General features: G+C 32.5%; 13 protein-coding genes and 1 pseudogene across 14 annotated transcripts; 11 read left to right on the forward strand and 3 right to left on the reverse strand.

Annotated features, from left to right (window-relative positions):
- The first annotated feature begins 1100 nt into the window (after positions 1-1100).
- On the forward strand, positions 1101-2222 carry LOC125585309. Its single transcript, XM_048754111.1, has one exon. The coding sequence runs from the start codon at positions 1101-1103 to the stop codon at positions 2220-2222; it is 1122 nt and encodes a 373-aa protein (XP_048610068.1).
- Positions 2223-8753: 6531 nt separating this feature from the next.
- LOC106392559 lies at positions 8754-10556 on the forward strand. Its single transcript, XM_013833368.2, has one exon. It carries the CDS (start codon positions 8754-8756, stop codon positions 10554-10556), a length of 1803 nt encoding a protein of 600 aa, XP_013688822.2.
- Positions 10557-13804: 3248 nt separating this feature from the next.
- On the reverse strand, positions 13805-14946 carry LOC106392560. Its single transcript, XM_013833369.1, has 2 exons — positions 14098-14946; positions 13805-14020 (listed from the first exon to the last, which is right to left on the reverse strand). Exons 1-2 carry the CDS (start codon positions 14944-14946, stop codon positions 13805-13807), a joined length of 1065 nt encoding a protein of 354 aa, XP_013688823.1.
- A 1795-nt stretch (positions 14947-16741) lies between these two features.
- On the forward strand, positions 16742-19644 carry LOC106392366 (beta-glucosidase 27-like). Its single transcript, XM_013833187.3, has 11 exons — positions 16742-16881; positions 16990-17150; positions 17267-17398; positions 17494-17571; positions 17681-17768; positions 17876-18131; positions 18281-18396; positions 18494-18711; positions 18821-18958; positions 19049-19157; positions 19272-19644. Exons 1-11 carry the CDS (start codon positions 16874-16876, stop codon positions 19588-19590), a joined length of 1623 nt encoding a protein of 540 aa, XP_013688641.1. The 5' UTR covers positions 16742-16873; the 3' UTR covers positions 19591-19644.
- Positions 19645-21746: 2102 nt separating this feature from the next.
- LOC106391086 (beta-glucosidase 15-like) lies at positions 21747-29285 on the forward strand. Its single transcript, XM_048753369.1, has 12 exons — positions 21747-22101; positions 22205-22274; positions 22523-22581; positions 22721-22796; positions 22882-22959; positions 27316-27403; positions 27554-27809; positions 27982-28315; positions 28400-28431; positions 28552-28654; positions 28738-28834; positions 28987-29285. Exons 1-12 carry the CDS (start codon positions 21952-21954, stop codon positions 29165-29167), a joined length of 1524 nt encoding a protein of 507 aa, XP_048609326.1. The 5' UTR covers positions 21747-21951; the 3' UTR covers positions 29168-29285.
- Positions 29286-39873: 10588 nt separating this feature from the next.
- LOC106396737 (beta-glucosidase 15) lies at positions 39874-44828 on the forward strand. Its single transcript, XM_013837211.3, has 12 exons — positions 39874-40314; positions 40412-40481; positions 40731-40789; positions 40883-40958; positions 41045-41122; positions 42883-42970; positions 43097-43352; positions 43510-43843; positions 43929-43960; positions 44098-44200; positions 44298-44394; positions 44495-44828. The coding sequence occupies exons 1-12, from the start codon at positions 40171-40173 to the stop codon at positions 44673-44675; spliced, it is 1518 nt and encodes a 505-aa protein (XP_013692665.1). The 5' UTR covers positions 39874-40170; the 3' UTR covers positions 44676-44828.
- A 2703-nt stretch (positions 44829-47531) lies between these two features.
- On the reverse strand, positions 47532-49152 carry LOC111201881 (ADP-ribosylation factor GTPase-activating protein AGD7-like). Its single transcript, XM_022694216.2, has 3 exons — positions 48512-49152; positions 48244-48321; positions 47532-47923 (listed from the first exon to the last, which is right to left on the reverse strand). Exons 1-3 carry the CDS (start codon positions 48832-48834, stop codon positions 47905-47907), a joined length of 420 nt encoding a protein of 139 aa, XP_022549937.2. The 5' UTR covers positions 48835-49152; the 3' UTR covers positions 47532-47904.
- Positions 49153-50983: 1831 nt separating this feature from the next.
- LOC106391008 (beta-glucosidase 15) lies at positions 50984-61389 on the forward strand. Of its 2 annotated transcripts, XM_048753370.1 has the most exons (12): positions 50984-51327; positions 51429-51498; positions 58109-58167; positions 58959-59034; positions 59122-59199; positions 59514-59601; positions 59678-59933; positions 60087-60420; positions 60505-60536; positions 60671-60773; positions 60841-60937; positions 61065-61389. In XM_048753370.1, the coding sequence occupies exons 1-12, from the start codon at positions 51193-51195 to the stop codon at positions 61243-61245; spliced, it is 1509 nt and encodes a 502-aa protein (XP_048609327.1). In that variant the 5' UTR covers positions 50984-51192; the 3' UTR covers positions 61246-61389. The 2 variants fall into 2 exon arrangements, with proteins under 2 accessions (XP_048609327.1, XP_048609328.1); XM_048753371.1 differs by lacking the exons at positions 50984-51327; positions 58109-58167.
- Positions 61390-66221: 4832 nt separating this feature from the next.
- LOC106392561 (beta-glucosidase 28-like) lies at positions 66222-68973 on the forward strand. The gene is made up of 9 exons (XM_048754112.1): positions 66222-66266; positions 66416-66443; positions 66538-66615; positions 66710-66797; positions 66901-67156; positions 67380-67498; positions 67593-67810; positions 67852-67861; positions 68259-68973. Exons 1-9 carry the CDS (start codon positions 66222-66224, stop codon positions 68971-68973), a joined length of 1557 nt encoding a protein of 518 aa, XP_048610069.1.
- Positions 68974-72654: 3681 nt separating this feature from the next.
- LOC125585045 (beta-glucosidase 28-like) lies at positions 72655-74440 on the forward strand. The gene is made up of 2 exons (XM_048753372.1): positions 72655-73422; positions 73710-74440. Exons 1-2 carry the CDS (start codon positions 73301-73303, stop codon positions 74125-74127), a joined length of 540 nt encoding a protein of 179 aa, XP_048609329.1. The 5' UTR covers positions 72655-73300; the 3' UTR covers positions 74128-74440.
- Positions 74441-86058: 11618 nt separating this feature from the next.
- Positions 86059-87742, reverse strand: LOC106392562. The gene is made up of 3 exons (XM_013833370.1): positions 87556-87742; positions 87240-87450; positions 86059-86914 (listed from the first exon to the last, which is right to left on the reverse strand). The coding sequence occupies exons 1-3, from the start codon at positions 87740-87742 to the stop codon at positions 86059-86061; spliced, it is 1254 nt and encodes a 417-aa protein (XP_013688824.1).
- Positions 87743-99128: 11386 nt separating this feature from the next.
- On the forward strand, positions 99129-105118 carry LOC106392434 (annotated as a pseudogene).
- A 3881-nt stretch (positions 105119-108999) lies between these two features.
- Positions 109000-112322, forward strand: LOC125585310. The gene is made up of 4 exons (XM_048754113.1): positions 109000-109544; positions 109627-109747; positions 109921-110625; positions 110895-112322. Exons 1-4 carry the CDS (start codon positions 109000-109002, stop codon positions 111312-111314), a joined length of 1791 nt encoding a protein of 596 aa, XP_048610070.1. The 3' UTR covers positions 111315-112322.
- Positions 112323-112641: 319 nt separating this feature from the next.
- On the forward strand, positions 112642-121450 carry LOC106395827 (beta-glucosidase 31). Its single transcript, XM_048753373.1, has 13 exons — positions 112642-117615; positions 117733-117802; positions 117968-118023; positions 118279-118354; positions 118481-118558; positions 118663-118750; positions 118846-119101; positions 119233-119351; positions 119447-119664; positions 119799-119836; positions 119936-120038; positions 120143-120251; positions 120338-121450. Exons 1-13 carry the CDS (start codon positions 117466-117468, stop codon positions 120594-120596), a joined length of 1620 nt encoding a protein of 539 aa, XP_048609330.1. The 5' UTR covers positions 112642-117465; the 3' UTR covers positions 120597-121450.
- Positions 121451-124459: the final 3009 nt, after the last annotated feature.

A 124459-nucleotide genomic window follows, 5' to 3' on the forward strand; every position in this document is an offset into this window, starting at 1 on the left:
CCTTACTTATGGCCCGTCCCACCCATTTTAATTTCATTTTGAATTATTTTCGACCCAATAAAGAAGAAGGGACGGGCCAAGGCACGTCCGATGCAGATGGCCTAAGGTAAGCCCCAAAAGTTTAGGTATTCAACGAAAATATCCTTTTCTTGGATATCTCAAAAAATATCACAACTTTTGAAGCAATCTTAAAACTTCGAAAGTGTTCAAATTCGTAACAGCCACTAACTTAAATCTTGGAGATAAGCGGTATACTTTTCAACAAACTCACTCAAAAGGTCCATTGTAATCGTACTGCTTTAATTTCGCAGCATATAGACAGCTGGAATATATATATATATATATATATATATATATATCCATATAAGTTACTTACACCGAAAAACATTTTATTTATTCATAAATATGATCAATTAATAATTCATTTAAAAGAATCGTTTAAAAACATAATAAATGCCTCATTTCCGCCTCTGAATTTTGTTCAGAACTACGGCTTGGCCATCTTTCCAGTTCTAGATTAGCAACTTATTTGGTTTTGTCCCATTTTCAGAATTGGAAAATTATTCTGAAAATGGTGCTGGAAAAGAGAGTGGCAAACTGAGGTGCTACTTTCATCGTTAAAGTGTTCTTAGGTTGGATCTGTTACATTTTTATGTGGCTGCAGATCAGTTGAAAACTAAACTTGATTTGAATCAAACATTATTGGGTTAATCATGTGTTGATCCAAAACTTAGCCCAAATTCTAGAAAAATCATCCACCTCCTTAAAATAAAAATCTAGATATTCTTATAGAATTATCTAGAAAATTAGGATAAAATAATCTAGATATTATGTTAGAATTATCTAGATTTAGGATTAAAATATTTGAGATATTTTGTATAATGGAGGCTATAAATACCTCCACTTCCCTTTCATTTTGGATCATCAAGAACTATCCAAGTTTGTAAGAATCATCTAAGTAATAAGAATCATCTTCTAAATTATAAAAGCTTTCTTCTTCACAAAACTTATTTCTCTTCAAACACTTAAACACTTTCTCCATCTTTATAAAAATTTTCATTCCAACAAAGTGGTATCAGAGCTACAAGTTCCTTTTGAAGATGGCAAACAATGGTGTTCCCTTCCAAGTTCCATTGCTCACTAAGAGCAACTATGACAATTGGAGTCTTAGGATGTTGGCTATCTTAGGAGCACATGATGTGTGGGAGATAGTCGAGAAAGGCTTCAATGAACCGGAGAATGATGGTGGTCTATCTCAAACTCAAAAGGATGGTTTGAGAGATTCAAGGAAGAGAGACACGAAGGCTCTCTGTCTAATCTATCAAGGATTAGATGAAGATACATTTGAGAAGGTTGCTGTAGCAAAGACATCCAAAGAAGCATGGGAGAAGCTTCAGACATCTTACAAGGGAGCAGAACAAGTTAAGAAGGTACGTCTTCAAACTCTAAGAGGAGAATTTGAAGCATTACAAATGAAGGAAGGAGAACTCATCTCAGATTACTTCTCAAGAGTCTTGACGGTTACTAATAACCTAAAGAGAAATGGTGAGAAGTTAGATGATGTGAGAATCATGGAGAAAGTTAGATCATTGGATTCGAAATTCGAACACATTGTTACCGTGATTGAAGAGACAAAAGACTTGGAGACTATGACAATGGAGCAACTTCGTGGATCACTACAAGCTTATGAAGAAAAGAAGAAGAAGAAAGAAGATATTGTGGAGCAAGTTCTCAAGATGAGAATTGATCACAAGGAAGAAAGTGGCCGAAGCAATCTAAGACGTGGTGGCGGTCATTTCCGAGGACGAGGTTGTGGTGTAAATGGACGAGGTTGGAGACCATATGAAGACAACTTCAACCAAAGAGGAGAGAATTCATCAAGAGGTCGTGGAAGAGAAAACCCAAAATCAAGGTACGATAAATCAAGCATCAAACGCTATAGATGCGGAAAGTTTAGACATTATGCTTCTGAATGCAAAACTCCAAACAACAATAGAGTTGAAGAGAAGTCCAACTATGTTGAAGAACGGCGTAAGGAAGAAGATATGTTATTGATGGCTTACAAGAAAGATGAACCAAATGAGGTTCACAAGTGGTACCTTGATAGTGGTGCAAGCAACCACATGTGTGGAAATAAAAGCATGTTCGTGGAGCTTGATGAATCGGTGAAAACTGATGTGGCTTTAGGAGATGAATCGAAGATGGAAGTGAAAGGTAAATGAAATATTCTCATCCGCTTGAAGAATGGAGATCATCAATTCATTTCCAACGTTTACTACATTCCAAGCATGAAGACCAACATCTTGAGCCTAGGACAACTCTTAGAGAAAGGTTATGACATTCGACTAAAAGATAATAGCCTTTCTTTAAGAGATAATGCAAATAATCTCATCACAAAGGGGCCAATGTCAAGCAATAGAATGTTTGTCCTAAACATTCAAAATGACATTGCACGATGTCTCAAGATGTGCTACAAGGAGGAATCTTGGCTTTAGCATCTTCGATTTGGGCATCTCAACTTTGGAGGCTTAGAGCTACTTTCCAAGAAAGAAATGGTGAAAGGATTACCTTGCATCAATCATCCAAATCAAGTGTGTGAAGGTTGCTTACTTGGAAAGCAATTCAAGATGAGTTTTCCAAAGGAGTCGGAGACAAGAGCAAGAAAGCCACTAGAACTCATACATACAGATGTATGTGGCCCAATCAAACCAAGTTCACTTGGTAAGAGTAACTATTTCCTTCTCTTTATTGATGACTTTTCAAGAAAAACATGGGTTTACTTTTTGAAACAAAAATCAGAAGTGTTTGAAAATTTCAAAAAGTTCAAAGCCCATGTTGAGAAGGAAAGTGGTCTTAAGATCAAGTCCATGAGATCAGATCGAGGAGGAGAATTCATGTCCAAGGAGTTTCTGAAGTATTGTGAAGATAATGACATTCGAAGACAGTTGACGGTGCCAAGAACCCCTCAACAAAATGGAGTAGCAGAAAGAAAGAATAGGACAATACTTGAGATGGCAAGAAGCATGCTCAAGAGTAAGAAGCTACCAAAGGAGTTGTGGGCAGAAGCAATTGCTTGTGCGGTTTATATATCAAACCGTTCTCCAACAAAGAGTGTTTTAGAAAAGACACCACAAGAAGCTTGGAGCCGAAGGAAGCCTGGAGTCTCACACCTAAGAGTCTTTGGAAGCATTGCTCACGCTCATATTCCAGATGAGAAGCAGAGCAAACTAGATCATAAAAGTGAGAAGTACATCTTCATTGGGTATGACGCTAGCTCCAAAGGCTACAAGCTCTACAATCCTGAAACAAAGAAGATAATCATTAGTCGGAATGTCATCTTTGATGAAGAAGGAGAATGGAATTGGAGATCAAATAATGAAGACTACAACTTCTTTCCATCCTTTGAAGAAGAGAATGTGGAGCAACTGAGAGAAGAGCCAGCTACACCACCAACTTCACCAACAACAAGTTCTCAAGGAGATGAAAGCTCAAGTGAAAGGACTCCACGTTTTAGAAGTCTACAAGACATCTACGAGGTAACCGAAAATCAAGACAATCTTACTCTATTTTGTCTATTTGCGGATTGGGAGCCTATGAACTTTGAAGAAGCCCAAGAAAAGAAGTCATGGAGAAGTGCAATGGATGAGGAAATCAAGTCGATTCAAAAGAATGATACATGGGAGTTAGCTTCACTTCCAAATGGACACAAGGAAATTGGTGTGAAGTGGGTGTACAAGGCAAAGAAGAACTCTAAAGGAGAAGTTGAAAGGTACAAGGCAAGATTGGTGGCAAAAGGCTATAGTCAAAAAGCCGGGATCGACTATGATGAGGTATTTGCTCCAGTTGCTCGCTTAGAAACGGTTAGACTAATCATTTCATTGGCAGCCCAAAAGAGTTGGAGGATACATCAAATGGATGTCAAATCAGCCTTCTTAAATGGAGACCTTGAGGAAGAAGTCTACATTGAGTAACCACAAGGCTACATAGTTAAAGGAGAAGAAGACAAAGTCCTAAGGCTGAAGAAGGCACTTTATGGATTAAAGCAAGCACCAAGAGCATGGAACACTCGGATTGATAAGTACTTCAAGGAGAAAGGCTTCATCAAGTGTCCATATGAGCATGCACTTTATACCAAAACTCAAAACAATGATATATTGATTGCATGCTTATATGTTGATGACTTAATATTCACTGGCAACAATCCGATTATGTTTGAAGGTTTCAAGATGGAGATGACAAAGGAGTTCGAGATGACCGACATTGGATTGATGTCATACTACCTTGGCATTGAAGTAAAGCAAGAAGAAAATGGAATCTTCATTACTCAAGAAGGCTATGCTAAAGAGGTGCTTAAGAAGTTCAAGATGGATGACTCAAATCCAGTTTGCACGCCAATGGAATGTGGAGTCAAGTTATCAAAGGAAGAAGAAGGAGAGAGTGTGGATCCAACACTCTTTAAGAGTTTGGTTGGAAGCTTACGATATCTAACGTGCACAAGGCCCGACATCCTACACGCAGTTGGAGTTGTGAGTCGATACATGGAGCATCCAACAACAACTCATTTCAAGGCAGCTAAGAGGATCCTACGCTATATCAAAGGTACAATCAACTTTGGCTTGTACTACTCTATCTCTGAAGATTACATGCTTATTGGATATAGCGATAGCGATTGGGGTGGAGATGTAGATGACCGGAAAAGCACAAGTGGCTTCATGTTTTTCATTGGAGAAACCGCTTTCACATGGATGTCAAAGAAGCAACCAATAGTCACCCTTTCTACTTTTGAAGCGGAGTATGTGGCAGCAACTTCATGTGTTTGCCATGCCATTTGGTTACGAAACTTGCTAAAGGAGTTGAACCTACCACAAGAGGAGCCAACAAAGATCTTTGTGGATAACAGGTCGGCAATAGCGTTGGCGAAGAATCCAGTCTTCCATGATCGGAGTAAGCACATCGATACTCGTTATCACTACATAAGAGAATGTGTTACCAAGATGGATGTGCAATTGGAGTATGTGAAGACAAATGATCAAGTAGCTGATATCTTCACCAAGCCACTCAAGCGAGAAGACTTCATCAAGAGAAGACTTCATCAAGATGAGGAGCTTACTCGGAGTAACCAAATCAAGTTTAAGAGGGGGTGTTGAAAACTAAACTTGATTTGGATCAAACATTATTGGGTTAATCATGTGTTGATCCAAAACTTAGCCCAAATTCTAGAAAAATCATCCACCTCCTTAAAATAAAAATCTAGATATTCTTATAGAATTATCTAGAAAATTAGGATAAAATAATCTAGATATTATGTTAGAATTATCTAGATTTAGGATTAAAATATTTGAGATATTTTGTATAATGGAGGCTATAAATACCTCCACTTCCCTTTTATTTTGGATCATCAAGAACTATCCAAATTTGTAAGAATCATCTAAGTAATAAGAATCATCTTCTAAATTATAAAAGCTTTTTTCTTCACAAAATTTTTTTCCCTTCAAACACTTAAACACTTTCTCCATCTTTATAAAAAATTTCATTCCAACGAGGTCCACCTGGATGGTTAAAGGAGCTCTTTGTAAATGAAAGTTGTTTGGCCTCTGCTCCAGTCAATCCTAGTTAATTTTTGGGGTGTTTATGGGATTGTATAGGACCTTTTGATTGGTGGAAGCTGTGGTATATTTGTGATTAAGATCCCGAAGCTTGGTGTAATGGTCGGAGCCTGGTGCTATTTGTTCAATTATAATGAAAATTTCAGTGAAAAAGAGATATTTATAAGCAATGATCAATATCAAAATAATTAGATTGTCAATTTGTTGAAAGGGTTAATTGAAAAATAATTTACTTTTATATTATAAACTATGTGGCTCATTAAGCTTTTGTCCAGTAATGCCCTAAATTATGAATTTCATCGTCGTTTAAACTATCCACCTTATGAGTGTAATGACATTGAAAAAATACAACCATTTCCAAAGTGTATTTTAGAGGTTATATATATATATATATATATATATATAATAGTTTTCAGATCATTGTTGGCAAAAAGAAAAATGTAAGAACAGTTTATTGAAAATTAACTAAAGGGTTTACTGAAACGATTTTTTATTTTTTTTATTTTGGTTTGTGATCGTGTTGTACGTACGTTTATATCTTCAGTAATATGATAATAATAATTATTTTTATTGTAAGTAATGTAGCATATAATTTCTACATACTATAAGAAATAGCATTAGCGATGATTATCTTTTTGATAAAATAATGATAAATCTTTGCGTTCAAGTAATTCGGACGTCTAGTCGTCTACGAAATTTCTTATTCAAACTTGGAAAGAGTGAAATAGCTGACTAAAGGTAGAAAACTATATAAAAACTTTCAGTTCTGATGTATCTTCTTAACTCATTTATTCTCTCATTAATGTTATATCGTCGCTTTCTAATCTACCTACCATGCATGCTTATTTAATCACGAGGAATAATAAGTTAAAAAACTTGCAAAATCTCCCTCACTCGTACTCAAATTTACGCGGTATCTCCGAAAACGGTTGAGTCTAATATACAACAATTATAAATCTTAAAGTCAACTGATTTTTTTTCTGAAAAAACTTGTTCGCGATCTACGCGATTAAGTTTTATTTTCAGGATTTATCTGATCTGTAAAATTCGTTAGATAATTGTTACGTACCCGGCCGGGACGTTCAAAATTGGTTTAATGGATCAACTAAGGTGGTGTTTGAGAGTTTATTACGTACTAGAACATCTAGTAACATATTTTCAAAAAAAAACATCTAGTAACAGATATATTTGGGATTTATTTTCTGTAAAATATTGACCTAAAAATTGTTGTTGTTTTTTGAAAACCTAAATAATGTTTTTAAACTAATTTACACCAATGCACATTTTCCACGTATCTTCTTTAATTATTTTGGTTTACATTACATGTAAAGACTTTTGTTATATAATATATATTTTTTTTTGTAACTAATTTTTTTTTTTTTTTTTGAAAGAATTTTAAATTTTATTCACTTCAAAAAACCTTGATATAGAGTAGATCTGTTTCCTATTACAAACTCATGAATAAACTCAATTGGAAAGATAAACTCACTTCAAAATTTTGTTATATAATATTACACCGAAATCCATAAGATTACACGACGAGATTAAGATAATTGGAAAGACTAAACTTGGGGTTCCTATTTTGACAACTGTTGTGAATTTCTAGCATTATATAGTTGTTCTTAGTTGAAGTTGTTATTAGATTTGATTAGAGTAAATTAATCGTCGAGTCGTCTTATACTGCTTTTCCCCGCGGTTAGTTGAAACAGAAAAACTTATACTTAACAATAAACTATTAATTTTGGTCTTCAGAGTGAAATAATTTATACTATTAGTTTCCCGTTTTGACTAATATTTTTAGTTTCTTTTAGCCACAGTGTCACATACCCATACAGTACATGCATGAATACAAACTGGGGATTGTGCCACGTTACGAAAATTCTACATTTATTGAGTGATGATTTATTTGTACAAAAAGTGAAGACATTTGACCAAGACAAAAGACGAAGCACGGTGTTTACTTTTAGGGAGAAATTAAAGGAAGATATCCCTAACTTTTTCTGTTTTGAATTTTCAATGGCATATTATTATTTTTTTGAAGAAACAAAAATATAAATCGCCAAGATCAAGCAAATTATGTTAGATGAAAATATTGTCATCTTTAAAAAAGTATAGCTAATTTATCATATGGCTAGAAAAATCAAGCCTCTACGTATGGTTAAAACTCGAATTTTAAAATCCCTTAACAGTCTATCATTACACATTTAGTATAACTACATGGGTTAATTACATTCGTAGTTAATATATATATGTATATATATGACGAAAGACATAGTAGTCGACATAAAAGAAGTAATCACCGGAGAGAGAAAAGCCACCTGTAGGATACACGACGATGTATAATAAAGCCAGACCAGACCCTACACTGATCCCATTGTCACTCAGAGCCCCTTCTAAAACTAAATATCTAAAGTATTCTCTCTTTGAAACAAAATTAATTTTTGTCACATTTAGGCATTGACTACCCTTTATATATATAAAAATTCATATAAACTTTTTTACAAAGTAAAAAAATATGAAAAAAGAGTTACTTAATGTAGACAAGCATGTGCATGTGAAAAAAAAATATTTTTGACATCAAAAGATGTTTACATAATAATTTGAAAAATTGGCTAAATGTGCTAATAAATCATATCTACCATCTACGGCGTTTTAGAAAATGTAATCTAAAAGACACACAATATTCTAAAGTATGTATGCTGCACATTATAACGAAAATGTATTCAACTACTAAAGCATAATATGAAATTCACGATTTCATCTATGCTCTATATTTCAGGTAGATTTAAAACACTAAACAATGTCATCTCATCAACCACGCTAAAAAATATAATCTACACATTTCCTTTTTACCAACCACGCCGGAAAATACAATCTACAACATGTCTTTATATCTACGACAGTAGTATACTACATCCTACTTATTATTATATTTTCTAAATTGGTAGAATGCAAGTTCTTTAACGTTTAGTAAACAAAATCCGAAAATCTTGCTAAAAACGGTTATGAAATATTCTCTAAATCTTTTAAATATTTTTCTTTTCCTTTTTTAATTATTATTTTTCCTAATTTGTGGTCTTCTTCATCGTTGTCTATCACGATTTCTTCTTCTTTTTTCTTCTTCTCTAGTTTTTTTCTATCTAAACTATGGATTCACAAGAAGAGGTTGAATGGTGTGACAAAGAGAAGAGCAATGGAAATGGTGTTCGCTTTTCTTTGGTGGATTTTATGAAGGAGGGTCAACATTTTATTTCGAAAACGCTTTTGAAGGCAGCATTCGAAATATGTGCAATGAAACATAATTTCGACTATAAGCTTGTCAAATCGGATAAAAAAGTGTGGTACATTCGTTGCGCAGATGATGATTGCAGCTGGCGTGTTCGTGCAGAGGGCTTAACTGGTTCATCTTATTTTATCATCAAAAAGTATGTACCTCATCATTCATGTGCTCCATCCAGAAGGAACGGTTCTGTTCAGACAACTTCAGCAAAAACAATTGGTACTCTGATTATGCATACGTATGAAACTGCTAAAGAAGGGCCGAGATCTAATGATATAGTCCAGTATATGCGTTCAGAACATGGAGTTGAGATATCCTATTCTTTGGCATGGGATGCACATGAGTATGCAATTAACAAAGTGAAAGGCCTTCCGGAGGAAGGCTATGAAAAAATTCCCAAATACTTGCACATGATGAGGGAAGCTAATCCAGGGTCACACACATATTATGAAAGGGATTCTAAAGGGAGATTCAGATTCCTCTTCATCGCCTTTGGTCAGAGTCTTCGCGGTTTCTATGCTGCAATTCGGAAAGTTATTGTTGTGGATGAGACGTTCTTGAAGAGCAAATACAAAGGGGTATTACTGGTTGCTACTGCATTAGATGGAAACTCGAATTTATATCCTATTGCATTTGGAGTTGTCGACTCAGAGAATGACCTCGCGTGGAACTGGTTTATGAGACAACTTAATGTGGTCATTGATGACGAGCATAGTTTAGCTTTTGTGTCTGATAGGAATTCCTCAATTGCTAAAGCTATTGCTAACGTGTACCCGCAAGCTCATCACGAAATTTGCATTCACCACTTGCTGAATAATGTTGTAACATATTTTAGTGGGAAAGGTGTGGCTTGTTTGGTTGCAAAGGCTTCTAAAGCTTATCGAGCTGCTGATTTTCGTAAGCTGTTCACTGCTATTTACTCTACTAGTCCTGAAATTGGAAATTATCTCATAGAAGCCGATGTGGGGAAGTGGGCTCGTTGTCAATTCCCGGGTTACAGGTATGATATCAGCACTACTAACCATGCAGAGTCGATAAATTCTGCTTTGCGTACGCCTAGAGAGTTTCCAGTAATACCTCTATTGGACAGCATTAGGGAAATGATGACTCGATGGTTTTTCCAACGTAGAACTTTAAGTTCTAAGCACTCGAAGCCACTGACCATTGCCGTGGAGAAGAAGATTGACAGAAGGATTGTGAAGGGTAAAAAGTTTAAGGTATTCCCAATTAGCGATGACAGGTTTTTGGTTCAAGGTGACACTTTTGACTGGATGGTTGACTTGGTCAGACGCACGTGTTCTTGTGGGAAGTTTGATCTGATGAAAATCCCATGTATGCACGCCATAAAAGCAGGCTTCAGTGTTGGAATACAAGCACACACACTCACGGATGACATATACACTACTGCATCATGGCACACGGCTTATGAAGAAAGCATAAATCCTATTGGTGTCCCTGAAGATGCTTGGGCTGTTCCATCTCATGTGGAGCAGACGAAAGTCCTTCCTCCAGAGTCTAGACAAGCTGCAGGTAGAAGAAAGAAACGCAGATACGAGACAACCGAAGATAAGATCTGTTTGTCACAAGGAAATCAAGGCTCTAAAGGTCGCAAATGCAGCCGATGTGGGATTCGAGGGCACGATAGGAGAACATGTGATCGAGCAATATAGGATACTCAATTCGTTTCATGCAAGCTTTGTTTATGTTGATTTATGCAAGTTATGTTTCCGGTTTTTTTGGGTTACTATGTTTCAGACTTTATGCAAGTTCTGTTTATGCAAGCTTTATTCATCTTGATTTATGCAAGTTATGTTTCAGAGACTATGAAAGTTATGTTTCAGCTTTGTTCATCTTTATTTATGCAAGTTCTGTTTATGCAAGCTTTATTCATCTTGATTTATGCAAGGTATGTTTCAGAGACTATGAAAGTTATGTTTCACGTTTTTTATGATACTATGTTTCAGAGACTATGAAAATTAGGTTTTTTGACAACGTTGTTTAGAACACGACAATAAAACTGAAAATCAGATTGGTTCAATCTTTGAAAATGTAACTTGAATCAGAAATCCATTACAATATCAATCACATTTGGACCAGAGACATAACAAACTGAAAAGGGTTCCTACGCAACCTACATCAAACGAATGCTTATGGTTCATAACTTTTTCCTGCACTGTCTTCTTCATGGAAATTCTCAGATATTCAATTTCCTCATCAACTCTCGCCTGATGCTCAGCCATCCTTTCAATCTCATCAAGCAGAGCCTCGTCCACCCACTTAAAAAGATGATTTTCTTTTTTTCTCTGTTTCAAAACACAAAACAAATCAATTGACATATAGAAGAATATGAAGTAATGAAATATCAGATTTACCTGTAAACCAATCTCACATCTGAAGAATCGTCTGTATGGGTTCTCCTCCGTTTTTGAAACATAAGTGACAATCTCCTTTCCTGTTCGTCATTCTCTTTTGAGAAGGAGAGATTTTTTAAGAACAAGTCGGAGAAAAAACACAGCAATATGTAGGGTTTGTGGCCGTTTTATGATCTTATATAAGCTATATAATTAGGGTTTACAATGTTTCTAATCGGATCGGGGTTTAGGGTCAACTTGTATGTGTTTTCATTATAAAGATTTGTTTTGATTATCATGATCTTTTCAGATTACTAATGATTATTTTGATAAATTTGGTCACCAAATCGATTGTGGTACTTTAGTGTCATTTAGGGTATAAGGTTTGAAATCGTTTGTATTCTTTAGTGTCATTTATGGTATAGGGTTTAATATAGTTTGTCCTACTTTACTGCCATTTAGGGTATAGATAGGGTTTGATTTTGTTTATGTTTTGATAAGAATTAGGTCATCGCATAAGGTAGTAACTAAAGGAGTAAAAATGGTAACTAAAAGAGTCAAATAAAAGCACTAAATAACAATCTACTTCCTACACAAGTCATAACAGAAAGAACTTCATTCAAGTTCCACTAGAGCACTTGAAATTGTCTTCGCGGGAGTGAATTTTGCCATCCTTTCAATAAGGACAGGATCAATAGCATCTTCCCATAGGTCATAAGAAATCTTCTGCCACGCTTCAAGAATGTTGTTGTCATTCACCAGGGAAAAGTCTAAGCCTAGAAGATGGCATTCAATGTGCTTCAAGGCATATACTCCACAATCACTGCTACTTTTGTTCAATAAGAAGGGCATTGAGGTGTACGAGACAGTATACTGCTTGACGTGATGCTGTCGACTCTTAGAAGACTGTACGGCTTTGACAATTCTAGGGATGAGAACTGCAAATGGCTCCACTGCGCCGGGGTGTCTCAGTCCCTCACAGTCAAAGACCTCTATCGACTGAGTAACAAAGTTGACGCACATAGAGATCCAGTACTTGCCGACATTTAGGGGCACATACATGCGGTTAACATCAAGATCCCACATTAGTCTTGTTCGTCCGTGTGCTGGAAGTTCGCCAATGTCGTACTATTGTAGCAGTCCTGTTACTTTGAATTTCTTCTTGTCCTTCTTATACTCGTTGTAAGAGTTCGTAATTTGATTACTGAACAAGCATGTCATGAAGGCTACTTTATTTGGAAACCATCGCCGCAAGGAAGTCCTCTCAGTGAATAACCACATCATACCATCAATTTCCTGCATAATTTGATAAAAGACTGTAAGTTGGTTTACACAAAATAAAAAGCAACAAGTTAATAACTCACCTTATTCAGGAGCCACTCTAAAGGTCCCACAACTTTAGATACTAACTCATTTGTGAGCATAGATGGTCCAATTTTCAGTTTCCTTCATTACAAAATTCAGTTTCAGAATGATAGAATTGTAAAAAAATTTAAAAATGTAAACTTACTTGTAAGTTTTGGTCCAGTCAATAAGTTTGGCCCATAATTCCTCAGGGACAAACACTAGTGAGTAATCGGGATCATGTATCCGGTCCTCATGTGAGTCCACGTCTTTCAGAGTAGGTGGTCTCTAATCCGTAGGCTTAAATGAAGACAGTGGAGTGACAAAGTCAGCTGGTTCATCACCATCCAGATGTTGTGAAGGATCAAAACCTTTAACATGAGATGCTTGAGAAAGGTTTCCCATGGCTTCTTGTAAAGAGTCTTGGGTCCCCTTATCTACATATCTCGATGATTTGGTCAAATTCTTCAAAAAATCCAACATTTCATTTTCATCAGTTTGAACATCCTGTTAATAAAAACAAGCATAACATTAATACTAAAAAAGACTGTCCATAGCAAAATATAGAAAAGTACATTACAAAATAGTCAATCCCACATGTCATCATCATTAGTTCATACAAGCCGATATACAACATATCACAATACAAGGATATTACAACAAAACATAATTCATCCTACATATTACAAAAGAGTCAACATAGCAAAATACATAGAAAAGTATATTACAGAGCTTCATTTTTTGGTTAACTGTCTTACTGGCCGAGGGCTACGACGAACCGGAGGAGGATCCACATTTGCATATGCCTTGCCTTTTCCCTTTGCTGCTGGAGGACCCGTACTATGAGATGATTGTCCTTGGTCTTTCCCAAGTGTTGCTGAAGGAGACAGAATCTCAGATGCGTTGCCTTTTCCCACTGTATCAGATAGACCCTTAATCTGAGAGACTTGTTCCTTGAGTTGAGCCACCTCATTGGCAACGTTGTCAAAACGCTCATGGATGTCCTTCTGCACCACTTCCTTAAGAGAGTTGAAAGAAGCGGTGAACAAACCTTCAATGAAGGTCTTCATTTCACCGGGGACACCACTGTTGTGTTCAGCTGCCCATTGACACATCAGTTGTTTCTTTCGAGACTCGGCACCAGGATCAATTAGCTTGCGCTTGCCTCTTTTCACAGCAACAGCCGGTTCCTCTGCAACATCAGTTGGTTCCTCCACATGTGTTTATGTGACATCTTCATCCTGTTCTGAATCAGAAAGGTCCATATGTGCAGGCAAAGCCTCAACTTCCCAATCGAATTGCTTCCAGTCTTGTTTGGCATTGATCAATTCAACAATACGACCAACTCTTTCGTCCTTCTTTTCATCTTCCCTAACGAACTCAGTATTATCAATCACATCGAAATCACCAGTAGATGATATAAATGCCAACACCTCTCCCTGCAAGAACAAACGAAACAATAAGCATACATTGTTCAATTATTGAACTCAATATTAATAGAAGAAAGATCAGTTACCTTATCGAAGTGGGACTCTAGGCTGGTGAGATCTTGGTAGGATACTTTTCCACTACCTTTCCAATTCCTACATCTCATTTTCTTCATGTTTGTTTTGATCTTTTTACCCACCATAGAACCAATGTCTGGAATTGCCTCCATAATCCATATCTGAAACGCATATGAGAATCCATCCAACACGTAGCTGTTCTTCGTATGCACATCTTCCCTTACTCTGAGTATTGATGCAATCAGCTCATCATAAGCGCGAAGACCCCAAGGATACATCCTCAATTTCTCAAAATCCATCACCAAACGGATGTATTCTTGAGGGATATACACTTTCCAATCCTTAGCCATGAGGAATGATCGTATAATAGACAGATACACTAACCTCACTCTGTCCACATACGTCCACTCATTACAGATTTTAAGGAGCTCATCCCTTATAGTATATAAGTTGATCTTCGCATTGGTCTTCAGCGCATTGCTCCAGAACCCTTTATCATTCTTCCAGTTAATGAAGTCTACGTCGGGTTCCTCTTTGTACTTCAATCCAGTCACAGCATAAAATTCTTGCATAGAAAACCTAAGAGGCCTCTTCGCAAAAAGAAACCACAGCTCGTGAAGCTTGGAAACCCTGAGCTGCTTGCACATGAAGCTGTGAATAATCTTCCCTGAGTAGATGAGCTTGTTCTCTATGATCGCCAGAAGCGGACCGAAGACAGGGGCTTTCAAAACTTCCTCATACTCATCATTCAGAGCAACCTTTACCGCCTCCAGAAGCGTCCGTCTACATGTGTTGTTAATCTTATCAATCTGCGTCTCATCTCCTTCTTGAAGAATGCGTTTAGGAAACTGGTGAGCCATTCCTAAAAAACATGAATTCCATAAGTTAACAGCAAACCAAATATAACCATCTCACATTTACTAGTCTATTAGACAATTCAAAACTACATAGAAGCACAATTCGAAACAAATAAACATAACAAACAAACAAAAAAAAAAGCAAAATCGTAAATGGGATTTCAAACCCTAACCTTCAAATTGTCGGAACCGAGAAGAAGGAAGAGCAAAAGAAAACAACTGTGAACCTAATCGTCCTTAATCGGGGAGGAGAAGCTACTCCCGAGCTTGAACAGCTCCGATCGTCGGCGGCGGCGGAGATAACAACGACAATCTAACCGGTGGCTCTGAAAGAGGAAATACGTAAGAAGGAGGAGGGAGAAGAGATGTGACGACTCGTTGAAGCTCTCCGACGAACCAAGAATCTCAGAGGCGGAAGGTGTTGACGGCGAGAAAGAAATCGTCTCTCGATTAAGAAAGAGAGTCGGAGAGAACGAGATTGATATTTGGGAATATTTTGCCATATTTTTATTCAATTAAGTTTGTAATTTTGAATTTATATAATTTTTTTTTAATTTTATTAAGTATATTGTAAAGAAAAGGACAAAACAATACATTCAATAGGGATTAGTTCTATACGGACAAGGATTAGTTCTATACGGACAAGGTTTGTGGATTTAGTTTTAAGGGGACAATACTTTAGAGATTTAGTTCCATATTGACAAATTTCCCATCTTTTAATCGAATGTTTCCAAAAACCTATATTATGAAAAAAAAATTGAAATCTATAGTTTCAAGGGAAAGGAAAAAAATGTATAGTAGAACCTCTATAAATTAATAATGTTGGGACTTTAAAATTTTATTAATTTATAGAAATATTTATTTATGAAAGTTTCTTTATTTAGATTTCTTATTTTAAGATATATTTATTCTAAAATAAAAAAATATTATTTATTATTTTTTAAATGTGACATCTATATTAATTCTATTATATTATTTGGTGTATAAAATATATATTGTATAGAATTTAAATATGGTTTAAGATATGATATTACTAAATCTGATCAAAAATATATTAAGTGTTAAGAAAATATAGAAATAATTTTATTGTGAATATAAAACAAACAATATAATGATAGGTTTTTACTTATAAAAATATATACTTATAAATTATAAATTTATAATTTTAATGGGATCATATCTTTACATAGAATTGTCTAAAAAATTATTATTTTATTATTTTATCGATTTGTGTCAAATTTTGAAACGACCCAAGTTGGAATTAAAAAAATTTATTAATTTATAAAGATTATTAATTTATCGAGTATTAATTTATAGAGGTTTTATTGTATATCCAAAATTCTAAAATCCACCCTAGTCGCATCGTATTTTCCCCGGCACTGTCTTATTTATTTCGTATTTTCTATTATATATTTTCCTTTGAAGTCAACATAGACGTATACACACACTACTCTTTTCTCGTTTTGGTTATAATTGCCAAATTAATTCGAATCAAACGAAACAAGCCAAGTCAATATATAGACGTAGTTCACGTATGCAACTAGTTTGACTAAATTAAAGTTTGAATATTCTTGGTTCCTTAATACGATTTCGTTTGCCTATATAAAACCTTTTTTTTTTTGGATAATTCTGGTATCTGGGCAGCCACAGTCCCAACTATCCCCCGTAGGAGGTCCAGCGCCCCAGCGGAAGGGATGCTAAATCCGCTGTGGCCGGAGCTCGAAGTCGTGATGGCGGGCACCTCAGCCGAAGTTCCTTTACCACCAGACCACGAGGCCCGGTTACCTATATAAAACCTTACCATACCCGATCGTTTCAGTCACAACCCAAATCTCATTACATTCATTTCATTTATTTATATAAGTTTGAGAAAAATAAGTAAATAACCCCTGCAGCTTCATTCCTTAAAGATCATAAGTTGCAAAACAAGATGATGCCGTAAGTAATAGTAACTTAAAGTATTATGTATAATGAAGAAACGTTCATTTTTTGCATGGACATAATATATATCTATAGCTAGTTTAACGGGTTTAAATTTTATATCAGAGGAAAGAAGATTTACGCAGCTAAGAACTCGTTTGGCCGATCCAATTTCCCTGAAGGCTTCTTGTTCGGGACTGCCTCATCGGCTTACCAATACGAAGGAGCCGTGAACGATGCATCTCGGGGGCTAAGTGTTTGGGATACTTTTGTCCGCAAGCATCCAGGTATATATCAACAAATCGAGCTATTAATTTATATATTTATATATGTATTTGTTTCTTAATCGTTTAATTTGAATCCATACATATATAGTAAACTACTTTAAACCTTATATGTGTAGAAAGGAATTGTTACTCTCATGCGGACCAAGCAGTGGAGTTTTATCACCATTACAAGGATGATATCCAACGAATGAAAGATATCAATATGGATTCATTCAGATTCTCAATCTCATGGCCTCGGCTTCTTCCTCGTAAGTTCAAATTTTTCATATTTTTCTTTAGTGAGAAAATATCTTCATTCAAAGACAATAAGCAGATTTAACCTTTTATTTTCTACCAAAAATAGATGGAAAGAAAAGCAAAGGAGTGAACAAGGAGGGAATCAAATTCTACAACGACCTCATCGACGAACTCCTAGCCAACGGTAAATTACCCTAATCCCCCTCGTGTGTATATACTGAATTATCATATGTAATTGTTAATTTTAATATATATATATGTCTTCTAATTAACATGATCCTGTATAACTGCAGGAATCACACCTCTAGCGACTTTGTTCCATTGGGATACTCCACAAGCCTTAGAAGATGAATACAACGGGTTTTTAAGCGAAAAAGCTGTGTGAGTAATACATTAAAACATCATTCATACTAATTTTTAACGTTTCTATCTCTTTTATATATATACATCTAACTTTGTGAATATACTAACAATCCTTATTGGTGCAGTGATGATTTCCGCGATTTTGCTACCATATGTTTTGAGGAATTTGGCGACCGTGTGAAATATTGGGTGACACTAAATGAGCCATGGGTTTACAGTATTGGTGGTTACGATACAGGGAGAAAAGCTCCTGGCCGCGCCTCTAATTACATGAACGAAGCAGCTTTAGCCGGTGAATCTGGTCTGGAGGTGTACACTGTTAGTCACAATCTACTCTTAGCTCATGCTGAAGCTGTTGAAGTGTTCAGAAATAACCCAAAGGTACGTAGAAAGAAAAAATATTTTGTAAATCTACTTTTTATACTCTTTTAAACTTGCATGCATGTCTTTTTCAAGTATATATATATTAGGATATTAGTGAATCGATTATCAGTAAATTTATTGATATAAAATGATATTTCGTGTTACAGTGTAAAGATGGAAAAATCGGTATTGCACATTGTCCGGTCTGGTTCGAACCTTACGACTCGAACTGTCCTGATGATCACGAAGCAGTTGAGCGTGCCATGGAATTTATGTTTGGGTGGTGAGTGATCGATCGTATTGATATTTCTTTCTATTTGGATATCAACTTTTTACATTATTATGTTGACTAAAAAAATATATTTGGGGTTGATTTGAAGGCATATGGATCCAACGGTCTATGGAGATTATCCAGAAGTCATGAAAAGATCAATAGGAAAAAGATTACCGTCGTTTACTGCAGCTCAATCTCAGAAGTTAAAAGGATCTTTTGACTTCGTGGGAGTAAATTATTACAGTGCCTTTTACGTTAAAAATGTTGCTGACGTCGATCATAACACTCCAAATTGGAGGTCCGACGCATGCATCGAATGGAAAAGTGAGTTTCTTTTTTCTTTCCAAACACATAAATCGATATTTCATATTGTCTATGGTTTTATTTTAGGTTTCTTGGCTCACAAATTTTTCATTACTTTATTATGAAACAGAACAAAACAAAGCTGGAGAAATTTTGGGTCCTAGAGGTGGTTCAGAATGGGACTTTTTATACCCGCAAGGGTTAAGAAAGTTTCTAAATCATGCAAAAAACAAATACGGAAGCCCTAAATTTATGATAACTGAAAATGGTAAATTTCCTTTTATATTTATCTGTAGCCTCCTCCGAACTCCTTTTCCTTGTTATGTGAAAGTAACTAAAAGTTCTAACAATTATGTAGGACATTGCGATATAGACTATGAAAAGAAAGCTAAACTCTCGAATCTGATGGATCTTCAGAGGACAGAGTACCATGAAAAACATCTCCAAAGCATCCACCAGGCCATCAAGTTTGTCTCTATTCTCTTTTAGAGCAAGAAGCATGTGCATAAAGCTTAATTGAGTTGTTTTTTTTTTTCTTTCAAAATTCTTATTATTAACTCTGTATATAATTCTCTTTTTAGGGAGGATGGTGTTCAAGTAGAAGGGTACTATGCATGGTCATTGCTTGACAATTGCGAATGGAACGCTGGTTATGGTGTTAGATACGGACTATTTTACGTAGACTACAACAATGGTTTAAAACGTTATCCAAAAATGTCGGCAATGTGGTTCAAAGAGTTTTTGAAGAAAGAAGAGATTGAAGATTCCGAGAAAGAAGGATTAATGTTGAACTCTGTTGTTAATAAGAAGAGGAAGAGATTCTTAACATCTTCTGGTTTGCCTTCCTGTTATATACCTAAGATGTCCGAATCCTCTAAAGCCCTTGAACTCTTTTTCTAAGATCATTTGTTTATTTAAATTTTATTACGTGAATAAAAGGTTCGAAACAAATTATTTTTTATTGACATATGCAGATATAACACAATAATTGTAATAAGAAAATATAAAAAAATTCTCATAATACAACACACGTGTATTTTTTTCTTTTACAATATACATTTTAAAAAATTATAAGTGATTTTTCTCTAATATATTATTTTCCAAAACATGAAATTTTAAGAATCTGTTAAGAAATTATTTGTACTTTTATTATTGATTCACTTTCAATTTATTCATATAGTTTATTTTACAATATTTGAAAAGTTTATTTCCTAGGTGCCTTCACATTAGTTCTTGTGATGGTTACTTCAAAAATAAACTTCATGAACTAAAAATATTATATGTCTGCCACTATTAAAAATTATTTTGATTTTCCTTTTTAATAGTTTTTAATTCTATTTTAAATTAAAATTTCCTTTTTATATTTTCTAAATCATATATATAGTAAAAATAAATATCTGAAAAATAAAATAAAAATATTATTATATATGAAATGGATATAAAAATGAATTTTCACAAAAAAAAAAATTTGATATTTAAAAATAAATAAATAGATTTTTTTTTAAAATAATCTCAAATAAATAATAGATATTCAAAAAGAAAATAAAAAATTTTGCTACAAATTTATTTTGTGAGATGACTAAACAAAATTTTAATTAACAAAATATGATTCAAAATTTCAAATATTAAAGTTAAAAAAACAAAAAAAAAACTATACGCAAAATCATATGTTTATTTGAATAATAACATAATATTACTAAATTTTTTTTTTCAAAATTACATGTATTAAAGTAATTTAAAATTTCAAAAAATAAAAAAATAATTAATTAATTATTATGATTATCTATTTTATAAATAAATATTTGTGACATGCTCTTTACAATATTTGAACTAACGAACATGTTATAAGCTATTAAGTTTTATTTGGCAAAAAATATTAAAAAATAAAATGATCTTTAAGTTTCTTTTAGATTTTGAATACCCTTTTGTCAAAAAGTTGATGTTATCTCATTTGTTTTATATCTATAATTTAAAATAACTTCTTCTTTTACAAGATCCCCGAGAAGTCTTGATTCTCATGAAAATCAAAGTCTTAATTAATTATATTGTGTTAATTTTAATAGTAATATTTTGACCGCCAGGTCTACTCCAAACGTGTTCCACAGCCCACAACAACCTGTGAAAGTACCCGTAAGAAGTACTCCATCCGTTTCAATTTAAATATCGTTCTAGAGGAAAATTTTTGTTTCAAAATAAGTGTCATTTTATGATTTCAATGCAATATTTATTAATAAGATTCTTCTGTTTATTTTTTCATTGGTTGAAATATGGTTAGGTGTATGAGTAATGATGTTTTTATTTTGAAAATGTATAAAATTAAACGTTTTTTTAATCTTTATACATAAATCTAAAACGACAAATAAAGTGAAACGGAGAGAGTATATAAATTGATTTAATAAATATTTGAAACAACGTTTGGAACGAGAAGATCAAAAAGAAATTCAACAAAATTGAAACAAATAAAAAGTCTGTTACCGAGAGAACAATGTATTTTAGTGTAGTTTATTTATATATTTAAAATCTAATATTAAAAAGGTAAACTAACTTTTTTTTTTTTTGGAAAACAAAAAGGTAAACTAACCTTTTTTTTTTTGGAAAACAAAAAGATAAACTAACTATAAAATAGTTTTACTGCCTATGGACATTTATTAAAAGGGGACAATTTTCTCCATGTGCATGTGGACACTAATTTATATTCCCTTCGTTTTTTTATATTTAACGTTTTAAGATTGTGCACATAGATTAAAAAACATTTAATTTTTTAAACAAAAATATCATTAATTATTTACTTAACCACAATTTAATTAATAATAAAATAGAAACTATAATATCATTGATCATCTAGCATTAAAGTATTTACATAGAAAATTGAAAACGTCAAATAATTTGGAACAAATTTTTTTTTCTAAAATGTCAAATATAAAAATACGGAGGGAGTATTATCAATTAAAATAACTTCCTTAACAAGAACTGGAGAATTAAAAATTAACTTGATTTCGTCACATGAAAATCAGTGTTAATTAATTAGATATAATATCGTGTCAGGTTTTGGTAGTAGTATGTTGAGGATAGATCTATTCCTAACCTGATAAAAATATGGTAAAATACAATTTACTTGCATAATTAATATCTTATTTAACAACAATTAACACAACGTTTAACCCAAAATTTTCTCTATTTATATAGAATCACGCAACTAGTTCAAACCCAACTTCATCATCTTCTGAGTAAAAAAAATTGACACCCAAAAGAAAATAAAGAATGAGAGGAAAGTATCTTTGTTTACTAGTGCTCATTGTCTTGGCCTCCAATGAAGTACTTGCTGCCAAGAACAACTCTTCAACACCTAAATTAAGAAGAAGTGATTTTCCAGAAGATTTCATTTTTGGGTCTGCAACATCTGCTTACCAGGTATTTCTTTTTGGTTTCTTCTAAATGTTGTTATTCATTTTTCTTAAAATAAATCTGATAACTGATATTAGATGATTTATGGCGTTTTATTTAATATTTTTAGATTGAAGGGGCTGCCCATCAAGATGGTAGAGGACCAAGTATCTGGGATACATACTCTGAAAAATATCCAGGTTTAACTTTAATTCAAATCTCAGGTTTAAAGGATCTAAAGAATAGTTTGGAATGAAGATCCACGCATATATGTGTAATGTGTGAATCTGTATTAAAGATTGGCTGGTCTCTCATGATATTTGAAAAGGACCAAACGTGAAATACCACTGAAAAAGATAAGGGATGGAGCAATGGGGTCAGTTAATGTTTAATGGGAGTATAGTTGATAAACTCAACTAATGCTTTTATTTATTTTTTAATTCGCCAGAGAAGATAAAGGATGGTAGCAACGGGTCTGTTGCAGCTGACTCTTACCATCTTTACAAGGTAATTGTCTTCTTCTTTTTTGGCATTCTGTAAATTTTGTTGGCATTGGCCTCAAAATCACAAAATCTTTTTTTATATATCAATTATATTATTTTCTTTTTCAATTATATATCAATCGTATTAAAACATTGGATTGCAGGAAGATGTGGCTTTATTGCATCAAATTGGCTTCAATGCTTACAGATTTTCTATCTCATGGTCGAGAATATTGCCTCGTAAGTTCTTCTCTTTGAAGGTTGTTCACATGTGATTTGAATAATTTCGAGAACCAATAATATGACTCAGCGGTTAATTATTTAGGAGGAAATTTAAAAGGAGGAACCAACCAGGCTGGTATTGACTATTACAACAGCTTAATCAATGAGCTTTTGTCCAAAGGTAAAAAAATACGACATCCAGTTTGCATATATTATAAAGTAACTCTCTCTGTTTCACATTACTTCGATTTAAGATTTTAGTACAAACAGTGTTTAGCTGGTAAACTAATAAAATATTAGTAGAATAAAAGTAAATAAAATGATATGAATGGAATACAAAAAAATGGAATATAATTCATTATATTCATTCATGAACAAATTTTTTATGCAATAGTTTTCTTTGTATTTTATCTAATTTTTTTTTGTCATCAACTTAGTATTTTATTTAATTATTTATGGAATTAATGGAATCAACCATTTTGCATCATTTTTTTTTCTCCAAAAAATTGTAATCAAGTTGCATTAGACTTATGTATGTGTACTTTCTAACTCTGATTCATTGGATTACAAATCTGTTTCACGGTATTATGCTTATACTAAGATTTTCTTCTAATGACTTGTTACTGAACATGCATTTTTTCTGGAGTTTATATCTTCAAAATACAAAAACATAACGCCAACGAGATAAAACTAAAGATGTCTGACTTCGAAATAATGATATCACTATTGGTGATTTCTCAACTAGAATTTATCACCAGATATATTACTAATACAGTAATACCCAGTATGTGAGCTTATCAAAAACTTCAAATTTCTATGCTAGAATTTTTCCACTTCACATATTTTTTTGTCATCTATTATATTAAAAAACGGTCAACCACATCAAAGTTCTTATACAAAGGCCATGAACCAGAATTAATGAACTACTCATAATACTTTCGAGCACAGAAGCTAAACAACAGCCAAAGCTTCATACTACAAGCCAACAACAAAAAATTCTCAAGCGCTTGTACCAAAAAATAGCCACCAAAAGCCTGACCAAAGTCAGCTAATCACAGGGAGAACTTCCTCATTCTCAAAGAGCTGACTCAGCCAAAAAGGGCCACCAGTTGCCACATACGATTGGATGAAACCACCCCTTGCTGCACTCTGAGCTATGAGGAAAGCCCCTCTGTTAGTTGATCTTTCTTCTTTCATTATCCTCCACCATTCCATTCTTCTCAGTCTTCTCTCAATCTCCATATATTGAGCTCTGAAACTTGGTCATGCCTTTGACCTTAAAATTACTTTCGTCAAAGTGTCATCATCGATTGCAATCATAACCCTGTTAAGACGATGAGAACAGAGACTGTCAAGGGTCCATAGCAGACCTTGAAATTTAGCTTCATCCAGAGAATCAATGTTGCAAAAAACTCGACGACTATGTAACAACACTTTGCCCATCTCGTTTCTCACCACCCAAGCTCCTCCACTTCTTGAATTTTGCTTGTTGAAATCAACCCCAATGTTGCACTTTAACCATCCTGCACAGGGCCTTTCCCAACGCTTCTGCACCATCTTTCTGTTCTTCCTCTCCTCCTCTTCTTTCTCTTTCTCCAGCTTCTGTGCCATGCACCAAAACTCAGCTTCCTCTGAGATTTTACTCACCACATCATGTGCCACAAAGGCCTTTCCCTCAAAGATGATCCCATTTCTAGTTTTCCATAAATACCACACTATCCAAGGGATCATATTCCTTATTTCCTCAGCCACATTCTTGTTGGATAACAGGCTCATAACATAATGGAAGTTGGAGAAGTGAGAGACCTTATCGAAGCCGTTCATAGGTGATGGCACACTTGCTAAAGCCCAAATTTGTCTAGTGATGGAGCATTCAAACAAGATATGGTTAATAGATTCACCGTTGAAACCACAGGCTTGACAACACGGATCCAATCTGACGCCCTTCAGTTTCAGCAGCTCCCCAACCGGAATTGCATTGCTTTAAGCCTTCCAGAAGAATGTTTTAATCTTTGGAGCCGTTTTGATCTTCCACACCGCTCCCTTAAGATCATTTAAGGAAGGTCTTGCCTCAGCCTCTCTAACTAATTCGCTTTTCCTCAGCCTATTAATGAACCAGTACCCCGATTTCACTGAGTAACTGCCATTCTTGTTATGAACCCAGACCCAGAAATCATCGTGATTTGACACAATCTTCATCTTGATATTCTGTTAACATCCTCCTCAAAAAACAACTCTCTGAGGGTCTCCAACTTCCAACAGTTGTTATTAGCATCGATGAGATCATTAACCTTGAGCATTAGATCAACAAAAATATTCTTCATTAGAGGCCTTCTTCTCACTTCACCTTCTATCCATTCATCCACCCACACCGAAATGGATTTTCCATTCCCCAACTGTTTTCTAATGCCTTGTTGTAGCAGTTCCTTGCCAAACTGGATGCTTCGCCAACCGTAGGATGGCCGCGGTCCGTTGCCAGCAGAGAGAAAATCTCCATTCTCAAAGTATCTACTTTTGAACAGTCTAGCAAAAAGTGATTCCGGATGGTTTAGGATTCTCCAAGCTTGCTTGGCTAGCAAGGATTGATTGAACAACTGAATATCTTTGAATCCAAGACCCCCCTGTTCTTTAGCCAGAGAAATTTTCGTCCAACTGAGCCAATGAATCTTCCTTTTGTGCTCCAAAGAGTTCCACCAGAAGTCAGCCATAGCTTTAGTTAAATTCTCACACGACTTCTTGGTTAGTTTGAAGCAGGACATCGCATAGACCGGCATTGCCATGGCCACTGCCTTGATAAGAACCTCCTTCCTTCCCTGCGACAGTAGTTTGACAAAATAGCAAGATAGTCTGTCCTTGAGCCTGTCGTAGATGTAAGCAAGCATCTCAGTTTTTGATCTACTGAATCATTCCGGCAAGCCCAAATAAGACCCTGTCCCTCCTTCTTTCACTATCCCTGTGAGGTCTTTAAGAAATTGCTTCGATATCTCATCAATCTTGGCTCCGAAAGTGATAGCAGATTTTTCAAGGTTGACTTTCTGTCATGTGGCTTTCTCATAGACTTGAAGGATCTTCATCAACTTGGATACTTGGCTAAGCAACGCCTTACACAACATCAGGCTGTCATCAACAAACAACATGTGGTGGATCATTGGACCTTCCTCTGAAAATTTGATACCTTGCAGCTTTCCTTGTCTCACCGCTTGTTCAATCATGTGGATAAGGCCTTCCGTACATAGGACAAACAAGAAGGGAGAGAGAGGATCCCCTTGCCTTAATCCCCTCTCGGGTTGAATGCATCCAAAGGGTTGATCATTAATCAAGGTGGAGTATGTTACCGTGGTGACACAGAACAAAACTCTCTCGATCCAAACCCCATCAAAGCCCAACGCATTAAGGAGCGCTCTCAGGTAACTCCACTCGACTCTGTCATAGGCTTTTGACATGTCGGATTTGATGGCTATGAACTCTTTGGCCACTTTGACATTCGTCTTCAGGGCATGAATCATCTCATGAGCTATCAGGATGTTATCAGATATGAGCCTTTCCTCGACAAAGGCTGACTGCATGGGAGAGACAATATCAGGTAAGAAAGGCTTCAATCTGCTGACCATAATCTTCGAAATAATCTTGTACAAGACTGAACACAAGCTTATTGGTCTTAGGTCTGTCATCAAAATCGGATCCGGGGTTTTTAGAAGAAGGCAGAGATGAGTATAGTTCCAGTCAGCCGGGAAGACTCCAGAGAGGAAAAATTGGTGCATTTCTTTAGTAACCTGTACCCCCACCGTGTCCCAATATTTCTGAAAGAACATGCCCGTCATACCGTCAAGACCTGTACCACTTCACATTAGATATTAATATATTTACCTTAAATATATTTGACGAGAAATTTTAGTGACAACTGGATAACCTAAGCACACCCGTCTCAATGTTTCTATGGATCCTATGCAAGTTCAGCTGTACTAGAAGTCTAGAACGAATAAAACCATTTTCCCAAAAAAGATCCTAAATATTTCAAAATAAATTCTAAACTCTTAACCAAAAAAACTGCGAAATTTTTTTTGGACCTGTGCGAATGCTCTTATTGCACACCTATCAGGAGCGGATGTAAGAAGGGAGTAGGGGGTCAGCTGACCCCACCTCATTTTTAAAAATATATGTATTCTTGTAGATAAGTAATGTGCTGACCCATAAAAATATTATTTTTGATCCCACAAAAATTTAAACACACTAAAAACAAAATAATAAAATTTAATTACCTAACTTTAACCCCGATAAGAAAAAGTTATGGGCTCCGCCACTGACACCTATAGGGGAGAAGCCTGAATCTAAGTGGTGTAGTTTGATTTCAGTAAAAAATTGGAAAATTTACATGCTGGCCACTAAATTATTTACAACACTTATAGAAGGGAATCTTCTAACATTAAGAAAATAATGATAATCAAATTTCTTTCACCCTTCAAATATAAGATATGCTTTCAACACTTGTGATAACGGCTACACAAGCGGTAATGTAATATTGTGTCACTGCCTGTAGGAATTAAACCTTTTGCCACAATTTTCCATTGGGACACACCACAAAGCCTTGAAGATGCTTACGGTGGATTCCGTGGCGCAGAGATTGTGTAAGTCCTCCAAACGTATAATTTTCTTTTAAGCTTGTATAATATAATATCACCGTTCTATTGACAACAAACATGATAGATCATATATACTAACAGCAAAATTTGCTAATTTTATTGAGTATTTTTGTTTTGTTTTGGTGGATTAAACAGAAACGATTTTCAAAATTATGCGGATATTTGCTATAAGAATTTTGGAGATAGAGTGAAGCACTGGATGACATTGAACGAGCCATTGACAGTGGTGCAACAAGGGTATGTTGCAGGTGGAATGGCTCCAGGAAGATGCTCCAATTTCACAAAACCTAATTGCAAAGGCGGGGATGGAGCTACCGAGCCTTATATCGTCGGTCACAACCTCCTCCTTGCTCACGGAGCCGCCGTAAAAGTCTACAGAGAAAAATACAAGGTGAATTGAAAAAACAAGGCTCCACTCTGTTTCTTGGTCCTCAAGTTACTAAAACTGACCATGTTCATAACCATCGTACACAGAAAATAACCCGTGTTATGAATCATCGGTTATTTTTCTGTTTATATCTTTGCTAAGTATGAGAAATCTGCTCTTAAATATCGTTAAACAGGCATCTCAAAAAGGTCAAGTTGGTATCGCTTTGAGCGCGGGTTGGTACTTGCCCTATACAGAATCAGCCGCAGATAGGTTAGCTGCGGCACGAATCATGGCCTTCACATTTGACTACTTTCTGGAGCCACTTGTAACTGGTAAATACCCAGTCGACATGGTCAACAACGTTAAAGGCGGTCGTTTACCTACATTCACCGCTCAACAATCTAAGATGCTTAAGGGCTCATCTGATTTCATTGGCATCAATTATTACTCTTCCGCTTACGCAAAGGATGTCCCCTGCCCTACCGAATATGTTACACTGTTCTCTGATCCTTGTGCCAGCGTCACAGGTCGGTTTTCGCATCATCCAAGTTACTTTTATCATTTTAAAATAATTTAATTGAATTTTTATGAGGCAAAAACTATGTTATCAGGTGAAAGAGAAGGAGTACCCATCGGTCCAAAGGTACTTGTGCAGACAAATATCATAAACCTTGAAACTTTTTGGTTAAAATTACACGGCTAAGGTTCAGAGATAATAGACTAGTCTCATAAAGCCAAGTATGTGTGGTTTTTATTTTTATAGGCTGGATCAGATTGGCTTTTGATATATCCAAAGGGAATTCGTGATCTTATCCTCTATGCTAAATACAAGTTCAAAGACCCGGTCATCTACATAACCGAAAACGGTATTTAACAAATTCATGAGATTTATATATATTTATGAATATTTGACAAAGAGTTTTTTTTTTTCGGATGACACAAATTGTAGGAAGAGATGAAATTGATACGGGTAAAAGATTTCTTAAAGACGGCGATAGAATCGACTTCTTTGCTCGACATCTTGAGATGGTTAAAGACGCGATCTCGTAAGCATTTTTATTTCTAATGTTAAAAATTCTACTTCCCACATTACAAATAACAAAGATAATTAGTTTTATGTATAATTAATGGAAATAAACAAACATACTATACCTTTATGTAACGGTGTTGCAAATGCTTTTGTTAACTGATGAAATAGGATTGGAGCTAATGTGAAAGGATTTTTCGCGTGGTCGTTGTTGGACAACTTCGAATGGGCAGCAGGATACACAGCTCGTTTCGGGATGGTTTACGTGGATTTCAAAGATGGATGTAAGAGATACCCAAAAAAATCGGCTGATTGGTTCAAAAAGTTCTTGAATCCAAAGAAAAGCAACTGATGGCAACTACACCATTCCGCTTTATTAATATCTCCGTTATTGTTATTTCTTAGTTGGAAATAAAAGATCCTGGTTAAAAACTTATTCAGTTGGAAGTAATAAGGAATCTTTTAACATCTAAAAATACTAAAAGCATGATATCAAACCCTCTAAGCGCGTCCACGTCGGATTGGAAATTCAGACCAATCATAGGAGCTTTAAATTGCCATGTCACACATATTTTTAGTCTTCACAGAAAAAGCGGGGTCATTTGTATAGGCTTAAAACAATTCGAGATAGCCCGTTTCAAGCCCATCTCTTCTAACCCTAATTTTCAACGCCATCGATGATCTTTCCGGCTCTTCCTCTTCGTCGGAATCGCTTCGTATCCCTGCCAATTGTCGTTACCACACATCCTCAGAATCATTCAGTATGTTCTTTATTCCTTTATTTATGGTTTCGTTTCTCCTCCCTTTGTTTCTCCTCTTATATAAAAGCTATCACCATGAAATCCACAAGAAGATAAAGCTATTGCCACAAAATCCACGAAAAGTCTCCCATGTCCAGGTATGAGCGTTTATACCAATGCTCTTCTTTTTTTATCTGTAAGAGGTGTTTTACTTATGTTGATGACATGCAAACTTTTTTCTGTTTTGCATTTGCGCTACTGAATATCAGAGCTTGCAAGGTGAGGATGATCTCAAAAAGTCTTTGATAGATGAATTATTTCCCTTTTGAGAGATCACTCATTTTTCTATTCCAATAGACTTTCGTGGCCTTCTTTTTCCCCAATTTGTGATAACTACCTAAAACTTTTCTTTTACAGGTTCAATTACATTTCATTATGTGGTGGAGGTTTGTTCAAAGGTTTGGAAGTTCTTCACAAAAAGAGCCATGATTGTCATATCTTTCTTCGTCTGTACATAGATTTGTTCATGCTTCTTGATTTGATTTCAAAAGTGAAACGTCTCTCATGAATTCTTTTTTTTTAACTGTAGCTCATTGTATCGAGATTCACATGATCAAAAGTATGAAGAAGGGAAGAAATGATCTCTCATCTGGTGATAACTTAACTTATAGAAAGAGGAACTTTTGAAATGTTTTTCAGTTCAGTCTATGTTATAATTGTTAGCTGTACAGATTGTTAGTTGCTTCACACTACCACTCCAACGGTTAAGTAAGAACCGGCAAGTAAAGAAAAAGCTGGTAGGCTTCATATCCAAAATTTTTTATGTTTAAGTTGTTCTGTTGCAATATAATAAAATTAACAATAGTTCGTATTTCCACTATATAATTTTGTCTACTTTGAAAGGAATATGGTCACCTAATTTTAATATCTTGGAAGACATATTACGGGGACTCTAAGCTATAAAATATGTAGTGCTGCATTACAAGGCGTGCTATTCTGGACGACTATTCTGAACTTGAGCTAACTCATTTAGACAAGTCCTGTTTTACTGATTCCAACACTGTATGATTCTAAGTTCTTGAACTAACATGTTTCCTTTGATTCAAAAAATATCGTAGCTAATACTCTAGAAAATTTGCAGGAACAGTTATATTCAGATTTTGAGAGGTGCAAAAGAATACACATGAACAGAAACAGTGATATAACATTGGGTGACAGAGATGAGAAGCTGCAGAGAAAACAGAGCCGAGAGTCACCATTGGGTGGCCAAGTTATCTTGAGAAGAAAAGAAGAGAGGCTCAAGAGAGCCAAGTGAATGATCAACAAAATTTGGAGGAACAAAAATGAATAGATACTGACTAGGGAGATTCTCTTGCATCTTGCAAGGAGAATGATCTTAGTTTTGGTTTACTGATTTTACTCTCTTATAATCCTGAGTCGTGGAACTATATGGTTCATGAAGAATATATTCAAGAGAATCTTAGCGTTGGTGGTCATTATCTTCTATAAGAACATGCATGTGAGAAACGAAGTGGATCAAATCAAAACCATAACTGAGGACTGAAAGAAAAGAGGGTGATGGAATCTGAGAGGAAAAAAAGTAACTGATACTTTGGACGCAATAAACTGATGTGTAGTGAAAATTACGTTGATTATCTAATTTTACTATAAATAAGGACATTTAGAATTTTTGAGGTGATCAAACTTCTCTCTTTTCAACTATCTCAATTGGTGGCAAATGAGTTTAAATACAGCATATTCAAATTCAAATGATATCATAACTTTCATACTGGTACGAAGAAATAAAATGATTCCAACTAAGATTTTTGTATATTACTCACTATATTAGTTTTTTTTTTTTTTTTTTTTTTTAATTGAACGGAATTTGGAACATATTTAAATAGAAAACTATTGTGAAGCAATATGAAGAAGATGTTGTAATAATGCCTCTTGAAGCTTGATTCCTTTGTCACGCTTGAAATCTGTCAAACCAAACCGACAAGTATGAAATGGTTTCAGCAGATTGGTGAGATGGTGTTCTACAAAGTTGATCCTCTCTGTCCAATGAGTAAAGCTTTGCTCTCAGTTGCAGAAATATGTCCTTCACAAGTAACGATGTCGGTCTAGAGATGTTGGAATGCAGCCTTGAGTTTCTCTCTTTCCAAATATAGTAAACTGCTGCTTGAAAAATGATCTTGATGACTTCTCTGAATTTTCCTTCGGCAGGACCTGCAGTAATCCAAGGTACTATCTCCTCCATAGAAGTATTTGGGTATTGGATACGACTTCTTGCAAACAATCTGTTCCACACATCATTAGAATAGTCACACTCGAAAAAGAGATGTGTAGTTGATTCATTCATGTGACCACATAGAAGACATGATGCTGGAACATTTATTCCCCACGCTATCAGCTTGTCTCTTGTTTTCATTCTGTCCCACACTAGCAGCCATGTAATGAAAGCATGTTTAGGGATTTTCTTTTTAAACCAGACCGCTTTGTACCAGGGGACTAGAGCAGGATCCGGGTGAAGAGAATGCCAGAGCTTCGATGCTGAAAACATAGATGGAGGATCATTTACTGAGTTCCTCCATAGAAAGTAATCCTCTTCGGGGGAATTTATGTCTGGCGGCTGAGAGGGGAGTGAAGCCCGTAAAGATAACAAAGTTGGGCTCCTGCTTCTTGACGAAGACCATCCTCCCATCATAACTGCCGTGAAAACACTGGCTTCAGCGGGGATTCCAGAGACCATAGGACCATTTAGTCCCGTAACGTCAATAAGCGCACCACGGTGGGTCCAATTATCAAACCAGAAAGATGCAGTTCTGCCTGAATTAACATGGCAAAGGATAAAAGGTCTTGCTATAGAGCGCAGATTCATCAAGCTTCTCCAAATCCAACTGCCCATACTTGAGAAATCTGAGACCCAGAAGATCCTGTCTTGAATGTAGTTTCGCTTTACCCAAGCTACCCAGAGTGAATCGGTTCCAGCAAAGAGTTTCCATAAGAGCTTTACTCCATAGACATTGTTTAGACCCAAAAGCCTTTTCAATCCCAAACCTCCACTTTTCTTTGATATACACACTGTCGCCCAAGAAAACTTTGCTCCCCTTGCAGACGTGTACCCTCCTGACCAGAGGAAAGCATTTAAAATTTGCTCAAGGAAATGCAGACACCCTTTTGAGAGTGGAAAGACTGATGCCCAGAATCTGATAATGCTGTATAGAACAGATTGTATTAACTCCAGACGACCAGCGAAGGATAGGTGACGAGCAGTCCAAGAGCTCACTCTTGATTTGATCTTATCAATCAACGGTTGGTAGTCACATCGTTTTAGCCTGTTCGGAGAGAGGGGAAGGCCAAGGTACTTTACGGGAAGAGAACCTTGAGATATACCAAAATCAGCAGCAAGGGCAGAGGCTGTCGCACGATTATTCCCATCAATAAAAACAGAAGTTTTTCTCAAATTTAGACCTAATCCTGAGTTTCTCTGAAACTCCTTGAGAACATCAAGAATTCCTCGCATCGAGGGTGCTAAACCATCAAAGAAAATAAGGACATCATCTGCGAAGCTTAGGTGAGACACTAGAGGGTCATTGCAGGCAGGGTGAGCTCCAATTCTACCTTCCAGTGTGGCTTTGTCTAATTCTTTTGAAAGAATGTCCATAGCCAAGACAAACAAGGATGATGAGATGGGATCTCCTTGGCGAAGCCCTTTCTGTCCCGGAAAGAATCCAGCTAATTCTCCATTGATAGCCACTGAGTAGTAAGGCGTAGTGATGCATGTTTTGATCCACTGTATAAATAAGGGTGGGAGCTCAAAGGCTGAGAGGATGTTGATGATAAACTCCCATTCGATGCTATCAAATGCCTTTGTTATGTCCACTTGCAGACACCCTCGAGATACCCTGCCATTCTTGTTGAAATCCGCTACCAATTCAGAGGCTAGAAGGACATTATCACTTAATTCTCTACCCTTCACAAAACCAGCTTGATTTCTTTGTACTGCAAACTCTGTTATAAGCTTGAGTCGAGAAGCCAAGATTTTTGAGATAACTTTATAGACTGTGTTGCAGAGAGATACCGGTCTGAAATCTGTTAACGATGAAGCTCCCGATATCTTTGGAATCAAAGAGAGCACCGTTGTATTCGTTTGACGTGGCAGGGAAGAGGTGTGAAAAAAATCTTTTACAGCAGCAGTCAAGTCTTTTCCAACCAAATCCCATGATGAAGTAAAGAATTCCGCTGAGAACCCATCAGGTCCCAGTGCCTTACAGTTAGGCAGCGAGAAAACCACACTCTTGATCTCCTCGTCAGTTGGTATAGCGACCATTGTCTCTTCTTTGGTACGATCAAAGCGATAAGGGTGCAGAGATCTGATATAAGTTCCTGAGTACGGTGTGACCGCCTGATTTGATCTCCCCTGAAGGTAAGAGTAGAAATGGATTGCCAAGTTTTTTATTTCTTGGTTTTCAAACACCATTCTATTGTCTGAATCAGTTAGAAAATGGATCAAGTTGCGGGAGAGGTTGGATTTTACCGACTTGTGAAAGAAGCCCGTATTCATATCACCTTTAGAGATCAATCTGACTCGAGATTTCATTTGAAAGAAGTTTTGCTCAGCCGTCGAAAGAATAAGCCATAAGTCCCTCGCCTGTCTTTCCTCCTGAAACAGCAGCTGTGATGGCGAGCTTAACATCTGAATTTGGATACTCTGAAGTTTCTCAAAAGCTTCCTTAGTCCTTTTCTCAATACCGCTGAACCGAGTTCTATTGATGCCTTTACAACAACTCTTTGCTGCTCTAAGTCTCTGGTACAGAGAAATCATTGGAGAGGAGGGTATTATAGGAGAATTCCAAGCATTTTCCAGCAGACGAGCATAATCAGGATGAGTGGTAAAGAAGGGGAAGAATGTAAATCTAGTGTTCCTTCTTGCAACTTCATTTGAGATGGTGACAAGACAGGGAGAATGATCTGAAGAGCCCGGAGGATCAAATAGAGCCATAGAATTTGGGAATTTATCAATCCAAGCCTCGTTTACCAGCGCACGGTCTAGCTTCCTAGACTTGGGGTTTGACGGACTTTTGTTAGACCAAGTGAGGGGGCATCCTCTGAAAGATAAGTCAAAAATTTCGCTTTCCTGTAAACACTATATTAGTTTGGAAGTAGTGTTTACAAAAAAAAGGTAATGTTTGGAAGTCATACGGTCAAAAGTGTATAAAATATTTTTTTCTATCTTGGAATTCAATAATCTTAAAGACAAAACAAAGTTTAAATCAATTATAAGCTAATAATTGTTGTATATAAAAGCCTAAATTATCTAAGATTAAGAGAACAAAGATTATAATTAAAGTTTAATTAACTTATATTCATCTTTTTCATCATATATGATTCCAATAGTAAAACTATAACAAATAATGAGTTATTCTTTTTTTACTTTTACTTTATTATATTAACATAAAATTACAGCAAAATTTAATAGAATAGTAAAGTTACAACCAATTGTGAGCTCTTGCCATTCTAAATTTGTCAGACAAAAATACATTAAAATTTTAAATCTACTAATTTATGTTTTTGTAATTGGTAGAAATATATATATAACAGATATTAAAATATAAATAAACAAATCTCAATTTAATTAAATTTTATTTTAAAACCCGGGCATGTGAGTCATTAAATATAAGAAGAACTAAATTTGTTAAAATCTAAATACATCATACATATATTCACCAAATTTAAAGCAAAAAAAAAAACATATATACAAATATATTTATTTTCTAACTTTTCTCTTTCTCAGAAACTGATGAAAGTTGACAGTTATATATCTAACGTTCCCTAAATTCCAAACGGCCTTTCATAAATTGGAGAAGCATGAAATAGTTTAACACGTTGAAAAACTTGAAAGTTCTTTGTGTGATGCTTTTTGTCTGCTTTTTTTTGGCAAAGATGTATAGGCCGAGCAATTAAAATTGAACAACAGAGCGATATGAAGTTTATAAATGGGTTGAAGACCAGGACTTGAACAAGATTAAGATATTGGAAACGTATTTGACAGCTTATGACCATGATTACTTTTACTGTCCAAAATGTATTTTTCTCTGTAACTGAAATTACTACTATATAGGAACATTATTTCAAAGGTGTGATAGAGATGACATGACAAAATTATGAACGAAGTTTTCACCATACACTAATAACCTTATGACTACATTTCGAGTAGAGTTAGGGAAAAAAATTATTCATATGGGATAAAAACGGTCAAGGATTAATGAAAACAAAACAAATTTTGTAGAGAAAAATTAATGTGTATATATACAAAAAGTAAAAATAATAACAAATAACTACTATAGAAACATAAATAATAAAATCTAACAAAAAATATATACATTTTGGAACAACCAAACATCTCTATTCAGGGAGCTGCAAAGCATAAGTAACCGGAAATATAAATTTATTGTGGTGACAAACATTATTTCCAAAATATACAAGGATAGAAACAAATACAAATTTAAATGTTAATACACATTGAATAATAGGCCACATGTTGTTTCTTGATCAGTGAATGTAATCGTTTAAGAGTAACCTTAATTTTGTACTCCCTCCGTTTCATATTAAGTGCCGTTTTAGAGAATTTTTTTCGTTACAAAATAAATGTCGTTTTCGATTTTCAATGCAAAATTTATTAATTTTATGCAAAATTTATTTTTCTATTGGTTGAAATATGGTTAGGTGTATAGGTAATAGTGTTTTTTTATAGGAAATGTACAAAATTAATTGTTTTCTTAATCCGTGTGCCGAAACCTAAAACGACACTTATAATGAAACAGAGGGAGTACTATATATATATCAGTACATTAATCCAATAAAACAATTTGACAATTTAAAAGAGACAAATTAATCGAGATTACAACAACTACTAACTAGAAATCTCATTTTTTTCATAGGTAACAAAAAAAAATTAACGAAATAAATTGGGAAGCGTGTTTTTATCTGTTTTTGTCCGATTTTATTCTATTTAAAGTGTTATGGAACTTATAAAGGATGCAAATAGTTGTACGACCATAGTAATTCATGTTCCATGTAATATGTTAAATAAAATGATGATGTTATAAAAAAGATTGATGAAATTTTATACTATTAGAAAAATAATTTGAGATGAAAATTAATGGAAAACAATTTCACAAGTTTTCTGGAAAATTTATGTTTTAATAACGTTAACTCAGATTCAATACATGAGTTAGAGTTACACCTTCTATCTATCGCTCAGCTCAGAAGAAGTTAGAACACAATAATCGAGGAAACACTAACGAACAACTTCCAACATCATCCAAACTATTTTTTCTATTTTAAACTCAGTTTTGGTATTTTGGCAAACTAATGAAAAGAATCTAATTACAAAAATGCTAAAAATATACGAAACACTAAAACAACAAAAAAAAAACCCATGTCTCCCCTCATATACTATATTTTACATAGTACATAGTTTATGTACATATGAAAATTCTGCAATATTCTATAATTAAATAACAAAACTAATTGTAAAATTTTAAAAGCGATTATCCGCGCGAAGCGCGGAAGACGATCTAGTTTGTATAAAAAAAAAGTAATAAGGAATCCAAAGAATCATGTTATTAATATCTTTCTCAGTTTAAAACTTTTAGTTGTTTATACAACGAAAAATTTTCAGTTGGAAATACTTCATAAATCACTAATCTTCTATGTATACTATTTACCATCCGTAATTACTTTTATTTGCGTATACATTTATATAGATAAATTTGTATATGACTGTCTTATAAGCGTTTAATTTCTTTGTGATATTTCTGAGATCAGTAAGTTTTAAATAGCAAAAGAAAAGATTATTAGGACATCTCCAACCCTATTACATTTTCTACTCCAAACATTATTTTGAAGTAAAATATATTTTAACCCCATTCCATTTTCAACTCCAAAATAGAGTAATGGCTAGGGTTACTCCATTTATAAATTAATCCTACCTATTACTCCATTTTGGAGTTGAACTTTTTTATTTATAAAATAGTCCTTTACATCTTAAATGTTTTTCTATCATACTTAAATAATATTTAAAAATAATAGAAAAATAAAAATGATATTCCATAAGAGATTATTTAATATTTTTACATAAAAGTTTCATAAACTATTATTATATAAAATAATAAACATAAACATAAAAATATAAAATAAATATAATATAAAATTAGTGATTTAATAATCTGGTAAATTATTTCTGGAACAACCATGATCGTGAAATATCGCCCAAACGATGAAAATTTTCGAATTTAAAAATTTCTTTCCCAATTTAAGAAAATCATGGATAAAAAAACTCATTATTCATTCTGAGATGCATTAGTTGAACATTTGTGAGAAAAAATATATTATGTAATACTCATTATTGAAATAAAATATTTTATTTTATATATATTTTATGATTTATTATATTTTAATAATAAATGTTTAATTTAAATAAATTATATTTTGTAGATTTTTTATAAACATAAGATATTTAGGGTTAATTGGTAATTTTTTATAAGTATTAGTTGTTAGTAACAATTATTAATTAAATAAAAAGATTTTTTTTAGAATATTTATTTTTTGAATAAAAAATGGAGTAATACATTGGAGTGAAACGCTACTCTATTTTGGTGTTGCACTATTTTAGAGTAAAATATGAAGTAATACATTGGAGATGCTTTTAGGTGTTTATTATAAAGGGAAACTAGAGTTTGATCTGTGCACCAACGCATGTGTTTATTTTTAATTTTTTGTAAATAAATATTTATTTTGTATAAATAATAATATCTATTTTTAAAATTTACATGTATTAAATATTTTTTTAATATCACATTTCTAAAAAAAAAATTTTAGTAGTTTATATTGTATAATTTTATTTTGTATTATAAACTGTCAATTATATCATTCACATTTTAAAATATAATCCATGCATCTTCACATTTTCTTTTATGAATCAAAAATCGATGATAAGTATAATAAAACTATTTTATGTACTAAATTTATCATGTTAAATTTTTTTTTGTACAAACATTTATCATATTGAATTTATGTTTTATAGTTGTTTAATTTGACAAAAATATAATAAATGATAAAAGTTAGGATTAGATGGTTTCTTAGTCGCATTAAAGTATAATTAAATAATTTTCTAATTAATAATCGATTTAGGAAATGATTTAATAAAATAGGAAAAGATAAAAATATTTAATGATAGACTTCTTAATTAGTTCAGTGACATAGACTTGTAAATAAGTAGTAAATCTTAGGGTTTTTTTTTATTTGTGCTCTTATTTTAATAAGATAGAAGGATGATTTGAGTTTTTTTTTTTCAGATTCACGCATTTGTTTTCATATAATTAATTAAAAAGATTTTCCTAGAAATATCCCCTAAAATCAAAACATTGACTTGCGTCGTCACACGGAAACCAGAGTCTTCATCAGTAATATACTATCGTGTTGTTTAATAGAAGTATTTTGACCGGCAAGTCTATCCCCAACGCGTTCCAGACCACACCAACCTATGAAAAAGACCCTTTATTACATAATAAAATGTATATATATGTTACTCTCTCTCTCTCGCTGATGTTATAACATTTTCATACATATTAATTAATAAATATATATATATATTGTTTAGCACTTTTAGATTTTACTAATAAAATTTTGTTCCATTCACATTTTTTTCATTTGATTTAATGTTTTAGTTTTAAAGATAAATGTATTAACTGCTCTTAAAAACATCAGTCTTTCAAATCTAATAACAAAATCTAAAACATCAAACCAAACGTTAGTGGTCGGGTGTCACAAGAAGTTATATGGATCTCTAAGAGATCCAAATTCAAATTCGCTACTAATTTAGATAACCACTAGAACTTTCACATTCTCTCTGAAAAAAGAATCATCCACTATCCTTAAAAAAAAAAAATCTAAAACATCAATTACTCTTATATCTTAAAATTGTTCTTTCTCCGTAGGTGAGAGGTGTATTTAACCCAAAAAAAAGTTTAAAAATCGTCTTAAGGTGAAACCCAAGAAGTTGACAAAAAAAAAATGGAGAAACCCTAGAAGCAAATCAACAAAATTTGAAATAAATAGCCGTTACAAGAAGCTGATTAGTACTTTAATCTCTTAATCAAAAGATGTTTTGGCAGAATAATGAAAAGACTTGTCAATTTCACACGACTTCACGTTTCCGTCAGAAATTAGCACATCCCGCGATTGACTGAAGGACGTGCAATGATGATGCATTGCTTTAAATATCTTTTTTGTAATGGCTCAGCTTTAGATAAATCGATCGATGCAAATAAGTAAGTTTTTTTTTGCTTAAATGCAAATAAGTAAGTTTTCTTCAACAATTTTTTGATAATTAAATAAGGTTAGTTGAATTTTCAATTACTAATTTATGCCGTTAGAAAAAAGTTAGATTTTTTTCACACTCTCTCTTTCTCTCTACAAGAATATCTTTATCAAATTTATTTATAGAAAATCACATGACTAGTGCAAAAAATATTATATTCCCTATATAAACGGCCACTTAATCATCTTCACATTAAAAAAAAATTCAGCAACAAAAGGAAAATTAAGAATGAGAGGAAAATATCTTTCTTTACTAGTGCTTGTCTTAGCCTCCAGTGAGGTTCTTGCCATGTCCAACTCTTCAATACCTAAACTAAGAAGAAGTGATTTTCCAGAAGATTTCATTTTTGGGTCTGCAACCTCTGCTTACCAGGTATATCTTTTTTTTTGTTTCTTCTAATTATTATTATCATTTCTTCAAATAAATTTGATCACTGATTAGATAATTTATATTGCTTGACATATCTCAGGTTGAAGGAGCTGCTCATGAAGATGGTAGAGGACCAAGTATCTGGGATACTTTCTCTGAAAAATACCCAGGTTTTATTCTAATTCAAATCTTATAGTTTCACCGATCTAAAGAATAGTTTAGATTCAAGATCCGTCAATTATGTATATATAAATGTGTAAATCTGTTCTTATTAAAGATTGGTTGGTTTTTCATGAGATCTGGAAAAAGACTAAATGTGAAATATCATTGAATAGGAAAAAGCTTAACTACTCTGTTTTGATTCTTTAATGGGAGTATAGTTGATAAACTTAATTAATGTTTTTATTTTATTTCACCAGAGAAGATAAAGGATGGTAGCAATGGTTCTGTTGCAGATAACTCTTACCATCTTTACAAGGTAACTGTTTTTTTTTTTGCATCAAATACCTAAAATTCATATAGTTTGTTCTGAATTTCATTGGCCTCAAAATTAACCAACGATTGAGTGCAGGAAGATGTGGCTTTATTGCATCAAATTGGCTTCAATGCTTACAGATTCTCTATCTCGTGGTCGAGGATTTTGCCTCGTAAGTTCTTCTCTTTGAAAGTTGTTTACATGTTGATTTGATTAATTTCTAGTGCCAATAATACTAATGAGTTTTTTCTTATGTAGATGGGAATTTGAAAGGAGGAATCAACCAGGCTGGTATTGACTATTACAACAACATAATCAATGAGCTTTTATCCAAAGGTAAGACAACATCCAATTTGACAGAGGCTAAAGTAACGCCCTCTCTTTCACGTTAACCTAATTTAAAATTTTAGCTACTCGATGTATATATTAAATATTACTCCATCCGTTTCAATACAGATGATGTTTTAGAAGGTTTGTTTTGTTTCAATTTGCACGAAGTTTTGAGATTTTAAGGAAGTTTTGAGATTTTAAGGTTAATTTTAACTTTATTGGAAACAGTTCAACCAATTAGATTTTACAGTCTTTTTTATAATTGGTTAGCTGATTTTAAAATTATATTTTTAAATTATTTTTCTAGGGAAATGTAATTTTCTTAATTTTTGTACACTATTACAAAACATCAAGTATTATGAAACGGAGGGAGTATATTTCTTTCTAATCGTGATATATTTTTAAAATTAAATCCATAGTATTATTCCTATACGCATACTTAGATTTTATTTTAAAGGCTTCTTCTGATCATGCATTTTTTCTTAAATTTATCTCCAAAGTTCAAAAATATTAGGTATTTTTCTGCACCATGTGCAGATATAAAAATTGAAATTGAAATTATATTTAAAAATAAAATTTTATGATTATTTTGGATTTTATTATTTTCTTACCAATATTTTTATATAATTTTTGATCTAATTGAACATAAAATTAAGATAAAATAAACAATTTTTATTTTAAACTATATTTAAGAATAGATATGTATATATTTAAAATTATAATTTTAAATAGATTTTTATCTATTTTTTCTGGATAAAATACATTAAATCAACTTGTATAAAATTAATTAATTTTTTTTGATGTATAATTATCAAAAGTATAAATAAAAAGTATTTCTAAAATTTCTAGATATATAAAAGAAGCTAATAATATCATGATTAAAATTTATAATTTCTAAAAATTGTAAAAAAAAAAACTGAAAATATTTTTAGTAGTAAAATTGTATAATTTAAATTTTAAAAAATAGAAGTAGATAAAATTTCAAAAATTTTAAAATATTATTATGTTTCTATATTATATTATTTAATGTCATATTTGACTAAATTTACATTAATGATGATTTATAATTTACTTTCATATTCTAAAAAAATTACCAAAAATAAAAATAAGCATTAAATATAATTGTCCATGTCACTTTTAGTTATAAACCATATCATTATTTCTAGTATTTACGTTTATTTTGTGAAAATGATCGTAGAGAGAACACTTGTCAAAATAGCTTTGCAAAGAATGTATAAGAGATACTGTAAGTTAATGTGTGCCAACCAGATAAAACCAAATTTGTCTGCCTTGAAAATGAGTGGTGCGGTTTGAATTCACGTACGGATTTGGAAAGAGTACATGTTAGCCATTGAATTAGTTACCACATTTTTTTGAAGGAAATCATCTGACATTCAGGACCGTGCCTGAGTAAAAGCCAATCAAGCATATGCTTGGGGTCTTGAAAAATTATATAAATATTAGGGGCCAAATCCTAACAGAAATAACTAAGTGGCTAGGTTGGTAATGTACTTATTAGAAGTATATAAGGTGCCCAGTTCGATTCTTCACCTAAACATTTTAAATTCTCATTGTTTTGGGGGGCCAAATTAATAATTGGGCTTTAGGGCTTAAAATTCTCAGGCACAGCCCTGCTGACATTAAGAAAATAATTTTAAGAGAGATAGCGACTAATCATCTTTCTTCCAACCTTTAGATATAAGATATGCATTTTAGGTATAAACGTAACACATGCAGTAATGTAAATATTATGTTACTGTCTATAGGAATTAAGCCTTTTGCCACCATATTCCACTGGGACACACCACAAGGCCTTGAAGATGCTTACGGTGGATTCCGTGGCGCAGAAATTGTGTAAGTACTCCAGACCAATATTTTTTTTTTTTGTAGAATTTGTAATATCGTAGAAAAAGAAGAAAAAAGAGTTATATTACATAAACGATTTTATTGATTTTATTTTTGTTTTGATGAATGAAACAGAAACGATTTCCGTGATTATGCGGATATTTGTTTTAAGAACTTTGGAGACAGAGTGAAGCATTGGATGACGCTGAACGAGCCACTAACAGTGGTGCAACAAGGGTACGTTGCAGGTGTGATGGCTCCAGGAAGATGCTCCAAATTCACAAACCCTAATTGCACCGCCGGAGATGGAGCCATCGAACCTTATATCGTCGGTCACAACCTCATCCTTGCTCACGGAGCCGCCGTCAAAGTCTACAGAGAAAAATACAAGGTGAATAAAAAACAAGATTCACTCTGTTTCTTGGTCTTCAAGTTACCAAAACTGACCATTATACGCGGCAAATAATCCTTGTTATGAATCATCGAATCTTTGTCAGTTTATTTGTCTGCGGAGTATGAAAAATATTCTCTTGAATGTTGTTTAACAGGCATCTCAAAAAGGTCAAGTTGGTATTGCTTTGAACGCGGCTTGGAACTTGCCCTATACAGAATCAGCCGAAGATAGGTCAGCTGCGGCACGAGCCATGGCCTTCACATTTGACTACTTTATAGAGCCACTTGTAACTGGTAAATACCCAGTCGACATGGTCAACAACGTAAAAGGCGGTCGTTTGCCTATATTTACTGCACAACAGTCTAAGATGCTTAAGGGCTCATATGATTTCATTGGCATCAATTATTACTCTTCCACTTACGCAAAGGATGTCCCATGTTCCACCGAACAGGTTACAATGTTCTCCGATCCTTGTGCCAGCGTCACAGGTCCGTTTTCGTATCGCCCAAGTTACTTTGTCATTTTTTAAATAAACCAGCTGATAATTACGAGTCCAAAAACCTATGTTATCAGGCGAAAGAGAAGGAGTTCCCATTGGTCCAAAGGTGCTTGTCTAGACTAATCTCATAAAACCTTGTAATTTATGGATTAAAATTACACGGTCTAGTGGACCGGCTAAGGTTTAGATATCATAGACTAATCTCATAAAACCTTTGTATGTGTGTTTATTTTATTTTTATAGGCAGCATCAGATTGGCTTTTGGTATATCCAAAGGGAATTCGTGATCTTGTCCTCTATGCAAAATACAAGTTCAAAGATCCCGTCATGTACATAACTGAAAACGGTAATTCACATTCACAAAGCCATGAGCTTTATTGATTGATATAATATTTATGAATATTCGACAATGAGCTCTAGTTTCCGGGTGATACATATTGTAGGGAGAGATGAATTTAGCACAGATAAAATATTCCTTAAAGACGGCGATAGAATCGATTACTACGCTCGACATCTTGAGATGGTTCAAGACGCTATCTCGTAAGCATTTTAAGAAATTCACTTCTCACATATTACAAGTAACAAAGATAATTAATTTATGTTACGATGTTGCCAATGATTTTGTTAAATGATGATTTAGGGTCGGAGCCAATGTGAAGGGATTTTTTGCGTGGTCGTTGTTGGACAACTTCGAATGGGCAGTGGGATACACCGTCCGGTTTGGGCTGGTTTACGTGGATTTCAAAGATGGATGTAAGAGATACCCGAAAAAATCGGCTGATTGGTTCACAGAGTTCTTAAATCCAAAGAAAAGCAATTGATGGACACTGCTTTGAAACATTCCGTTTAATTTCTCCGTACGTTATTATTATTTTCTCTGTTGGAAACAATGAGGAATGGTTTTAAGCTTTCAGTTATTCTACAACGAACCCGATTGGGTTTTCTAATAATATAACGTGATTGATTATACTCTACCACAGAGTTTGTTCTTTTTATAATCTCCTGGCTTTCAAAGATGATCATTTGTGGTATTATGAGTTGGGTCATTTGGAAAATGTGGTTGGTCCAATGCATCATCTGTATATTATTTGAGAAGTGATTTGGCATAGACATTTTTATTTAACGTTGATTTATATTTTTGGTAATTTTTTTAGAATATGCTAATAACTCATAGATAATCACTAATATAACAATAAATAATATAATATATAATAGAAATATAATTGTAATAATAATTTACAATTTTCAAATTATTATTTAATTATATTTTTTATAATTATATAATTTTACTACTAAAACAATTCTTCAAAATTTTATGCATTTTTTAAAAATAAAAATTATAATTATTTTAATCCAATACCATTAGTTTCTTTTAATATCTACAAATTTTAGATATTTAATGTCTCTTAATTTTATAGAATTTATTTTAATATATTTTAACCAAAAAGTTGATAAAAAATCTTTCCAAGATTATTTTTTTATGTATATACATATATATGATTAAATAAATATTTAAACTTAAAATTATTTAAGTTCAAAATTTAAATATTCTAAGCAAATAATGAAAATCTAAAAAAAAATATCAAAACTTATTTTAAAATATAATAAGTTTTAAAACATAATTATAGCATGTGTAAAAGTTGGGGGTAATACAAAAATATTTAACAACTTTCGATCAAACGTGGAATATCCTATTATACAACATTGGATCATTTTTAAACTTGGTTGGTTTCATTCACATCTCCTACTAAAATAGAAAAATTATAATGGTCTTAACCATCAGTCATATGTTATTTATATAAAATGTCACTAATAATTAATGAAAACACTAGAACTTCATTAAAATAATTATAAAACAATAGTATACTACTAGATATGTTTCTAAATAACACAACAATTAAATTTATAACTAAACAGTGTAATATAATTAATAATTGACAAAAACATTCAAATAATTTATGAAAAGTGTATAACTGCTTTTTCTTGCAGGTTTAGATACTAAAAATAGTTTCAATTAATATTAAATCAATCAACTTAATAAATTGATTTATTTATATTTTCATAAATAGAAACGTACATTCATGTAAATTTAAATAACTTTCATATTCAATTAAATAGTGTATAAATAAAATTTTAGAGTAAATAAATTTACTGCAAATAATTTTTATAATTAAAATTTTATGAAAAAATATATCACACAATTAATCAAATAAATTATAGAAATTTATTGAAATTTTATAAAGAAAAGCGAAACAATTGAAAAATAAAATTAAGTCATATTTTATATAAGTTTTCTATTTAATATAAATACAAATTATATAATTATATATGTTTTCAAATACAATAATACAAAAAATATAAAAAGTTTTAGTTTTGTAAATTAAATTTTATTAAAAAAATTTCCAGCGATTTTAAGTTGTCTGTTATAGCACGTGTAAAAGTTGGGAGTGATATTATGTAAAAACCTTCAATTCTTATGTAATTTTTTGGTTGGTCTATACAGTATTAAGTATAGCATGTGTAAAAATTGTGAGTAAAAGTATTTACAAAACCAATCTTATAACTTAAGCAGAAATTTTTATCTGTTCCAAAAACAATGTTAAGATTTCAAATTTAAGGTTTTGAACTTTGAAACTTCAATTACAGAGTTCACTGTTTTCAAAAAATTTCATTTTAATTTAGCAATTTAGTCTTTACAATTTTATATCTTAAATATTTTACAAATATTTTATTATTTTATAGAAGGTTTAAATATTAAACAATGCTAAAATTCATATAAATTTCATATAATTTGAAATGTTCGAAATTTTTTTCTGAAAGTTTCAAAATTCTTTTCTAAAAGGGTTCAAAATTCTTTTATGAAAGGTTCAAAATCTCTTTCTGAATGGTTCATAATTATTTTCTAAAGGTTTACGAATTCCTTTCTCAAAGGTTTGTGCGACTTATCTGCCTTTACTAATTAAAGCGGCATGTTTCAGTCTCTAGGAAGTACTTTAACTCTTGTTTACCAATTAAATGAGGAGGAGGAAACATGTATACTTCATCTATATCTTATGTTACTCGTGATTTATGTTAATGGCTATGAAGAGTTAATAAACGGTTCGTAATCTTTTTCTAAAGGATTTAGTGTTTTTTCTGAAGGATTAAAAATATTATGTAAAGAAAACGAGAGGTATATCCTGATTTCATTTTAGTATTCAGAAAGACTATCAATCTGTATGATATCGTTCCAGTTTAGAAATTATTATCGATACTTTCATAGATCCGGAATATCTCATGTTAATATAAAAAAATGTCTATAAATAGAAACACATAACTAGTGCAAAGACAATTATAGTCCCTATATAGACCTCTACTTAATCATCTCCTCAATAAAAAAATAATAATTAAAACAAAATTAAGAATGAGAATAAAATATTTTCTTTACTGGTGCTCATTGTAACATCCTCCAATGAAGTACTCTTCAACACCTGATTTCTACGCTCGACATCTTCAGGTGGTTCAAGACGCGATCTCTAATACTAAGAGCATCTTTATCCTATATACCCATTAAGAGTTTCTTAATTGTTTTTTAATAGTATTTAAGGAATAAAGTTGATTAAGAAACTTAGTTAAAATATTTGAGAATTTTATATCTCCATTGCAAGTCTTTTATTTTAGGATTCTTAAAAATAAAATAATATTAAACATTATTTATTTAAAATTTCTTAAACATAAAAACATGATTTGAACAAGTTGAATTTGTCTCAGAATGAGCTGAAACAAAAATGATTGTTATTGGATTCACACCACACAAAATCAGCCTAGTACTGCTTGAGTTATTGGTCAATACAAGCAAGACAGTAACATAATAATTTACTCCTTTGTTCTGGTAGTAACCGTTGCCCTCGTTTGTATTCTGTTGGTTCCAGGTCGATGCTTCTTCTTTAGTGAACTCTTCAACCTTTTGTGAAGCAGTTGCCATTACTCCTTTCATGATCCCCCATGTCCTCTGTCCTATCTCTGTTGTCTTACTCGCAACAACGATAACAGTCTCACTCACCGTGTGATCTAAACCACCTTCTTTGACCTGCGATGAACAAATTTTTCTCATTTTAAATTTAACCTCACTCAACAAGACTAATGCATAGACCTAGAGAGCATCCATCATTACGCTCTAATCAAAGTTTTAATTGATTTAATTAGACGACCGTGCAGCTAAATAAGACTTAGAGAGCAACCAGTATAGCCGCAATCAGATACTAAACATGGAAATGAGAAAGGAAATTACAGATTCGCGACCAAGAAGTGTGTCTTGACTTCGAATTAAATGTGGGTTTTCAGGTAATTGAATACAACAACCTAGGACAATCAAGCACATGACACAACAGAATGATAAAAAAAAAATACCTTGGAAGTGAACTCCATGGTTCCTGTCTGAACAACATTCGCAGCTGATGCGGCAACAAGAGACAATCTTCCAAATCCCTATTTGCATATAGAGTAAAATGAACACGATCAAATAGACAGAGATCAAATCACTTACCTCAGACATAACAGAGATAACATAATTCAACTCAACATCTAATCTAAACTAATCTGATCACTATCAAAAGCATCAACCTTTAAATTAGCTCCACATCTGATCTGATCACTATAAAAAAGCATCAAAATTTACCTCAGACATAACAAAGGAGGAAGCCCCTCCGGCTTAGACTTATTCTCAGCCATCCTCTTCGCAAAGAAACTCTCTTTATTCACAGCAGAAGCCTCAAGCTGCGACCTTGAATAAATATCCTCCGAAGACTTCGCCGGAGCACCGCGACCTCCCGACGCTCTAAAATCACTCGCCGACTGGTTCCTCCTCATATCGCTCGAAGATCTAAAAGATTCATCAGCCTCCCAATCCAAAGTCTGGGCGACGGAGGAGACAACGAAATCGAGAGAGATAGAGATGAGAGAGAGAGAGTACAAGACTTTCATGTGTGACACGTGTCCCATAAGGGACGTCTCTTCCTTCTCCAAATTAAGAGACGTTTGTTCGGTAAATAAGTAATTTTTATTTTTTTTAATTATAATTAATTTAAGCAACTCATTTAAGAGATCCCGATAATGATGCTCTAGGAATTCCACTTCCCACTTTTCCACTAACAAAGATAATTAATTTTATGTATAAGTGGAATTTTTTTAAAAAAAATATTAAATTAATTTGAACAAAAAAATCTTTTTTTACATTTGCTGTTGCATTGTTTTAAGCATTTGTGTTTAAAAAGAAAATGCTAGTTGTAACTCTATCGTCGTGTGGTAGCCATCTTGACAGCCCTTTCTCATAGGCATGTCGGTACATTTCTCTGAAAGCTCCAAGCATGTTGCGGACTTAAACAAACATATACAGTTATGCAACTGTGCCGCAAATGCTTTTGCTAAATGATGAAATATACTTGGAGCTAATGTGAATGGATTTTTTGCTTGGTGGTTGTTGGACAAACTTCGAATGGGTAGATGGAGAATTAATGCAAACTGTACCGTGGGTAGATGGAGAATTAATGCAAACTGTACCATTCCGAAAAATGAATGGTTATAAAGTTTACCAGAAAATTCTGTTGATCACTTGATTGGTTCAAAAAGTTTCTGAATCCAAAGAAAAGCAATTAATGTAAACTGTACCATTCAGTTTATTATTATTATTACTAATCCATTTGTGTCATTTTAAGTGTCACTTTAGGTTTTCTTATTTTATTTTAAAAACATGTTATTCTACAATTTCAATGAAATTTTATACATTAAATATACTTTTTACTTTCTTGAATAACCAATAAATTTTTTTTATCATTCTCATTCAATTAATTATGCATTAAATAAAGATATATTCTTAATTAGTCTATTATATAATTTTTTTAAATTTTTGTGAAAAATGACACTTTTTAATAAATAGATGTTGTATTATCTTTCCCAGTTAGAAATAATGAGGAATGGTTTTCTTTTGGTCAACATGAAAATTGTTTTACAGTTTTAGTTATTTATATACAACGAACGTGATTGGGTTTTTTAATAATATAACCTGGTTGATTTTCCTCGACCACAGAGTTTGTTCCTTGTTTTTAATAATCTCCTAGATGTCGACGATGATCATTTGTGGTATTATGAGTTGGATCATTTGGAAAGTTTGGTTGGTCCCATGCATGATTAATTTTAGCATGTATAAAAGTTGGGAATAAAACTAACATTGGATCACACGTGGAAGTGTCCTATTATACAACAATAGATCGTAGATCGTTTGGAAATTTTGGTTGGTCCCATGCATTTGATGGTCACAACAACAGAGTTATTCTTGGGGTGAACCTCACCGACCAGTAAAATTTCGTTATTTTATATTTAATATTTTAAAAAAATATATATATATTGTCAAGTCATATTATGTTTTTAAAATATAAAAGTAAAAAATAAATAAAAAATAATAGTAGTTACAAAAAAAGATTTAAATTATTTTTAACGTTGTCATCAAAACTAAATCCTAAATCTTAAATCTTGAACTTTTGGGTAAACCCTAAACTCTTGGATAAATTCTAAACTCTAAATCAAAAACACTAAACACTAAAACACTAAGCCTTAAACTCTAAATCTTAAACCCTAAACCTTTGAGTTTTTGGTAGTGTTTTTTATTTAGAGTTTAGGATTTATCCAAGAGTTTACCTAAAGGTTTAGGGTTTAGGATTTAGGATTTAGGATATAGGGATTAAGATTTAGGGTTTAAGATTTATTGTTTTGCTGACGACGTTAAAAATATTTTTTAAAAAAATATTTTTTCTGTAACTACTACTATTTTTTATTTATCTTTTTACCTTTTTATTTTTAAAAACATAATATAACTTGACAATATTTTATTTTATTTTAAAAAGATGTCAAATATGAAATAATATAATATTATTGGTTGGTAAACCTAGAAATTCGTCATAACCCGAAAAGGTGAATCCAAGAACAAGTTCTGTGTGCAACAACTTTCGCTTCCTATTAAGTATTAACCAACCTTGGAGTCTTGGACCATTTGGAAAGTTTCGGTTGGTCCATGCATTTATTAGTTTTAGCATGTATAAAAACTGGGAGTAATACTAAACTATGGAAAAACATTGATCATTTGGGAATTTGTTGGCCCCATGCATTGTTAGTTCTAGCACGTGTAAAAGTTGGGAGTAATAGTATCTATGTAACGACTTTCGATTTCTATGTAAACAACCTTTGGGACCATTTGATTTATTCGGTTGGTCTTTGCATTAATTTTATTGAAAAAGAAGCACTATATAGAAACCTCCACTTAATCATCTCTTCAATCAAAAAAATAACAATCAAACAAAATTTAGAATGACAGGAAAATATCTTTCTTTACTAGTGGTCGTCATTGTGATAGCCGCAAAATATCTTTGTTCAGCACCTGAACTAAGAAGAAGTGATTTTCCAAAAGATTTCATTTTTGGGTCTTCAACATCTGCTTACCAGGTATTTCTTTTATGATTTCTTCTAATTTTTATTATTTGTTTCTTAAAATAAATCTGATCATTGCTTATATAATTTATGGGTTTTCGTTTAACATTTCTCAGATTGAAGGAGCTGCTCATGAAGATGGTAAAGGACCAAGTATCTGGGATACTTTCACTGAAAAATATCCAGGTTTTACTTTAATTCAGATTTGAAGACCATGCATAAAGTATATATGCGTGTGAATATTTTCTTATTAATGATTGGTTGGTCTTTCATGAGATTTGAAAATGACCAACTTGTGGAATATCATTGAATAAAGTAAAATGTCAAACCTTATCTATTACTCCCTCCGAATTGATCTATATTTTAAAATATATTTTTTTTTACATTTTAATGAATTTTATTTGGTAATAATAGTAAATGTTAAATTTAAAAAAAATTATTGACTGTATTTATCAAATTTTGATTGGTTAAAATTAATCAAAATTATTGCAAATAGCTAATCACAGAAAATACAAAATTTAAAATATTTTCTTAGTATCTGTATAAACCAAAAATATGCATCTTTCTAAAATGGTGGGAATGTTAAGATTTGAGAGAAAATTTGTGAGAATGTGTTGTATATTTTTTATTGTTTACACCACTATATATAGTGGTTCATACAAGGTGGAGTCAAAGGGAGAATTGATTACAAAGATACTCTACAAAATGACATGGTCAAACTCATAAAGACTAAGGTTGAATGAGTCTTCCATGTGGCTGGATGTAAACCCCCAATGGACTCTAGTCTTGAACTTGTATGGTCTAGGTTATGGACCATCCACTTCATGATTCATAACACTCCCCCTTGGATGCCATAACCATATAGGGTTTGTAACATGCTAATGTTGCCTCATTAAAACCTCTCCCGGAAAACCTAAAACCCAATGTGGTAAAAAGGGAAACCAGAGAAAGGAAAAAGAGTACAACACACATTACTCCCCTTGATTTGGACATCACTGAAGGTCTTTGAGTCTACGCGTGCCAATCTTGTTGCGTGAACTTCCTGAATGTGCAAGAGGGCAATGATTTGGTGAAGAGGTCGGCTGAGTTTTCACTAGACTGGATCTGAAGGACGTTGACCTCTCCAGCTTTCTGCAACTCACGGGTAAAGAAGAACTTAGGTAGAATATGTTTGATTCGGTCACCTTTGATATACCCGTCTTTGAGTTGAGCAATGCAAGCTGCATTATCTTTATATATGATGGTCGGACCCGTTGGGTCACATATGGACGCATAATGTGGTCCTATACCTTTTGTTCAAAGATGAACTTCGATCTTATAGCTTATCTTTATGATAGCTTATTCATTCATACCACAACTTGGCTGGTTCATGCTGAGAATTCGACCAATCATAAGTATTACCAAAATTTGGCTAATTTGTGGTGATGGTCTATAACCTTTTCTAAGGTTTAATGAATAATCATTTAACCTATCTTAGGCTGGTTAGTATAAAACACAAGGAATTTAAAATTCCTCTATGGACTGATTTGAATTGTTCTTATAGAACTCTTCACTTGCTTACATGTAGTAATTTAATTCAGTCCATGAACAACTTTAGGAAAATGCTGTTCAAGAGAACTTCTTTTCTCATCTTTTGATTCTGAGCTCAATACCGTTTGGTAAACCTTTTGGTACCAATAATATTATCATCATCATCCAGTGAGTCATATATAGCATACTACATCTTTTGAATTTCTTCCAGACATCATATGTAGTGAAATATGTAGTAGTATCCACCACATTGGATTATATAGACCTTTCCCGGTCTGTCTCACGATTTATCCTTCTTTCAGGATTTATATATTCACTGGGCATCATATGGCGTTTACATATTCATGGCCAATACAATACGCCTTTTATATATCACTTTAAACCCCACGTTTCTTTCATTATTCATTATGAGTACTCTTGTGTGGGTTTATGATCCTCGATACATATCTTTGTATTCATGTGCTACATACTTGCGCATTTTCTATGAATGTATGTGTCGACACACTTATATATATATATATATATATATATATATATATATTTCCTTTTAGTTCCAGACATGGTATAAATCAATTTGAGATTTCATTATCTAGGACCTTAATAACCTTATAACTTGGCGTCCCAAGCTATATGGTATGGTACCTAGTTGTTCAGCTGGCCAGCCTTATATCTCAATGTCTGGAATGGTTTCCTTTAATAAAACTCGGATTTTATCTCATGCACCTTTCTTTCTTTCCGAGGTTCCTTAGAATTTATGGAACTTTATTTGGAACATTTATTTGGTCTATCTTATATAGACTTTGTAGCAACTTGGTTGTGTCTTTAAGACATCAAAACCGTGTGGTGCTAAGCTGGGATGACATAGTCATTCTTTCTCTCGGGTCAATGTGTCTGGCATTTTATTTTGCTATCATTGTAGCATATGGACGTCTATAAATTATTTTCTAGTCCGAGGATCTTTGCCAAGACATTGATGGTTGATACCAGATGGTAGATACCATTCTTTATCATTCTTTATACCAGCTTATTACTTTTCTCCTTTCATTGTTGGATATTCGGATTCATAAACCTTATGTAATCCTTGTTCCTTGGTCTATAATTAGATCACCCATTTTGGCTCAAGGTTTCTTTTAAACTTATGGAGAAAGTATATTCATAATATATATCCAACATATATTTCCAATCCTCTTTATGAGATTCTAAGATCACATGATCTTAGATGGCACATATATTTGTGGTGGATTCTTTCATAATATCTTAAGATGATATATGTCTGGACTCATGACCCGTATCAGTCTGAGGTGAGAATATCTATGATCACTTATATGGCCTGATATAATTACTATGGCCTGATGCAGGTTCATTCTTTTATAACTCATGGTGTCCCCAAGCATATGGACTTTTAGAATTTGAACCTTATAGGTAATGGTCTTTATATCAAATTCAACCAATATGTAATATGGTTGTGGACCATGTTTCACGGATTTTAGTATGGTCATGTATCATGGGATTTGTCCTCACTCCCCCTCATGAACATACTCAAATTCGTGGTGCTTGGGACAATAAATTCCTTGTGCATAGATATATTGCACACACGTGAGATCTTATGGGATAACATTTGTGCCCTTTTAAATATTTGCATCATAATCCGAATGGCTAAGTATGGTAATGCCATCTAAGTGATAAATTTTGTGGGTTAATCAAACATGATTGCCCTGGCTATTTGCCTAATATCATATTGATCACTAGATCAATAGAGAATGTAGTCTCGACCACTTAGGCGATTTTAATTTAGGTACTCTTATTCCCTTTTGTCCATTGTTGGAAACCATTTTTTCTTCTTAATTCAATGGACCTTATAGGGTGAATATAATGCCATTTAGGCAAAGCCTTGGTCGAGCTTCTTTTCCTTTCTTTCAAGGAATGTCCAGTTGAGTTCAAGAGTATTTTATAACTGAGCCTGGATGGCAGAGCATGTCGTGCCATTTGTCAAAGCTTCTTTGAACTCTTTGGAAAAGTGAGTTGGGGTATTAATCCTCAATCATATTTATCTTGGCATAATAAAGACATATAGATATAGTTTCTTATCAAACAACAGTTTGAATAAAATAATGATGAACTCAAAGTAATTCATTTTATTAATGAAGTCGTGTATAAAGCAAAGTATCAAAGCAATTCATGAAACATAAACTCAGGAAACATGAAAATGAGAATGTCAAAAGACAATTATATAATATGGCCTTCACAATGCATGTGTTGCCATATGGCGCTCAACTTCAGCTTCATCAGCAATAGGAGGCCTCATCTCATTATTCTTAAGCTCAATGTATCTTTTCTGAAACTTGTCAAATCTGTTGATGGCATCTTTGATTTTCTGCTTTCTTTGTTCAGAAGCCAAAAGATATGACAAAAGGTCATTATAAGTGGTGAACTTCTTAACCGTGTGTACCAACAGCACATCCTTTGGATGGAATGTGGAGTAGGTCTTATATAATAAAGAATAATGTGTTATCCTTTCACCACATAGTTCAAGACTATAAGCAATATCCATCAGAGCAGAATTATATTTGTCCACGGATTCAAAATCCTGGAATCTGAGGATCTTCCATTCATGGTTGGCCTTTTGCCATGATACCGGTTTGAACCTTTTCCTTAACTGTAACCAAAGGTCACAAGGATCCTCAACATGGAGATACATGTCTCTTAATTCCTCAGTGAGATGATAACGAATAATCGTTATAGCTCTATGCCTTTCACTGTCAATGATATCATTGTACTCATTGATGCATTGTCCGAGTCCTCTGGATATCAGGGCAACAAGAGTATTTTTTACCCATTCTAGGTAATTATCTCCAAAGAGATTTAGGGCAGAGTAATCTGTGGGTTCAAATCTCGACATCTGAATATTTAACGAGTAATTCAAGCACTCAGAATTCTATGTAAGCAATAGAATAAATCAATGTATATGATTTCAATAAGGCTTTCCCCCAAATCATATAATCTATTTGCTTAAGCAATCTTAGTATGAGAATGATCAATTGATCATTGCATCTAGTAATCCTTTTAATTATAATTCAAATTGGATTGATTATATATATAGGGTATTAAGGCCCTTTAGAATTTGAATAAGGATCAATCATCATTTTATTAAATGAGATCAAGCAAGATGGATGAAATCAAGCAAATGCATGGATCAAGAAATAGCTGAATGCATGTTCAGAACTAAGCATTGGACTTAAACAATCTATATGTGATTCCTAATGCATGAGGATATTTGGTTTTCAAAGATCATAAAGCAAAAACCGATTCCTTCCCCCTTTTACAGGGTAAACCAAGAAAAGAAAATTTTATAATTTTCAGGATATGTCTAGAACAAATTCAATTAGATTTTCAATCAATCGGTTTCAAAGCTGGTTTATGTTTTCAAATTAAACAAACATGCTTAACTTTAAAAATAACCGATTTAATCTAATTAGATGCAAGCAATATGAACCAATTTAGATTTTATTTTAAATGCCCCATGATTAGAATGATCTATTATATGTATGCATGCTCAGTTTTAATAAAACTATATGACAAGCGGATGCATGAAATGATCAGTTCATGATATGTGTATGATCTAACAATTTACTAATCCATGTTTGATCTAATAGATGCTATCATGTATGTATATATGATCAGTATATAATTCAATCATCACAAAATCAGTTTTCAAGGTTGGTTTTTAGATCAAGATAAATTTATATCATTTGTTCAAACTATAATGAACCGATTTCAAGGCCGGTTTAGATTTAGATAAATTTTGACAAACAACTATGTGATCAAATGATTTCAACTTAGTATTTATTTTAGTCTATGTAATAACTATTTAAATCAAGACTATATGTTATAATATTTTGATAAATACTACCTAGTCAAAGATATGCATTTAAAACAATCATAAAAGTTTTAAATTTTGATCAGTTACAATATAAAACATCAATGGTCAAAGATATGCATTGATTAGGATTTAAGTTTTAATATCTTTGGGTTTGACTGAAAGATTATGGCTGAAAAGATTGTGGCCGGAAAAGGTCATGGCCGGAAAAAAAATCATGGCCGGATTTGGATTTAGGGGTTCAGCCGATTATTGCTTAAAGTTTATGGGATTGATAAAAATCAAGCAAAAAAGATTTAGGGAATTGATATGTATAATGGCCATCAAGATACATATCCGGTTATAAAACAAACAAGGGGATTTGAGATTTTGATGTGGATAAGGGACGATTTGGATCAGTAAGCACATCGAATGGGATTAAGATTTTGATGGCCAGCTTATTCATCCGGCTATACAAGCCGGTAATACGGCCAAACAAAGATTATGGGGTTTCAATCCTTTAGTCAATCCGGATTTAAGGCCGGATCAAAATAGGAGAAAGGGGAACCGATTTTTAGGCTTGCTAGCTAAAAGGGGTTTATGATTTTCTCTAATATCTTTTATAATTTCAAATAGTTCTTAGAAACAAGATTCATATAGATCTTAGATTATTAATAAGTTTTATAAGTTTTTAGAGATTCTTAGATCTTTAGAGATTCAAATAATTTTAGAATCAAGATTCATATAGATCTTAGATTCAAGATTAATATTTGTGATAATTTTAGATCTATAGATTTTTATAAGTTTTATGATTCAAATAGATCTAATAATCAGGATTCAGATATGTGGTGTTCTTAGATTTTATGGATAGATTAGTTTACCTTTTAGAAAACACCAAATTGATCTGAATGGACCACCGTGAGAGAGAGCTGATCCGCGGATGAGCTGGTTGAGAGAGAGGTGGAGGAGCTGGCCGGAAAACCGTGAGAGGGATAGACTTGGCCGGCGGAGCAAGGCTGAGGGCCGGAAGAGATGGCCGGAAAAGAGATGATCGCCGGCGGATGGGATTGCTCAGGTGGAGAGAGTCTCGTGCTGATAACGTGTTAAGATTTGAGAGAAGATTTGTGAGAATGTGTTGTATATTTCTTATTGCTTACACCACTATATATAGTGGTTCATACAAGGTGGAGTCAAATGGAGAATTGATTACAAAGATATTCTACATAATGACATGGTCAAACTCATAAAGACTAAGGTTGAATGGGTCTTCCATGTGACTGGATGTAAACTCCCAATGGACTCTAGTCTTGGATCTAGGTTATGGACCATCCACGGGGAATATCTTTTGATTCTTTAATGGGAGTATAGTTGATAAATCCAGTTAATGTTTTCATATTTTTAATCCGCCAGAGAGAATAAAGGACGGTAGCAATGGATCTGTTGCAGCTGACTCTTACCATCTTTACAAGGTAATTGTCCTTTTGGAATCAACTATGTAAAATTTCTTAAACATTAGTTTCAAATATTTTTTTCAATTTTACTTATACGCCATTACCATATTACATATACAATGTAAGTTATACAAAACTTTTTTGGAAAATTCTGTAATAGGATAATAATAAACGTCATTAATATACTTTAGAAAGAAAATAATAATTTAATTGTATCTTTGCGAATATAAATTAAGATTTGCATGATTAAATAAATGCTAAAATTATACGTAAATTAATAAATGGTATAAAATGATTAAAATTGGTTAAACAATTGAGAATCATTTTGCTAATTTAATAAATAAATAAATAAATTTATTGGTTTGTTGTTTCTTAGCATAAATAAAATAAATTTAAGTTTATTAGAATTTTTACGTTTCGGTAAATATTTATATCTTTAATATTATACTTCATCTACTAATCGGTATAAAGATATAATTAATCATGAATAATCGATTATTGATCGTTTTGTTAAGCTAATCAACAAAATATTTTTTTCTAATTATCTCTTGATCAAAATGACTCAAGAAATTTTTTATCATATTATATTAAATAAAACCGACCCAAATTACAAATGATTCTTAAAAAACGGTGAAGTAAAACTCTGAAATATCAAACCCTAAACAAAATTTCTACCTAGTTAAAAAAATGATTTGTTAAATTATTAATTCTGGAACATTGTGAAATAAAACACTTAGTTTATTTTTATTAGCCTCAAAATCAGCCACAAGATTTGATTATATCATTTATATTAACACACTGGATTACAGGAAGATGTAGCTTTAATGCATCAAATTGGTCTCAATGCTTACAGATTCTCTATCTCATGGTCGAGAATATTGCCTCGTAAGTTCTTCTCTTTGAAGGATGTTCGTTCACATGTGATTTGTTTAGTTTCCAGAACCAATAATTAATGAGCCGTTTCTTTTTTAGATGGGAATCTTAAAGGAGGAATCAACCAGGCTGGTATTGACTATTACAACAACTTGATCAATGAGCTTTTGTCCAAAGGTAAGAGACAACCAAAATTGACAGATAGGCTAAATTAAAGTAACGCTCTCTGTTTCAGATTACTTTCATATAAGGTTTTAGTAAAGCCAATGTTTTCTAAACCTGGAGATACATATATATATGACTAAACTCCGACATAATGTATAATGTAATCTGAAAACATTGTCTTTACTTTTGACTTCAAGAGAATAATGTATTATCTTTGGAGCGATAGCTACTAAACAAATTTCTTCCACCCTTCAGATATGAGATATGTTTTTAGTTATAAACGCAACACAAGCAGTAACGTAAATAGAATTTTGTTCTGTCTATAGGAATTACGCCTTTTGCCACCATTTACCATTGGGACACACCACAAGGCATTGAAGATGCTTACGGTGGACTCCTTGGCGCAGAATTTGTGTATGCCCTCCAAACTTTTTTTTTCTAGCATTTGTGATATTTTTGAATTTTTGTTTTATTTTGGTGGATGAAACAGAAACGATTTCCGCGATTATGCGGATATTTGCTTTAAGAATTTTGGAGACAGAGTGAAACACTGGTTGACAATGAACGAGCCATTGTCAGTGGTGCAAGGAGGGTATGGTCAAGGTAAAACAGCTCCAGGAAGATGCTCTAAATTCACAAACCCTAAATGCACCGCCGGAGATGGAGCCACCGAGCCTTATATCGTCGGTCATAACCTCATCCTTTCTCACGGAGCCGCCGTGGAAGTCTACAGAGAAAAATACAATGTGAGTAAGAACAAGTTTCCACTCTGTTTCTTGATCTTCAAGTTACCATAACCATCATATGCCCGGAAAATAGTCGTTATATGAATCATCGAATCTTTGTATTTCATTTCTCTGCGGAGAATAACAAATCTGCTCCTGAATGTCGTTCAACAGGCATCTCAAAAAGGTCAAATTGGTATTGCTTTGAACGCCGCTTGGAACTTGCCCTATTCAGAAGAATCAGCTGAGGATAAGCTAGCTGTGGCACGAGTCCTGGCATTCACATTTGACTTCTTTATGGAACCCCTTGTGACCGGTACATACCCACTCGACATGGTCAACAACGTAGGCGGTCGCTTGCCTACATTCACTGAACAACAATCTAAGATGCTTAAGGGCTCATATGATTTCATTGGCATCAATTATTACTCTTCCTCTTACGCAAAGGATGTTCCATGCTCTACCGAACAAGTTACACTGTCCTCTGATCCTTGTGCGAACACCACAGGTCGGTTTTCGTATCATCCAAGTTACTTTAATCATTTTAAAATAAATTAGTCAAAATTTTACGAGCCCAAAACTATGTTAACAGGCGAAAGAGAAGGAGTTCCCATCGGTCCAAAGGTGCTTGACTAGACTTTATCTTATAAAACCTTGTCATTTTGGGTTTAAAATACAGGGTCTAATGGACCGGCCAAGGTTCATAGAACATAGACTAATCTTATAAAACATTGTGTGTGTGGTTTTTATTTTTACAGGCTGCATCAGATTGGCTTTTGATATATCCAAAGGGAATTCGTGATCTTATCCTCTATGCAAAATACAAGTTCAAAGACCCGGTCATCTACATAACCGAAAACGGTAATTCACATATATATTTATGAATATTCGACAATGAGCTCTAGTTTCCGGGTGAAATATATTGTAGGGAGAGATGAATTTCGTACAGACAAAATATTCCTTAAAGACGGAGAAAGAATCGACTACTACGCTCAACATCTTGAGATGCTTAAAGACGCGATCTCGTAAGCATTTTTGTCTCTAATTTTAAGAATTCTTCTTCCCACATTAATAAATATCAAAGATGTTTTTTTTTGTATAATTGGGGCATAAACAAACGTATAAATTTGCAAATGCTTCTTGATGAAATAGGATTGGAGCTCAGGTGAAGGGATTTTTTGTATGGTCGTTGTTGGACAACTTTGAATGGAGCACGGGATACACCGTTCGATTTGGGCTGGTTTTCGTGGATTTCAACGATGGATGTAAGAGACACTTGAAAAAATCGGCTCATTGGTTCAAGAAGTTCTTGAAATCAAAGAAAAGCAATTGATGGAAACTGTACCATCCTTTTGGAAATCATAAGGAATATCCTGGTTTAAAAATTTATAATAAGAAAATAATACGGAATCCTAAGAATCGTGTTATCTTTCTCTATTTAAAACATTTAGTTATATATAATTTGGGTTTTATGATATAATTATAATCTCTGATTGATTTTACTCTACCAGAGTTTGTTCTTCTTTATAATCTCCTGATATTCAACGATGAGCATTTGTCGTATTATGAGTTCGATCATTTGGTAGATTTGGTTGGTCCCATGCATGCATTATTAATTATAGCATTGTGTAAGAGTTGAGAGTAATACTATAGTATGTGAACTTTCGATCCGATGTGGGAATATCATATTATACACTTACAATAGAATATCTAGTGAATACAAATTAACCAAGGTATGGGTTTAAATCCCACCATCAACGGACTCTTACTAATAGCTTTCTCTTCAGCCCCACTGTAACGTTTTAAATGGCAAAACAAATTACTTTTTATTTTTGTCCAATTTTTTTTTTACTTTTTATAAAAGTCATCAGAAAGCAGTTAGGGTTTCTATCCATGATCTAGCCCACACAAAAATCTAAAAATGTGAATTAGCTCATAATACTTTATATCATTAATTATAGCGTTTATTTGCAAGGTACATAAGATTAGGTTTGGAGTGTCATTTACTCGCAACTTATGCACTTTTGACACTTTAAACATTCTTCCAAAAGGAAAAGCACCACTTTACTTAGCAGATAACGGAGGTTATCAAACAACAAGTAGTCAGCAAGAGCGATCATGCGAGCATGCGACCATGTGGTCTGAACGTTTGATCCAAATAGTTTGATAGTGAGACACAATTTGATGAGTTTTCCAAAAAAAAAAAGTTCAACAGATCAATTTAAAATTATGTTTTCAGTGGAAGTTAAATAACGTCCAAGTTCGAATTACGACTATATGAAGAAAATCGTTAAACGCTTTCGCATATATTGATATTACTGAAAGCTGTTTCTGGACATAGTAACATTAAAAGGGGCCAGAGAACGCATGCTTTTGGCCCCTTTTAATGTTACTATGTCCAGAAACATATATAGTTCACATGACTCACATGACATAAGATTAACTTTATGACTTAAACCATTAGCAAAAGTCATGTTCAGAGCTGAGCCTAATGGGTGAAACACTCCCAATGTTGACGATACTTAACTTTATAATAAAAATTGTCTTATAATAATTAAATTGTGGACAGATTCACTTGTGCAGCTGTGCTTGCTAGTCACAAACTTATGAATGAAGACGTGATTGTGACAATATCCATGCACCTTCTCACAAGCGCAAACTAGTGGCCTCCATATGGAAGTTGTATTATAAATACCTACATATTAACGATCTTTTTTTTCCCAAATACATATAATTGCTATCCATATTAAAAGTAGAAAAGGCTTAACTAACCATATATGGAATTTCCTATTTTTAAATTAAGGTATTTGAAAATTCAAATTTCAAGAGCATTAAGAAAATATTCAAACATTAAACCATTAAAAAATCTTTTTGACAATTTTTACGTACATATATTATAACAAACGATAGTTGGTTCGTAGAAACTATTATTTTTAATAAAACATACCCAATAATTAACAGTATATATTTCATTGTCCCTGATCTCCCCCATGTATGTACATATACATATCAGATTTTAATTACATCGTTAGTATTTTTAATGTTAATAGTATATATCAGGTTAACTTGACCAAATGCTAATTTTATGCAATTATATTATTAACTTCATAAATATAACTAAATATACTTAGATTTTATGAATTACCGCTTTTACAATAGTATCGTTTTACTAAAATACCACTGAATTGTATTTTAAAATTGCACTAGATCCCGATCCGCACAACCGCGCGGGTTTTTGTTTTCATTTATTTTTATATAAAATATTTTGTTTTCAAATCTAAATTGTCATATATTATAATATATATGTGTCTATCAATTTTTAAAACATAATAAGTTTACTGTATATTTTTTCATCGAATAGATTATTTCAAACTTTCACATGTATTTATATCTTCTTCTATATATATATTTTTGGATTATTATTTCATTATTTAATTTTTTTTTTGCTAAATAAATCGTAACTATATATATAAAGATTAGTAAAATATTGTTTTATTGTCATATTCAAAGATATTGTAACATTTCACAAATTTATAAAGTTTTTTAAAAATTAAACTTTTCGTTTCATAGATTTATATTATTGAGTAAATAATTAAACATTTAGTTTTTGTTTAAGTTTTAAAATAAACTATATGGCTTAAAATTTGTTTTCATTGGTTTAAGGTAGTAAAGATTAATCATTGTTAGATAATATGATTTTTTTTATTTTAAAAAAAATCTTTATAATTTTAAAAGTTAACATCGACAAATATTTAAATATTTAGCATATAGAGGTACAGTATTACAATATTAAATTATATTTATTTAATTTATACTATCTATAAATCCAATGAATCATCTATTGTTTAAATCCAATTATTGATAGCCCAATAAAAATTTCTGGTAGGCCCAATATTTAAATAATAAGATTAGATATTAAATATAACATGACTTTCTAAGAATATGTCTAATAGGTCCATTTTTTAAAAAATCACACATGAATCAAGGTTGTGACTTCTGTTTTAATATATAAAATATTCGCATGGGATAATCGCTGAATTTTCTCTTGTTGAGCTGGATTGGATCCCCTAGACTATATTTGCGAAGTGATTTATACATATGTCGTCACTACAATTATTCTCGCTGAAAAAAAGATGACATGATACTTAAAAAAAGATGACATGACATCATATTAATTGTGAGATGTAAAATTTTCTTATAAAATTTATTTTTTTTTGCAGGGATTTTAAATATGGTAATAAAAATAACTCATATATCATCATTAATGTCAATTTTCCATATAAATATTTATTTATGGTAAACTATTAAATATATTGATAATTCATATATCACAATTAAAATAATAATATATATGTATATATGTATCTCACATTAATAAAAATAAACTAAATAAAGTAACACTAATCGGAAAAAAATTTCATAGTTAAATATTTAAACATTATTTAAATTTATCCGTTCATCTTCATCATTTAAATTAACAAAAATATTTTTCAGTTTAACTAAAACAAACAAAGTCTCAAATTTATTAGAATTTATATTTATATGTAAATATATATATATATATATATATATAAAATTAGATGGGAAGAATATTATATATATATTTAAAATAAATAATCATTAAACACAATAATATAATTAAAACTTTTTTTATAAAATCTAATTTTATCTTTATTAAAAATTAAATCAAATCAAATTTAAATAATTATATCAAATCAAAAAAACAAATTTACAAAAATACGTTTATGATTTTTTATAACTATTGAAGTTAAAATATAAATTAATAATGTTGAAATATAAATCAATTTTTTTTAAAAAAATAAAAAATGTTATGTTAAAAATTAATATTTCTGCGTTTGGCGCATGAAAACTCCTAGTTTTCTTGATAAGCATAACAAAATTTCACAAATGAAATCCGGAAGTAATAGAAAGAACTGTAGTCGACAGAAAAATATAAAAAACCAAATCGACAGAAAAGGGGTTTGGATTTTTGATGAATAGTACGTGAGCGGTCAGGGTTACATCAAAGTCCGTAAAAGGAAACCTTTTTGAACGTGGGTTCCAGAAAGTTTTTTTTTTTTAGCGTTCCAGAAAGTTTTATCTACATGCAAGAGTCTTCGACAGTACACTGAACATAGTCAATATTAAGATCACATTCAGTCTCCACTTGTCGATACACAAACGCACATGCATTGGGTGCACTTATATTTTGTATGTAAGCAGTGATCCTGCCCACATTCAAAGACGACAATGCACAGAACTCGAATTTGGGGGTAAAAGAAAAAGGAAGCCGAAATTGAATTCTCTTCCTGATTTGATTACCATGATTTTTGTTATTGAAAGTATAGTTATAGGAAAATAATTATTTAATCCTAAGTAAGTCACTTTTGTGCATCGTGCTAATATATAGAGTTATTTTTTGTAACTGAGCTAATATATAGAGTCCATATATGAAATATGACTATAAGGATATACCTTTCCACCTAGACCAACGTTACGAGAGTTAGCTCTATAAATGCAAGCGAAAACGGTTTAGTTTGCAACATCAACAAAACTCAGCTTTGAAGAACTACATCTTTCAAAAATTCCAAAAGACAAAAAACAAATAAATAAGAAGGTGCATTTTTTCATCCTCCTTTTGATAGTCTCATGGTTGTCCAAGAAGATTACTTCTCTTTCTCCTGAATCACGAGTACTCGCGGTCGTCGTAGTTTTCCCGATAATTTTGTTTTTGGAACTGCTGCATCTTTTCAGGTAATGCTTCAGTAGGTACTATGAAAATTTTCCAATTTGTTTTTCAATTTCGATAATATAATTGGTTATGGACTTAATTATTATGTTTGACGTTGACAAATGATGCGAAATCTTAGATCCGTACGTACTTGCATGTATTATTTAGGAATAAAATTTAAAGCGATATATGTAAGATGTCTTATAAATATGATGCAATTAGGATGACGACGTTGATTTTATTCTTCACCTTTTGTATGTCGCAATGAATAATAAATTGACAAATGATAGAGTTTGTAACTTAGGGTTTTCTATAAAGTTTTAATATTTTTTTTGCGGCTTCTATATCTAAGCTGGTCCATCTGTCCATTAATGTAGTACGAAGGTGCAACAAGTGTAGGTGGAAAATCGCCAAGTATATGGGATTACTTCAGCCATACTTTTCCAGGTCCTTTGTACTTTTATTTATTTATTTATCTAGCAATGTTTTTTTGATACTATATGTGTATAAGTAACACTAGTATATAGATATATTCTGTATAATGGTTTGCAAAATTTTCAAATGCAGAAAGAACAAATATGCAGAATGGAGATGTAGCGGTCGACTTTTACCATCGTTATAAGGTAATACATTCTTGTATGTCAAACGATATTGTTTCTTTGTGTTTTATTTTGGACCCATTATCTTATTTTACTAATTATCTAAATGAACAAAATTATATAAACCAGGATGACATAAAGTTGATGAAAGAGCTTAATATGGACGCTTTCAGATTTTCGATTTCGTGGGCCAGATTAACAGTAAGTATATTTACATGATTTTATTTCATTCAGTTACAATTAATATCTTTAAAATATATTTTGATGGATTTCTTATTTTGATATTAATTTAAAGGTGGCAAGGTAAAGGATGGAGTAAACAAAGAAGGTGTACAATTCTACAATGCTCTCATCGACGAGCTTATAGCTAATGGTAAATTAATCAATTAAATAATGAACATTAACTATATTATAAACTTTAGAGTATCTTATATTATATGACCGGTTGAACAAACATGTATGTGCAGGCATTCAACCTTCGATGTCCCTCTATCATTGGGATCATCCTCAAGTTCTCGAGGATGAGTATGGTGGTTTTCTAAGCCCTCTAATAATGTAAGTGGAGGCATATCTAGTTAACTATATTTAGTGTTTAGTCTGCCACTGATTTGCACAAAAACATTTATTAATAAATTAAAAATTTAATTCTCTTAAACAGAGATGATTTTCGAGATTTTTCAAGAGTGTGTTTTGAAGAATTCGGAGACAGAGTTAAGATGTGGACCACCATAAACGAGCCTTACATCATAACTGTTGCGGGCTATGATACGGGCAACAAAGCAGTTGGACGTTGCTCGAAATGGGTGAATAGTCAGTGTCAAGCCGGTGATTCGGCTACCGAGCCTTATATTGCATCACATCACCTTCTTCTTGCTCATGCCGCAGCTGTGCATGAGTTCCGGAAATGTAACAAGGTGCATATAAATAAGCTCCTTTGAATCGTGTACATTTAACTTTCTTATTAGGAGTTAGCGATATATGTCAAAAATATTTTGTAGAGATATAGTGTAGCTGGATTAGGAAATAGCGTAGTGCATATATACAGCGTATCCACAAGATGTTCTTTACATATATGGCTAACTCCCAATATTTCTTCAATTTTGATTTTTGAATTAATCAAAATGATATATATGACAGACTTCACATAATGGTCAGACTGGGATAGTGTTATCGCCCTTGTGGTTTGAGCCTTATGACTCTACTTCTCTTGAAGATAACGAAGCTGTAAAGCGAGCTCTTGCCATTGAACTAGATTGGTAAGTTATTACAAGCTTTAGATCAAAGCAAAATAGTTAATGTATATCTTCTTGTAATGATATAGATATTTATTGATCGAATATGGTATTTTAGGCATTTAGATCCAGTTATCCACGGAGATTATCCAGAAACACTAAAGAAACAAGTCGGAAAGAGATTATCTTCTTTCACCGCAGAACAATCCAGAATGTTAAAAAATTCATCGGATTTCATTGGAGTAAACTATTATACTGCACGCTACATTGTTCATCTTCCTCACGTTGACCCTGCACGACCTCGATTCAAGACTGATCAACAGTTGGAATGGAGAGGTAAGAATGCTAATTTTAATATCCGTTTATGATATTCTTAGGATTTTGTTGGTTTTTTCCTCCCTTAGCCCAAAACCCAAAAATCATGATCTATATTAAGCAATTATCTAGAATTATGGAGAAGAAGAGAGAAAGTTATGGAGTAGAATAATTAATGTTAGATATTTTGAAATAAGATAATAATTTAGAGAAATCTAGAACATGTTAGAGTTTACTCCTTCACTTGTATAAATAGGGGTGCTTAGCACCATTTGTATCATCCCACATCAAGCAAAGCAATAGAGAGAAAACATTTCATAAAGAGTTCTAAGAGTTTTTAAGAAATCTCCAAACACAAGCCTTAGTGAAAATCCATTTCCCAAAAATAAGAAGGTTATCTTAAACACTAACCATCCACATTCCATCTCAACCTCTCAAAGAAATTATTATCCGATAATTTTCCCAACAGCTGGTATCAGAGCAAGGTTACCATTATCTTTGAAGAAGTGAAGATGGAGGCAACCGTTACCGTTGAAGGTGACATGTTCAAGCTCACGACGGACAACTTCTCTTATTGGAAACCGATGATGGAAGATCACCTTTATTGTAAGGATTTGCATGAGCCCATCATCATGAAGGATAAGCCGGAAGGAAAGGATGATAAAGCATGGGAGATTCTTAATAGAAAGGCGGTTGCCGTAATACGTAAGTATGTCGACCGATCTCTCTTTGAACATGTCTCTACCTACACAAATGCTTTTGAATTATGGACAAAACTTGAATCCATGATTCAAAAGAAAACACCTCGAAACAAAGCTCTTCTTGTTCGACGGTTGGTAAAGTTGGAGTACAAGGATGGCCAGAGCATGATGGAGCACTTGAACAATTTCAAGGGCATTGTAAATCAGCTTAACAAAGTTGATATGAAGGTTGAAGACGAAATGCAAGCCCTTTTAATCATTAGTTCACTACCGGAGAGTTGGGACACACTAGTTGTCACTCTAAGAAATTCAGCACCGGAGGGAAAGCTTACCATGGACACCGTCACTGACAGCCTTCTAAACGAAGAAGTTCGCAGGAAGGAGCGAGGTTCGAGTTCTTATTCAGAAGCTAACATTGTTGATAGACGAGGTAGAGAAGAGACTCGTGGCCAAAACAGAAGCAGAGGACGAGACCAATCTTGAGGAAGATCTAAGTCACGTCCAAGAGTTACTTGCTATTACTGTGGCAAACCGGGTCACAAGAAGTCGGAATGTCGGTTTTTCAAGAAAGACAAACAAGCAGGTAACATCAAACCAGACCGGCTCAATCCTACAAAGAAGCATGAAGACAAGACTACCACCATTGTGGAAGACCAGAGCGAAGAATTATATCTCGTTGGAGAATGTAATCTTAGCTCAGATGATAGCTCATGAATCGTTGATTCTGGTGCTTCTTTTCACGTCACCCCCCATGGAAGCTTTTTCACAACCTACCAAAGTGGTGACTTTGGTAATGTTCAAATGGGAAATCAAGGGAGAAGCAAGATTGTTGGAAAGGGGGATGTTATTCTTACATCAAACACAGGGTGTAAGATAGTTCTCAAGGATGTGAGACATGTTCCCGACATGCGACTCAATCTCATATCAACCGGGAAGCTTGATGATGACGGTTTGGATAGCCACTTTGGCAGTGGAAAATGGAAGCTAACCAAGGGGAGTTTGATCATGGCTCGAGGAAGAAAAGAAGGCTCTTTATATGTAACACAAGCCAAGCTTTGCAAGGAAGAAGTAAATGTCGCAAGTGATGACATCGATATATGGCACCGAAGACTCGGGCATATGAGTGAGAAAGGTTTAAATATACTTTCTCGCAAGAAGTTTCTTCCTGATATGAAAGGTATTTCTCTCTCACCATGTCATGATTGTTTAGCCGGAAAACAACATAGGGTCGCTTTCCGAAGATCATCTACGCCTATGAGAAGAAAGCATATTCTTGATCTTGTGCATACTGACGTATGCTCTATGTCCGAGAAATCCAATGGAGGGGCATCATATTTCGTCACCTTTATTGATGACCATTCAAGGAAGGTATGAGTATACCTTTTGAAGTCAAAAGATCAGGTTCTTGATGCTTTCAAGGAGTTTGTAGCCCAAGCAGAGCGAAGTACGGGTCAAAAACTCAAGTGTGTTCGATCTGACAATGGTGGAGAGTATCGAGGTCCCTTTGAAGCGTTTTGCAAAGCTCATGGAATTAGAATGGAGAAGACACCACCAAATACGCCACAACTGAACGGGCTAGCAGAAAGAATGAATCGAACGATCACAGAAAGAGTCCGGTGCATGCTCTCTCACGCTAAATTACCTAAGTCATTTTGGGGAGAAGCCATAAAAACTGTAGTGGACGTCATAAATCTTACACCATCAGTTCCTTTGGAAGGCGATGTCCCGGAGGAAGTTTGGTCGAGTAAGAAGGTCTCTTACAACCATTTGAAGGTGTTCGGTTGCAGAGCGTTTGTCCATATACCTAAGGATGAACGAGCCAAGCTAGACTCCAAGACTAAAGAGTGCATCTATCTTGGGTCACCAAGAGATGATTTCGACTATCGGCTTTGGGATCCGGTTAACAGAAAAATTATCCGGAGCAGAGATGTTGTTTTCTTCAAAGATCAAACAATTGAAGACATCAACAAATCAAAGAAACCAAAGCTAAGGGTTGTAAGGAATGAAGATTCTCATAAGCCTCAAGATCATGAACAAGTTATTGGAGATGATGGCGAAGGGGATCCTATCATGGATCCGAATGGTGATGAAGGTGAAGAAGAAGTTCAAGTGGAGCCAGAGGAAGAACATGAGCCAAGAAGGTCTGGAAGAGAGACAAGACCATCTGTAAGATATTATCGAGATGAGTACGTTAATCTTACAGATGAGGGGGAGCCTCAAAGCTATAAGGAGGCCATAGTAGACACTCATAGAGATGAGTGGGTTGAAGTTATGCAAGATGAAATGCAATCCTTGCATGATAATCACACTTATGAGCTGATGAAGCTACCAAAAGGAAAGAGAGCCTTAAAGAACAAGTGGGTGTACAGGTTGAAGTATGAAGAGAGAAGCTCAAATCTAAGATACAAAGCTCGTTTGGTTGTGAAAGGATTCAACCAGAAGAAAGGCATAGATTTTGAAGAAATATTCTCTCCAGTGGTGAAGATGTCCTCTATCCGAGTGGTTCTTGGTCTAGCAGCGGTTCTAGACTTGGAGATTGAACAACTCGATGTCAAGACGGCCTTTCTACATGGTGAACTCGAGGAGGAGATCTATATGGAGCAACCTGAAGGATTCAAGATTCCAGGAAAAGAAGACTTGGTTTGCCGATTAAAGAAGAGTCTTTACGGCCTCAAGCAAGCTCTAAGACAATGGTACAAGAAGTTTGACTCCTTCATGGTGGATCATAACTTCAAGAAAACCAAGAATGATCACTGCGTTTTCATAAAGATGTATGAAAGCGGCGACTTTCTCATATTATTGCTCTATGTTGACGATATGTTAGTTGTGGGGCAAGATCGCAACAAGATAGCCGCATTGAAGAAAGATTTGGGAAGGAGTTTTGCGATGAAAGATCTGGGGCAAGCGAGACAGATTCTTGGAATGAAGATCACTCGGGATAGGCCAAAGAAAATTTTATGGTTGTCCCAAGAACGATATGTTGAAAGGGTGTTGGAGAGATTCAACATGCACAAAGCAAAGCCGGTGAGCACTCCACTTGGTGGACATTTCAAGCTAACTTCGAAGCAAAGTCCAACTAGTGAGAAGGATAAAGAGGAAATGAAGACTACCCCATATGCATCAGCAGTGGGCAGTCTCATGTATGCTATGGTGTGCACCAGACCCGACATTGCCTTTGCCGTAGGAGTTGTGAGTCGTTTTCTCGCCAATCCAGGAAAAGAACATTGGAAAGGAGTTAAGTGGATCCTACGCTATCTACGAGGCACAACGAAGAAGTGTTTATGTTTTGGAAATGGAAAATTGGAGTTGAACGGTTACACCGATGCAGATTGGGCTGGTGATAAAGATTCAAGGAAATCGACATCAGGATTCGTGACTACCTTTGCAGGGGGAGCTGTTTCTTGGCAATCGAAGCTACAAAAGTGTGTTGCCTTATCCACCACAGAAGCGGAGTACATTGCAGCAACGGAAGCGTGCAAGGAGATGCTATGGATGAAGAACTTCTTGCTTGAGTTGGGAGTAAAGCAAGAAAAGTACAACATGTTATGTGACAACCAAAGTGCTATTCACTTAGCAAAGAATCCAACGTTTCACTCTCGCTCAAAGCACATCGATATCCGACATCACTGGATCCGAGAAGTTCTGGAAGAGAAGCTCATACATCTCACAAAGGTACACACCGACGAAAACTGGTCAGACTTTATGACCAAGGTATTACCGATTAAGAAGTTTGAAGATTGCTGCAAAGGCACCGGCATGACAACGGTTTCGGGCTAAGTCGGAAAGGGGGAAATTTGTTGGTTTTTTCCTCCATTAGCCCAAAACCCAAAAATCATGATCCATATTAAGAGCCCAAAAGAAAAGCACAAGGATGAAGAATTATCTAGAAGAAGAGAGAAAGTTATGGAGTAGAATAATTAATGTTAGATATTTTGAAATAAGATAATAATTTAGAGAAATCTAGAACATGTTAGAGTTTGCTCCTTCACTTGTATAAATAGAGGTGTTTAGCACCATTTGTATCATCCCACATCAAGCAAAGCAATAGAGAGAAAACATTTCATAAAGAGTTCTAAGAGTGTTTAAGAAATCTCCAAACACAAGCCTTAGTGAAAATCTCTTTCCCAAAAATAAGAAGGTTATCTTAACCACTAACCATCCACATTCCATCTCAACCTCTCAAAGAAATTATTATCCGATAATTTTCCCAACAGATTTGAATGGTAACCAAGGGAATAAAGAGAAACACTACATTCCTTAACGTTCCTCAAAAATGTTATCATTCATAAGGAATATGTTTTCCTCTTCATTCCTTCTCATTTCCTTTTTTTTGTAGAGAATTATAATGCAAATTTTGTTCTTTGTTAATTTTGATAAAGAACCCTCATTCCTCATCATTCCCAAATTTTTTATTCATATTCATTTTTTTCCTATTCTTTTCTAATGTTCCTCGATGGTTACCGGTCACGACTTTAGTGAAACTAATTAACTCAAGGTATTTTTTTCATGTCTGTTTTTAACAGTAACAAATCACAGTAATCACCAAATAGACAAAAGTTAATAAAAAGAGCTTGTAAAAGTTAATAAAAAGAGCTGAAATTTTATAAATATCAACTAAGATTCTAAGAATATTAATGTTTCCTTGGTCACACAGGAAGATCGAGGCATACTCCACTCAGTACCAGAAGGTTTATCAAAGATAAATACAATAACCCTACAGTCTATATTAAAGAGAACGGTGAGAATCTTTGTATAGATTTTTTTTCCTCTAATAAAATTTGGATACGTTGTTAACTTTTATTTGCTATAAATGATTTCTATAGGAATTAATGACTACGACGACGGTACAAAATCACGAGAGGATATTCTCAAGGATACATTTAGGATAAAGTACCACGAGGACCATCTCGAACAACTCCACAAAGCTGTAATGTAAATACTGTTCAATAATTTTATTAAAAATTAGTTTCAAACAAACATTTGCATATATTTATAAGACATTCATATATATATATATATATATATATATGAAATTATCAATTCACAAAAATCACAAATAATCATAGAAAATATAATGTTTATTTTTGTAATATTTTTAAAGATAATGTTTTTAAGTAGATGAAACAATTTCACATGTAACAAAAAGGAAATTTGTCCTTTCATAATTTCATTACACAGTTTTCTTAATGATTTAAATACCTTTTTAATCGTTATAACAGGGAGGATGGATGTGACGTCAGAGGATATTACGCATGGTCTTTACTTGATAATTTTGAGTGGGAGCATGGATATTCTACTAGGTTCGGTCTGTATTTTGTTGACTACGACAACAATCTCGAGCGGTATCCCAAAGATTCCGTTAAATGGTTCAAAGAATTTCTCAGTAGAGTTAGCAAGAGTGGTCAGGAAAGAGAGGAAGAACAAGTATGGGATGTAACACGTGAGAGGTCAAGTCAGGAAAAGAATAATAAGACTCTTGACGATCCAGAAGGTTTCGAGGCGTCAGTTAGCACGATTATGTATCTCATGACGAACGCATCGAGAAGAAAAGAAGAAGAGAGAGATCGTTGCACTTTCGATATTCCTTATACTCGGTTGGGTTTGTTGTTGGGTTCCGATGCTTTTTTTGGACCCTAGAAAAATATTTTGTTGATAGCACTTTCGTCGCAAAACATTAGTCGCTTAACTGATTTTCCGCTAATCTAAGAATATGAGAACATCCATATTCATAGTTTTTTTTTTTTTTTTTTTTTTTTTTTGATTAACCTGGAGGGATCTCAACCCCCAGAGGACTAACTCCTCGGCGCGAGGCAGCCCATTTGTTACTATGGGAATTAGATACCCAATTGCCTGGCCAAACACTTGGGCGTATCTGAGGGGGAGGATCGAATCCGCGGCCCTTAGGACCAACGAACTCGCCTCGCGCCACTCGACCACAAGCGCTTGGTTATCCATATTCATAGTTTCCACTCATTTTTCTTCATATATTATTATTTAGATTTTTCGAAAATTGACTCCTTCCGTAACCAGAAAACATTGCATTTTGATAAAGGTGGATTCAAAATACATTTTGGGTGCAAAATTTTAAATATAAATCATTTTAAATCTAGTGCACATCTCTCTTATTAAAACTCGATATACATAAGCCTTTGATAGGAAAAGTTCAGTATACATTAAACTCTATATTATATATATATATATATATTAGTATTCAGAGCATCTTTAATTCTATTTCATTTTATACTCTAAATTAATGGAGTTTGCAATAAAATATTTTCTAATTTTTTTTACTCTATAGTGAATAAAAATAAGATTTGTATTTTTACTCTAGTTTTTTGCAGTAAATCATTATGAATTAATGATTTTATTTTTTATTTTTTTAATTATATAATATTCATTAGAAAGTTACTGTTTGTATTTTTAAATGAAGTAACACAATATTAGAGGTACGGTTAATATATTCCACTAAAGCATTAAAGGATTTTCAAAACAAATTTTCGACTATTTTTTTTTTGCTAAATTGTAAATTTCATTACTAGGAATGATGATTTGGTTAAAAGAAGCTTGCAGCTATAGCTTGCTTTGACAGCTAATTTGATTCTTAAGGACCGCAAAAAGTTAAAAAAAAATTCCTAAGAACCTAAAAATTAAGTCCAAACTTCCAAACAATGGAAAGCATGAAGTTAATAGATTAAACTAGCACAAGAAAAACAACAATTTAAAATCCCTAAACCAATGCACTTATATGGATTGACTAGCAAGCAAGAGTATAGCTTTAAGAGGTTTGCAGCCGAACACTCATCGAAGTGGCTCCAGCAGGCTTCAACGGCGGTGGCTGGCAAACACCCCGGCGCACCACTGGAGGAGGACGTCGACCGATCAAACCTTAGCTATCTCGACAGAGTACAGAGAAGCAATCCCGAGTCAATACCGCATAAAATGAAGCCCGAGTTACGGTCAAGCGTAGGCGGTCTAAGCTGGCTCCCTCCGGTCACGCGACACATAAGAACGGTAGAGACAGCGATGTTACATCAGAGAGGCTGTCGGAGCAAAGGAAACACGGGAATGAAGCACAGAAGGAGTATATAAGCTCCTTGAAAACAGACGACTCAACTGGTAGATGAAGGCTCCGGCTAGATGCAGTTGACTCCTGACTACGGGTTGTCCTCAAAACCCTACTAAACAAAGATCGGGAGCAAGAAGATGAGCCAAACGATTACCGTAAGACCGTCATGGTTGTTGATTCTTGGCTTAAGGGACAGAGGTCCTCAGTGGTACACGTCGCTACCACAGTTCACTCAGACTGAGAGGAGGAGCTCTACGAAACCTGGGAGCAAGTCGTTAGAGGAAGCTGACTGGAGCGAGACGGCGAGGCAGGAACGAGAACGACAGCGACGCGTCCGTCGCTCCGGCGTGTCTCGGATCTCAGATCTGACCCAGATCGAGCGCAATCAGCGTCTACCGGAAGACCCAAGGCTCCCTATGATAACCCGGACTTGACTAGCCTCGCTGGAGTTCCAGAGGAACCAGAGACGCCTCTGATACCCGACTATCCGGAGGAGGAGATCCTACAGATCCAGAAGACCGAGCAAGGAGGATAGACGAAGAGAGTAGTAGCAGAGGGAAAAGGTGGAGATGGACTTCGCGGGATGAAAGTGGCCCTCTCACACCGTCTAACGGCGCCGGAGAAGCTGGATGAAGTCGACGATTCGAGAACGAAGGTGATTAGGGTTGAGAGAAAATTTTTGGGAGGCGCGTTGGGTCTTGTGCGTTGAACACTTCGAAGATTACGGACTGAAATTTTCGACTATGGGACCAAGAGGGAAAATATAAAGAAAAATGTACCTGACGCGTCATCACACCAATGCCTTCATACTTTGGTCGATTCACTTTCTAAATATTATACCACTTTAGCTAGGTAATATTAAAATATAAAATATTTATATTCATCGGGTGAATCTGAACCTATATTACCAGGTGGGACCGTCCTTGGCATATAACCAAGTATTTTATGAAAATATAAAACGTTAAAATAGACTTTCACTTTCAAAAATACGACTTGATATTATTGTACATTTCTACTTATCTTTTTCTATTAGCCATCAAACCTAATCCGTAGCTGAACTCCAATGTGGGGTCCGGGTGATAACAGCAACCACTAGCTAGAGTATTGACCAGAAACACAAATAAAGGATAAATTATTCATTGGCCAAGCAGACCAAAGGAAGCAATAAATTTATAATATCCGTAGACTATATTTGCCAAGTGATTTTGCCACATGTATTTTCTATAATCAATTTCACAAAACAAATATGACATGACTATTGAAATTGATGATATGTCTTCCGGAAAAATATGACATGGATAATTTCATTTAATGATGATTTATATTTTTGGCAAACTTATTAAAATATGATAATAATTCTATACTACATTTAATATTGATATTTCTTTTAGGTAAATTTTTTTAAAATATGGTAATATCTCATACATCATCTATAAAATAAATATATTCATATATAACATTTCAAATTTTGAAATATTATTATTTTGTATACTTATACAAGCTACTAAAATTGATGACATGGCTTCCGGAAAAATATGACATGGATAATTTCATTTAATGTTGATTTATATTTTTGGCAAACTTATTAGAATATGGTAATAATTCATATATTACATTTAATATTGATATTTGTTTTTGGTAAACTTTTTTAAAATATGGTAATAGTTCATACATAATCTATAAAATAAATATATTCATATATAACATTTCAAATTTCGAAATATTATTATTTTGTATACTTATACAATTTGTATTACTAAAGTTTTCAATCTACAATTTTTAAAAAATTTAAATATCTAATCGTAAGATCATTAGTCTTATATATCTACAAATTTTATAATATTCTTTAGGTTAAATATTCGATAATTATACAATTTTATATTATTTTTATTAGTTTTATACAAATTGATTTAATATATATATATATATCAAATTTATACTAAATATTAGTAAAAAAGTAGTAAAATCTATAATATTTAATAAAATTTATTTTTAAATATAAATTAGATTTAAAAAACATTTTACTGCACATGGTGGAGGAAAACACCTAGTATTTAATATATATGAAGAACGTTAATACGTTGATGTTCGGACAATCCGTAATATGGGCCCTAAAACAAGAAAACAAACAGAACAGAAATATGGATAGCGACATAGAAAGTTCTTTAAGGAAAAATAACGTAACGTAAGAGTTGGTGGACCGATCTCTGCGTGACGGACTACTTACTATCTCTTCCCCGGGATCCCTCTCAAGCTCACTCGCTGCTCGAATTTTATTTTTGGTTTGTCGATCCTTTTAGTTAGCATGTAACCTGTTCTTGATCCTTCTTCTCCCCTTTATTTTTCTCCATGTAATAAGTTCTTTTTGCAACAATGTAAAAACCTAAAAAATAGTATGAATTTTAACATTTGCACAAAAAAAAAAGAGTTCTTAAGGAGAAAAAAATGTAACAGTAAACCCTCTTTCAAAAGAAAAAATAAACGTAACCTACGTAAGAGTGTTTTAGTTTGAGGTTAGAGCATGATTATTGGAGGGTTCTTAGGGTAGAGTTCTTAGCGGAATATAAGAACCCGTCTCTTAACTTTTAACTAAAAAGATTAAGAACTGATTCTTAAATAAGAGTTTTAAGAACCGATTCTTAACTTTTTTATTTAAATGTTAAGAGACAGATTCTTATGTTCCGCTAAGAACTCCACCCTAAAACCCCCCAATAATCATGCTCTTAGATTCCACTATTGCACTACATCTGTTGTACGGCTGTCAATTTTAAGTTTTATTAAATACTCCTTACGTTTCAAAATAATATACTCCCTTCGTTTTATATTATTTGTCGTTTTAAAGTTAAATTTTGTTTCATTTTAAGTGTCGTTTTATGTTTTCGGTGCAAAATTTAATAACAATATTCTCCACTTTATTTATCTATTGGTTGAAATATGGTTAGATGTATAGGTAATGATGTTTTTATTTTGAAAATATGCAAAAATAAATGTTTTCTTAATCTGTGTGCATAAACTTAAAACGACAAATAAAGTGAAACAGGGGGAGTATATTTTAGAGTTTTTACATTTATTAAAAAAATTCAGTAAATAGTTAAATGCATTATTTTTCTTGTTTAGCTATTTCATATGATTTTTAATCAGTCAAAGTTTAATAAATACAATTAATGTTTTTGAAATTTACAATTTGCATTATTACATACATTAAAAAGGTAAAATATAGGTCTTTTAAAATTTTTTTTTTAAACATGGATCATTCTGAAACTGAGGGAATAATAAATATTAAGCATACCTTACGTGATATTCTCTTCGTTTCATTAAGTTAGATGCTTCATTAAAAAATTGTTTCACAAAGACAGATTTTTTTGTATTTTCTATGAAAAAATTGTGATTTTCAAAAAAATTAATTGACTTTATTGAATCACTATTGGTTAAAAATTATTAAAAATTGAAAATTACAGAAAATGATACATTTATTATAGTGATTTAATGTATTTCATGTATTTTTTTAATATGTGTGAAAACACTAAAAAATCTAATTTTATGAAACGGAGAGAGTATAAAATTTTATACATATATATTTATATATATACAAATAAATTTGAGTTTTCTCTCTTCTCATAAAACATAATAAAATAATGCACCAAAATTGATTTATCATCACTTATTTTAACATTTTATTAAAAATTAGTTTTCGTCTTTTATTATTATATAACCCAAATATTTTAACAAACCATTTAATAGTTCATAAATTGTTTTATTGTTGTTAATTATTATTTTTCGAATGATATAGCTAGCTAATTATGTGATCGTCTTTATTTGCTAAGAACATTATTTGATATTTTTATTATGTTATGTAGTAATAGGTGATATGCTAATATATTATGTGTTTTTTTTTAATAGTGTGTTGGTGTGGGCATAATAGTACCTTATTAGTGGCGGAGTGAGTTTGTGATGTAATGCATATTGAATTTCAATAATTTTACATTTAGGCATTTGTTGAATTTAAGGCTAATAGTTTCAGGGTAAAAATTACTATTTTTTCTAATTATTTGAACATTACTTTTTAAAAATGTTTTGTGCTCTCTCCCTATTATTTTACGTTGAACCGTCACCATCTATGCATTTCGTTTACCTTTCCGTTATGCTGTGATTCTCGCCATCACCAAAAAGACTCACATATGTACTCTTATTTTTCCTCACCTTTTTCTCCTCTTTTTCCTTAGATTTCGGCTCATGTTAGGAACTGCATCTCCTTGGGTTGGGTCGGAGTTTAGCCGTCTTTGAAGTTTTTTTCCTCGTCGTTGGCTTACCATCGATAGTCCCTTCTCGTCTTAGTTTTCAAGATATGGTTTTTTGTGATCTGACTTCTATAACTCGAGGACGGCTCCGCGATTAAATGATTTCGTTTTGTCTACCCTTCCATCGATGTTCCCTCATCTCGTTGCAACTTTCATGGTTGCTTGCGTCTCGGTGACTTTCCCTTTCGCCATGTTTGCCACTCCAGATTTGGATAGTGTTCTCCTCCGAATATGCTCTGTAGATTTGGAAGATTGTTTCCGGTCTCAAGTCTGGGCTCTGGTTTCTCGGGGGTTGGCTTCCGTTCTCCCTCACTCAGGTTGTTTTCTTCTTCCCTTGCTTCCCTTAGTATAAGTGTGTGGTATTAGTCTCTTGGAGCTTTGGTCCCTTCTATCCAGAGTTTTGTGGTTCTTCACTTGCATAGACGTCTTGTTTGTGCTTGTTTAGTTTGTGAGGTGATTCTTACTTCTTAGCTAGTGGTTGTCCTTATCGTTCGTTATGTATGCCTCTTCCTGCTTCGTGGTGATTTTAGCCTTCTGTTGATTATTTTTCCTCTAACCCGCTTTCTTGGTTCTTTGCATTGGTCTTTGATCACGCTCCTTTGTGTTCGAGCGATTGTTTTATCTCAAGATTATCATTCTACATTTTTCTGACTTTTGATTGTTCTGGGCAAGACACTCAATGATAAAGTGGGGTAAGTTAATTTTCGTTCTTGATTTTTCTCTATGATTATGGAGGTTTTATATTTAGATTATGTGTTTTGCTTTAGTTTTGTTAATATTAAGATAAATATAGTTGTAAATGAAATAATAGAAAATAGTAAAAAATAATAAAATAGCGAAATTTTATGTTATTTTTAGCAGTGAATAAATTAAATATTAAAATACATTTATATTTTTTTACTTATTTCTTTATTCGTTTTGCAATTTTTTTAACAATAAAATAGATTATTAAACTTCAAATGATGATAGTTAGTGTGAGAAGGATTAGATAGTGCATAATTAGAAAATAATGAAGCAAATTGCAATAGTCTAAAAGAACAATGATCTAAAATGTAAAAAAACAAAAAAAAAGGACACATGTCAACAAACTCCCCTTCCACATGTCATAAGAAGAGAGAAAATTCTACTTTATATATATAGATAGATAGATAGCACCAGTAAGTCGTCTGAGTCGTCTGAGATGCTGGAAGTCGTCTAGTGTAGTTGATTTTAAAAATAATTTAAAAATATTTTTAAAAATATTTTGACAAATAAAAAATTAAAATCATGCAATTATAAACAGTCTTAAGTAATGTAAATTAAGATATAATAAAATTGAATAGTTTTCAGCATAGATAAGTGAAAGTAGTTAATCATGATATTCTTTGGTTTTATGGTTTGAAAACATATATTGTAGTATTGTATGTATTCTTAGGGTTAGATTTTGGAAAGCTTGAATGTTTTTTTGAAAAATTAAATTTTTACCTATAATTGTTTATTTTTGTGTATAGTAAACATTTTTGATGTTTAATTTGATTTTATGAAGTGTTTAGTAAGTTATTTAAGTTTAGGGATTATGTTTAGGGTCTAGACGACTAACTTGTAAGTCGTCTGGTAAATAATTTAAACCAGACGACTGACATGTAAGTCGTCCAAATATTCCCGTCTAAAAATTTTTAAAAAATTATTTTCCCACTTAAATAATTTAAACCATACGACTTACTTCTTCTATTTTAGTTTCCCGCTAAAAATATTTTTGTTTCCCGCTAAAAATATTAAAGTCTTCTGGGTGACTTACAAGTTAGTCGTTTAGGAAGTCGTCTGAATCAAAAATATTTAACCTAATTGTTTTTTTGTCTTCCTATATTTAAAAAAAAGTTACACATTCTCTCTCTTTCTCTCAAACGACTGCAAAAAAATGTAATGTTCATCATTCTAAAACTCTTCAACCGCTCTCTAATCTTTTTGAACTTATAAACACTAAGCTTTATATCAATTTATGGTTTTTGTCTCATGTCTTTCTCACTAATTTATCTTGTTTTTGCAGGTTTTTCATCACATGGTTCTTATCTTCCACTCATTTAAAGGTAGATCTATCAATTTTAGATATGTATTTTTTGTGTGTTCTATAAATGTAGATTTATCTAATCTTCCACTCATTTTCTCTGCTTTTAGGCCATTTGAACGTTTTTGGATATGCATGTTTTTCAGATCTGGAAGACGTCTGGGACGACTTACCTGTTAGTCGTCTAAAATATAATGATGCGCTAGACGACTTCCAGGAAGTCGTCTGATGGAGTCTTCTCCCATGTCTCTCCCTTTCATAACAGATCTGAGCGTTTTGGTAAGTTTTTATGAATTTCCTAACCCACTCTAATCTCTTTGACTTGAAAACACGAAACTTTATATGAATTTTTCAGTTTTGTCTCATGTCTTTCTCACTAATCTATCTTTTTCTTTGCAGGTTTTTAGTTATATGGTTCTCATCTTCCACTCATTTAAAGGTAGATCTATTAATTTTAGATATGCATTTTTGTGTGTTCTATAAAGGTAGATTTATCTAATCTTCCACTCATTTTTTTTATGTTTTTAAGTCATTTAAACGTTTTTTGATATGCAGATTTTTTAGATCTGGATTTGATATGCAGGTTTTTCAGATCTGGAAGACTTCTAGGACGACTTACCTGTTAGTCGTCTAAAATATAATGCGCTAGACGACTTCCAGGAAGTCTTCCAGATGACTTCCAGGAAGTCTTCCAGACGACTTCCAGGAAGTCGTCTGGACCTCCTGGAAGTCTTCTGACGAAGTCTTCTTCCATATCAAGTGGAGTCCAAGCTTGTCTTTGTAGATAAATGATTTATAATAGTATTGTTTGTGGTCTGTTTTTTGATTTGCATGTCTACTCTTTTAGTTCTGATTTTTTTGTAAAATCAGTAATAATGTTTCCCAATATGTAATATATGTGCTAACAATGTGTTTACACATTTACTAATCAATGAAATAATATACTTCAATAGCCTTTTTTTATCTTCGGATCTCCCATATGCAAAAATAAACTCCAATGGCCTTCTTCCCATCTTAATAAACAAGAATGTTGGTAGCCTCATATTGATACAACGTTTTAAGAAGCATTTTAACTCTTCTTCCAACTCATAACAATAATCATCATTGGTGTCTATAACAATAATACTTAAGAGAAGGAAACAAACAATAGTAACTAGTCAAAGCATATCACATTTCTTACAAGTTTGTGTTGAAAAACTTAGTCAAATTTAGTAAAACTAAGGGAGAAAACATATTTTGAATATATCAGTTTTACATATCTTGAAGTTACTTATCACTCTTAAATATACAAGTTATTCAAAAACTAGCGTAGAACACTTAAGAACTAGCGTAGAAGACTTCCACGGAAGTCTTCTCGGATAAGGTAGAAACTTTAATTAACGTGAATGTTGGTAACCTCATAAATATCACCAATTAAGTTATAAATTTCATTCAGTAGCCCTAATATTGACTAATATACATGAATTAACAAAAAATATTAAAAAGTCTTTATAGGTTTAGAGAAAATGAAAGTTTATTAAACATTGACGCAGACGACTTCCACGGAGGTCGTCTGGACGACTTCCTAGAAGTTGTCCATTTAGTTTAGTTTTGCAATTGATTTTTAACCTAGACGATTTACAGGTTAGTCATCTACCTTTGTCTGATAAAAAAAAAAATAGAGAGTCGTCTAAGGAAAACAGGTTAGTTTTGCATTTGACCGGAATGTGTCAGAAATTAGACTTTTCCTCGACGATTTACAAGTTAGTCGTCCAGTAGAAAATTAAAAAAATTAATATTTTGTTTTTTATAGATGACTAACTTGTAAGTCGTCTCACGTTAGTTTTACAATTGAATTATTAAACAAATTTTTTTTTCTAGACGACTTACACATTAGTTGTCTCGAGTTTTTTTCCTAGACGACTAATCTGTAAGTCGTCCAAGATAAGCAAGGTTTGACCAGAATCTCTGAATAAAATCCTGGACGACTTACATGTAAGTCGTCAGACGGACGACTTCCAAGTAAGTCGTCTAGAAAAAAATCTTTTTTGTTTAATATTTCAATTGCAAAACTAACCTGAGATTACATACATGTAAGTCGTCTAGAAAAAAAAAAATATTTTTTTAATTTTCTACTGGATAACTAACTTGTAAGTCGTCCAGGAAAAGTCAAATTTCTGACACATTCCGGTCAAATGCAAAACTAACTCGTTTTCCCTAGACGACTTACATGTAAGTCGTCTCGATTTTTCTTTTATCAAACAAAGGTGGACGACTAACCTGTAAGTCGTCTAGAAAAAATAAATTAAAATTCAATTGCAAAACTAACCTCTGCATTGACCAGACGACTTCCAGGTAAGTCGTCTACAGCCAGAAGACTTTCCTGTAAGTCGTCTGGACGAACATATCAGGAAAAAATCTCAATTTCATAGTTTCAAACAATGAGATAATGATATCTTGCATATTTACATGGTTTTACCATCATTTCTTGTACATAATGATCATGTAGATTAGGAATTAGACATCTTTAGGGTCCATTGCATACATGAGTCTTTATTAGAGGCTAGAGTGTGCTATGGAGTTCTTGGAGGTGTTTAGAGACATTTGTGGTGAAAAAGGGTGAAAGATGATCATGGATGGAGGTCTTAAAGATCTCTTCTGTTGCTAATATTTTGGGAAGACATAGTAAATTGAGTTAGCTTTCCAATGGACGTGGTTTCAAGTCATTTGGGTCTGTATTCGAGGAGTTATGATCGATTTACTGGAGGCATATCAACCCTGACGCGGGCTGGACCAACTCGGATTCCCTTACCCGGGCGCGAGAAGAGGAAGATGGACGAGAGGGCTGACGCGGGTAGATGGACGCGGGTTAGCTTACCCGGGGGGCCTCACCAGAAGCTGGACGAGGAGCTGACGTGGGTTGGACGACGCGGGTTGCGACTGATGTCTTATACCCGAGTCGCGGGTTTTACTTTGGCGATTTTAGACATCTTTTTAGGGTATTTTAGAATTTCTGAAGGAAACCATTAGGTTTTCCAAGGACATATAAATACTCTTGTAATCCCAAAGTTGGGATCTTATCTTATTATCTATCAAATCAAAGGCCATTTTGGAAAAAAGATCTAATCTTGATCATAATTTCTTATCTTTGCTTGATTATCTAGCTCTCTAATCATGTTTAACCTTGAATCATCCATGGTTTTGGGGTTATTCATGTCTATTAGTGAGTAGACTAATCTTGGATTCATGGGCTACGGTGATTAAGGGTGATTAGAGAAGATCTAGGGTGTTTAGTGTTAGATTTACTTGTTTCCTTGCTTGTTGAGGGTTCTCAATGCTATTTTAGCCTTGATCATACTAAAATAGATATCTAGGCATTTCCTGCCCACAAGGTGTATGATGAAATGCCTGAACCAACTCTTCAATGCTTTTAGCTTGCTTTACCTAAGATATTAGTTGCTAAAGGAGTTAAGATTGCTATTGGACTTGTTCTCCATGTTTGCTTTAGTAACATTCAACCTAAGATATTAGATGCTTGAGTTGCTTTACCAAAAGAACATTCATCTAGAGATAGAGCTTGTTTAGCTTAGTGTCTAGGCATAAGGAAAGTGTTTGATTGATACCTTGCCACCCTTAGATTGGATCTACATCACCCGAGATCAAATGCCTAGCCCCATGAGTCCTCTTGCTTCAAATTGAGAAAGAAAGATCATTACTTTATTGCATTAGCTTATTAGTTCTTAGTTCATACCATCTTTAAAACCGGATCACACTTAGCTTAAGCATGAACTTGCATTCTCTTTGCTTTAGAATCACCTAGGCTTGGTTCGACAATCTTTTATACTACATTGATTTGATCTTGGACCCTTGAAAAGTCCTGCATCAGATAACTTGTTTAGCACACATAAGTATTTTCCAAGCACCTAGAATCTTAAACAAAAGTGACCCACCAAGAATCACAAGCTTCAGTGGCTCTATTAACCATAAAATTTTAGAATCAAAATCTTGGAATTTTTTTGAATGAATATGGAGAGAAAGTGAAAGAAATGTTGTTTTTAGTTGATAAGAATTGACAAAGAAGAAGTGTAAATCGATTGAGGTGCATTAAGAGCTTCAAATTGGTTGTTCATGGTGGTTGATGTATTGATTTTTTTTTGTGCACCGGCGAAATTTTCATTTAATTAGACCAAAACCGGTTCAATGGTTTGGGTCAACGCAAAGTCTAAGAGGGTCTTCTTTGCAACAGAGTCCTCAAAACAGAGGGACTCTCGCCGAGAAAATCTAAAAGAGACAGAATCAAAGGAAATTGACAAGAGATAGATATCAGAGAGAATGCCATGGAGATCTGAGAAGCTTGATCCATCAGCAATTGCCATCACCAGTTGCAGGGAGTCCGATTCAAAGTCCACACGTTTCATCTGTAGGGCAATGGCTTGTTCCATCGCTGCACATAGTGGTAGACCTTCTACCATGAGGGACGAAGTCACATACGCTGCTGGTTGATTATGGGAGCTAATTCGCTCCTTTTGGGGTCGGTAGAAGCTCCAAGCAAGACCCACTGCCTGTAGTTCCTTCTTCCACGCCGCATCTGATTTACAGATTACCTCAGCCGTCAAAACGTTCTGCTGGGGCTTTAAATGATGATCAGTAGCTTGCACAGGTAATTGGGCTGCTAGCCATTCCTTTGCATCACAAATAGCTTTGGTAACAGTTTCCGGAGCGGAAAAGTTCCTGTTTTGGAACAGTTTGTGATTTCTTGTCGTCCATATGGCCCATATGATCCAGGGGGCTAGAGACCCGTTTCCAAGACCCACAGGAGGGAGAACAACTGTAAGGAGTAGCCTTTTCCATTCCAGATCGAAAGTGTTCAGAGGCATTGGGTTGAACCCACCAGAGAAAGGTACCAATTCCCATACTTTTAGCGCGTAGGGACATTGGAAAAATAGATGGGAGATAGTTTCGTGACCCTCACAGTGAATACATTTGGTACCTGATAGGGCTTGTCTAGCTTCTAGTCTATCTCCAACTGGTAGTGCTCTGTGTATGATCTTCCAAATGAACAATTTTAGCTCTGGAGAGGTAGTTAGTTTCCATACCTCTTTTAGCAAGTCCTGAGCTACTATGGGGTTCTGATCAGAGTTGTTTTGTTGCTTTTCAATCGCCGTATAGTATCATGTCTTGGTAGTATAGGATCCAGATTTATGTCGAAGCCAGACTTGTTTGTCTTCTCCCCCCCCCCCCCCCCCATTTACTGGTCTTGATGCTTAAGATATCATTTCGGAGTAGGGGGAAATGCCTTTCGATCTTCTGGCAGCTCCATTCTTTGGTTTCAGTCGAGATCAAATCTGAGACTTTCAGGGACCTTTCATCCTCAGGGACTGGTCCCACGGGACACTCCAGTGCTAGTAATGAGAGCCAAGCATCATCCCAAGCCAATACCTTTTCGCCATTACCAATCGCCCATCCTAGTTGTTCTTTTAGGAGATCTCTTCCTATAAGTATTCCTCTCCATCCATGAGAGCAGGAGCTAGGAGCTGAGACTTGCATGAAATCTTGGTCTTGGCAATATTTGCCTTTGAGTACACGAGGTAGCAAGCATGTTGGGGATTCTAGGATACGTCATCTGAGTTTAGCAAGAAGCGCGTCATTGAAACATTGGACATCAAGGAATCCCAAACCTCCATCCTTTTTTGATTTGGTCATTGTAGTCGAGGCTATCCATGACATCTTCTTCTCTCCTGTATTAGAGTCCCACCAAAAGCGAGTCAACACAGATTGGATCCTCTTGCATAGAGATAATGGGAGTTTGAAACATTGCATTGCGTGGTTGGGCATGGGAGATAGCACACTCTTCAACAATGTCATTTTCCCAGCTGAGGATAGGAACCGGTTTTTCCATCCTTTTGCCCGCTGTCTGATCTTATCGACTATTGAGGAGAAGAGATCTTTTTTCTTATCGACTGGTTGATGTATTGATGGCAATGACAATCTTGTATATACAAGAAGATGATGAGGTTGAGAGAGTAAAAATGTCATTTCGAAAAAAAAGGAAAGCTAATGGCATATTCGTAAATAATGTGAACTTGTGGGGTGAATAGTGAAAAAGAAAAATTCAAAAAAACATAGGTTACTTTTGTGGTTGACTTCATGTTTTGAGTCAATTTTGCAAAACCCCTTTAAGATTTTGCTTAATATGTTGCATGTTTTTGTTTGTGTTTTTGGTCCATACCATACATAGAGCATACCAAGCTCAGAAAGAGGACGTGTCTCAGCTTTCAGCCTCTTAAACTCAAAAGTTGATTAATATTTGTAAGGTTCTTATGTTGATCCTAGTGGCATAACTTATTAACTTTTATAACATTGGACCTTCTTAATGCTAAGATTAAGACATTTCTTTTTATGTGACCCAGCTTATAGGCCTCCTGCATGTTTGGACTTTTGATTTAATTTTACTTATTCTTTTTGCATGCCTAGTAAAGTTGGATGTTAAGTATAATTTTTCATTGGCCTGTAATTATGAAATTTCTAAAGGTCACGAATAACGTTACGTTTTCTGTAGTATAGTGGGAACGCTAAAGTTGTTTCCAATTATAGACTCTGTTTGTGATCTGAACTAACTCAATATACATAGTGGTCTAATTTATCGAGTCTCGAGCTCTCAGTTGGTTTGAGATATGCTACTTTATTGTTATCACAATTTACTATTTCCGATAAATTATGTAGGATCATATAATACGTGGCTTCAGCAAAGTATAACGACATGTATATAAAACTTGTTATGCAATTTGGATTTACTGATACTTGGCTACTGAAAACTCTTCATGAGAAATCTGTCATTTTTTTAGAAAAAGATAATGATTCTTGTGGAGGTTTAGTGCCATGATTCAAGACTTCAAGTCAAGTTCCAATATTTTCCTGGTCTGAAGTTCCTATAGCCATGGTTGTTGATGACTCGTATAGTTCATGTATAACTATTTTTAGTGGGTTCTCTTTCTGCGCATCTGCGTCTGATCCATCTCCAGCTTGTTACCCACCTTTTATTCTTTGTTTGGCTGAAGGAACTCTCGATATTGTTTTCGTAAACCAGCGACAATAGACTTGAGAGGAAGCAGAGTGACAAAAAGTTAGGGATTTTACGTTGATTTTTTTTTAATTATATATATATATTTTTTTTTTACAACAAAAATTATATATATTATCGTACCCTAAACCGGGTAAAAATCTTGGGTGAAAAAACCAAAACTAATTTCAGAATTGGGTGAAAAAACCAAAAATAATCTAGAACTAAACCAGATTAAACCGGTTAGGCAGAAAACCCTAGATCTAAACGACAGAGAGCTGTCCTCTAGCAACCCCGCCGCCTTGATTTGAATCTTTACCTCTCCCCGTCACGGGCGGTTAAGTCGTCATCTCCGTTCAATCAACACCTCTCCGATGGTCACTCCTTAGGACGTCGAGGGGTGCGACCCGAAGAAGTCATCCGACAACATCATCGGAGCTCCTAATACGCCAGGACAAATGTCTACAGCTGCTCTGCTTGAAACCACCGTCTACCCTCCAAACCCAGTCTAACACAAACCGGAGCTCCGTCAAGCCTTGTTCCGCATAAATCCTAGAAACCGTCGACATCTCATCTCCCCCGTCGTCCTCGAACGGGATCTTAGCTAGAGAAGTCAAGATCTGAGATCCATTGTCGTCTTTTTCTCCGCCACGCCGCTTTGCTTCTTCCACACCTCTACGGCCAAGAGAGCGAAATTCCGACACCGATGATGCCCTTCACGAAAACAAAGTAAAGGAAGCAAATCCCTCCCAACTACACGACCCACACGCCGGCGGTGAAGATGCCGAGAAGAAAGATGAATTTTGGTCTCGAGAGAGGGAATGGAGATAGAAGATATGTACATTTTTCTACTTTGGTAATATATTTTTGATTTTACGTTTCAATGCTCAGAAGTTGTGGGACCCACAATAATAAAGGAGTCGTTGACGTGGATATCTTCAGGAGTGAGAAAAACTCAACTATTATAATATAGACTAGAGATTAACCCGGGCTACGCCTGGGATTTTTATTTTTTCTAATTTAAGTTTTTAAATTATTTATATTTAGGTTATGATATATATTTATATAAATGTTAAGATGCATGTCATAATTAAAATTTATTTTTAAATTTTAACACCTTAAATTAACATATTTTTTACTATTTAAATATTTTTTTGTAATTTTGTTGGCTACCTGGTTATCATATTTAGCAAAACTATCTGTTTGTTTGTTTTTTTTTTTTTTTTTGACAGCAAAACATTTACAGACTCATATTGACTCTGTAAACCAAATCGGTAACTCCGCATCCATGTGAGCGACAAAGGACGATTGTTTCCTAGCACTACGTGCTAAGCTATCCGCCCGAAGGTTCGCCGTCCGAGGTACATGGACGATGTCTGAGTTGAGGAAACTTCCTTTGAGAAGCTTGATGTCTTCCAGATAGCTTTCGAATGCTGGCCATTCTTTTGGTTCCGAAACCATCTTCACCAATTGAGAACAATCTGTTGCAAGCATTACCTGAAACTGTCTTAAATTCTTCATACATTTCATTGCCCAAATCAATGCCTCTACCTCCGAATGGAGGGGTGAAAGACATGCTCTTACATTCCTTGCCCCTAACAGACCATCAAACCCCGGTAAAGTACTATGCCAGCCTTGCCCTGAAAATGAGTCCTTATCTTTCCATGAACCATCTACGAAGCACCATCGACCTGGTGTCGCTAGGGGAGGACTGATCTGTACCGAAAGCCCCCTCGTTGGGTCATTTTTCACCTGTGCTTCTGCCTAAAGTGATGATTCTAGTTATGCTAATTGAAGAGTGTCCCTCGGATCAATATTCAGATTACTAAAAACTTTGTTATTTCGGGCTTTCCAAATATACCATAAAATCCATGCAAACTGATGATCATCCATCTTTGGCTGAACTCTCCAAAAAAGATGATCCACATTAGCAAATAATGATGTGATAGGAAAGATATTAGGAGATGACGGGATCTTAGATAATGCCCACACTTACCGTGCCGGGGGACATTCAAAAAATACATGGTTTATTGATTCTTCCGGATCTCCGCATCGAGCACAACATATATCTCCTTGTATCCCTCTTGCCTTTAGATTTTTCATTACCGATATACATCCTGAGAGAATTTGCCATAAGAAATGCTTTATTTTCGGGGGACACCGCACTTTCCAGCAGAAGGCTTTAAGAATATCCACTGTGGGGCCATAAAAATCTGGTGGTTTTTCTTTATCAGGATATACTCGTTCCACTTGATAACCTGATTAGACCGAGTATTTTCCATTGTTAGTAAAATGCCATCCATTCCTATCCTCAAGCTGATTCCTACTTAAAGGAATACTTTCAATAATTTTTGCATCCGAAGGATCCACTAGAGCCATGATTGCCTGTAAATTCCATGAGCGAGATTCCAAATTAATGAGGGAATCCACTGTAGCAAAACTATCTGTTGAGTGTTGTAATAAATATTTTAGATATTTAATTAAACTGCAGAGTATTTTCAGATCGACCACATGCTCAACAATCGATCGATCCGTAAAAAGATGGTCGATCTCCTTGGCCATGTAAGTACAATTTTAGCAAAAATATCTTTGTTTTTCCTATATTAAGTATATAACAATTCTTTTGAATATTGTTTTTTTTAATTGTATTTTTTGATTAAATTATTGTATTATAATGTTTATGTAAATATTTTTTGTGATGTTTGAATTTTTGATGTTAGTGTACTTAACCTAGATTTAACCTAGATGATATTGATGTTTAACAATTTTTTTTTTCTGGAAATAGAAAATATTGATTTATCAAAACGTATTTAATACTTGTTAAATGATAATATAATGTAAATTACATCCATTATTTGAAAATAACCATTTGTTGTTTTTATTTTTTTTTTAAATCAAAAATTATTTTTATTCAAAAACATTATTCATATATAATATAATAGTTTAAGTTTGGAAGATTAATCTATATATATACATTATGTATATCTTTTAAAAAATAATTTAAGATATTATATATTGAGTAACTGAATAAAAGCTGAATTTCTTATCTTGAAAATGAAATATTTATCTTTTTGTCTTCATGTTATACTCACCAATCCAGCATTGATATTTATAACTCAGTATGTTTTTAAAAAAAACTTAGTTTTAAGTAATAAACGAATTTAATAAATTAAATTCATCACCTATAATGTTCTGTAAACTATATTTGAAAACTCTCTAAAAATATATTTTAAGCATAATATTACTATTATTTAATTAAAGTTATTTTAAGCATAATATATGTTAAACCAACTTAAATTATATTTACAATAGGACAATCCTAAACCGGTTAATAAACCAAAAACAATATTAAACCAACATGAACCAATACCTGATTCGGCGAGGAAAGAAGTGTTTCGGGATAAACGCTTGAATGATTATTAACTGTAATGGTGTGATCATGAAAGAGTTAGTATGAATATTAACAGTAAAATTATGGATTAGATTAAATTAAATTTGTAAGAATACCTTTGAGTATATAAAAAGCAATTCAATTCCCATGAATAAGTTTGGCTTTTGGAAGTTGCGAGTTTCCCAACAATGAATCCAACTAACAAAAAGTTCGTTGTTATAAAAAAACTCCTTCAAGGTCATTAAAGGTTTTTGGGACGGCAAGAGTTTTGATGGTGGAACCATTTTTTTGCTTGAGTGCTTTGAAGTTTTCCTTGATAGTGTGAGATTGATGTTGATAGAATAATGAATTTTATACGGACTTTCTTGATGTAAAACTATACATTTTTTTTTTAATGTGGTATTTCCATTTTTATATAATTTACTACCATTTTAAGATGGATGTACATTTTAAGATAGATGTTTAAATCTTAATGTACTTTTTCCATTTTTTTAAATTGTGTATTTACCTATATTATATATTTTACATTTTAAGATAGATGTTTAATGCTTAAAGAACCATTTCCATTTTTAAAACAAAATTGTGTATTTACTTATTATTATATATATAATTCATATATTATATATTTACATTATTTACTTATTATTTATTTTCATGTATATGTATTTCTATTTCTTGTACTTTTTATTTACTTAATATCTCTATTTTACATTTTAAGATAGATGTTTTAATCTTAATGTACATTTTCCATTGTTTTTAAGTTGTGTATTTCTTTTTTTTATACTTTCTATTTACTCAATATCTATATTTACATTTTAAGATAGATGTTTAATATTTAATGTACTCTTTCCATATTTTAAAAATTGTACATTTACTTATTATTGTATATATAATTCATATATTTATAATATTTAATTATTATTTTTTTTTCTATATATTGAGTATTTCTCTTTCTTATACTTTATATTTAGTTAATATCTATATTTTATATTTTAAGATAAATGTTTAAATCTTAATGTTTTTTTTTATTTTTAATGTAAAACGGCAATGCTTAATAGAAGAACTTGGACAAATAGTCAAATAGTTATATTTATGTTTTTTTTTCTTTTTTTATAAAATGATAATGTTACATCATGGAGATAAGCCGTTTTTTTAGTGAAAAATGGTAATCTTACATATGTTTAATGTAGTTTTTCCATTTTTTTATGTTGTATGTTTACATATTATTGTTATTTTTAAATGTAAAATGGTAATCTTACGTATGTTTAATCTAGTATTTCTATTTTTTTATGTTGTATGTTTACATATTATTTATTATTTTCGAAATTATATATAATGTTTTTTTTTACAAAATAGTAATGTTACTTTATGGAGATAAGCCTTCTTTTTTTTAGTGAAAAATGGTAATCTTACATATGTTTAATGTAATTTTTTCATTTTTTATGTTGTATGTTTACATATTATTTTTTAAAAATAAAAATGTAAAATGGTAATTTTACATATGTTTAATGTAGTATTTCCATTTTTTATTTTGTATGTTTACATATATTTATTATTTTCGAAATTATATATAATGTTTTTTTTGTTTTTTTTATAAAACGGTAATGTTACATTATGAAGATAAGCTGTCTTTTTTTTAAGTGAAAAATGGTCATTTTACATATGTTTAAGGTAGTTTTTCTGTTTTTTATGTTGTATGTTTACATATTATTTATAATTTTTGAAAATTAGTAATATTAAAATGAAAAACTATATTTTATGCCACGTGTCATTTTTCGGGAGAAGTTTTTTTTGCTGATGTGGACGCTCTATATAGATTTACATTTTAAGATAGATGTTTAAATACTAATGTACTTTTTCCATTTTTTTTAAATTGTGTATTTCCTTTTCTTATACTTTCTATTTGCGTAATATCTATATTTTACATTTTAAGATAGATGTTTAAATATTAATATACTTTTTCCATTGTTTTTAAGTTGTGTATTTCTTTTTTTTTATACTTTCTATTTACTTAATATCTATATTTTACATTTTTAAGATAGATGTTTAATATTTAATGTACTATTTCCATATTTTAAAAATTGTGCATTTACTTATTATTATATATATAATTCATATATTTATATATTTATAATATTTACTTATTATTTGTTTTTCTATATATTGAGTATTTCTCTTTCTTATACTTTATATTTAGTTAATATCTATATTTTATATTTAAGATAGATGTTTAAATCTTAATGTTTTTTTTTTATTTTTAATGTAAAACAGCAATGTTTAATAGAAGAACTTGGACAAATAGTCAAATAGTTATATTTATGTTTTTTTCTTTTTTTATAAAATTGTAATGTTACATTATGGAGATAAGCCGTTTTTTTAGTGAAAAATAGTAATCTTACATATGTTTAACGTAGTTTTTCTATTTTTTTTATGTTGTATGTTTACATATTATTGTTATTTTTAAATGTAAAACGGTAATCTTACGTATGATTAATGTAGTATTTCCATTTTTTATGTTGTATGTTTACATATTATTTATTATTTTCGAAATTATATATAATGTTTTTTTTACAAAATAGTAATGTTACATTATGGAGATAAGCCGTCTTTTCTTTAGTGAAAAATGGTAATCTTAAATATGTTTAATGTAGTTTTTCCATTTTTTATGTTGTATGTTTACATATTATTTTTTAAAAATAAAAATGTAAAATGGTAATCTTACATATGTTTAATGTAGTATTTCTATTTTTTATGTTGTATGTTTACATATATTTATTATTTTTGAAATTATATATAATGTTTTTTGTTTTTTTTTTATAAAACGGTAATGTTACATTATGGAGATAAGCCGTCGTTTTTTTAAGTGAAAAAATGGTAATTTTACATACGTTTAATTTTTTTTTTCTATTTTTTATGCTGTATGTTTACATATTATTTATAATTTTCGAAAATTGGTAATATTAAAATGAAAAACTATATTTTATGCCACGTGTCATCTTTCAGAAGAAGTTTTTTTTGCTGATGTGGATGCTCTACGGAGCCTCAAAAGGTCTCTTTTATTAGTATAGATTCCCTTTTTATATAATTTACTACCATTTTAAGATGGATGTACATTTTAAGATAGATGTTTAAATCTTAATGTACTTTTTCCATTTTTTAAAATGTTTATTTTCATTTCTTATATTTTTTATTTAAGTAATATCTATATTTTATATTTTAAAATAGATATTTAAATCTTAATGTACTTTTTCCATTTTTTTAAATTGTGTATTTACTTATATTATATATTTTACATTTTAAGATAGATGTTTAATGCTTAAAGAACATTTACCATTTTTAAAACTAAATTGTGTATTTACTTATTATTATATATGTAATTCATATATTATATATTTATTTATTATTTATTTTTCTGTATATGTATTTCCATTTCTTATACTTTCTATTTACTTAATATCTCTATTTTACATTTTAAGATAGATGTTTAAATCTTAATGTACAGTTTCCATTGTTTTTAAGTTGTGTATTTCTTTTTTTTATACTTTCTATTTACTTAATATCTATATTTACATTTTAAGATAGATGTTTAATATTTAATGTACTCTTTCCATATTTTAAAAATTGTGCATTTACTTATTATTGTATATATAATTCATATATTTATAATATTTAATTATTTTTTTCTATATATTGAGTATTTCTCTTTCTTATACTTTATATTTAGTTAATATCTATATTTTATATTTTAAGATAGATGTTTAAATCTTAATGTTTTTTTTTTCATTTTTAATGTAAAACGGCAATGTTTAATAGAAGAACTTGGACAAATAGTCAAATAGTTATATTTATGTTTTTTTTTCTTTTTTTATAAAATGATAATGTTACATTATGGAGATAAGCCATTTTTTTAGTGAAAAATGGTAATCTTACATATGTTTAATGTAGTTTTTCCATTTTTTTATGTTGTATGTTTACATATTATTGTTATTTTTAAATGTAAAATGGTAATCTTACATATGTTTAATATAGTTTTTCCATTTTTATGTTGTATGTTTACATATTATTTTTTAAAAATAAAAATATAAAATGGTAATCTTACATATGTTTAATGTAGTATTTCCATTTTTTATGTTGTATGTTTACATATATTTATTATTTTTGAAATTATATATAATGTTTTTTTTGTTTTTGTTTTTATAAAACGGTAATGTCACATTATGAAGATAAGCTGTCTTTTTTTTTAAGTGAAAAATGGTAATTTTACATATGTTTAATGTAGTTTTTCTATTTTTTATGTTGTATGTTTACATATTATTTATAATTTTTGAAAATTAGTAATATTAAAATGCAAAACTATATTTTATGCCATGTGTCATTTTTCAGAAGAAGTTTTTTTTGCTGATGTGGACGCTCTATATAAATTTACATTTTAAGATAGATGTTTAAATACTAATGTACTTTTTCAATTTTTTAAATTGTGTATTTTCTTTTCTTATACTTTCTATTTGCGTAATATCTATATTTTACATTTTAAGATAGATGTTTAAATATTAATATACTTTTTCCATTGTTTTTAAGTTGTGTATTTCTTTTTTTTATACTTTTTATTTACTTAATATCTATATTTTACATTTTAAGATAGATGTTTAATATTTAATGTACTCTTTCCATATTTTAAAAATTGTGCATTTACTTATTATTATATATATAATTCATATATTTATATATTTATAATATTTAATTATTATTTGTTTTTCTATATATTGAGTATTTCTCTTTCTTATACTTTATATTTAGTTAATATCTATATTTTATAGTTAAGATAGATGTTTAAATCTTAATTTTTTTTTTCATTTTTAATGTAAAACAGCAATGTTTAATATATAATGTTTTTTTTACAAAATAGTAATGTTACATTATGGAGATAAGCCGTCTTTTTTTTAGTGAAAAATGGTAATCTTACATATGTTTAATGTAGTTTTTCCATTTTTTATGTTGTATGTTTACATATTATTTTTTAACAATAAAAATGTAAAATGGTAATCTTACATATGTTTAATGTAGTATTTCTATTTTTTATGTTGTATGTTTACATATATTTATTATTTTCGAAAATATATATAACTTTTTTTTGTTTTTTTTTTATAAAACGGTAATGTTACATTATGAAGATAAGCCGTCTTTTTTTTAAGTGAAAAAATGGTAATTTTACATATGTTTAATGTAGTTTTTCCATTTTTTATGCTGTATGTTTACATATTATTTATAATTTTCGAAAATTAGTAATATTAAAATGAAAAACTATATTTTATGCCACGTGTCATCTTTCGGGGGAAATTTTTTTTGCTGATGTGGACGCTCTACGGAGCCTCAAAAGATCCCTTTTATTAGTATAAATTATGTAATATTACTAAAATTATTTTAAGATGGGTCAAAGTAAAAGTTCAAATTAGTGTCATGGGGGATCAAACTAAAGGATTTCAACCAAATGTTCCAGCCAAAATCAATTGTGCATAAGCTAAAATTATTTATTTGTAGAAGTGATGTGGGTCAACTGACCCCCCTTCCCACCACATGGCTCCGCCACTGAGACCATTTCAGTTGCACTATGCCAAAGATGTCATGTAAATATTTTTTTCATTAATTTACATAATCGTTAATAAACAGCAATCTCAAAAACTCAAAATTCATATCTCATAATACATAAATATTAATGAATATTCAATTAAACCACTAGACCAAATAGAGTTAATTTAATTATTTTCTGTTTAGATAGTACATAATTACATTTGAGTCAATCTTTATTTTAGAAAATGTTCTAAACTACATTTAGTTTTGAACAGCATATGTTAATTTCTTAACAGGTATAGATTGGTTTTCCTAACAATATCAAAAAAAAAATTCAGCAATATCCACACATCATTTAACTATAGTACATTTTCTTCAATTAAAACAAAAATTTAATGGTTTGTGCTAGTATTGTTGTTATGTTTTCAACCAAATTCAAATCCAACCATCCATTTAGTGAATGTGTGTTGAGAAAGGAGATTATAAGTATTTTCCTTAATCGATTTGTTTAAAGTAATATTTTCTAATTTAAGTTAGATTACAACTTAATGTCCTTTTCAAACGACCAACTCTAAACGCAGTCAGCGTCGCTTTAGTTTACTCTTATAGTTCACAGTTTGCATGTTTTTTTCCTGGTAAAAGTTTGCATGGTTTAATAATTGATATGTTGTTTAATAATTGAGAAAATGCAACTTTATTCTTATTATTTTGGTTTTTTTTTTTTTGAACAATTTATTTTGGTTATTCGATATCAATAATTCGTGAGTTTTTTTCAAAGTGAGAAGATATGAGATTTGTAGTCGTTACAAACAATGTGTTTCTCCACGTGTATATATAGAGCTTAGTCTCGTGAAGTTGATGTACGTGCAAGTGTACTCTTTCATGATTTCCATAGGAATTCCAAATAATTGATATGTTCTTTCGAATTTCAGTAATTAAACTTTTAATTCAACTTCTACTAAAATATAAAATATATATTTTCTGCAACATGTATTTATATGTAAGTTACAAAACCATATATTCATATGTAATTAGATATTCAACTAAAGGTAGTTTGGTTTATAGTGGATGCATTGGCCTCGATTTCATCGAAGTACGTAATAGGGGAATCGTCAGCTTTTTGGAGTGATAGTTGTAAGCGTTCTAGAGAGTTTTTACATGCAAAAAGAGTTCTTGACCCTAAGGATATACACTTCCACGTAGATCAATGTCACAAGACTAAGCTCTATATATACAGGTAGAGAAGCGCATTGTTTGTAACGACTACAAATCTCTTCTCACTTTGAAGAAAACCACAAACCTTTGAAATCAGATACCCAGAAAATAAGAATGAAATTGCCTTTTCTCATTCTCCTTCTGATAACGACGTGGTTTACAAATAACGTTATTTCTCATTCTCCTGAATCTCGACTACTTGATAGAAGTGATTTTCCAGATGATTTCATTTTTGGAACTGCAACGTCGGCCTTTCAGGTAATTTGAGATTGTAACATGTTATAGTACACGAAATAACTAGTCAGGTTATATATCGATTGTTTTAAGGTCTTGTTCAGCTAATGATGATATATGGTTGCTTTTTTTTGGGTTGGTATCTGATACATTTTTTAACTTAAGTTTATATTATTTCATATCCAAGCCGTTAACAAACTGGGATGGTTAAAAATTAATGATTATTATGGTATTTGATTCAATTGGTTCATAATGCATGCTATAGTCTATTTATTATGTATGGTAACATAAGCAAAAAGGTGTTGATTTGAGGAAAACCAAACAAAAAAATGAAGGATAAAATCCTCAACGTCATAGAACTTGTAATTTCTCTTAAAACTTTACCCAAAAAAAAAAAAAGAACATCACAAAATTGCAGTATCTTTATAGGACAAATGACTTTTTTTATAGGACAAATGACTTTATATGGCGTTTAACTTTCTTGACTAATTTTACCCCAAAAAAAAAACTTTCTCCACTATGTAAGTACGGTAGACGATTCCAAGAAAAATCTCATGGGCCTCTCAGGTCAAATTTATGTAATACCTTGGCTCAAGTTAGGTTAACTATAAGGGGCCTCTCGTCAACTGTAGTAATTTGGAATCCCATTTATATATTGATAAATATTATATTTTTTTCATCAATAAAAATTATCATTTAAGTTTTAAATAGTCCAACAAAATATGTTTTTTTTTTCAAATTACTAACGATTCTATTTCGGTTGGTTTGAAAAATTAACGACAAACCCAAATCGTTCGTTAAATACCATTTTTTTAAAAAAAATTATAAAATAAGACTTACATAGATGATTGGAGATGCAGCATTAATATTTCAATTAAGTTTATTAATATTTTGATTTTGCTTGACCATATTTATCCGCTTACATGGTTTACTTGTACGCATGAAAATACAAACCATATTCTAATGGTGTTAACATATAAACTGAGGCATATGCCATATTTCTGAGCTATATATTACACGATACCTTTTCAAAAAAATATAATTAATCACATTGTATATGCCGATGAGATATAGTTACATATTCTTTAATGAAAATTTTCAATGTTCTAAGTATAGCAGTACTTTTGAGTTTAATAGAAAACATATTTCTGGAAGAATTTTCATATTTACCACTTTTTTTTGTTAATGTTTACCGTCACTAAAGAAATATTTTCAAAAATATTTTATTTATTAAGTGGCATAAGACTCTCGTACTCTTGTTTTTTATATACATAATAATTAATTATTTAAATTAAAAAAATTATGTTTTCGAATTATATGAACTTTTTTATTAATTTTTGTTTTGATTTTTTTTTTCAAATTTTTTTTTTGAAAATCGAAAACTATTTTTGAAACTATTTTAGAAAAAATTATATTGTTTAAGTATCTATTTATATATTTATTAGAATTCTAAATTTCACATTCCAAAAATCTTATCCCACCCCTCAACTCTAAACCTTAAATCTAAATTAGTTAACACTAGGGTTATAAATGTCTTTTTTCATTCATTGAAAAAAAAAAAGTAAAAATAGTTAGTGTAAACATGAAAAATGGTACTACAAATGTGATATTTTTGACAATTTCTCATATTTCTGTTATTAGACATTTCTATTTTTCTATCAACATTTGAATCTTAACAAAAATATATCACATTAATTTAGTTTGTAAACTTAATAACTATACAGTTGTAAAATTATATATATTTAGTTTGTAAACTTTAAATAGAAATCTACAAAATCATCTTAATAATATGATTTGTTTTTATTTATAAAAAAAATAAAACAAACATTAAATTAAATCACAAGAATTTTAATAGACTTTTGATTAAATTTAAAATTTTATATATTATTTTAAATTGTGATTTCGAATTTAAAACATGTAATAGAAGTTAACGTAATATGGGCTATAATATTTTTAACAATTTGTACTAATTTACTCTTCATAGGTTCAAAACTTAATATGTTTAACATTCTAAAATATTTTTCAGCTTAGTTTCAGAAATATAAAATAAAAATCTAAAAGTAAAAATATAATAAAATTAAAATGACACTCTTACTATATTATATATCATAAAATTTTCAAATATTTAAAACAAAAATTACACACAGTCAATAACAAAATATAAGTTTCCACAATTATACAAAAAGGACCAAATTTAAATAATTTAAATACAAAACTTTACATATATACGTTTTAGGGTCTATATTAAATGTTTTTCCTGTGTCTTCAAATTAAGCTTGGTAATTTTTATCCATTATTGTGCAGACCGAAGGTGCAACTAGTGTAGGTGGAAAATCCCCAACTATTTGGGATTACTTCAGCCACACTTTTCCAGGTGTTTATTATTTATTACTCCCTCCGTATATTTTAAGTGGTGTTTAGAAATTTTAATTTTGTTTCATATTATGTGATGTTCTCATTATTCTAGATAAAATTTAATGTTATTAAAAAGTTGTGACCAATTATAAAATATTGTATTTTTTCTTATTGATTAAACTAATTTTATTTAATGTTATTCTTATGAAACCAAGATAAACTACATAAAATTTTGTATTTTTTTAATTTTTGTGTAAAAACTTAAACACCAACTAAAATATACAGAGGGAGTAATATTTCCTATAATTTTTTTTCAAATGGTTACTTTAATTTCATATATATATATATATATATATATATTGATGACTATATATAGTTTTATAATGATTAGTAATATTTTCAATTCCAGAAAGAACCAATATGCAGAATGCAGATGTGGCAGTCGATTTTTATCATCGTTATAAGGTATTATAATCTTCGTCCTCGGATGCGGAACTACTTTTTTAAAGCTCGATAAAGAATTATATTTAATATTGTGGATCCTTTTAATTTATATTCCTAATTACTCAGTGCAAATAAATTCTGAAACCAGGATGACATCAACTTGCTGAAAGAGCTAAATATGGACTCTTTCAGATTTTCAATTTCGTGGGCTAGGTTAATACCCAGTAAGTAATTGACGTTATTTTTTCCTCAGAATTTCTTAATGAATATTTGCTCAGACGATATCTTTAATTTAAAGGTGGAAAGGTAGAGGATGGAATAAATAAAGAAGGGTTACAGTTCTATAACGCTCTCATCGACGAACTTCTTGCTCATGGTATGTACTAATCAATCAATAAATTATAGGTTATCTCATATCATATGATTTGGTGGGCATAATATGTAGGCATTCAACCTTCGGTGACTCTCTATCACTAGGACCATCCTCAAGCTCTTGAGGACGAGTATGGTGGTTTCTTAAGCCCTCAAATAATGTAAGCAAGCTAAACCAAATATTGCAAAACATACAAAATCAACTAATTTAATTGATTATTATGTCATTTACATGAACATATATAGAAGAAACTATAACTAATACGTTTTAAAAATTCGGCAAATCAGAGAAAATTTTCGAAATTTTGCAAGAGTTTGTTTTGAAAACTTCGGCGATAAAGTTAAGATGTGGACAACTATAAATGAACCATCCGTTATAAGTATTGCGGGGTATGACACGGGCAACAAAGCAGTTGGAAGGTGCTCGAAATGGGTGAATAGTAAGTGTCAAGCCGGTGACTCGGCAACCGAGCCTTACATTGTATCACATCATCTTCTTCTTTCTCATGCAGCGGCAGTACAAGAGTTCCGAAAATGTAACAAGGTCTGTATACATACAAGTTCATTAAAACATGCAAATCTTTTATATTTTGATTATTTGTATTTAATAAACAATATTCGTGTGACAGACTTCAAAAGATGGTAAGATTGGGATTGTGATATCGCCTCCGTGGCTTGAACCTTACGACTTCACTTCATCTGCCGACAAACATGCTGTTGAACGAGGCCTTACCGTAGAAATAGATTGGTAATATATACTTTACAAACACATGAATCTTTTTTATATATATTTTGTAATCATAAAACTAATTTTATCTTTACAATGTATATGCATTAGGCATCTAGATCCGGTAGTTTACGGCGATTATCCAAAAATCATGAAAAAACACGCCGGTAGCAGATTACCTTCTTTCACAGCAGAACAGTCAAAGATGTTAAGAAATTCATATGACTTCATTGGAATAAACTATTACACTGCACGCTTCGTCGCTCATAGTCCTCACATTGACCCTGCACTGCGTCGATTCAGGACTGATCATCAATTTGAGAGGAAAGGTAAGAATGCTAATTGAAATAAAATAAAATAAAACAAAACTTTTCTTGTATTTGAGTAAATTCAAGTGAAACTCGTAACCTAATCTTAATTTTTTATACTTTACGTGTGATCAGAAAAAAATCATAGTAACCACCTAATTGGACCAGGGGTATGTAACGTTTTAGTTGAATATTCCTTTTTATAGATAAACATAATAGTTCACAAATTCTATATTCATTAATGTTCTTTTTCCACACAGGAAAATCGAGGCGTACTCTACTACTCGTACCCAGAAGGTTTTCGAAGACTTCTAAACTACGTTAAAGATAAATACAATAATCCTATCGTCTATATAAAAGAAAACGGTGAGAAAAAAATCGTTTTCTATTAGCATCGTAAATACAGTTTTAGCTATTAATCATAAAATTGAATAATTATTTTCTGTTTTTGTAAGAAAAAAAATTGGTTTGTTTTCTATTAACGTAAATTATTTTTGTAGGAATCAATGACTACGATGACGGTACAAAATCACGAGATGAGATTCTCAACGATACATTTAGGATAAGCTATCTTACGGACCACCTTCAACAACTCCATAAAGCTATAATGTAACCACAGGTTTTATATATTAAAAATCGTATTGTATTAGACGAAACTACTACGTATGTTTGCGTTTGCTAGTTATTGTGTATATATATAAATTTGTTAAATATCATTGTGAAACTGTAAACGCAAATGGAATTATTGTTTTGTTTACGTTTTGCATTTTCCAAATGATATTTGATAAAAATGTTGTGTGATCTTCAGAAATCAAGAGTAATCACAATAATTTAGGGCATAAACAAACTAAACCCGCTATTTATGAAAAAGATGATGATACAAATTCTGCTATGAATTACCATTCATTTATCAATCGGTCAAACATTGTTCTTGTGATTTGAATTATTTTAACTGTTATAACAGAGATGATGGATGTGACGTCAGAGGATATTACACGTGGTCGTTACTAGACAACTTTGAGTGGGAGCATGGATACTCTACTAGATTCGGTCTTTACTACATTGACCGCGAAAACGATCTTAAACGGTATCCTAAAGATTCCGTCCACTGGTTCAAACAGTTTCTCAATAGACCGGTGCTAAAAAGTGAACAAACAGAGAATGAAGAAGGTTGGAAGGAAGAAAATAATAACAAGACTTTGGATGATTCAGAAGGTTTTGAGACATCGATTGATTCTATTATAAATCTCATGACAAACACATCGAGAATAGAAGAAGAGGGAAATGATATTTGCGCTTTTGAGAATCCTAATGATCAGCTCGGTTTCTTGTTGGGGCCGCAAAAGTTATTTGGAACTCTAGAGAACCTTTTGTGAACGAGACTCTTAGACTTTGAACGTGTGATGTTTTGGCTACTCTATGTATGTTACAAATAAGCGGAATATCCAGCCGACATGCATGTATTCGTGATTGTAGACTGTAATCACATTTAAGTGCATATATGTTCTTTTGTTTGTGTTTGTAACTGGAAGTGAATCCTATGAGATTTTTGTGTAAGAGATATCATGATAGGTCCCTTGCCAAGAGATATCAATGTTGATCTACATGAACCACACAAGAGAACACAACAACACAAGTTTTCTTTTGGGTAGTTTAGACTACCTCTCTTTTTAGGTTTTTCATTCATATAAATAGCAAAGCGTACATGAAGCAAAGAAATCGAAAGTGGAGCATCAACTCCTAACAAACATGAAATGGGAAACGTGACATGAGGATTGGTTCCTATAGTTAAGGAAGACCACTTCTCTTATTAATAAAACTAGAAAATAAATGAGTCGTGAGACTCCTTCATGCGAGATACTTGCCGTTTGGTTGACATCATCTAGCTAATCTCCTTCTTGCCACCTCAGCACATGCTTGACTTCTAGTATCCTATCAATACCCCGGCGGTCTAAAAGAACCTTGTCCTCAAGGTTGGTGTGAATTGAGGAAAACTTCACTTGAATTGATTCTCTTCCTTCCCAATTGATTCTTCTAGTTGTCATGTTTTTCAACGCACTACAACTTCCAAGACCAAGCTGTCTCCATGAGTCTTCAACAATCTTTGAATCCATGGCTTGATTATTTCTTTCAAAATATTCAAAGCCTAGAAACAGCGGGTCTTCATCACCATTGATCGGAACCGCATCATCGTAGACATCATAGCTTGGCTCTTCATCGTCATAGACATCAAAGATAGGAGCTCCATAGATCTCGTTTGTAGAGGTCCATAGATTATGCCTGCAAGGATAGTTTGGTTCCTGCTGAACATTGATTCGTAGGAATGCCGTCAACAAGAACAGAACTGCTCTGATACCACGGATAGGTCCCTTGCCAAGGGCAATCAATGTTGATCAAAACAAGAACACAAGAACAAGATCAACACTTCGGTTTTGAAGGACAGTTTACTGCAAATTTTCTCTTCTTTCTTTCATTTAACGTGAACTGATCTTAAATACAAAATAGATTAACTAACCAACACTTCAACGTGGGCAACTAACTAAGGAAACAAAATCCACTAAACATAAAATAAATAAAGATAAACTATTGAAACTATTTGATCATGGTGAAGATGGCCACGTCATATTCTTCTCCAAGTTGTATCTTATCATATCACCTATCTCCCTTGAGGATCTCCAATGATATCGATTCCTCTGTTTTAGGAATGTATAGTTTTTTTTTTTTTTTTTTTGATAATCCAGGGGTTTCCCACTTACGTAGATTATTCCCCTGGGCCCGGTTAGCTAGCAGGGGTTCCCCACTTATGTATAGTTAATGTCTAACCTACGTTTTTTTGTATATATAACCCCTCTTGTATTACGAGAAATATATAGAAAATACATTCTTAACAAAAGTAGATTTTAGCCGTTACCCAACACCTACATTTAGTTGGATAATATGTCATTGATGGGATTCGAAACCTAACCTAAACCAACATGAAATTCTATATCATTAGATCAATAATCTTTCGTTAGAAATGTTTAATTTTAGCCCTTTTGTTTGACTAAAGATCTCTCTATTCACATTATCACATACAACTTACTGTTTTGCTAAGGAAAAAACTACAGCAACGAAAGATTAATAGGTAAAAAGGGCTAAAAATTAGTAACTTACTTACTTACATGCATATCATTTTTGTTATACTATTAACATATTATTATATAATTTCATTCATACTCAAATCTTACGTACTAACATAATCATATTATCATCTTATTCACATGCCAACATCATCATTTCATGCAACATATCATAGAATCTCTAATCTAACAATCAGATCTAAACCTACATATCATAAGTCACGTAGTTTAATAGAAAAATATGAACCAACCAAGCTTCCATAAACCCTTCAGCTAGCCATTTTGATTTTGATGAAAAAGAACACCTCTTCGACCTGCCTCAAAGACACGCAAATAACTTCGAATTTAACTGTTGGAAACTGATCACACCGTTGAATATTAAGCATGCAGTGTCCTATACATCTACACAAAATTTCAGGCAGATCAGAACACGAACAAACCTTCCACGTTCTCTTGAAGTTGCTGCAACAGACCAGTTTTCTGAATTACTGCATATTCAAATGATTTTGGATCAACTTACAAGGCATGTTATGCATTGAATTGAACTCCGATTGATAAGGTTTCTCTCTCTGAAGCTTCCCTGCAGTAACAAATTTCCATAGAAATCTTATTCACCATCGGAGTCTCTCTGATCCCCCGTGAAATTGACTTGCAAAACCCTTCCATGACAGTTTGTGAAACCCCAGTTTCTTAGTTCAGAAAACAGTGACTTTCTCTCAAGTTGCAGATCAAATTCCGGATACAATTTACCTTGTAATGATGATCCGTCAACTGATATGGATTCTGTGCAATTTGTTCTTTCCATAGATAACTCGTTCTTGATCTGATTCTTGTTACGTTATCTGGAACACTCTCCCAAAGTTGCTTTCACACACTGGTGTTTTTGAGTTCATGTTGCAGGTTTTACAGAGGTTTCTTGTCCAAGAAGTAATGACAATTGTGGCCTCTGTTTCAGTTCCCATAACACCAACGAAAGTTCCTCTGGCATCAATCTCCACTCTCCCTCTCTCTAACATGTTAAATTTTGATTATTAGTGTATTATTTTTTATAATTAAGTATTTCTAATAATTTTTGACCAATAGAATTTTTTAATAAACACAGTTACCTCTTTGAAGTTTACAATTTATTTTTAAATAATATATTGAAAATGTATAAATACTTTTTTTCTTTCTAAAAGGTGGATCTTTTCAGAACAGAAGAACTGTAAAACAAATAAACAACATATTTGCACATATTATCATATTGTATCCGAAAGCTGTAAAACGGAGCTACATATTTTTTTTTTTTGCAAATAGCGGAGCTACATATATTCCTGAGTTATTAATATCATTAACCTTCAAACTAAAAGAAAAACTGGGAATTGTTTTTTTAAAGCAAAAAAAATAGTAATTATGTCCTTTTAGACTAATCTCTATTACTTTATGTCTCATTAAACTATTTTTTCAAAATGGCAGTAATGCCCTTAAAATTGTAATTTTTTAACTCAAATATATAATGAGTTCGATCATGCGGGACCGATCGATCTGAATTTAGAAGGTCCAACGGATTGATCGATCCTGATCATTATGCAGAACAAAAAAACGCGGAGTATATACTGATCGACCTGGTCCATTTCACTCGATCGGTGAAGGTCGATTTTTATAGATCGACCAATCTCTCAGTACGGATCGATCGATCCCGTACCCAGGAAAGTATCCTAAATCGATTTTTTGGTTTTCTTTGATTATATCCGGATTGATTCCCACTTGATTTGAACCGACCAAGCATGATTTCAACTCTTTAAAGTCGATTTCTTTGGGATGAAACCCATAATTTCCTATTCACGAACAAAGGGGGAGAAAATCAAAGTCTCACCCAAGTTCATAAACCCTAACTCACTCAATTTCACTCTGATTTGGACGATTCTTCGGCCTAACCCATACGATTTCGTGAGATTTTTACGAATCTATCACTCTTTAGTTCGTTCTGCAAAGATATGAAACTCTTCCACTTCTTTCTAGAGTTTGGAAATAGAAAGGTAAAAGGTAAATTTTTTGAGTTTGTTACGATGTTTAGGCTTCAATCATGTGTGAAGGTGATGATTATAGATGATTTTGTACACAACCCATGGCTTAAATCATATTTTTTGGATAGATTTAGGAATTTTAGGTTTTGTTCTTAAAAAAAAAATCAAAGCACCCGAAAATTGGAATTGATACAGTGAGAATGCTAATTCTTTTAGGTTTTGTTGACATAGGTTATTGATAGAGTATTAAGAGACATTATTTAACTGAGCTGTGATATTTGTTATTAATAACTATTGTGTTGTATTGTATTCAATTTTCAGGTATGGAGTTGGAGTTGCCTAGTCGTTTATACGGTGAGGGGTTGGAACCTCAGGTTAAGAAGATTAATAACAGCTGCCGACTAAAACTTCTCGAGTTGCTGAAGGAAAAAATAGAGCCAGAATTCGATGAAGTTATGAAAAATCCCATTTTTTCGCATATTATGGTTATCCAGAAGAATGATCTGAAGTTTTCGGCGAGGTTGGTACACTCTTTCTTGTGTAAGGAGTTGTTGACAAGCAAGAGACATGAGAAGTGGTTCACTTTCGCTAGGAGGCCTCTGCGTTTTGGATTGAAAGAGTATCATGATGTCACTGGTCTGAAAGTGAATCGAGAGAAGAACAGTGGGTTAGTGACATGGAAAGATGATGATGGTTTTTGGAGCAAGCAGATAAAGACAAATGGAAAAATAAATTTGTTGATCATAAAAAAGAAGCATTTGGAAGAGAGCAATACTTGGACTTGGGGTGATAGGGTGAGACTGATATATCTTTGCGTTATTATGGGTGTGGTGATGGGGAAGGATGAGAAGGTGAATATCCCGCATCTGTACATGAAGTTGGCGATAGATTTGGAGAAGCTTCGGAATTACCCATGAGGTATGTACTCGTTTGATTTCCTTCTGAAGCAGATTGATAACAAGGCATAAATTAGAGCAGAAGGAGGGGTATCTGATGGAAGGATTCTTGTTTGGTTTCCAGATTTGGATAAAGGAAGTTGTTCCTGCTTTAGAAGAGATTTGTGGCACAAAAGTCAGCAAAAATTTTACAGGTCCTCTGTGTAGTAATTGGAGAGGATGTGCAAAATGTTCTTATGAAGATATCATTGGCGTTGAGAACTTATTCCCATAAAAGGTATGCATATATTTTTCTAATAAAAATGTTTATTGTCTTGTTCACTTTACTAATGATTTGTTTGTTTTTAGGGGATTTTGCATTCATTCATGGAATCCCACATAGATGGAGTGGTCCTTTTGGCAACTGATTTTGTACAAAAGGATGAGAAGAAAGATGAAAGAGTGGATCACATTTTGGATATGATCAATAGAAAACATGATTGGAACAATCATGTTTGGGGAGTAAAAGAAGCTACGAGCTCCGAATTTGAGGAAGCTGGCGAAGAAAAAAGAGAGGATCAAACAGCTGATACTGAGCGGGGTGAGAATAGTCATGTTGCAGAGAATGTTGATGGCACAGCTGATGTTTCGGGAAGAAACAAGAGAAAGCATGCGGACCGAGGAGCAGAGTCAAGGAAGAAGAATGTCTTGTGCCAGCTAGCTGCTTCATCAAAAGGGAATATTGACACATATATGAAAAACTTCTTGGAGGGTCTGGTACAAGCTTCTTTTACTACTTTTGGGGAGAAATTATGTCAGCAGTTCTCGGACAGGTTGGGGAAGATTGAGACTGAGGTTACACAACTCAGGACAGCTTCGGAGAAAACTGAGCAGTTTGAGACAGTTGTAACCGACAGGTTGGGGAGAATTGAGGCTGAGGTTACACAGCTCAGGACAACTTTAGTGGTGACTGAATTGGTGGGAAAGAGTGATCAAGCAAGCGGTCCTAGCATGACCAAAATCAACACTGGTCCTAGCACGAGCAAAAAAGGCACAGCTCCATCAAAGAAAAAGGTAACTACTAAGAGAAAGCGTTAAAAGTTGTTGAAAGTTTGGAACTAGGCGATGGAATGTAGGTCTTTGAAGCTAGGTTGTTGGAACTTGGAACTAGGTGGTAATATGTATTTGAAACTTGACGTTTATGTAATGGCTCTATTTAATGTAATATGTATTTGGAAGTTTGTATGTTTATTATGGATTTGGAACTTGACGTTTATGTAATGGCTCTATAATGAACTTGAAATTTGTATGTGTAATTTGTATTTGTATGTGTTTGTCAACAGGCTGTAAAAAAACAAGAGTTAAAGACTGCTGATTCGTGTGTCAATTTACCTCGTGCAAACGTTACTCAATCATCAGCTAGTGATCTTCGTATGGGTACACAAGAGTTTTTGGAAAGTTGCATGAAGAACCTTCCACTAGACACATTTGTTAAAGGTTTGAATCCTTCTCAAGCTAAAGTCGAAGACTCATTGGATTGGTTGGAACTTCCAAAATCATTAAAGAAGCCAGCAAATTCTTTGGATTGGTTGGAACTTCCAAAATCATTGAAGAAGCCAGCAGATTCATTGGAACTTCCAAAATCATTGAAGAAGCCAACGGTCCGATTAGATGACCGAGATATGGAGCTAGACAGCGAAGATTTCTTTGATCGCTGCTTGGTGTTTGTGCATCCTGCAGATTTTAAGAAGATGCAAGACTGACAAAATACACGAACGTATGTTATTCCTTTGTATACTTGAAGCTGCCCCAATGTCACAAGGATTTCGCTCGTTCTCTTCACTAGTACTTGCATCAGTTGGCATCTTATTAAGATCAATGTCGATCTTATTTGGATTTTCTTGCTTTGCTTTATAGCTAACACACAATTGAGTTGACTGATGCTTCTTACAAAACCCTAGAAAATTTTGAACTTGCCGTGAGTTTCCAATGATCACCGCTGGACATTCTGATGAATTGATCAACCCAATAGGAAGGTAACTCAACTCCAAATCGGCATCCGTTTCTTCAAAACCAAAATCCTCTATAACGTTTTTCTGTAACTGTTCCAGAGAGGACTTCAATTCCAAAGCAAGTAACCTTCCCCCTTTCTTTTTATCAACATTAAAACTCCAACCTGAAGATACAACCAATTCTCAAACACCACATGAAGCATAGACATGAATCATGGTAAAAATAATGTGAAATTTTTGTGAAAATTTTGTGAACAATCAATAGAATATAGAAGACGGCGAAGAAGGTTACCAAGGTTTTTTTTCGTTTTGTTTAGTTCCTTTTTCATTTTTTTTTAAATCGATTTTTTTTACAAAATATAAAAGTGAATATTACCAAATATTTTGTTTCCATATTTTTAGGAACTGATTTCTTATCCGTAGAATACAGCTAATCTGTTAAAATCGGGTTTTTTTTCGTTTTGTTTAGTTCCTTTTTCATTTTTTTTTAAATCGATTTTTTTTACAAAATATAAAAGTGAATATTACCAAATATTTTGTTTCCATATTTTTAGGAACTGATTTTTTATCCGTAGAATACAGCTAATCTGTTAAAATCGGTTTGTACAGTTTTTTAGAATTACAGTAATGTATAGATTTTGATTTCTACATGTTTTAAATTTATAGTAAATCTGTAAAAGTCGGTTTCTACGTGTTTTAGATTTATATTAATGTGTAGATCTTGATTTCTAAAGATTTTAGAACGGTAGGTTAAGTGCGGAATGTGTATTCTAAATATTTTTAGAATACTCCTATTTACGTAGATCACGTATTCTAAACATTGTAGATTCAATGAAAAAAATAGATTTCGTTTTCTACTTCGTAGAATATCATTTCTACTTTATTTAGAACATAATCTGAAATTTATGATTTCAACTTTTTTATAACTGGAAAAAATACCGCTAAGTTCATATAGGTATTTTATCAAAAGTTACTATTTTCCAATTTTTTTTGTTTGTAAAACTATTTATTAAATTTATTTTCAAATATATTAAAGGGTATTATAGAAAAAAAATGGCACAAAATAGAAATTAATCTAAAAGTACATAGTTATTTTTTTTTTTCTCTAAAAAAATTACTGTTTTTTCAGTTAAAAGCCTTTTTTAGTTAATAGCGGAACCATGACCTTTTTTTTTCTTGAGAATAGTTGGTGAAGTAAAATATAAACAAAGAAAAGGAAACGACTAACATGTGTTAAATATTATGTCTTGCATGTTTTGCGTTGGTTGTTTGACTTAGTCTACTCTGAATATTTAGTTAGAATTTCAGTCTTTACATATCTTTATGACTTTATGTATTTAAACAGAATTTATAAAAAGTTTTTTTTAATCGTGTTTAAATATTTAATTTTCATTGTTGACGTCGGCACGTATCTTCATATAGCTCATGCTAGCCACTCCAGGACCGATACCCACCACCACCGGCGGACTCGCCCACCATTTTCGCCGTTGGACCTAAGGCCCCATCGCCTCCGTTTGACCCAGATTCCAGCGACGCCAATGATGATGGATACGGACAAAATAAATTCAAATTCAAATTTAGTGGTTACGAATTTATATTAGAAAAGCTGTCGCAAATATCTACAAATTGCAGGATGAAACAAAGAACGTGGTTACCAAATTACCAATCCATCTCAAATTTGATAATGTTTGCTGCAACCAGTCATTTTACGATGAGCACATATATAGTTATCGTTTGGGTTATGTGACAAAACTTTAAAAAAATTGCTATTAAATTTTCGGTAATAACTACAGAAAAATCTTTATCTGTTGTTATTTTTTTTCTTTTTGTATCCTACTTGGTAATATGGTATCCCCAAGAAATTTATCATAAATAGCAATAAAATTCTTTGAATAAAACTACATCAAAACTTATTATAATCGTAACTCTATTATAAGAACAATTCCATCGGTTTGAACCCCACTTGGATATCTTAAAAGGTAAAAATAGTATTGTAATAAATTTTATTTAAATAATTAAATTGCCATTTAAAAAAATCTGAAAAAAATAAAAAGAAGCTATTTGGCATTTGACTATTAGATAAGATTCTTAAAAATTTCTATTAAGAACCGTTTTTTTTTACTTTTCCTTACTTCTTTTAATTTTTTTAATATTTACAATTATAATCTTTAGATATTTTGTGAAAGCTTCCCACTGTAGCTGCTTTAATGTTCTTGTTAACCATGAAGTTTTGATATTGGTCTATAACCGCCAGCAAAAATAAATTTCTATTAAAACTGTAATGTGATAAAGTGGAACATGCATGGAAAGGGTGAGAGTCTAATTTGCATTTGATTACGGTCTTTGCGCTGAATAGCTCCATAGACTGCACTATAAATCAGCTGGATTTGATGTCTGTGGAATAATAATGATGGCATAAATAATAGTTTTCTTTAACCAAGCCAATTTTGTTTTGGGTTGACTTTAATCTTTTGAAAATTATTCCATCCTGAAAAGTATTGATCTTGTCGTTCTTCTAAGAAATCGTATAATTATTTTTATTTTCTCCGAAATCCTTTTTCAAAGTTTTTTGGATTAAATGTTAAATATCTTTTTTTTTTTTTTTGGTAAAACATGTTCAAAGTTTTTTGAACATAGTATCCGGAATGTTAAATATCTTATTTTAAAGTTGGGCAAATTATAGCATATGCAAGAAAATCATTTCGGTGGAGTGAATCATCGTCACCTTATGAAAACATGAAAAGAGACTACATACCAATATTCCTCAATTTAGTTAAATACATTTAGAAATTGGATTTTTAGAACACTAAAAAAAATTTTGGATTTATTTTTAAGAGAATCCCTGATAAAAATTGAGTCTCTTAATATTTTTTTATCATTAAATACTAAATATTAAAAAAAAAAAAGAGAAAAAAATGAAATTTTAAAAAAAAATATTTTTTTTTGGATCTGATCGTAATGAGTTGTAACTGTATATTTTATGTTGTAGAATTTAAGTGATATCTATTTTGTTGTAGGTATTTTTTGTTGCTGTAAATTAGTAAAACATTATTTGGTTTCGAAATAAAGTTTTCTTTAGTAAAAAATAAAAATAAAGTTTTCTACAGCAAGATTTTATCTATTGTTGAATTTTATTTTATTTGTATCCTACTTGGTAATATGGTATCCCCAAGAAATTCATCATAAATAGAAATAAAATTCTTTGAATAAAATTACGTCAAAACTTATTATAATCGTAACTCTATTATAAGAGCAATCTCATCGGTTTGAGCCCCACTTGAGTATCTTAAAAGGTAAAAAATAGTATTGTAATAAATTCTATTTAAGTAAATTAAATTGCCATTTAAAAAAATCTAAAAACAATAGAAAGAAGCTATTTGGAATTTGACTTATCTATTCTTAAAAACTTCTATTAAGAACCGTTTTTTACTTTTTCTTACTTCATTTAATTTTTTAATATTTATAATTATAATCTTTAGATATTTTGTGAAAGCTTCTCACTGGAGCTGCTTTAATGTTCTTGTTAACCATGAAGTTTTGATATTGGTCCATAACCGCTAGCAAAAATAAATTTCTATTAAAACTCCAATGTGATAAAGTGGAACATGCATGGAAAGGTGGAGAGTCTTGCTGAATCGCCAGGATATCATTCTAATTTGCATTTGATCACGGTCTTTGCGCTGAATAAGCTCCATAGACTGCAACAAAAATCATCTGGATTCGATGTTTGTGGAATAATAATGATGGCGTAAATATTTTCTTTAAGAAAGCCAATTTTGTTTTGGGTTGACTTTAATCTTTTGAAAATTATTCCATCCTGTCTTGTCGTTCTTCTAAGAAATCGTATAATTATTTTTGTTTTCTCCGAAATCCTTTTTCAAAGTTTTTTTTGGATTAAATGTTAAATATCTTATTTTAAAGTTGGGCAAATTATAGCATATGCAAGAAAATCATTTCGGTGGAGTGAATCATCGTCACCTTATGAAAACATGAAAAGAGACTACATACCAATATTCCTCAATTTCATTAAATACATTAAAATTTTGGATTTTTTTGAACACAAAAAAAATTTAGATTTATTTTTAAGAGAATCCCTGATAAAAAATTGAGTCCCTTAATAATTGCTTTTCATTAAATACTAAATATTATAAACAAAAAAAAAACAAAAAAATGAAATTAAAAAAAAAACTTTATATTTTCTGTTGTAGAATTTAAGTGATATCTATTTTGTTGTATGTTTCTTTTGCAGGTGTAAATTCGTAAAACACTATTTTGTTTAGAAATAAAGTTTTCTTTAGTAAAAAATAAAAATAAAGTTTTCTACGGTCTTAAAATAAAATATTGCTGTATAAAACTTTATTTTTATTTTTTACTAAAAAACTTTATTTCTAAACAAAATAGTGTTTGTTGTAAAAAAACAAAAACAAAATAGTGTTTTAGGAATTTACAGCAGCAAAGAAATCTATAACAAAATAGATATCACTAAATTCTTCACTATCATGTCGTTAAAAAATTTCTAGCCTTTTATCATTTCTTATTTTGTTTTGTGATATTATTTATTTATAGAAAGGATAGAAAAGTATACGAAAATGTTATGTTACCGTAGTACACACAAGGGAAAAGGCAATGTGATGTTATACGTTGCGCCATATTGTTACATGTATATACACACACATACACACAGTATATATTCTTTTATTATACCATCATATAAAAATGTTAGTTCAATATTCTTACAAAAAAAATGTTAGTTCAATATAATTTGAAATATGTAATTTAAACATATACATGCTGCTTACTCGTAGAATGAGCAAACCTCCGAGGTGGATCTAGAAGAAGGATTTCAAGAAACAAATGCTACTTTCAATGAACCTAAGACGATCTGGGATCAAGATACGAAACAGGATCGGATGGCGCTAAAGTCACTACATGTTACGCCGTCTTAGTTTTATTTGCTTCTTTTTAAAAAACAAATTACGCACTGTGGATGATAAAATAGTTAGTCCACTATTTGTAACGACTTCCAGTGTAACTAAATATCAGAATAGAGAAGACCACCGATCGAGCATGAATAAGAAACATCCAAAGAATATTTGTCTATTTGATATCTCACAATTTCGAAGGCATGCACTACGTTGCTTCCTCATATTTACTTTTTCTGACTGATTTATATAGCAATTACGCAGGCATGACCATCATCAATGACTATTCTAAAATAGACTCGAGAAGACTAACATGTGACGATAAGCTTGTTAAAAAACATGTGACGATAATCTTGGGTTTCATTAAAAAAGTTTTTGTCTTGCCTCTTTTTCGTAATAGATGAAGTTTTGGTTCTTTGCACACATATTAAAAAATTACATTTTATAAATAAAATTTTTTTGAAATATAATTTAAAACTAATTTATTTAATTATAAAAAGAATAGTAAAAACATAATTGACTACACAGTTTTTGATAAAGTTAAAGTTATCTAAATACGTGAAAACATCATCTACCGAGGCATTGCGTACTTTCCACCTAACTCTTATATAGTGCTCAACAAACTCCGAAAATAAATCACATGTAAATATTAAAATATGAGTCACACTAACGCTGGGGTTTGTCGTTTAGGATCTCCAGTGATATATAAAAAGTTTATATCACATGGAGTATTAATTAAAAATATTAAGTTTTTATCAAATAAAATAATAATAAGTCAATGAAAGCCAACTGGTTCACTCGGTAAAGATTATTCAGTTCCAAAGTCTAATATCCCCACTCTTCACGTTCAAGCCCTAGCTTCCCCTCTCTCTATATATAAGCTATTCTAGCTACGGATCTTTTCAATTCTCAGACAACGATAAGCCCTAAATACTTTCTGCGTATTCATCATATTAGTTTTCTTAACTTGGCTAAGAGAAATGGCAATTAAGCTTGCACTTGTAGTCACACTTTTTCTAATGTCATGCGCTGTTTCAAAGGGAAGATCCCTTGGATTTTCGACCAAGCAACTTGATCGTTATAGTTTTCCTCCTAATTTCAGTTTTGGTGTTGGTTCTTCAGCTTATCAGGTTAGGTGGTTTTTATGTTCTTTAACAATTTTATGACATTATATCTACTGCCTAACAATTTTACAAACTAGCTAGAGAAACTAATATTTTAATTATACCAAACGTTCATTGATGCAGTATGAAGGTGCAGTCGCAGAAGGAGGGAGGACGCAGAGCATTTGGGACAACTTCACACATGCATATCCAGGTCTACATTTAATCTCCTTACCTTTTCTCCAAAATATCAATCAATGTTAACATTTTACGGTCTCCTGGGAGTTTTAGTTACAAATCTATCTTCGAACATGGTGATAAACTGTGAAATATTTTTGCTTTTATAAATAGTACGTGACACGGTAAATTAAACTTGCAGAAAGGACGAATATGGACAATGGAGATATAGCCGTTGATTTTTATCATCGATATAAGGTATAGTTTTACTTTTCTTTTTTTTAGTGAGTAACTAGTATTTTATTTTAATGTACTTTTTATTTTATTTTAATATACTTGCCCGCAACAAAATCATTTGAAACGTTTTATACGAAAACAAATTCTTGAAAAGAGTAGGTGTGACTTTTCAAAAAAAAAAGAGTATATCGGACATCCCTAGAAATTAATCCAAACTTTGTCTTCTTTTGTGCGTTTAGCTAATATTTACCTTAAATTCCCGTAATAAACGAGCAGGATGACATCAAGTTGATCAAGGAAATGAATATGGATACTTTTAGATTTTCCATCTCTTGGTCAAGAATTTTACCAAGTGAGTACTACTTTAAATTTCGAAATTTATATATTGACAAATAATAACTTCATAGTTCTATCTTATATGGATGCATATTTGTATATACTTAACCATTTGTTGATCTTTCAAATTTTGAATGTTCAGGTGGAAAACTAAGCGATGGGGTAAATAACGAAGGAATTCAATTCTACAAAAATCTCATTGATGAAATCCTAAAAAACGGTGAGAATCATATGCTCAAACCAGTGATTTCTGTCAAATGTTTAAGTTCAAAATTTTCAATGATTTTTTATCATTATATATATCCTGTTCAAACATATGCACAGGCATAAAACCTTTTGTAACTATCTATCATTGGGATATCCCTCAAGCTCTGGACGATGAGTACGGTGGATTTTTAAGCCCTCGAATCATGTAAGTAAAAAAGATTAAGAAAAATATTCTACCATTACTTGCCAACGTAAGGTTATAATGTTTTAAATTAAATTTGTTGATATTTTCGAAAACAGTGATGATTTCCGGAACTTTGCAAGAGTCTGCTTTCAAGAATTCGGTGACAAGGTCGATATGTGGATAACGTTCAACGAGCCTTATATTTATAGTGTTGCGGGTTATGACAAGGGCAATAAAGCAATGGGACGATGCTCAAAATGGGTAAACAGCTTATGTGTGGCTGGTGATTCGAGCACCGAACCTTATGTAGTCTCTCATCATCTTCTTCTAGCTCATGCTGCAGCTGTTGAAGAGTTTAGAAATTGTGACAAGGTATATATATTATCTGACTATATTAAAGGTTGGAAAATAGGTGTATAGTTTTTTATCAAAAAAAAAAATAGGTGTATAGTTAAATTTTGAAATCCTTTTGTGGTACTAATCAATTTGTTTTTGCAAAACAGATCTCCCAAGATGGTAAAATAGGCATAGTGTTATCACCATTTTGGGTCGAACCTTATGATGTTAATTCCCATGCTGATAAAGAAGCAGTTGAACGAGCTCTTGACTACTACCTTGGTTGGTAAGTTATCTCATTTACAATTTTTATTAATAATTCTAGTAAATTAGTGTAAGAATTAATCCGCATATCTTTGTTTTTGTTTGTGATTTGTGTAGGCATCTCGATCCTCTAATCTTTGGAGACTATCCAAAAGCAATTAAAAGAAACGCTGGAAAAAGATTGCCTTCGTTCACCAGAAAACAGACTGAAATGATAAGAAACTCGTTTGATTTTATTGGAATAAATTACTACAGTGCTCGATATGTCACACGCCAGCTTCAGAGCGACCCTTCACGACTTCGTTTCACCACGGATCAACATGTGGAGTACAAAGGTGAGTACCTCGAATATTCAAAATAAATAAAAGAAAAACAGGCTAAGCAGTTTTCTAATTGGTAATGTATAATATATAGTAATTACCCTAAACTTTTACCAAAACTGATAATATTTTTTTCCTTTTTCTATTAGTGACAAATCGTGACGGCGACTACATTTCCTCAGAATCGGTATGAACTACAACATCTCTCGAAATTATTCTTGGCCTATATGTACAATTTCCAGAATACAACTTAATTTAGATTTATTTTTTCATTTTTTAATTTCAGGATGAACTCAAATTTATCTATGTATATCCTGAGGGCCTACGAAAGCTTCTAAATCATATTAAAAATAAATACAACAACCCAACTATCTACATAACTGAAAATGGTAATATTTTAGAAATTACTCTCAGTTATTTCACTAATTGTCATCTAATTGTGAATTTCTTTATTTTATTAGTTCAGCTTAATAATCAAGTTAATAAAATGCAGGATATGATGACTACGATGTTGGGACAGTCCCACGTGAACAACTATTAAAAGACACAAAGAGAATAGAGTACCACGAGAAACATCTTCAAGAACTACATAAAGCCATTACGTAAGAAAACTTCAGTATCTATCAAAAATTGAATTAGTGACAACTATCTTAAGTGATAGTTAGCTAATATTAATTATGTATTGCAGTGAGGATGGGTGTGACGTTAGAGGCTATTCCGCATGGTCGTTGTTGGATAACTTCGAATGGGAACATGGATACACGATGAGATTTGGTCTATACTACGTTGATTATGCAGATGATCTAAAACGATATGCTAAAGATTCAGCCAAGTGGTTCAAAAAGTTCCTGGAGAGAAAGGAGCATGAATCAAAGCATGAGAAACAAACACCTTTGGATCTGTTCAATAGCATCAAGAAATGGTGGTCTGCTTTGCAGATGGTCTAACTTCTCTGGAGAATGAATCAAAGCATGAGAAACAAACAACTAGAGTCCTTGTTCTACAGGAAATTATATATAGAAATTAGATATACATGTTTGCAACGTACACAATCATTCTTTTAAAAAGTTAATTTGTAATATTTGCAGCAGTGCTCCAGAAACAGTAAATATTGGATGTCTGTAATATACTCATATAATGAAAACCGGACCGTGTTTTTTAACTTCCAAAAGTAGTCTTTTCAATTTTGATAGTTTAATCTTTTTTATATAGTTTTACTTTTATCTAATCAGCTAAATTGGTTATGTATATAATCTATAAGAATCGTTCTTCTTGTGGATATTATATTTTGCAAATAAGTTATTTAGATTAGTTAAGAGAATAAGAGTAATCGAACAGAAAATTAAGACAAACAAGTATAAAATTTATGTTCCATACTATACTAACTAAAAGCACAAAAGAGTAATAGGTCAGAAAATTCTCGAAAAGGAAAAAAAGTTAAGCAAAAAATATATTGTTTAAAAAGAAATAGAACATGTGAGAAAATAAAGTTAAATAAAAAAAATTGAACCAAAATTTTTATAAAATGGAAATAGCGCACATATCATCTACGCGGCTTCGCCCATAAAATAATAATAGTAATAAAAATTAATTATTGGTTTAGAACTTAAATATAATAATAATGGGCTTTATTAAATGTTATCTCAAGTATGAGCTTCAATCAAATGTGGGTTTCTTGATTCCTTCCAGGGCCGCCCATTTTTATGTCTTGAACATATTTTAAGCCTGGCACAATCGTGCAAGACTATTAAACCAGTTCTCTATAAGACGAGTAATTTCATAGATTTTCATAAATATCCATATCCAAAAACACTACTATAGAGGATCATAATTACGGTTAGTGGACTTAACGGCTATTACTCTCGCACTCAAGCCGCTGAATTTTGTTGCATATATGAATCTACTATATAATTTCAAGATTTTTTTTTTGATAAGGATGTGAATTTCATTTATCAAATTAGATAGATTGTAACTAGTACAGATTTTGACCAATCATACTATATATTTTTTGCTAGTCAATTGTCCTAACCAATCACATTTTGATAAGGATGTGAATTTCATACTATACTAACCAATCACATTTTGGATAAAGAAACGCACAGAACTAATAGGTCCTTTGATGTAGACTCTTTTGTAAAAATGTTATCTTGAAGAATAAAGAAATGATTTCTAGTGTATAATCCATCTAAGAAAATTTACCGGCTTGAGTAGGAGACACAATTTTTACAATTTATACAGAGAAGTTTACTCAAATATACAATATTTTAGGACAATTGACTAGAATCATACAGATCTTTTTTTTATTACTGGCATTTTTTAAATACCAAGCGTGTCTTTTTTTACGTTATGAGAAAAAACGTATTTACAAAAATGCCATTACTTTTTAATGTCACGTAATCAAAAACCCGGCGCCACATAGGAATTCGGTTCTGTGTTTTCATTAAGTCGGCCGTAAAGGGCTATATACGTCGTTACGGCTAAGTTATTGCTACGTTGGGGCTGAATTAAACAACGCGGCTGATTTAAGAGAAAACGGCTGACTTAAGAACATAAATCAGCTGTTAGTTATGGCTGATTTATAGAAATCTGGCTGATTTATGGGATAACGGCTGACTTACGTACACAAGTTACGGCTGACTTATACATCGGCGGTTTGATTTCTGTAAAATTTGGCTGAGTTGTAGTTAAGACACGGCTGAGTTATGTTTCCACGGCTGAGTTAATGAACATCGACTGGCTGAGTTATTGAATTTACGGTTGAGTTATATTTAATCAGCCGTCATTGGATGGATTAATAGTAAACTCAACTTATTTACGGCTGACTTATTAGCGAAACATTAATTACTAGAATATCATTTGTTTGACAGCTGATTTATTTGACGATATGGATTACTTAAGATTTTTCATCCTAATTACAGCTGATTTATTAGCGAAAGATTAATTAATGAAATAGTGTCCACGTTTCGGCTGACTTGCATTGTACATGAGGGCTGATTTGTTTAGGCTGAGTTATATATCTGTTTGGCGGCTGACTAACCGATTTTCCATGTCATTCGCCATGTCATCAATTCGGATTTACCATGTCATCACTAATGTTACAACAATAAAATAAGGGTCTATGTTATTCTTCATTCTTAATCTTCTTTATCTATCTTCTTCAACTTATTATTTATATTTCTCTGAGATCTTATGGTTCTGGTAATTATTGTTTCCGCAACTGGGTCTGAAAACATAGATTTTTTAAAATTGAAAATCTGAGACAGATCTACTACAGTCGTCGTCGTTTTCGATGATGATCGGTTAAAGAAGAAACTTCCTCTCCTCCAGTTTCATGTATGGCGGTCATATATCCTGTTGCTCCCTCTCTCAATGGATTCGTCGTCTTGCAGAAGAAAAAAGACTCAAAGAGAGAGATGAAGAAGCTAAGTCCCGTAAATTGTAAGAAAAGAAGAGAGTTGAACAAAAAAAATAAGAAAATGAGAGAAGACGAAGAAGATGATGAATTTGAAAGCTGAGTTTATATGTTTGATGACTCAGATGGTGCGTCATCTGAATATGATAACTTTAGTTCATACATTAAGTCCCCAACACATACGTTATGGATGAATTATCCTTACGTTACGGCTGAGTTATGCATATGTTACGGCTGAGTTTATAATTTTTATAACTTTATAGTTTTAGGGTTTGAAGTTCAAATTTAAGAAAAGATTTAATTTTTAATATTGTTTTCAAATGATTAACTTTATAATTTTTATAACTTTATAATTCTATAGTTTAGGGTTTGAGGTTCAAATTTAAGAAAATATTAAAATTTTAATATTGTGTTCAGAGTTGAAGGAATGAGTTTGTTCCCGCCCAAAATATTTTGTTCCCTCCCAAAATACGAAACGTCGAGAAACAAATTACACTTGACGGCTGAGTTATAGGACGGCTGGCTTATACCATTCAGATACGTTACAGATGAGTTATGCATACTTTACAACTGAGTTATGCATAAGTTACGGCTAAGTTATAATCAAATTATGGCTGAGTTATGCATACGTTACGACTGAGTTCATAATTTCTATAACTTTATAGTTCTTTAGTTTTCGGTTTGAGGTTCAAATTTAAGAAAATATTAAAGTTTTAATATTGTGTTCAAAAGATAAACTTTATAATTTTTATAACTTTATTGTTCTATAGTTTAGGGTTTGAGGCTTAAATTTAAGAAAATATTAAAGTTTTAATATTGTGTTCAGAGTTGAAGGAATGATTTTTTCCCGCACAAAATACGAAACGTCGCGAAACATATTACACTTAACGGCTGAGTTATAGGAACATTACGACTGGCTTATACCATTCAGATACGTTACGGCTGAATTATGCACACTTACAGCTGAGTTATGCATACCTTACGGCTGAGTTTAATTATAAACGAACCCTAATCTATAACCTAGACACAAAAAAGCTTGCAGCCGTGTCGACAAAATCTAAACCTAACTAAACCACCACGTGTTTCTTCCATATCACGAGAGCCGGGAGATCATTATTGTCTTCTTTCTTCGCCACCGCAGTCTCGTTACCGCGAGAGCTCCGACTTCTTCAAGCCACACAACGGTTTTGTTATCTCCTCCACCATCAAGCTCATCTGCCTTATCCACCTTCTTCTAGTAACAAGAACAAATTCAAAACACAGAGAAAGAGCGAGAGAGATTGAAAGAGAGAGAGGTGACCAGTGTGGTGACAAGCGGGGGTAGTGGCGACTACAGTGAAGATGGAGACCGGGAAAAATGGATCTGAGAAACAGAAACAAGGACGACGTTGGCAAGTA

Source organism: Brassica napus, chromosome C4, assembly GCF_020379485.1.
Source record: "Brassica napus cultivar Da-Ae chromosome C4, Da-Ae, whole genome shotgun sequence".
Classification (NCBI taxonomy): Eukaryota; Viridiplantae; Streptophyta; class Magnoliopsida; order Brassicales; family Brassicaceae; genus Brassica; species Brassica napus.

Excerpts from the sequence above, each read along its gene's own strand:
- LOC125585309 (XM_048754111.1), top strand. The coding sequence starts at position 1,101 with ATGGCAAACAATGGTGTTCCCTTCCAAGTTCCATTGCTCACTAAGAGC.
- LOC106392559 (XM_013833368.2), top strand. The coding sequence starts at position 8,754 with ATGGATTCACAAGAAGAGGTTGAATGGTGTGACAAAGAGAAGAGCAAT.
- LOC106392560 (XM_013833369.1), bottom strand. The coding sequence starts at position 14,946 with ATGGCTCACCAGTTTCCTAAACGCATTCTTCAAGAAGGAGATGAGACG. Across the intron at positions 14,021-14,097 it reads TAGAGTCCCACTTCGATAAG|GGAGAGGTGTTGGCATTTAT; the intron begins GTAACTGATCTT and ends TTGTTCTTGCAG.
- LOC106392366 (XM_013833187.3), top strand. Across the intron at positions 17,151-17,266 it reads TTTTGTCCGCAAGCATCCAG|AAAGGAATTGTTACTCTCAT; the intron begins GTATATATCAAC and ends TTATATGTGTAG. Across the intron at positions 18,959-19,048 it reads ATTTATGATAACTGAAAATG|GACATTGCGATATAGACTAT; the intron begins GTAAATTTCCTT and ends ACAATTATGTAG.
- LOC106391086 (XM_048753369.1), top strand. The coding sequence starts at position 21,952 with ATGAGAGGAAAGTATCTTTGTTTACTAGTGCTCATTGTCTTGGCCTCC. Across the intron at positions 22,275-22,522 it reads ATACTCTGAAAAATATCCAG|AGAAGATAAAGGATGGTAGC; the intron begins GTTTAACTTTAA and ends TTAATTCGCCAG. Across the intron at positions 28,316-28,399 it reads TCCTTGTGCCAGCGTCACAG|GTGAAAGAGAAGGAGTACCC; the intron begins GTCGGTTTTCGC and ends CTATGTTATCAG.
- LOC106396737 (XM_013837211.3), top strand. The coding sequence starts at position 40,171 with ATGAGAGGAAAATATCTTTCTTTACTAGTGCTTGTCTTAGCCTCCAGT. Across the intron at positions 42,971-43,096 it reads TTCCGTGGCGCAGAAATTGT|AAACGATTTCCGTGATTATG; the intron begins GTAAGTACTCCA and ends TGAATGAAACAG. Across the intron at positions 44,201-44,297 it reads CATGTACATAACTGAAAACG|GGAGAGATGAATTTAGCACA; the intron begins GTAATTCACATT and ends TACATATTGTAG.
- LOC111201881 (XM_022694216.2), bottom strand. The coding sequence starts at position 48,834 with ATGGGACACGTGTCACACATGAAAGTCTTGTACTCTCTCTCTCTCATC. Across the intron at positions 48,322-48,511 it reads CCTCCTTTGTTATGTCTGAG|GGATTTGGAAGATTGTCTCT; the intron begins GTAAATTTTGAT and ends ATATGCAAATAG.
- LOC106391008 (XM_048753370.1), top strand. The coding sequence starts at position 51,193 with ATGACAGGAAAATATCTTTCTTTACTAGTGGTCGTCATTGTGATAGCC. Across the intron at positions 59,602-59,677 it reads CTCCTTGGCGCAGAATTTGT|AAACGATTTCCGCGATTATG; the intron begins GTATGCCCTCCA and ends TGGATGAAACAG. Across the intron at positions 60,938-61,064 it reads ATGCTTAAAGACGCGATCTC|GATTGGAGCTCAGGTGAAGG; the intron begins GTAAGCATTTTT and ends TTGATGAAATAG.
- LOC106392561 (XM_048754112.1), top strand. The coding sequence starts at position 66,222 with ATGCAGAATGGAGATGTAGCGGTCGACTTTTACCATCGTTATAAG. Across the intron at positions 66,267-66,415 it reads ACTTTTACCATCGTTATAAG|ATTTTCGATTTCGTGGGCCA; the intron begins GTAATACATTCT and ends GGACGCTTTCAG. Across the intron at positions 67,157-67,379 it reads AGTTCCGGAAATGTAACAAG|ACTTCACATAATGGTCAGAC; the intron begins GTGCATATAAAT and ends TATATATGACAG.
- LOC125585045 (XM_048753372.1), top strand. The coding sequence starts at position 73,301 with ATGATTTCTATAGGAATTAATGACTACGACGACGGTACAAAATCACGA. Across the intron at positions 73,423-73,709 it reads CAACTCCACAAAGCTGTAAT|GGAGGATGGATGTGACGTCA; the intron begins GTAAATACTGTT and ends TCGTTATAACAG.
- LOC106392562 (XM_013833370.1), bottom strand. The coding sequence starts at position 87,742 with ATGACATTGTTGAAGAGTGTGCTATCTCCCATGCCCAACCACGCAATG. Across the intron at positions 87,451-87,555 it reads CAAATCAAAAAAGGATGGAG|GCAAATATTGCCAAGACCAA; the intron begins GTTTGGGATTCC and ends GTGTACTCAAAG. Across the intron at positions 86,915-87,239 it reads CCAGTCCCTGAGGATGAAAG|AGCACTACCAGTTGGAGATA; the intron begins GTCCCTGAAAGT and ends GATCATACACAG.
- LOC125585310 (XM_048754113.1), top strand. The coding sequence starts at position 109,000 with ATGGAGTTGGAGTTGCCTAGTCGTTTATACGGTGAGGGGTTGGAACCT. Across the intron at positions 109,748-109,920 it reads AAGAGATTTGTGGCACAAAA|GGGATTTTGCATTCATTCAT; the intron begins GTCAGCAAAAAT and ends GTTTGTTTTTAG. Across the intron at positions 110,626-110,894 it reads CAGCTCCATCAAAGAAAAAG|GCTGTAAAAAAACAAGAGTT; the intron begins GTAACTACTAAG and ends GTTTGTCAACAG.
- LOC106395827 (XM_048753373.1), top strand. The coding sequence starts at position 117,466 with ATGGCAATTAAGCTTGCACTTGTAGTCACACTTTTTCTAATGTCATGC. Across the intron at positions 118,751-118,845 it reads TTTTTAAGCCCTCGAATCAT|TGATGATTTCCGGAACTTTG; the intron begins GTAAGTAAAAAA and ends TTTCGAAAACAG. Across the intron at positions 119,102-119,232 it reads AGTTTAGAAATTGTGACAAG|ATCTCCCAAGATGGTAAAAT; the intron begins GTATATATATTA and ends TTTGCAAAACAG.